At 43.1% G+C, this 121,896-nt stretch overlaps 9 protein-coding genes across 19 annotated transcripts in view; 3 read left to right on the forward strand and 6 right to left on the reverse strand.

Annotated features, from left to right (window-relative positions):
• MAPK3 (mitogen-activated protein kinase 3) overlaps nt 1-3,485 on the reverse strand; it is a 10,786-nt gene extending 7,301 nt beyond the window's left edge. Inside the window, exons 1-4 of the mRNA XM_083378101.1 lie at nt 3,240-3,485; nt 1,244-1,426; nt 471-660; nt 225-341 (exon numbers count right to left, since the gene is read on the reverse strand). Of these exons, the coding sequence (XP_083234227.1) occupies nt 225-341; nt 471-660; nt 1,244-1,426; nt 3,240-3,412 (663 nt within the window). The 5' untranslated portion in view covers nt 3,413-3,485. The remainder of the gene's footprint in view (nt 1-224; nt 342-470; nt 661-1,243; nt 1,427-3,239) is intronic.
• A 6,867-nt stretch (nt 3,486-10,352) lies between these two features.
• Nucleotides 10,353-26,216, forward strand: CORO1A (coronin 1A). The gene is made up of 11 exons (XM_083377291.1): nt 10,353-10,435; nt 11,558-11,760; nt 15,602-15,724; nt 16,630-16,759; nt 16,855-17,039; nt 19,827-19,946; nt 21,267-21,371; nt 21,504-21,649; nt 21,953-22,010; nt 24,653-24,868; nt 25,443-26,216. Exons 1-11 carry the CDS (start codon nt 10,366-10,368, stop codon nt 25,545-25,547), a joined length of 1,461 nt encoding a protein of 486 aa, XP_083233417.1. The 5' UTR covers nt 10,353-10,365; the 3' UTR covers nt 25,548-26,216.
• A 5,131-nt stretch (nt 26,217-31,347) lies between these two features.
• Nucleotides 31,348-37,040, reverse strand: BOLA2B (bolA family member 2B). The gene is made up of 3 exons (XM_083378003.1): nt 36,895-37,040; nt 35,074-35,171; nt 31,348-31,641 (listed from the first exon to the last, which is right to left on the reverse strand). Exons 1-3 carry the CDS (start codon nt 36,967-36,969, stop codon nt 31,539-31,541), a joined length of 276 nt encoding a protein of 91 aa, XP_083234129.1. The 5' UTR covers nt 36,970-37,040; the 3' UTR covers nt 31,348-31,538.
• Nucleotides 37,041-38,686: 1,646 nt separating this feature from the next.
• On the forward strand, nt 38,687-45,684 carry SLX1A (SLX1 homolog A, structure-specific endonuclease subunit). Of its 4 annotated transcripts, XM_083377298.1 has the most exons (7): nt 38,807-38,997; nt 41,059-41,265; nt 41,830-41,881; nt 42,521-42,850; nt 43,423-43,556; nt 43,811-43,898; nt 44,584-45,684. In XM_083377298.1, exons 2-7 carry the CDS (start codon nt 41,093-41,095, stop codon nt 44,611-44,613), a joined length of 807 nt encoding a protein of 268 aa, XP_083233424.1. In that variant the 5' UTR covers nt 38,807-38,997; nt 41,059-41,092; the 3' UTR covers nt 44,614-45,684. The 4 variants fall into 4 exon arrangements, with proteins under 4 accessions (XP_083233423.1, XP_083233422.1, XP_083233424.1 ...); XM_083377297.1 differs by lacking the exons at nt 38,807-38,997; nt 44,584-45,684 and adding an exon at nt 38,687-38,759 and having other exon boundaries at nt 43,811-43,966; XM_083377296.1 differs by lacking the exons at nt 38,807-38,997; nt 44,584-45,684 and adding an exon at nt 38,689-38,768 and having other exon boundaries at nt 43,811-43,966.
• LOC310649042 (zinc finger and SCAN domain-containing protein 16-like) lies at nt 44,637-58,265 on the reverse strand. 4 transcript variants are annotated; one of them, XR_014494202.1, is made up of 9 exons: nt 58,135-58,265; nt 57,529-57,684; nt 56,749-56,829; nt 55,240-56,176; nt 53,520-53,640; nt 50,202-50,507; nt 50,033-50,117; nt 46,704-46,785; nt 44,637-45,492 (listed from the first exon to the last, which is right to left on the reverse strand). XR_014494202.1 is itself a non-coding variant. In XM_083377292.1 (8 exons), the coding sequence occupies exons 4-8, from the start codon at nt 56,050-56,052 to the stop codon at nt 46,770-46,772; spliced, it is 1,341 nt and encodes a 446-aa protein (XP_083233418.1). In that variant the 5' UTR covers nt 56,053-56,176; nt 56,749-56,829; nt 57,529-57,684; nt 58,135-58,265; the 3' UTR covers nt 44,639-46,769. The 4 variants fall into 4 exon arrangements, 3 of the variants coding, with proteins under 3 accessions (XP_083233420.1, XP_083233418.1, XP_083233419.1); XM_083377292.1 differs by having other exon boundaries at nt 44,639-46,785; XM_083377294.1 differs by lacking the exon at nt 56,749-56,829 and having other exon boundaries at nt 44,638-46,785.
• Nucleotides 58,266-62,894: 4,629 nt separating this feature from the next.
• Nucleotides 62,895-77,592, reverse strand: LOC310648611 (uncharacterized protein). 2 transcript variants are annotated; one of them, XM_083376529.1, is made up of 5 exons: nt 77,337-77,592; nt 73,107-74,188; nt 68,287-68,413; nt 66,678-66,779; nt 62,895-65,352 (listed from the first exon to the last, which is right to left on the reverse strand). In XM_083376529.1, exons 2-5 carry the CDS (start codon nt 74,004-74,006, stop codon nt 64,022-64,024), a joined length of 2,460 nt encoding a protein of 819 aa, XP_083232655.1. In that variant the 5' UTR covers nt 74,007-74,188; nt 77,337-77,592; the 3' UTR covers nt 62,895-64,021. The 2 variants fall into 2 exon arrangements, with proteins under 2 accessions (XP_083232655.1, XP_083232654.1); XM_083376528.1 differs by having other exon boundaries at nt 73,107-74,191.
• Nucleotides 77,593-84,525: 6,933 nt separating this feature from the next.
• TACO1 (translational activator of cytochrome c oxidase I) lies at nt 84,526-94,105 on the forward strand. 3 transcript variants are annotated; one of them, XM_083378015.1, is made up of 7 exons: nt 84,847-84,975; nt 85,842-85,909; nt 87,319-87,556; nt 88,426-88,532; nt 90,409-90,539; nt 90,703-90,880; nt 92,914-94,105. In XM_083378015.1, the coding sequence occupies exons 2-7, from the start codon at nt 85,868-85,870 to the stop codon at nt 93,112-93,114; spliced, it is 897 nt and encodes a 298-aa protein (XP_083234141.1). In that variant the 5' UTR covers nt 84,847-84,975; nt 85,842-85,867; the 3' UTR covers nt 93,115-94,105. The 3 variants fall into 3 exon arrangements, with proteins under 3 accessions (XP_083234142.1, XP_083234143.1, XP_083234141.1); XM_083378016.1 differs by lacking the exons at nt 84,847-84,975; nt 85,842-85,909 and adding an exon at nt 84,526-84,642; XM_083378017.1 differs by lacking the exon at nt 85,842-85,909 and having other exon boundaries at nt 84,829-84,975.
• A 994-nt stretch (nt 94,106-95,099) lies between these two features.
• TBRG1 (transforming growth factor beta regulator 1) lies at nt 95,100-99,976 on the reverse strand. Of its 2 annotated transcripts, none has more exons than XM_083376761.1 (2): nt 99,940-99,976; nt 95,100-98,072 (listed from the first exon to the last, which is right to left on the reverse strand). In XM_083376761.1, exon 2 carries the CDS (start codon nt 98,026-98,028, stop codon nt 97,003-97,005), a length of 1,026 nt encoding a protein of 341 aa, XP_083232887.1. In that variant the 5' UTR covers nt 98,029-98,072; nt 99,940-99,976; the 3' UTR covers nt 95,100-97,002. The 2 variants fall into 2 exon arrangements, with proteins under 2 accessions (XP_083232887.1, XP_083232888.1); XM_083376762.1 differs by lacking the exon at nt 99,940-99,976 and adding an exon at nt 99,689-99,925.
• Nucleotides 99,977-111,680: 11,704 nt separating this feature from the next.
• Nucleotides 111,681-112,772, reverse strand: LOC310649811 (urotensin-2 receptor-like; the record flags this gene model as incomplete). The annotated part of the gene is made up of 1 exon (XM_083378604.1): nt 111,681-112,772. The coding sequence occupies one exon, from the start codon at nt 112,770-112,772 to the stop codon at nt 111,762-111,764; it is 1,011 nt and encodes a 336-aa protein (XP_083234730.1). The 3' UTR covers nt 111,681-111,761.
• Between the last annotated feature and the right edge of the window lie 9,124 nt (nt 112,773-121,896).

The following is a 121,896-nucleotide window of genomic DNA, read 5'->3' on the forward strand; positions in this document are numbered from 1 at the left end:
GGTTCCACTGCACATTGAAGCTTTATAAATATCCATTTATCCATTTGATCCAGTTTTGGAACTTAATGATCTGGTTTTTACAACTTAATCATGGCTATGCAAGGTGTTACCTTTCCTTTTTTTTGAGAAGCTGGGAAACTTCATGCTCAGCTAAATTGGAGGCATAACAACTGTGCCTTTTAGGTGTTCTGGCTAACGTGTTCTATTCAATTTGCTTAATTTACCTTGGAATTTAGCATGATTTCGGGAGCTCGATACCAGCGAGTGGCAACATACTCTGTTAAGAATCCTGTGTGATCGTGGTCTGGATCAGCAATTCGGGCTAAGCCAAAATCACAGATCTGTAAGAAGAGAAAGAACCATGGAGTGGCAACCCCCAAATAAATGGAGGATTAATTGCACTGCAGAATGAAGCAGGGAAGAGACTGTTGGCAAGTGCAGAAGGCCTAGCAAAAGATTTAGAATGCCACCTTCAGGTCACAGGTGGTGTTGATGAGAAGATTGCTGGGCTTCAAATCCCTATGAAGCACATTGGCAGAGTGAATGTATTTCAGCCCTCGAAGAATCTGATAGAGGAAGTAGCAGATATGGTCGTTGCTGAGCTGCTGGGTCTTCAGAAGCTTATAGAGATCCGTCTCCATCAAATCCTGAACTATATATCTGAAAAAAGACAAATAATACCCCTCTCCACCAGGAAAGGGGAAGGAAGGGAAGCTGTCAAGGAAAGTAACCTCCTGCAAAGAAGGCAGCATCTCCACAAGTGGTCAGATAAATGATAACAGTGACCACAAATTGCGTTTGCTTTTAATAGCTCAATTAAAACCAGAAAGAACTGAAGCCAGATTCACACCACGTTCAATTTATCTCCTGTACAAAGTAGATCATCACCACTTTACCAGCTGCTGTATAAAAATAAAGGGACACAACTAAAACAGCGTTCTTAATTTTAGAGGACCTAAGAGAAGAAGAGACAACCATTTCATAAGTCCAATTATTAAGAAAGCAATACCTGGAGCCATGCCAGGAGGCAAATGGAAGCCAGCCCAGATGCTGGCATAATCATACCCTATTTTACATCATTATATTCAGAAGGAGCTAAAGCTTCTAAGCAGTGCATTTCATTAAAAAGGGACCCGAATAAGATTGAATAGATTATTGTAGAACATTTTCTCTGTGCGTACGCCTTTCTCCAAACAGATCTCCTTCCACACATGAAAAGACACAAGATGGTTTGCAAGGATACACATCACGCATCTGATCAATGGTAGGTGCACGAAGAATGTCATTAATGCCAATGACATTTTCATGCTTGAAGCGCAGAAGAATCTTGATCTCTCGCAGTGTGCGTTGGCAGTATGTCTGGTGCTCAAAAGGACTGATCTTTTTGATCGCAGCTCGGATCTTGTTGACGTGATCATACGACGAGCTGTTCAGAAACAAAGGCAAATGCATACCAGTCCTTGATATATTTTTACTTAATTTCTACAGCTGCTCATCTCAGACAAGTGACTCTACAATCTTTTACTATCAAAACTGATAAATCATTTCGCTCTCCAATAGAAGAGGATCCCTCTAGAAATTCACAACAAGAAGAAACATTCTAAACACAAGATAATCCACCAGAAAGCTTGAATGTTTTTTAATTTTGGACTTCAACAAAAGAGCAAAGGAAGGAATGAGAAAACACTAATAACACATTGTACCAATGTGGGACAACAACTATTATGATCTGAGAAAGAGCTGGCTGTTGCCAAGGCTACGGAACAGAAGTGAAACCTCTGAGATCTCAACAGCAGATAGGTTTTGCAAATCTAGAAAACTGGGTTATTTGATAAGTATATCATGCAAATACGGTTATCGCCATCAAATACACATTCTACCACAGAAACACTTGGGGATGTATGTGTATTGCACTGACTAATACAAAGTACATTAGTTCCAAACCTACACAGATTAGATTATGAGCAATAAAAAAATGGACTATTACGGAATACGGAAAGCCTGATACAAAACACAAGTTACTGATGTTAAACGAATGGCTGTTTGGAATATTTCAGTAAACATGTTGAGAATCATCGCAGCAACAGTGCAGCGCCTAAGACAGTCCTGCTTACTATAGCCTAGGCTTTAATGTGAACCAAACTGCTGAACATAGCACAGAAGCCAGCAGGTATTATAATTAGATCAATTAGTATCTATATAACACTTAGCACAGTTGGTGAAAATAGATCTGCCCTGAAGTGACAGTGATCTAAACAGGCCAGACGCTGGCTGAGGTTGATACTTGGATGGGGGCTGCTGTGCAGCTTAGTAACTATAATGCATCAAGATTTATTGGAGAGGTAACAGGCTTGCCAACACTTCAAAGAAATGCTCGGGGTGGGGTGGGGTGGGTGGGGCTCTGTGATTTATGGAACTAAATAAAAGTTCATCAGGCTGTTTTACTGACCCTGCTGCACCCCACAGAGAAAAGGAAAGTGTTAACCTTCGCGGTTTTTTGTTTGTTGGTTCGTTTTTGGTTTTTTGCCTCTCGACACTGACAAGTGCAAAAAGTATTTGTTTATTTATTTATTTGATTTATATACCGCCCTTCTCCCGAGGGACTCAGGGCGGTGTACAGGGCAATAAAAAATAAGAATACAGGACACAAGATTTAAAGTGAAATGATGGTGCCCAGTTATTAACCAGTTACCGGTAATAAACCAACTCCCCGGCTGCAAGGCAAGGCACCCCTACTAAGGCTTTCACAGGAAATCTGCAAATATTGGCACAGGAAGATAACAGCCTGCGAAGGCTGGTTTCGGGGAGGCGCTCGGAATACAACAATGACTTGGCAGGGCCGGCCGCGTCGGCTGTTTCGGGGTGGGTGGGTTTAAAAGGCAGATTTGACAGCAAGCCTCTGCAACGCGCCCTGCAACCGAATGGAGCAAGAGGCCGGCTGCGGAAGGAAAAGGCCCGCCGGGCAGGGACCCTTAAGGGAGTTGAAGCGCGTGAGGGGTGTGTGTGTGTGTGTGTGTGGAAGAGAAAGCAAGTTCCAGATCCAGCAAAATAACACGCACCCCCCCTTGCAAGACTTTTCGGTAACTAAGAAACAACATGGCGGAAGCGTTTTAAAAGAGGGTACGGTGGCCGGGCGAAGCCAGTTTTGTAGGAAGAGGCACGCCGGACCAATCTCTCGGCCGTTTCGCCCAGGTATGGCTCCCGTTCAGGGCCAATCTGCAGGGCTCGCGCTCGCTTACCAGACCATGCCGTACGCCCCCTCGCCGATGTACTGCAGGTCCGTATAACGTGGTCCCACGTCAAACGCCTGCCCTTTTACTGTCTCCGCTCCCAGCCTTGGCACTCCAGGCACCGGCACGGCTCCCGCCCCGCCCGGGGCCGCTGTCGCCGCCGCCGCCGCCGCTGCAGCCATGGCTGATCTAAATCAAGAAGCTCCCGCAGCCGCTCCTATCCCCGCTTTACCCGGAACCGACACCGCCCGACGAGCACCGCGCATGCGCTCCTCGAAGGAACGCCAAGAAAAAGCACTGCCCATGCGCTCCTCGGGAGCTGCGGCTGGAGCTGCTTCAAACGGCGCATGCGTCCGTGTTGGCTTACTGGAGCCGTGCGGGCCGCGGCGCGTCTGGATTGGATAGAAATGTCAGGAGCCCAACCCGGAAGCGCCGCGCCCAAAACATTCCACACCACGGTGAGGTCCCACCCTCGGGCTCGCGCGCGCTTGACTCCCATTGGGCCCCGCCTTTTGGCTCAGCGCGCCTCCAATCCTCTCCTTGACGCTGCGCGTCTGCATCTTAAGAGCTTTTAAGAGATGCTTTCCCTCCCTCCAAATCCGGGGTTCGAATCCCGAAATGGGAACGGAAAGTGGGTGCACGACACGAGTTCCCTTAGCCACGGTCCACTTAAGCCAGGTTTCTGATTTCGCAAGACCCACTGAACCAGGCGCTAAGTGCTGGAAACTATGCAGCGATCCAAGTTGGAAAACAAAACGACGGTTCGGGAGTGACGCCTGTCGCACCTGTGGACTGCTCCATCCATCAAACGTTTGATGGAAGGAGTTGCAGCAGGTTCTCCTTTCTGCGTCTTGAATCCGGATCGCTGCAAAGTCCTGCTAAATACGTTGCCTGGGTTTGCAAGATTTTTGTAGGTTCCATCAAGGAAAAGCGAAGAGGCAACGCTGGGGGTGCTATAGGATGCTTTCTTTTGGGGCAGGATATAGGGCAATTTTACCGATTGCAGCACTGCGGTTTTCAGGGGTTTCCCCCTGGAAAGGTAGGAATGGCTTTGTAGATGTTAGCAATCTGCAATGAAAAGATGGAAGCAGATTTTCCACCCGAAGTTAGAGTAGTGGTCTACTTTGTGGCTTAGTGTATTGTGGGAATACGGCCTTTATTTTTTGAACAACCAATCTAATTTCTTCTATCCTGTAAATAAAGAAATACTTGAGTTTCAGTTGTGCAGTGGCAAGAATCCTCCCCAGGCTGCCTTTATTTGCTATATTTATTAACTTTCCGCCTTCCCTTCAAAGCCAGCCTTTGAAGTGCTTTACAATAAAAATATACCCAATCCATTTTCTAAAATACATCTGGCTGGAAATCAACAAACACATTTGAAATTCCACCAACTGAAAAAAGCATTCAGAATAACCCCTGTAATAGCAAAAACCACATGTTTAATCTTTTTGCTGAAGGCACAGTGAAAAAGGTAAGATTTCACCCCACCCACAGGAGAGAAAAAACACTGGCAGCTGGGTCAGTAATGACAGAATAGACTAAGTAACAGAATGACATATTTGGAAGGGACCTTGGAGGTCTTCCAGTCCAACCCCCTTCTCAGAAAACCCTATATCATTTCACACAAATGGTTGTCCAAGTAGTAATCTGAACTTGATTGCTGATAGACCTTAATAGGTTACTTTAGGGGAAAAATATTTCTCCAGTGTAGCTCTCCTGAAAACAGCAAATACATCTCTGCCATTTAAAATTACAGTATGGTTTTTGTCAGTCTAAAATATATGCATCACAATCCAATGTATTCTATAAGCATTTTACACCCTTAAAACTGATTGTAGTTTTTTTTTCTTTTCAGTCCTTAGTTAATTAACATAAGCATTGCTAATCTGATTCTAAATAGTGATTGGAGTGCATGATCTAAAACTGGGTTTTAAGGATTTATTCTTCTTCAGTTTCTTAAGACTCAAGTTGTTTAAAAGGAAGCATTAGTATTTGGGGTTGAGGTCAAATCCAGACAACGGCTAATTCAGTACTTTGATGAACATCACAGCGCATACGAATCAAGATATGCTAAAAAAACTACCCACCATATTCTACCCAAATGGAAAATTATAAGTCACCTTTAAGGGAAGATTGTAATGGAAAATAACACAGTAATCCAACCAATCTATATTGAATGTGAGGATTTGAACAGGGGACACCTATTTCACAGGATGTCTTTTGCACAAAAGAAAGCTTTTTCAGTGAAGTTATTCCAGTTATGCTATACCTTCATTCAAGGAAGATTGGGAGGCATCTACCCCAGGATCTAAATTTTTCCAGGCAGTTTCCATCTGTTTTAACTTTGTGGCTTTACTGCTGATATATTTATTACATTGTTTTATTTATTTAATCCAATTGGATACAGCCCTGGTACTCAGATTGCCTCAGAAACGAGAGGCATAGTAATTCTGGAGAAGGATCGTGCCTGAATTTTGGGTGACCCTATGTAGGTCAGACATTAGGGGGAAAAATCAAATTCCAAAAATAAGGTAATACAAGAAAGTAAAAGTGAAGTAAAACAAAGCAACATTAAAATAAGATACAGCTGTGCACCTAATATATAATGTATAAGAAGAGGTATCTAAATTTAAAAAAATCAAAAGCTAATTGATTTTAACTTGATTATGTGCCATCTAGTCAGTTTTGACTTTTAGTAATACTTTTTTCCAGGTTGATCTTTCCCAAACTTGCTTCTTCCAACAGTGGACCAATTACCACTGTATTTGATTCCATTCTCTTCTCTTCCATCTTTCCCAACGTGATATGAGAGGGGGAGGGGGAGAGGAGAAATAAAACATAGGACAATCATTATCTAGCAGGTGAGAAGGTTAAACTATTGATTTCCTCATAGTAATAGCAATTGCACAGAAATTGGTTACCTCCCCAGATACTAAAAGCAACATCAATCAGAAAAAGGGGAGCTTGCTTAATAGATCAGTTTTACATGTGTTACTATGGTCCTAAGGTTGCCTGGCAATGCAGGAATATAGAACAAGCTTGGTATCTCCTAGTAGCTGATTAGCTTTATGCTGTGGTATTATTGTATCTTCTCTCCGTTAGCAGAGGTGGTACGGGTTAAATCTTGTCAGAGGAAAAAGCACTTCGATGGGGCACCCTCAAGATGTTCATTAAATAATTAGCTGGGATAAGTGCTTTTCCACCCAAACCATTCCCATGGGAAGTGATGAGAGTGCTCTGGTGAGCATCAAAGCCAATATCAAAACCACACTATCTCAATTCTGCATTGCCTGCCTCAGGCCCTCAGAAAATTAGATAACAGACTGAGAGGTCAAATTTCTTGAGATTTAGCTCTGTGCCTTTTCCAGGCTGAGTGAAAATTGTCCATGAGGCTCAACCAGGCAAAATTTCCTCTGTAAAGACTAGTTTATTTTACAGTTCAAGGGAGGGATTTGGCTTAACATCTATACTTAGCCACAAAAATCTATTGGGTAATCTAGATCTAGTCACTGGCTGGTTCACACAAGTGCAAGATTGTGGTTTAGCTTAACTATAGATGTCGCTTAATGTCTTTGCATGTTGACACCAACTAATTGTGATTTACCCAATAAACCTTGATTAAACCACAATGGCTTAACAGTGCATAAACTAAGCTGCAAGCAACTCTTCAAACCTTTTTTTTCTTGTAGTTGTATTTATGTGAAACTTAATCGAATGTAATAGTGGACCTGGTCTTCTACACCATTCAAAGAGCCATACTTGGCCTAAAACATATCGTGTACTTTTGGCTTAATGTAGTGTGAAGCACCACATCTTTTTTCAAGGATTGCTGTAAGAATCAAGGGGGAAATGGGTGTATGCAGCCTGTATCCTACCTTGAGGTCCTTGAAATACAGAAATACAGGATGATTAAAAAAAGTTATAGACTCCATTGATATGAACTATTGCGAACAGTGGATAGAAAGCCTGTCAAATGCAATAAGCTGGAATTTTTTAAAGAGAAAGTTAATAAACATGATAACATAAAAATGTTTAATTTTATACAAAGTGGTGATAATGAAATTCTTCTAACTTTAATGTATTAAATGAATTTTAGTATCTAGTGCTAGGAGTGTTCTTCATTCAAACTGATTCCAATGACAAATATTTTTCACTTTGACAGCATGGTTTGAGATAGAATCTAATACAGCACATGAGAGGCAGTTTGGTGTAATGGCTAAGGCATCAGGCTAGAAACAGGAGACTGAGTTCTAGTCCTGCCTTGGGCACAAAGCCAGCTGTGTGACTTTGAGCCAGTCACTTTCTCTCAGCTCAGCAATGGCAAACCGCTTCTGGCAAACCTGGCCAAGAAATCTACAGGGAATTGTCCAGGCAGTCTCCAAGAATTGGGCCGCTGTTAAGCGGGGGGGGGGGGAGAATAATACCGTAAATTCAACCGTAGTTGAATTTAAAATGTTTTTTCCTTTCTCTCTCTACTCATCACTCACATGATTGCTTAGCAGAAAAATGCAAGCCAGATGTCACACAGAAGGTACCAATTGTCTTGATGTGATGTCTATGGTTGAAAATGATCTCCATACTAAACATGCAGCTTTCTGTCTCTCTTCTCCTAAGTAAGACTTCCCAGCAAATGTGAACTGGATTGCAACGATTGTACTTGCAGTTTTCAAACAGTGTAAAGTTGGTCTGTGGTTTGTGCTGCCAAGCACTGAAGGTGATTCATCTGGAATGATTGCCTAACTGTGTTCCTGTTTCTTAAGGCTGAACTTAAAGAAACCAAGGAAGATATTCCCTTTGGCAATCAGAATCCAGTGCCAGGAAAGATGGAGGTAATTCAAATATTGTTCAGTGCTGGAATTGTATTTCCAGACCCAGGAAAATTGCTTTGCCTTTCCACCTTAAAATCTTAGTTCTGTCTGAGGTTCCCAAGTTGTCATTTCTCCCACCAATAGCATCAGCGATTGTGCGGTTTAAATTTCCTTTGCAGGTAAGTACTGTGTTTATTCACTTTCAACTATAAAACTATTTTCCTGCTATTCTATTACAATGTCTTCAATGATTCCCAACGATTCTGGGTGCTGTTTATGACCTGCAAAGCTCTTTCTGGTTGAATAGCTCCCTCTTCTTGTAGGTCAAGTTGATCAACCCTTGGCTGCAGCCTTCCCCTGCCTGCCCCATTTGTGCATCCCAAAATATGACAGCAAATCCTTTCAATACTGCAATTTCAGTTTTTTTGAAGAGAAAGTGTCAAAATGCAGGCAGTAAGCCATCCCTATTTAGCCTTTAAGTCTTCCCCACAACCACATAAAAGCAGGTTGAAAAGATATGCCTTACCCACTCTGATGATGTCACTGACCATGCATCCCACACATTTAAATAAATAAATAAAATAAATAAAATGTAAAAAATACAGTAAAAGCCGATATCCCCCTTGCCATGACCTCTCCTTTGAAACCTCCACAGGGCATTTTTATCTTCCTCTCAATTCTTTCCACAATCTGATGGAGAAGATGGCTAGAACATTAAGGACAAGAAAATGCAGGTTAGATCTGTCTGCTTGTATTGAAAATGTGTTCTGCACTGAAGCCTACTAGAATCACATTTGGGCAACACATGAGTGCTTGAACCTGTTAAACATCTAGAGCAGGGGTGTCAAACTGCTGGCCCGTGGGCCGGATGCATCATGCCGAAACCACGCCCACCCCAGTTCCGGCAATGGGTAAAAAGTCGCGATACGTCGCGACACATCACGTGACGTGGCGAGTTTGACACCCCTGATCTAGAAGCTATATCTATATATGTTAAGTTTGGGGATAGGTTGTGACATACATGTTGTTGGAAGCTGGCTGGGAAAGTTGCAGATTACGATCGTAGGACCCTAGGTTGCTGCAACCGTCAAAAATATATGCCTGTTTATCAAGCGCCTGACTTCTGACTAGCGGAATGTGGCGATGCTGTGACAGTTATAAGTACAGGCTGGTCCTGAGTCACTTTTTTCAGTGTTGTTGTAAATTTGAATGGTTGCTAAATAAATAGTTGTTAAGTCAAGGACTACTATAGTAATAGTAATACCACAATCTCTCAGGTCCTTATTACTGTAATTAGCATAGCCTCTTTTTAAGATGGTGGGTTTCCTCTATAAACAGACACTCATACCCAAGTCCTCTTCTGGCTTGATCACTGCAACGCGTTCTGTATGGGGCTGCCCTTGAAGTTTTAAACTGGTCCACAATGCAGTGGTGCAAACTGTGATGGGCATACCTCAGTGTGCCTATAAAGATTAGCCTTTTGTGAAGCCTCCAAACTGGGTGACATTGCGGGGCAATCTTATTCAACTGAACGAGACAGCAACACATAAGGGGGCTAAAAATGGGTGCTGTTTAATGCTTTGGGGGGAGCTCAGTTTTGTAGCTGGGACGTGCCAGTCCTTTGGAACCGCTTACCAGCTGAACTATGAATGGCCCCCGACCTTCGCTCCTTCCGGCGTGATCTAAAAACTTATCTATTCGAACAAGCCGGCCTGGTCTGATGGGTTTGGGGTTTTAACATTGTTTTTAACTAACTTACTACATTGGGCACAATCATTTAATTTTAAATCTTGTATCCTGTATTCTTATTTTATTGCCCTGTACACCACCCTGAGTCCTTCGGGAGAAGGGCGGTATATAAATCAAATAAATACATATTTTCTGAAAGTGATGTGGCCTTGCTTATCACAGAGGAAGAGAGGCAACTATTTGAAGCGGTGCCTCACACTACAGTAGTTACAGAGGTAAAATAGATCACCATCAGATTTTTCTGTAGCTAGTTAGAAAGTCTCTGGGCCCTGCAAGGCTCTTCTTCAAGCAGGAAAGAAAAGACCGTTCCAGTCTGGAACTGTCCAAATGGAAACCTGCGCACAATTCTTTTAACAAGCAGTGGTTTCCCCTCTCATTTGGGATCTCTCATGCCTGTACAGGATTTTGTGCAAATAAAGCAGCAATTCTGTGCCATCATCAGGTTGAAGGATGCTAAAGAAAGGAGGGGGGGGAGGGAAGGAAGAGAGGAAGTGAGAAAAAGTATGACAAGCAGAGGTGGTGAGCTTTCTGTGTGCTGGCCCTTTAAGAGATAGCCCTCCCAGCGCTGTTCCTGGGCGATGGCTTTTAAAAAGCCTGAGCGCTCTAGTCCTAATGCATTGTGTGGTACATCAGCTACGGAAGGTGCAGGTGAGTGCTCAGGGTGTATGTGTGTGTGTGTGTGTAACCAAAAGGATTGGAGTGTGGATGGGGCTCTTGCCTGACAGAGCTGTGGGTTGCAAGGAGCCTCTTGCGCTATCGATTTTGTCTTGGCTTTAGAACTTCGATGGGCAAAGCGCAGAGCCCTGTGAGGTAGGTCACAGGGGAGCAGACTTCTGCATTAGAGTCCAGACAGCAGAAGCCCTTCCTCTGTGATTTAATTGGCACTTTGACTCATTTAGAATTGGGAAGGCATTTTCTTTCCCACCCACATCAGCCAGCAGGCTTGGAAGTGGATGCCGTTCCATCATTTCATTTCGATGTCATACTCAAGACAGGAGCTTTCTCCCTCCTGGTGACCAGCGGTCCTTGCTGGGAACGAGGGGGATGGGTGGGTTATAGTCCAGCACGTGGAAGGCCTCAGAGACTGGTGAAATAAAGCCTGGGGTTTGGCCAGAGAGATCTGCAGTCATTTTCCCCAATGGCGAAGCCAACTAGCTAGTCTTTTGGAAATGCTTATTCCTCAAGCTGGTTTACTTCTTGGGATGGTTACAAGAATAACATAAATGGTCCCGTATGCAATATCCTGAGCTCCCTTGAAGAAAAGGTGTGGATTTGAGGGCTTCATCCGTGTTATTTATTCATAATTCTGAGATCTGGTGGAGCTAACTTGTGAATTAACGACTGGGCTGCATACTGTACTCCTCTTGGGGGATCCTTGGGGCAGTTGTCCTGCATAGGACTTGAACGCAGCAGTTCCTCAGATTTACTGTATCCTGAAGAGCTCTCCTTGTCCGCTGGGTGAGGTTTGGGCCTTGGAAGGTCTACTCAGGCAGGAGGTATGGTTTGCACGGTGATCTTCTGCAGCTGCCTGACCTTAGAAGCTGCAACTTTAATCCGATCTTCTTGATCCCAGATGGATCTTTTGTGTGGGGTTGGCGCTGGGCTAAGATGCAGAGGCCGTAGCGTGGTGGGCAGGTGGTGAAATGGGGCTCAGGGCCCTCACCGACTCACCTGGGCTCAAGGGCTCAAGAAGGAAATGGTGCTGGTGGTGGTGGTAACTGCATGCTCCCAGTGATGACTGTGTGGGGTTAACGATGTGCTGTTTTGCAGGAACCATGAGCCGCAAAGTTGTGAGGTCCAGTAAGTTCCGTCACGTCTACGGACAACCGGTGAAGGCTGACCAATGCTATGATGACATCCGTGTTTCTCAAATGACATGGGATGGGAACTTTTGCTCTGTCAACCCCCAATTCTTAGCCATCGTCGTGGAGGCTAGTGGTGGAGGAGCCTTCCTGGTCCTGCCATTGTCTAAGGTGCCCTCCCCCACTTTCGTAACACCCCCTCCCCCTCCCGCTTTGAGACCTCTTTCAAAGCTTTTTTGGTTTATCCCAGGTCTTCTTCCCAGCCACGCTCAATGCAGTCTCTTGCCGAGGAATCCTATAGAAAACTGCAAATCTAACTTCTGGCTTCTTACCCATCCTCTGCTTTTTTGTGTGTGGTTTTCTGGGGACTTGCACAGTGTGCAAGAAGGGGCCAGGGATTGGTGGAACTGCTGATTTCTTTTTACCTTAAATGGTTAGGACCTGTTACGGAAATAAAATGAAAAAAAGAAAAAAAAATGAAGAAGAGGAAGTGGCTTTGGGGGCAGCAGGCGGAAAAAGAACCGACATCAGTTGGCAATAATTAAAGTTCTCCTCTGTGCTTTCTCGTGACGATTCTAGTTTCACACTAAACTCCATTTCTCAGTAGTTGAACCCAAAACTCAGCAGTCCTGATTCTCACCCCTGTGGTCTAATCCATTCAAAAATGGAAGCTTGCAAGTTGGTTCCTCAAGATCTCCCATGCTCTCTGACTAGCTGAGCTTTATATTTGGTAGCAGGGATTGGCTTCCTCTCCTGCTTTCTGTAATGTGTAACTTCTCTTTCTCACAGTCTGATTGTATGCTTTAAGCATCTCCTTGGGAGGCCACAATAGCTACGTGAAGTTTCCTCCAAATTTGATGACTACCGTTGTTATGAATTACTCTAGCCGTTACATTTTCCCCCTTTCAAAATCAACGTTTAGATGTAGATCAAGACGGTGGATTGCTTTTCCAGTCTTCCTTGGCAAGGATCTTATGCTTGCCCCCAGGATGTATCTCATGACTTCAGCATGACATGGAGAGGTTTCGGAGACGGCAAGCAATAAACTGTGTGGGAAAGGAGAGGTGGAGAATGTAGAAGACAGACAGCATGTAAACCAGGCTGGTGGCCATAAGATCTCCATTCTTTTCCCATTTGGATAAGTAGCAGTAGATTCAACCCACTGGCCTAATTTATTTATTTATTTATTTATTTATTTATTTATTTATTTATTTATTTATTTATTTATTTATTTGGTTTATATACCGCCCTATTCCCAAAGGACTCAGGGCGGTTTACAAGGCAAAATTTAAAAACAATCCAATATAAAATTAAAATAAATTAAATTAAGTCTAGCCACAAAAATTAAATCACAATTTAAAAACATTAAACCCCTCAGTCCAGACCAGATAGCTCAAAGAGCCAGGTTTTTAGGTCCTGGTGAAATGAACAAAGGTCGGGGGCAGTCCGGAGTTCCGTTGGCAGTTGATTCCATAGGGCAGGCGTACCCACAGAGAACGCCCTCCCCCTGTGGATCGCCCGTCGGCAATCCTTGACCGGCGGTACCCTGAGGAGGCCCTCCCTGTGGGAGCGCACAGGACGATGGGTAATTGACGCTGGCAGCAGGTGTTCCCTTAGATAATCCGGACCCATGCCATTTAGGGCTTTATAGGTCATCACCAGCACCTTGAATCTCACCCGGAGGGCAACTGGAAGCCAATGCAGCTCGCGGAGAAGAGGTGTTACATGAGAGTATCGGGAGACCCCCATTACAACTCACGCGGCCGCATTCTGTACCAGTTGAAGCCTCCGAGTGGTCCTCAGGGGCAGCCCCATGTAGAGAGCATTGCAGTAGTCTAGCCGGGAGGTCACGAGCGCATGGGTGACTGTGCGTAGGGCATCTCGGTCCAGATAGGGCCGTAACTTGCGCACCAGGCGAACCTGGGCAAAAGCTCCCCTGGCCACGGCTCCTATATGATCTTCCAAACTGAGCCGTGAATCATATTTGTGTGGGGTTTTCCTGGATTCCAGGTAGTGAATTCCAGCCCGATCAACTCTTGCATCTTGGAGGCAATGGATGGGAAGATCACAGAAAGAGAAGGAATGGGGAAATGGAAATCTTAAAATTCAAATTGTGGAAATTGCTGAAGGGATAGCAATTGGTTGCAAGATCCTCAAGTCTTGTTGCTCCAGGTGCTTAGGGGCTTTGCCAACCATTTAAAAAAAAAAGAGTTAAAGCAAACTTTAAAAACAAAAAACCCCAAAAAACACCACAACTCCCCCTCCCAGCAGTGAGGCCTGCCTGCTTCCAACTCTCTTAACAGAGATTGATGTTAACAACATTTTCACAAGCGAAAAGTTGTGATTTGCTATGAGAATGATTCAGCACGTTAAGTGTCGTATAAACTAAATAGATAAAAATAGAGACAGCAGTAATGTCTGTAGATCCAGCTATGGTTAAAGGCACAGAAGCAGTGCCTTGGTAAAAAATAAAAAAATATTTTTTTATTTTATTTTATTAAACTTATATACCACCCTTCTCCCATAGGACTCAGGGCGGTTCACAACGTTTTTTAAAACAATGCAACAACTTACAAAAATTAAAAACAATTAAATTACACTAACCTTGAAATAAAACCCGATTACAATTAAAAATACAATTAAAACCCCAGTTAATACTCTCAGTCTAGGCCAGAAAGCTCGAAGAGCCAGGTCTTCAGGTCCCAGCGGAATGAGCGAAGGCAACCCTATTGTTATTTTTCCTGAATGCAGAAAGATGTGGGATTCTGGGAAGGGGGTGGGCTAGAAGGATCTATAAAGACATGCCTGTGAAAGAGCTAATTAAAGAAGGAAAATGGGTGGGCGGGACAGAAATTAAGAAAAAGATGGAAGGATCTTGGCAGTTATAACTGGAAGGAAAGGAGGAGGGTGCAAAAATCCAGGTGCCTAGTAGCTATGGATGCTAAAAGTTTGGTCTGGCAATTAGTTTGCTGCAGGATTTGTTCTGTTTTAAACTTTGTAACATTTTATGAGAGTTTCTCTTCCTCTTAAGAAGTTGTTGGGCAACAACATGGTTAGGCCTCCACCTTGTTCCCAACCTGCTAAGGGTCTTCCTTTAGCCCCTGGGCCCCTTTGTTTCTCTCCCATTCACCCACCCTCTCCAAATGCAAGTGGGATAACTCAGCGCTAACCTTAGGTAAAGCTAAGGTAAAGATTTCCCTCCAGGGGTGACTCTTGAGAGATGGTGCTCATCGCTGTTTCCTAGCCGAAGGAGCCTGCATTCTCCAAAGATGCTTCCATGGTCACGTAGCTGGCATTATATGCCGAGGCGCGTGGAGTGCTGTTATCTTCCCACCAGTGGTACCTATTTATCTACTTACATTTGCATGCTTTCGAACTGCTAGGTTGGCAAGAGCAGGGGCAAGTAACAGGAGCTGACCCCGTCATGTGGTGCTTGGGTCTCAAACTGCCGAGCTTCCAGTCGACAAGTCCAGAGTCTTAACCACTAGACCACCACGTACCCTTGCTGACCTTAGCACCCTCTAATTCTGAAGTCGGATCCCCTTCAGAGTGATTGATCTGATTGATGCTTCTCTGTGTTTTATTTCATAAACCAGACTTTGGTGTGCGTGGTGCGAAGCTACCCTTTTTATCTCTCCTCTGTTGTGATAAAGGCAATGGAGATTAAAGAGATTGGGACAGGATGACGCTGGTCAACTTGTACTTGCGACAGGCCTTGGAAGGCATTCTTTCAGTTCTGGATGTTTGTCACAAAGAAGCTTGGGGGAAATGAATGCGGTCGGTTTATTGCTTGCTCTCCCTGATCACCTATGCTGATAGAATGAGCCCAGGAATAATTGGGTCTGCTGGTTCTCATCATTATATGGCTTCCCATGGGCCATGTTCTCGAAGCAGAATGTCCGTTTCGTGGAATACTGAAAAACGGAGCACAAACCCTGAGAAGTAAGAGTTGCCAGTTGAAATAAATCTCCGATGCCTCCTTCATTCTCTCCCTCTCCTCCTATTTTTGCAGACTGGTCGCCTGGATAAGGCCCACCCTGTGGCCTCAGGGCACACAGCCCCTGTGTTAGACGTAGAGTGGTGCCCCCACAACGACCATGTTATTGCCAGCTCATCTGAGGACTGCACTGTTATGGTAAGTGGCCAAATAAATAAAAGGGAGAAGGAGAGGGAAGGGACTGGCTTCAGGGCACCAGTGGGCAGTTTGCCTGGACGCCACAAAACCAGAGGCACTTGACGTTCTTGAGGACATCACTGGTCACAACCTTGCCTTGTTGCTTACAGGTTTTTTTTAAAAAAGTAGCAGGAGGCTACTAGGGATTGGGCCAAACTCTTGTCATCCTGGGCCACCACCTTTTTGACTTGGGCTTATTAGAGTTGTGCTCCAACGCATTTGGAGAACGTTGAGTTTGTTAGCCCTCATCCAACCCGCCGTCTTGATTTCTTTCAGTAGGAGCTCCCCATAGTAAACCCACGCCCTCTGAGGCTTACGAGTGGTAGATAACAATTCCTGCTGGAACTGTTTGTTTCCCCTCAGAAAAATCAGGAGCGAGCAGAAAAAGGGAAGAAAAGAGAAGCGACAAGCTGAACGTCCCATTCTGGGAGATAAAGAGGAGTCCGAGGGGGCAAAGAGCTGGGAATTGTGGGGGGAAAAAAACGAATGTCCTATAGAGCAGGGCACATAAAGAAGTGTCAAACGAAGGGAAACTGAATCCGAATGGGGAATTTGGATGGCAGACAAGCAAGGTTATCTCAGGCTCTCTTACCATCTCCAAACAATATGCCTCACAGTTTGCCTCCTGTGCCCCAGAGTGACTTGCATGCCATCTGTTCTCTGCAACAATTCAAGGCACTGAACTCGATCATCTCCAAAATATTAAAGATAGCCCCACTCTCGTCTAGGTCACTTTTAAGACTTGACCACCCAGGCAGGCAGACAGACATGAGACGAGAGGTCTGACAAAAGGCAAAGTAAGGGGTGCCTTTTCTTTCCAGCTCTCTTTGACCATCTTCTTTACTTCTTGTCTTGCGTGTTTTTAGGTCTGGTCGGTGCCTGAAGGGGGTCTTACAAGATCTTTGAACGAACCCCTGGTGACTCTTGAAGGCCACTCTAAAAGGGTGGGGATTGTGACCTGGCACCCAACAGCCCAGAACCTCCTGCTGAGTGCAGGTGAGGAAAATCAGGCCCAAAGATGGGCCCAGGGCAACAGCCGCCACCTGCCACCTTCCTATTCATGAGTCTTGTCTTCTTCCCATCTGCTACAGGCTGCGACAATGTCGTAAACGTCTGGGACGTGAGTGTTGGTCAGGCGGCCATTTCCTTGGATGAGTTGCACCCGGATGTCATCTACAGCGCCGCTTGGAACCAGGACGGCTCTTTGCTCTGCACAGCCTGCCGGGATAAGCACGTGCGGCTTTTCGACCCTCGGGCAGGGGGCACCACTGCAAATGTAGGAAAAACTTTCACACTTTGAAAAGTCTAAAAACTGGCAGGTCCAAGAAGGGGCCGATTTTTGATCAGGATGCAAATTAGATCAATAATTGCCTGAGTGAGCAGATCTGTCTGGTCCCCCAAATGGAGTGCCTGCTTTTCTTCTAATGTTGTTTACTTTCGGCTGTGTTGGCTAAAATAGGTATTGAAGGCCAGCAATGGGGAGAGCTAAGTTTCCAGCCAGCCATGAACTAATTAGGGTGATTTATGTTTCCAAGTATACAATTGCGAGGTTGCAGAAATGTTGCCATCACTTATTCCTTGATTTTTCTACCTGCAAATTCAAAACATGCTTCTGTTTGAATCCGGAGACTTCCTTGTTAGCATTTATCCCCAGCGTGATCTCAGTCGTTTGGTCCTCATTTAACCAAAGAATTCGTGGGAAAATCTCAGCACATCTGTAGAGAAAAAGAGAGAGGTGGCCCCATAACAAGCTAGGGAGGATAGAATAGGCTGAGTAATCGCAGAATGCTAATTGACTGATGCAAAATCTGAAAACTCCATAGGATAGAGATTGACTTTGGAATGGTTTATGACTGTGAAAGCCTTAATAGAAGCAGTCTGTATGGATAGATCCTGACTTAACGACATTTGCAAATTGCATTTGCTAAGCAATGCTGCCATCAAGAAGTCATCATATGACTGGATACATTTTTTCCTACCGTTTTTATCATGATTGTTAAGCAAACCATGTGGCCGTTAAGCAAATCAAGTGGTCTTTAAGTGAACCCTGCTTCCCCAGTTGACTTTGCTTTCCAAAAGCTGACTGGGAAGGCTGCAAATTGCAATCGTGTGACAGCAACACACTGAAACCATTGTAAACCATTATTACACCTCTGCTTCGTGAGCTGCACTGGCTTCCAGTTGCCTTCCGGGTGAAATTCAAGGTGCTAGTGATGACATACAAAGCCCTACATGGCATGGGTCCGGATTACCTACGGGAGCACCTACTGCCAGCGTCAACACCCCTCCGTCCTGTGTGCTCCCACAGAGAGGGCCTCCTCAGGGTGCCACCGGTCAGAGAATGCCGGCTGGTGACCCCCAGGGGGAGAGCATTCTCGGTGGGTGCGCCAATCCTCTGGAACCGCTTACCAGCCGAAATCCGGATGGCCCCCGACCTTCGCACCTTTCGGCGAGATTTAAAAACCTATCTATTCCAGCAAGCCAGCCTGGCCTGATAGATTTGGGGTTTTATTTGTAGATCTGGGGTTTTATTTGTTTTATTGTTGGTTTATTGTATACTTACTTTGCTCTGTACACCGCCCTGAGTCCTCCGGGAGAAGGGCGGTATATAAAACAAACAAACAAACAAACAAACAAACAAACAAATAAATAAATAAATAAATAAAATGCAAGCTGGTTGCAAAGTCTCAAATTGCAATCACCTGACTGCATAGGATGGAGTGCAGTGCAATTTCAGACTGTAATTAAGTTGTTATGTTGAGAGCAACCTGAACCACAATAGGTTGTTCTATTTCCTACAGGCCTTGGTAAATTATCCCTAATGAAAATACAGGCAGTCCTCGACTTATGATCACAACTGATCCCAACACTTCTGTTGCTAAGCAAGACAGTTGTTAACTGACTTTTGCTCCATTTCCTTGCCACAGTTGTTACGTTAATCTCTACAGTTGTTAAGTGAATCTGACTTCCCCATTGACTTTGCTTGTCAGAAGGTCACAAAAGAGAATCACATGACACCCCCCCCAGGACACTGCGACCGTCATAAATATGAACCAGATGCCAAGTATCCAAATTTTGATCACGTGACCATGGGAATGCCACAACAGTTGTAAATGTGAAAAACAAGTCATAAGTCACTAGTTCTCAGTGCCATTGTAACATTGAATGGTCACTAAAAGCAGTGGTGGGATTCAGCCGGTTCGCACCACCTCGGCAGAACCGCTAGCTAATTTTTTTTGTTGCCCAGGTCCAGAACGGACTTCCAGAAGCAGCATCCACACAGAGAACCGGTTGTTCACATATTTGAATCCCACCACTGGTTGCAAGTTGAGGATTACCTGTATTTCTTGTTACTTTAATGCTTGCTTTTAAAGGCCACCGGTGGCCATCCTCACGTCTTCCAGATTGATTTATCATCGAGAAATGTTTCCTTTTGTTCAGACAGTATTCCCCTCCCCCCCCAATATTAATTTGGCCAAACGAGATATTTTGTGCTGGGACAGAAGGCTGGAAGATGACCCAATAAATTGGGATGATTTCTCACTGTCAAGAAGATAATAATAATAATAATAATAATAATAATAATAATAATAATAATAATAATAATAAAAAATAATAATAATGAAGAAGAAGAAGAAGAAGAAGAAGAAGAAGAAGAAGAAGAAGAAGAAGAAGAAGAAGAAGTAGTTGGAAGGGACCTTGGAGGTCATCTAGTCCAACCCCCTGCTCAGGCAGGAAACCCTATACCATTTCAGGCAAATGGCTGTCCAGTCTCTTCTTAAAAACCTCCAGTGTTGGAGTATTCATCACCTCTGGAGGCAGGTTGTTCCACTGGTTAATTGTCCTAACTGTCAGGAAGTTTCTCCTCAGTTCTAGGTTGCTTCTCTGCTTGGTTAGTTTCCATCCGTTGCTTCTTGTCCTGCTTTCAGGTGCTTTGGAGAATAGCTTGGCTCCCTCTTCTTTGTGGCAGCCCCTGAGAAGTGGGTGAGATTTGGTTATTCAGATGTGATTAACTTCCCTTCTGCTCAGGAAAGTCTCATTTGTCTCACTGTCTCACCCTCAGGAATTGCCACGGGCCCACGAGGGGTCTCGTCCTGTTCGGGCCACGACTGTGAAGGACGGGAAGCTTTTTACGACAGGTTTCAGCCGCATGAGCGAGCGACAGGTGGCCCTGTGGGATCTGGTGAGCAGAGAGAGTGGAGGACACTTTTATCGGTGGCGTTTGGGGCTGCGTCTTCTGAAGATTTGAGCGGCAGAAGCCGCCCAAGTGTCCGAGAGATTTGAAAAGTGGGCAGCCCCTACCATTCAAATAAGGGCAGTGTGGAAAAACGAGGGCATGGATATTGCCAAAGCCTTGCATTGAAGAAGGAGATTGCTGGAAAGCAAGTTTCAAACATCGAAATCCTCTCCCTTATGCATATTATCATTTTTTTTTACAACAAACAATTTCTTACAGTATACAAAGTAGACACGAGGACATTGCAAGAGGAAATTCACTCCGGGGTTGCAGGGGCCTTCTGTATTTTGTATGGGATTTTGAATGCTTAACACACTTCATTTACTATCAAAGTCTTTAACAACAACCTGTAAAGCAGATCAGTTATGATGCCCTGTTATTGATGGAGGGACAGGCTGAAATTCTGCCCAGAGATCAAGAGTTTCTTGCTCAGAAATCTGGATAATTGTTCTTTTTTTTGGGGGGGAGGGTGTCTACATTGAAGGCAGTGTTGATTCCTGGGGATTGCCTAGATCAGGGGTAGGCAACCTCGGCTCTTTTATGACTCATGGACTTCAACTCCCAGAATTCCTGAGTCACAGGAATTCTGGGAGTTGAAGTCCATGAGTCATAAAAGAGCCGAGGTTGCCTACCCCTGGCCTAGACAAGCCCCTCAGCTTCCTTGGCAAGATTTTTTCAAAGTAGTTTGCCCTTACCTCTTTCCTAGGGCTGAGAGTGAATGACTGGCCCAAGATCAACCCGCTGGCTGAATGCCCAAGGCGGGACTAGAACTCATGATCTCTCAGTTTCTAGCTTGATGCTTTAAAACCACTACATCACACCGGCTCTTTGCACTGTTCTTAGACCACAGAAACCCACAAGTATGTTTTGTAAGAAGTTTATGCTTTTTCTGCAAGTAGAACTATGGCTAAACTGGAAGTGTCTGTGAGGAAATGGGAAGGAAATGGGGAAGCGGTGCGGTTTGGATGAGAAGAGGCAACATAGCCAGGATGTAGGAAGCAAGCAAGCAAACATTTGGAAGGGATTTTGTCTTAATTAACTCAGTGTAACTCTGGCTAGGAATTTACTCTTAGTTTTTAAGTTTTATCCCAGACTAACACTACAAATGTCTTTCTAAAACTCTTCCTTCCTTCCTTCCTTCCTTCCTTCCTTCCTTCCTTCCTTCCTTCCTTCCTTCCTTCCTTCCTCCTTTTCCTTTCCTTCCTTTCTCCTCTGTCCCTTTCCTTTCCTTTCCTTTCCTTTCCTTCTTTCCTTCTTTCCTTCTAGAGAAATCCTGAGGAACCATTGACTCTTCAGGAGCTGGACACAAGCAGTGGTGTACTCTTGCCTTACTATGACCCAGATACCAACGTGGTTTACCTGACTGGCAAGGTGAGTCCTGCGTGGAGGGAAGAGACTGGCAATGCCAAATCTAGAAGCAGCCTTTCGGATGAGCTAAGTGGGGGGTTCAAGTGAGAAGTCCTTTAATAAGGAGAAATTCAAAAACCTCAACATCCATTGCAGGGTGACAGCAGCATCCGGTACTTTGAGCTGACCGGCGAAGCTCCCTACGTGCACTATTTATCCATGTTTACTTCCAAGGAGTCGCAGCGAGGAGGCGGATGGATGCCCAAACGAGGGCTGGATGTCAGCAAGTGCGAGATTGCCAGGTAGAAAATGTGTGGTTTTCTCACCTGCTTCCTCCAAGAGGTTCACAGTGATGTAACTGGTCTCCCACCCTATTCCCCCCCCCACACACCACTGGTATCAAGTGAGGGTGACAAATAGCAATGGTACAAAACCTCTGCAAGCTTCATCCCTGTATAGTAGCCTGACAACTTCCTTGCACTGTGTTGCAATCCATCACTCAGATTCCTTTAGCCAAGCAGAAATCATGCCTGGGATTTGTTTTAAGGAGACTCTTCCAAAGATTTTCTTTCTCCTTCCTTGAATCACGTTTTTATTCCTTCTAGATTTTACAAACTACACGAGAGGAAATGTGAGCCCATTGCTATGACGGTGCCCCGGAAGGTAAGCGTGGAACGACCATTTTAAGATTGGTAGGAAAAAGCAGTTCATAGCAGGGAAGGAAAGGGCTGAGACTGGAGTCTCTTTGAGCCTAAGGAACCATCTCCCTAGGAAGCTGCGTAGGCACCATTCATCCATTTAGGTGGGCGTCATCTGCATCAGAGTTGTCAAGGTTGTGTTTCTTGTGGATAATTTCTGGGGGATTGCAGGCAGGCAAGGAGTTTCTTCGGCTCTGACTGGATGGTGGGGGAATGGAAGGATTTATATTCCTTGCAGATTGGTCATTTGCATTCTTTTAGAGAGTCGTTGAGGCCACTTGGAGGTTTTATCTGTGTCCTCAAGGTCACCTGAGTGGTGCAAATGGGTGTGGAGCCTCCTTGGAATTGCGGTCCTCTCTGTCCAAAATGTGGACTTTGCTGTCTTCAAAAGAGAGGACCCCTGGTTTGAAAGAGGGCTCAAAGAGGCCATCTGTGTCAAAACTGAACAGCCCTCTCTGAAGAGGGGAAGGGTTATGACATCATCTATCTCCAGCCTACAACACCGTCCTTTCGGCAGTTCCAGCAAACACAAGCCCGGAAACTTAAGGAGAAGCAGCAAGGCTGTTGACTGGGAGTCAGAATTCCCTGATTTACTTGGAAGAGGGCAAAATAATGGGTTCACATGTCATGTCAAGTCATGGCTTCGTTAACGAGGGTTGGTTGAGCCAATGAGGATGGCAGACTTAAAATGTGAAACTTATCACTTATAGAATAAATCACTTTACGGAACAGAATTGCTAGTTCATACAACGTGCTAAACCTGAACCCAGCAAACATATAACATATCGTATATGTCAGGGGTAGGCAACCTTGGCTTTTTTAGGACTCGTGGACTTCAACTCCCAGCATTCCTGAGCCAGCCACGCTGAGGGGAAAGGGAGAGGTTTCCAAGCTGAGCCATGCTGGCTCAGGAATGCTGGGAGTTGAAGTCCACGAGTCATAAAAGAGCCCCTGGTATATGTTTTTGCCTGGGGAGGCACTGCTGGGGTGCTGAAGCACTTCCATAGGCAGTCCTGTAAGAAGGAGGTCTACACCGCTGGCACTGTTTTCCTGAAAGGAAGGACTGCTGCCACGGGGCACTCTTTTATTTTGAATTAGAGAAGCTCTCAGATGGACACGCGAGGTCCCCCCCCGGACCCTTGCTCAGGGGATGGAGGGCTGCTTTATCTTTCTCTCGGGCTTTGAAGGAAAAGTGGGCAGAGGGCTCCTCATTTACCTCAGACCCCCCCACGTCCAAAAGAGCCGTCCTCACACAGGGCAGCTCCTCCTCCTGAGCAAGCCGCAACTTGAGGAGGCTCTCCACCAAAAGGGGGTCATTCCTCCTGCTCCCCCTCTTCTTCCCCAGCCCCACCCTCGGCCCACGAAAACCAAAACTGGGGGGGGGCAGAGGGGAAGCTCCCCGTTGCTGGATATGGCTTTGTGTGAATCCAACCATTGTGGTAAAAGGGAGCCTTGATTTAGGAAGCCTACATATTCTCGATTTAGGAATTTTTGTAGTCGTAAGATTTGGTAGATGACCATTACGCCAATTTTTCCCAAGCTGATATCCTGCAGAAATGTGGAATTTCAAGTCCTATAACCTCCTAGGCAGCCTGTTAATTAGTGACAGTTGGTAAACGGGGGGGGGGGGCTTGGCTCCTGTTCCTGGGGACAATATGGTGCTTGGGAGCCCCTCCTAGCATCTAATGCACCACTGGATCTTTTGGTTTGATCTAGTGTGCTTTTCCCATTTTTGATCCAGTTGTGAAGGCCACAGAAGAAGATTCCCAGTGACGTAAATCATTTTAAATCGCTTGCGGTTCTCTCAGATCCGTAGTCCTTACAGAAACATTGGTAAATGCCACTGATTCACTGAGAGGGCTTGTCTATGCCAAAATGATCAGAGCCTTGGTTTAACACGCGTAACCTTTATCCCTGAATAAAATAAAATAAAATAAAAGTTGTAAAGCCATCTGCCCAATTTCTTGAGACAGCTGTAGTAGCCATTTGCCCACTGAACAGGAAGCATTCCCCTTCTGTATCTCCAATCTTTTGGGCAAATGTTTAATTAGCTGTCAGGGTGGATTCCAACTCCTGGAGGCTAGGCAGGTGGTCCTCGACTCCCCCAAGTTTGTTTAGTGACTTTTCAAAGTTGCAGCAGCACTGGAAAAAGTGACCTATGACCAATTTTTCACACTTAAGATGGTTGCAGCATTCCCACCCCGGGTCATGTGATTAAAATTCAGGAGCTTGGCAACTTTACGACGGTTACGGTGTCCCAGGATCATGTGTTCACCTTTGGCGACCTTCTGGCAAGCACAATCAATGTGGGAGGGCAGATTCACTTAACAACCATGTTGTTAACAAACTGCAGTGATTCACGTAACCACCGTGACAAGAAAGGTCGTCAAGTGGGCAAAATCTCACCTTAACTCTTTTGCTTAGCAATGGAAATTTTGGGCTCAGTGGTGGCCCTAAGTCGAGGGCTACCTGGACAAAAGCTTGCCTGAATAGAATATTAAGATTTGAGGTGTGTAGCGAGAGGCTGAATTTCTGTTTTTAAATCTGGATGGAAGAGGCTTTTCCTCGCTGCAATACTGAGCCTGTGTTTTTGTATGGTTTCTGCAGTCGGACATGTTCCAAGAGGACCTGTATCCTGACACAGCTGGTCCAGACCCTGCCTTGACCTCAGAGCAGTGGCTAGCAGGCAAGGACGCAAGCCCCATCCTCATTTCCCTCAAGGACGGCTACATTCCCCAGAAGAGCCGAGAGTTCAAAGTCAACCAGACTCTCCTGCAGGGGCCCAAGAGAAGTCAGCTTCCACACGAAGGGACACAGCAAGGGGTAAGAAAACCCAAAGGTCTAGATTAGGTCTTCTGGACTGTTTGGTTTAGGATACAATCCATTGACCTTTATGGTCCTCAAACTTCTCTTGGAGGATCGCCCAACCTTCTATATGCATCTTTGTGGATGGTGGGGAGGGCTTGTCTTTAACCCTGTGAGAAGTATCTGCCCTTTGTGATCCTTCAAGGCTTTGGGGAGGTATACCTGATGACTTTTGACATTACTGGAAGAGACGAAGCCCAGCTTTTTAACCTTTGTCCCTTAAAGTCTTAGAAATGGGAGAATTTGGCTTAATTTTAAGGATTTTGAAAAAAAAGTCCCTACTCTCCACTAATGGTAGGGACTTCATGATGCACCCTGCAATCAATTCTTTTTTAAAGGGGACATTACGCCAGAAGGAAGATTAGCATAGGGTTGGTGGGGAAATCTTAGGGCAAGGACAAGTAAAAGCTTTGAGCCAAAATTGTAAATTACTGTAAAGGAGCGACAGCACAAACTTTTTCCTAAATAAAATCTTGCTCTTCCAATCCTGTCAGCGGACATAATGATGTTAACTAAGCAATGTGTCCTTTAGGGTCCAGCTTTAGATCAGCTCTCAGAGGACCTGAAACGACTGCAAGCTACTGTGTCGGAGCAGGAGCGACGCATCTCGGAGCTGGAGAGGATTGTGAAGAAATAGCTTCTCTCTCTTTTCCTAGCCAGCCCGGTTCTTCATGAGTCACAATGGACTTTTGTTTCACTGGCCTTTTAAAGCCCCTTTGATTTTTGATTTTTTTTAAAAAAAAAAAACAACGGGTGGATCCTCAGGGCATTATCAAGATTCATCCACCCTAAACTCAGGGCAGAAACTCCAATTTATCTATTCCAGACAGAGCCCTTTTTCCGAGTTAACAGATTCCACCTTGAAAAGATACGAAATATACTTCTTTGCTTAGCCTTGGTGAAGGCATTCAGGATGATAGCCCGTCTAATTTACAACTCTGCAGGCTCGTTTCTCCCAGGCCTCCAGTTTTGGTCTCTGCTGTCTGGTTCCTGCTCTGCTTTTTCCCTTAGAAAACAAATCGTCTTCCTTTGGACTTTTTTTTTTTTAAATGCTACATATCCCGTTTCTTAGATTTTTTTGCTTTGGAGGGCACGGTTGGGGGTGGGGTGGGTTTGTTTTAAAAGGGCTACGATATTTAACTGATCATGGATTAAGCATTTGGATTGACTGGTATGCATTTTAGTTATTTGGTCAGTAACTCAACCTGAAAATTGCAGGGATTGCAAACCCAGCGGAAGGCAGATTCCCACCTTTGTGAGAGAGGAGGGGAAATCTGTTCAATAAAATATGCTTGTTTCTTTGGAACAGTTTTGCATCTCCGTATTTCATTCAACCCCTTTCATTCATTCAGATTCCTGAAAGTTACATAGCAGGCCTTTTTTATATTCGTTTAGAATAGTGGTTATTCTTGGGACCAATTTTTCGCCCCTGCTGTCCAAAAACCCAATCAAATGGCCTCAGTAACCACACAAGCCTAAAACCATCAGCCACTATTGTGGCAATCTTCTACAGGTAATCCTTGCTATATAAACCATTCAGTGACCGTTCAAACTTACAACACCACTGAAAAAAGTGACTTAGGACCAGATCTTGCACTTACAACTGTTACAGCATCCCCACCATCTCAAAATCCAGGCGCTTGGCAACCAGCATGTATTTACAACGGTGGCATCGTCCCAGGGTTATGTGATCGCCATTTTTCACCTTCCCAGCCAGCTTTTGACAAGCAAAGCCAACGGGGGAAGCTGGGTTCATTTAACAACCGTATGATTCATTTAACAATTACAATGATTCGCTTAACGATGGCAAAAAGGTCATAAAATTTGGGTGCAACTCACTTAAACAAACACCGCCTTGCTTGGCAACAGAAATTCTGGTCCCACTTATACTAATCCTCTACTTATGACCAGAACGGAGCCCCAAATTTCTGTTGATAAGGCAGACGTTAAGTGAATTTTGCCTCATTTTATAACGTTTCTTGCCACAGTTGTTCAAGTGGATCAATGCAGTTGTTAAGCTAGTAACATGGTTGTACAAGTGAATCTGGCTTCTCCACTGACTGCTTGCCAGAAGGTTGCCAAAGGGGATCCCGAGACCCTGGGGCATTGCAACCGTCATAAATACATGCCAGTTGCCAAGTGGCTGTGATGATGGGGATGCTGCAAAGGGCATCAGTGTGAAAAATGGTCGTAAGTCACTTTTTTCAGTGCCATAGTAACTTTGAACAGTCACTGAACTAAGTCAAGAACTACCTATGTAGCAAACCGACTTCCACAAAGAATTTAAGACAATCCAATCCAGGATTTTGTAAGTCAGGAACTACCTATGTAGCAAACCGACTTCCACAAAGAATTTAAGACAATCCAATCCAGCATTTTGTAAGTCAGGAACTACCTATGTAGCAAACCGACTTCCACAAAGAATTTAAGACAATCCAATCCAGCATTTTGTAAGTCAGGAACTACCTATGTAGCAAACCGACTTCCACAAAGAATTTAAGACAATCCAATCCAGCGTTTTGCTGATGCCGAAGGGAAAGGAAGGAAGCAGTTCTCCCCCTATATCTGGTATTGAAAGGCTCCACGTGCCCAACACAGCTATTAAAACCATGAGCCACTTGATCACTTTATATTCCATGGAACTGTCTCTAACCCATTTTCAGAGATCTTTTCTTTCAGTTGTGATTTGTAGCCAATCCTTTAAATGTAATACTGTAGAATTAATTTAATTACTTAACCCACCATCCTATTAATCTAGATCGCCCTTCTCTTGATTAAGCCTGGGGGGCAATTTGAAGAGTTGACAAACTGCCAGTAGTGGCTTCCCCCACCCACCCCCCTCCAAAATGAAATAAGAGTAAGGAGCAGGAGTTCTCATCTCCCCCTAAAGGACTTTTTAAGATTGGGAGGAGCCTGGAAGGGCTTTTTCCAGGTAACCATGTTTTATTAAAAGACAAGTTTTGGTGAGCTGCAGCTCACTCTGTAAGACATATAGAGTGTTAAGTTAATTTAAATTGGAGGGAGACAAGAGGAAAAAGGGTAGAAAAATTAAGTTGGTTATGCTACTACAGATGATACATGAGAGGTTACAAGTACCCTATCAATTAACCATTCCAATATGCTAAAAACCTGTTGTTGAGACTAGAGATTGTCTGAATGCTTTAGATTTATGCAAGCACAAGAATTTCTCACTAAATGGTGCTGATAAAAAGCCTGTTTTTTTAAAAAAAGTTGAGATCTCTCATGATGTCCTGGCAGATCAAATCCTGGGTATTATTTTGTCCTTCTTTTGAGATCTGATATCAGTGCCTATTAAGCTTTTGTCTTTTAATAAAATTCATTGGTTGGAAAAGCTGCTACCAGACTCCTGGTTTTTGCCACCACAGACTAACCTAGCTCTCCTCCCACAAAGAACTTTTTAAGAAATGGAAAGCAGAGACAGAGAGCGCTCTCACCCAAAATTGGTCATGCTGCTTTTTTTGTATCCGCCTAAGTGATACATTTTTGGATGCATCATTTGATCCCCACCAGCAGCCAACACTTAGATAAGCAAGGCTCAACACCAAGCAGAGATAAAATGCATAGTCCTCACATAACAACCTTATTTAGGATGGCAAGCAATTCCGCCACTAAGTGAAATGCCATTGCTTTCCCACTAGAAAATCAGCTTCACACATTCCACTTCTATTTGCCTTCCAACCACCCCTGCCTTTTTTGAAATGCCTGCTTATTCTTTTGCATGCACTGAAAACAATGCGACTACGCTGGGAGCCCAATGGACACATTACACAAACAGCTTATGTTACTCTCTTGAAATCTCTTCCTCTCCAATCTCTCCACTCTGCCAGGGTTAGGGGTGGGTTGGGAAAGCAAGCAATTTTTGTAGGCAATCTCCCCTTTGCCTGATCCTCCTACCCCCAGCAGAGAGCGAGACTGGAAAGGGATTTCAAGAAAGCAGACTGCTCTTCTACGCATCAAGAATACTGTGATCACATCAACAGTGGGAAAATTTCAGACAAAGAAGATATTTGTACAATTGCATTGCTTTTGATGTGTAGAATGACAAACGGCTTACTTTCTTGCAATCTCTTTTATCTAATAATTTGCTCTGCAAAGGGGGGGAGGAGAAATAAAGGTAGGCACACCACCTATTGACTGTAATGTTGATCACATGACTGAAGGACACTGTGAAAGTTATAAATGGTCTGTAAAGTTATTTTTTTTCCAACACCATCATAATCTTGAATAATCACTGAATGACTCTGTGAGAACTACCTGAACTTTAATCAAAGAATCACCAGGGTGGGAACAACACACGTTATCAAAACTGGCAGGGAAGCTACTGCAAATAAAGAGCAAACCTCACACTCGCTGATGTTACCTAGTTCAGTGTTTTTCAACCTTTTTTGGGCAAAGGCACACTTGTTTCATGAAAAAAATCACGAGGCACTCCACCGTTTTCCGCACCGTTGGACCTCCCCACGGTCGCTACACGAACGGTCGTAAGTCGAGGATGGCCTGTGTTCTCAAGGGGTTGGACTAGATGACCTCCAAGGTCCCGTCCAACTTCTTCTTCTTCTTCTTCTTCTTATTATTATTATTATTATTAGCCTCTTTATTTTATTTTATTTTGGGGCTTTTGTTTTTGCTGTGAAGGAAAAGGAAAGCTTGCATTTCTTTTTAATTTATCTTTCTGTATTTTCTTTTTTCTCTTTTCTTTCTTCCTTCCTTCCTTCCCTCTCTTCCCTCCCTCTTTTCTTTCTTTATCTTCCTTCCTTCCTTTCTCTCTCCCACTTTCTTTCCCTCCCTCTCTCAATTTCTTGCTTTCTACTTCTTGTGGAAACTGGAAGCTACTTGCATTTCTTTTTAATTTTTCTTCCTGCTTTTTTTCCTTCCTTCCTTCCTTCCTTCCTTCCTTCCTTCCTCTCTCTCTCTTTTCTATTCTTTTTTTTCTTTCTCCCTCCCTTTTCCCCTTCCGCCTTTCTCCTTTTTTCCCTTCCTTTTTTCTTTCTTTCTCACCTTTACCATCAAAAGCACTTCACTCCAGGGGGGGAAACCCCAAAGGTTTTTAATTGCTTTGGTCCAAAGGACATTTTATTATGCAACGTATCAAAAGGACATGTTTAAAAAAAAATCAGCCATGTAATTTTTCAGACGCAAGCGAAGCCTCCAAGAGCGAAGCGGTCAGATCCCTCTATTTCGGGCTGGGGCGAGGGGTCGCAGCGAGCAAAGAAAGCGGAGCCAGGCAGCCGACCAGGCGGGAGTCTCGCATCCTCAGCCGCGCGGGGAGTAAGGAGTAAGCGGCGCGTGCTGGGGAAGAAGAGCTTTTTCGAACGTTGCAGGCAACCAACCACGCGACAGCTCAGGCGAGCCGGGCTGGCCGCCCGTCCGTCCTCTTCCCATAAGCGAGCCGGTCGCCTCTCCCCAGCTTCTCTCTCTTCAGCAAGAGACCTTCCGAAGCCAGAGAAGGGGGCGGAGCTACGCTGCCATGGAGCCCTGGTGCCTAGAGCGGTCGAGCCCACTTCTTTTCCCGGGCTTTTGCTTCCAGCAAAGTAGGGCCGTCAGCGCTCCCCGCCAGAGAGTCTTGCAGCGCCGCTCTGCCCGCGGCTGTTCCTCCTCCTCCTCCTCCTCTCACCGCTGTCTCCTAGGTCAGTGTTTTTTCAATTTTTCCCACGGCACACCAGGCAACATCTCGCGGCACACTAGTGTGCCGCGGAACAGTGGTTGAAAAACACTGACCTAGTTGACTAATAAAATGTTGTGATTCAGGGTCAGCCTGTGGGTTCGGCATTTGGGTCGGACGACTTAGAGGAGGAGGGGGGTGTTGGAGAGCCTGCAGAGGACAGTTCTGAGGCTTCGCAGAGCTCTCAGCCAGGCCCCTCCTACCTGGTCACAACGCAGACCCAGCTGTGTGAGCCTGACAGCGTGGATGAAGATGACCCACAGCTGGCCCTGTTCAAGGATGCCCGACGCAGGAGGCAGTCAATCAGGAGTAAACAGAGGAAGGCAATGGGGCACCTCGGAAGGAGGCAGAGAGAAGCCACGCCCTGAACTGTTTAAAAGGGGAATGCGTGGGAGGGCTGGTTTGCTGAAGGCAACCGCTTGAATAGTTCCTGTTTCATGGTTCGTGTTTGCTCTCTTTGCTCTGTTTATGTTTTTATGTTAATAAATTTGGCAGGCTTAGTTCCAGCCTCTTGCCTTCTTGTAAAAGGGGTTGTCCCTGCCTTATCTGCAGGGTCGGTAGCAGGCTGGTACAGAACATAAAATGCCTGCAAGCAAACAACCAAACGGGGTATCAAGAACTCAAAAAATGTTCATTTTCAAGATTTAAACCTTGAAGATAAAGCAGACACTGTTTAGTAGGACAAGGCTACCCTTTCCCCACCCCGTGCAAAATGGGTCTCCTTGGTGTGGGAATAAACAGATGACAACAATAGTTAACTCATAATCTTTCTCTGGTTTTATTTTCTGCTTCATGCTTTTTCAAACCCTCACAGTGCTTCCCCTGAAGCAATTCCAGCATTGCTAAGTTCAGTTCACAGCTGTTTCTCTTTATCATCCTGGGAGTTTTGGGGTCTCTGCATTATTTCGTGCTTTTGTCGCTGAAGAAAAGGAGGGGAAGCTCGTCTCATTTAGCTTCTTGCTCCTTTGCCCACTGTTCAGGAGTCAGTGTTCTCTGCTCAAAGGCATGAATAAGCTTCAGCTCTTCAGATAAGAGTTCGTTGACCAGCCTTAAGGAAGGCAAGACAAAGAGAAAGGATAAAATCGGGAAACAGCAAATGGAAAATGAGAGATGGCAAATACATTCCACCTCCATAACATCTTTAGACTTGAATCGTCTTATCTTCTGTCTGTGTTGGAGAAGCCCCTGGGCCAATAATGCATTTCCTCCAAGTTCCAAGCTTTTTTTTTTTTCAAATTTAAATTCAATCTCTAATGTTCATAATAAAACAGATGGATGTTAAAAAGCAACTCTGCATATTCAGCTAAGTCATAATAGGTTGATTAGTCATCACGATTCATTGAATTCATATGCCCTTCCCTCCCAAATAAACTCCCTTATGATTTTGCAAGTAGTTCTCGACTTACAACCATTCGTTTAGCAACCATATGAAGTAACAAGGGCACTGAAAAGTGCAGCATTCCCCACAGTTACATGACCAAAATTTGGGTGCTTGACAAGTGGCATGTATCCGTGATGGTTGGAGCATCCAACATTTATGACCTTCCTCAATAGTTTTCAACAAGCAAAGTCAAGGTGGGGGGAAGCTGGATTCATTAAACAACCATGTAAGTCACTTAAAAATTGCAGTAATATGCTTAGTAACTGTGGCAAAAAAGGTCATAAAACTGAGTGCAACTCACTTAGCAAGCACCTTGGTTAGCAATGGAAATTCTGGCCCCAATTATGGTTGTAAGTTGAGGACTAACTGAGAACCCCATTTCCAGAAAGATTTCTAAGAATGAATCTGTTGATAAATTTAAAAGTAATCCTAACTGCCTCTGAAGCCTGAAAAGGAGAAGAGATGGAAGTGCCACTCCTCAGCTGACTGCTTGGCAAGTTCAGCCAGAGTTCCTTTTACAGAAAAAAAACTGTTTTATAAAATGTTCCCACAAGAAAGAAGAAGCAGGAATTTTCAATTAACCAAGACTAAAGCTGCATGGCAGGCCAAAAAAATCAGATCATTCATAAGATTGCAGCACAGAAGATTTATTCAAGCCTCTACACACGGAACTGGTCAACTAAAGTTCAACACTAAACTGGTGCCAGATAAAAATCAAAGGAATTCAAGAGGGGTTGGACTTAGAGCTCTTGTGGGGAAGCAAGGACTCTAAACTGATGACATGCTTAACTCCGCCCCCCCACCCCCCCAAGCTCTGCCTGTTCTTCCCCTAAGTACTTCTGTTTGTTTCAACAGAGGTAATATTTTTAAAAGAAGCAATACCGGTTAAAATAATGCTTTGTCGAGGCTGGTAGAGTGGTACCCTTCTCCCACTGGGCCACCCCTGAGAATCCTCTAGATCAGATCAACGTCTGGGCAGTGGGGACTTGTACTGGTCCATAGCCTGTTAGGAACTGGGCTGCATAAGGGTTGGGTGAACAAGCGAAACTTCATCTGCATATGAATGGGATCTAGGTTCCGCATGAAACCATCCCCCTCTCCCCCGGTCCATGGAAAAATTGGCTTCTATGAAACCGGTCCCTGGTACCAGAAAAGTTGTGGACTGCTGCTCTAGATTGTGGCAGACATATATTAACTAAATCATACATGTTTCCTTTTGGCGTTAGTTAACAAATAGAAATGATACCATTCTGGTTATAGGAACAGGTAGTCCTTGCTTAACAATCATTCATTCAGTGACCTTTCGAAGCAAGCATGGTGCTGAACAAATGGTATGACCCATCCCCATAGTTATGGCTGCTGCAGTGCCCCTGCAGCAGTCATGTGACCAAAACCCGGGCACTTGGCAGCCTGCCGGCATTTACAACTGCAGAGTGGACATATCCTCTACCCCTTCTCTGCTCTGGACTCTACTCTGCAAGGCAGAGGGCAGGGTAGAATGGGTGGCAGGGAGCAGGACAACCAAAAGGGACAGCGATGGGAGGTGGGGAATGGAGACAAGCATGGCAGGGCAGGAAGAGAGTGAAAGCCTTACCTAATGACGGACAATCCTGGCCTAATAACAACAACCAGGTATACTGGAACTGTTGTTGCTAACTGGTGCTAACAAACAGTTTTTTCAGGGACAGAAATTCCGGTCCCAATTAGGATTATTAAGACTTGCCTGTAGTTCTTTCTTAACAAACCCAATTGGGATGGACAATTCTGTTGTTAAGTGATGCAGCCATTAAGCAAGATACCACACGATCACAACTTATCACCTCAGTTCTGCTGCCGTTGTTAAATGAGATCATGAGACTGTGAGTTGCGATTTTATCCTGTCAGAATCCAGCTGTGAAGTGCGCAAAATGGACATCATGTGACTACAGGACGCTGTGTAAATGCCCACTGATTGTAAAGCACCCAAATCTTGATCACATGATCATGGAGACACTGCAACAGCCATAGGTATGAGGAGCACCTAAAAGTTAATTTTTCAATCACATTGTAACTTCAAATGGCAGTTATAACAGGCCAAAGGCTAAGCAGGGACCACCTGTAATTTTAAATACACAATTCACTTTCCTCACTTTGGATATTCAACTATTTTTTCCTTACATTTTAAATAATGTAATAGAAAATGATGCAGATATATAATTCATTATTAAAATATTTGGAAGGATCCAAATGAATGTCACAGAGAAGTTGTGAAGTAGCCTGAATACAGTCTTGAGGGACCCAGATTGTCGGGGGCAATAAGCTGACTTTGTAAAAATGCCGCTGGGGGGGGGCAAAAGCCCTAATAAGCAGGCATATGCATAGAATGAAGGCTATTGCTAAGCACATTGATTTGTGCTTTAGATTGTAAGCCGCCCTGAGTCTTCGGAGAAGGGCGGGATATAAATGGGATTAAAAAAAAATATGCAATGTTGATCTCCCATAATCGCGTGAGATTTAGGCAGCATTTAAAATTAGCACAGCATATTTAATCAACAGGCAGCTATTGTATAAATTATGCTGGGGGTGGTGGGGGAAATCACAATTTTGAAATGCATACTTTTCTTTTAATAGCAATTTAATTTATCAGATGGCTGCAATACATTTCTATTTCTAAACTGGATCTGTACATTTAAATCAGGATAATGAAAGTATGAGAAAGATATTTAATAAATAAACCCCAGAAGAAAGAACATATCTGTGTATATGAGTGCATTTACTTTGCTGGACAGCCTAAATCAGTTATTAACTCACAGGACCACTGCTGCTGTAGAATAAAAAGAAGAAACATTATCTACACTGTTCTGAGCAATTCAGGGGAAGGGTGGGATTAAAAATCAAGGGTAGATTAAACCAATAGAGGAGCAAAAGACAAAAAGGAAGGTGACTGAGGGAGCAGGAAAGCATGGAAAATAAGTGTAAAGAATGCCTGATTTTGTAGTCCCCATTTCCTCATATTCTAAAATTTTGGAAAATGTTAGGATAATTCCAACCATTAAGAAAATAAAAGACTGTTCAATCCATCTCCCACTGACTAAGCTAGTTCTTCTTATACTTACTTACCGGTGTCGTTGTAATAGTGGTTTTCCTCGGAAACATGGAGAAACTACCAAAACTTTGAAGCTTGTAGCACAGCGCCCAGGGGTAGTATCTTCTACCTCCTTATTGTGTGTAAAATAAAGAAATTACATATATACTATTTAGAATGTAACAATAAATTTAAGAACCTGAATACATTTTTATTTATAGCCAAACAGGTAACGGAGAAGGAAACTTTGAAAGGAAATATTAAAAAGCACATGAAAAGCCAATTTACAAGGAATAAAAATGCGAGCAATCTCAGAAAAGTGTGCATTAGATCAACAGAATACTATTAGAAAATGAAATGTGCACCAAATAAGTTTAATAAAAAGGAAAAAGTCTCAAAAGAAATCAAAATTTAGGATTAAAAATATCCGTAACATCATAATCCTAACTGCGTCTATTTTTTTTTACAAAAATGAAGGTTACTAAACACTTTAAATGTATCCTAAGAAGCAAATCCCACTGAATTTAATGAAAGTTATTTCTGTGTAAACATGCTTAGGTCTGCAAATAAGCTCCAGTCATTTTGGGCTGGCCCTATTTTATAGGCTGCTCATCATCTATTTCTTTTTCCTTTACCTGCATTCTTGTGTTGAAAGTGTAGTGTTATTCTATCATTTTGGGAAGACATTTTTAAGTTAGTTGGTATGATGGCAGCCTATTAAAAAACAGCAAACTCACTCATTCCCCAGTAAAGAGCAAGATTTAGAGTTTAAACTTAGTAATACAAACCCGGCAGAGGGAATAAAGCAAAATGCTATTTACTTCTGAAAACAGTAGGCAAATTTGAAAGTCATCTGTCCTCAACCTGGTGCATTCTAAAGCCTATGCTCGCTGGGGATAATGGAAAGCACATCGTGCCAACATCATGAAAGAGCCTTGGTGGAGCAGTGGGCTAACACCTCCTTAAGTAACACCAGCTGCCTGCAATTAGTGCAGATTCGAGTCCCACCAGGCTCAAGGTTGACTCAGCCTTCCATCCTTCCCAGGTAGGTAAAATGAGGACCCAGATTGTTGGGGGCAATTAAGCTGACTTTGTAATAATGCCGCTTGGGCTGTGTGTGTGTGAAAGCCCTAATAAGCAGGCATATACATAGAATGAAGGCTACTGCTAAGCTTGGAGAAGGGCGGGATATAAATGGAATTAAAAAAAATGGGGAAGCCAAAGTCACTTCACATCTGTGTTGCCAACTTAATAACAATTAACTTGGCAAAAAAGTTTGTAAAATGGTGCAAAACTCTAACAATAGAAATTTTTGGCTCACTTGTGGTTGTAAATCGAGGACAACATGTATTACGTATTTGACCCAAATTTTGCAAAACATGGCAGATTGACACTCTTGAGAGTGTCAATACATACATAGAATGAAGGCTACTGCTAAGCTTGTAAGCCGCCCTGAGTCTTCGGAGAAGGGTGGGATATAAATGGAATTAAAATAAAAAAAATAAAAATAAAAGTCATGAAAACTGGTTTATCCTGTCTGAGGAGGAGGAGGAGTATCTTGTAGCCATTCAGTGGAAGAATTAATTTTTTTTTACAAAGGAGGGGAATACTGGCATTTTTCAATAGATTAGTTTTTTAAGCAGCACAAAACTTTAAACAACAATGGCCCACTATGGATTAACTGAGACTAAAACTATCTGAAAAACGATGAAGGCGTGTGTTTGAAAAAGCAAACGTAAAATAGCATTGCAAAAGGGGTTTTAAAACCAAATTTTAGAGCAGAAAGGGTGCCAACTTAAATCTAGCCCTTTGGCCTGCCTGCTTTCGGGAAGCGAATGGGAAGCGCTCCCATTTACCACGTGCTCGGCCTCAAGTCCCTGAAGCAGCCTTTCCCGCAGGGCCTCCGCGCTGAGAACTCCAGACGGCTCCATCGCGCACCCCAAAAGCCGCCCTGAATGAAAGAGAACCCAGCGACTAGTAAGTCTTTCATTTCCGCCTCTGGGTGACGTCACATCCTCCCCGTCCCGGCCTGTATCTCATGTAGCCAATCAACGTGCAATACGTCACACCGGTGGTTTCGTTCCCTAGAGCAGGGGTAGGCAACCTCGGCTCTTTTATGACTCGTGGACTTCAACTCCCAGAATTCCTGAGCCAGCCATGGCTGGCTCAGGAATTCTGAGAGTTGAAGTCCACGAGTCATAAAAGAGCCAAGGTTGCCTACCCCTGCCCTAGAGCAACCAAACGAAGAGTGGCACGGCAGCTCAGCCGATTTCCAAAAGGCACGCTGGCTGAGGAATTCTGGGAGTTGAAGTCCACAAGTCATAAAAGGGCCGAGTTTGAAGACCCCTGCCCTAAAACCTTCTTGGTGGGGCCCTTGGTGCTCTCTGAGCTTGCTTGCGTTCTTGAAAGACGTTTCATTACCCAAACTAGGAAACATCATCAGTGCTAGTAAGGAGTGCGGTTTTTGCTGTCAGTTTATATTCTAGCGCGGCTTGCCACGCCCGTGTTGTTGGGGGAGATCTAAGAGATTCTTTGGTTGTGTTGTTTACTATTGGCTCTTTGGCTCTTTCTCGATTGGGGTATAGCTTATTTGATTGCTGGTATGAAGTTAACCTTGGACTTAATCTATGCTGATCTGGGCGCTGATTGCTAATGGAGAGCGGCTTGGGACTTTTTGTTCCTTTTTGGGCTGGGTGATAGCCTCTTTTGCATAGTCTGTAGATGTTAACGTCTATGTCAGGGGTAGGCAACCTCTGCTCTTTTATGACTCATGGACTGCAACTCCCAGAATTCCTGAGTCAGCCAAGCTGGCTCAGGAATTCTGGGAGTTGAAGTCCATGAGTCATAAAAGAGCCGAGGTTGCCTACCCTTGGTCTATGTGGTCTATTGAGGGCTGTGCTGAAAGGGCCGTTAAATGTGACTAAATTCGCTTAAACAGACCAGCGCAAGTGTCTTAACAAGGAATTAAATCACGATCACAACAGTGCTTTCCATCCAGAATAAGGGCTGATTTATCAGTGCCATAATAAATCAGTGCGTCAAACTTCTAGAAATTCTCTAACGTTTTTGGACTTGGCTTGGTCTAGGATGGATTAAACTTTCTTTGCAAGTCTACGTTAAATGTATAGACTTGGACTACAACCAGTATTATTTATTTATTGATTGATTGATTGATGGGATTTATATCCCGCCCTATCTCCCGAAGGACTCAGGGCGGCTAACAACAAAACATATAATAAGTACAGAAATTAAGATAAAAATAAAATTAAAATCATCTGTGCAATAAATTAAAATTAAAAACTAAAAATAAATTAAAAATTGTAAATATAATTAATTAAAATGTCTGTCAGTCCAGGTCAGCCTGGTGGAAAAGGAGTGTTTTGAGGCCGCAGCGAAAGGATTGGAGTATACAAGACACATACATATAATTTGTTAAAAGTTAATATATATATATATATATATATTTAAAAAAATCTAAGTTTATACTGTGACTCAGGTCACACTTGTTTTTTTAATGCCACCTCTATTAGCATCTGTAGAGTCCATTCCCGTAATTAGCTTGTCTTACGTTAATCCAGTTGTGGCACTGCATCGGTTTTTCCTTCTGTGGGCGGGACATCTCGCTGCCTTCGCCAATAGAATGTAAGCAAGGTATCATTTGAAGAAACGGTCAGTAGAGCGGAGAGGAATATTGCTAGGTAACGGTCTACCGGCTGCTGTGGTCGCGAGGGTAGGTAGATTCGAAAGGGGCGTGGCGACGAGAGCGTGGGAAGGCTGGGGCTGGAAAGGTGCAGGGCGTAATGGCAAATGTCTGCTTATTGGGCAGCATCGCTCAAGCCGCATCCGAAGGGGAAGGGGACTCTGCTGAGTAGTAGAAGCCACTACCGCTGCTTAAGCTATATGCAGGATTAGGTTTGCATTCCAGGGTCTGGGTTGCACAGCAGGCAGAAATTCAACAGGTACTGTTTCCCCACCCCTCCACTTGGCAATGCAAAAATTTCAGTTTCGGATATTTTGGTGAGGAATTCCCTGTTGGTTGGCAAAAATTCCCATGCTTTCTTCCTGCCATGAAGCTACAAAGGAGTCCGATTTGCGGTTCACCGTGCCCTTCCTGGCTGGTTTATGCAGCCCGGGAGAGGACACGCAGCTGGTTCCAGGCAGTTATATCGGCTTCTTTGAGTGAGGGTATCTTCCCCGCCGTCTTGAAGGAGGCGGTGGTGAGGCCTCTCCTCAAGAAGCCTGCCTTGGACCCAGCTGTATTGAACAACTTTCGTCCTGTCTCCAACCTTCGCTTTCTTGCGAAGGTTGTTGAGAGTGTGGTGGCGCATCAGCTCCCTCTGGTCCTGGATGAAGCGGATTATCTAGACCCGTACCAATCGGGTTTCAGGCCCGGGCACAGCACGGAGACGGCATTGGTCGCGCTGGTGAATGATCTCTGGAGGGCTCGAGACAGGGGGCATTCCTCTGTCTTAGTCCTATTAGACCTCTCGGCGGCTTTCGATACCATCGACCATGGTATCTTGCTGCGGCGTCTCAGGGGACTGGGAGTGGGAGGCACAGTTTTACAGTGGTTCTCCTCCTATCTCTTGGGACGTTCGCAGTCGGTGTTGGCAGGGGGGCAGAGGTCGACCGCGAGGTCTCTCATTTGTGGAGTTCCTCAGGGGTCGGTCCTCTCGCCTCTCCTGTTCAACATCTACATGAAGCCGCTGGGTGAGATCATTCGTGGCTTTGGAGTTGGGTATCATCAGTATGCTGATGATACCCAACTTTTCTTTTCGACCCCAAACCACCCCAGTGATGCCCTCAACGTGATGTCCCGTGCCTGGAGGCGGTTCGGGTCTGGATGGGGAGGAACAGACTCCAGCTCAACCCCGACAAGACTGAGTGGCTTTGCATACCTTCATCCCGGGTTTACTCGGACATTCCATCTCTAGCTATGGGGGGTGAATCATTACCCCCCGTAGATAGGGCTCGCAACTTGGGGGTCCTCCTAGATTCACGGCTCACCTTGGAAGATCATATAGGAGCCGTGACTAGGGGGGCCTTCGCACAGGTTCGCCTGGTGCGTCAGTTGCGGCCCTATCTTAGCCGGGATGATCTATGCACAGTCACTCATGCGCTCGTGTCCTCTCGTCTGGACTACTGCAACGCTCTCTACATGGGGTTGCCCTTGAGGACCACTCGGAAGCTCCAACTGGTACAGAATGCAGCCGCGAGAGTGGTGTTGGGAGTCTCCCGATACTCCCACGTTACACCTCTGCTCCGTGAGCTGCATTGGTTGCCAGTTGCCTTCCGGGTGAGATTCAAGGTACTGGTAACGGTATTCAAAGCACTCCATGGCATGGGGCCGGAGTACCTCAGGGAACATCTGCTGCCGGCATCAAGCTCCCTGCGCCCTGTGCGTTCCCACAGAGAGGGCCTCCTCAGGGTGCCACCGATCAGAGAATGTCGATTGGTGGCCCCCAGGGGGAGATCCTTCTCTGTGGGCGCTCCGGAGCTGTGGAATCAGCTACCGGTAGAGCTCCGGACGGCGCCCGATCTTCGCTCCTTTCGTCGCGATCTTAAGACATTTCTGTTTGTACAAGCCGGCCTAGCCTGAGGGGGAGTATTGGGGTTGTTTTATCTCTCGCTTTTTAATTTTTTTGGGGGTTTTTAGCGTTGTATTTATATTGTTCTTAACTAGGGCTATTGTTTAATCCTGTTTTAATGTTTGTATTCGCTATTTTATTCTGCCCTGTGAACCGCCCTGAGTCCTCAGGGAGAAGGGCGGTATATAAGTGTTATTAAATTAAATTAAATTAAATTAAATTAAAATAACACGAGGGAGGGCTTAACTGCAGTTCCAGTAGCACCAGCTAGATGACTGTTAGCAAGGGATGCTGGGAATTGTAGTTCGAAAACATTTGTCAGCTATACCGATTCCCTGACAGACATCAGCCCTGTTTGTTGGATTCTGCTGATGGGTGGATACACTTATGGGCGTTCAGCTTTTCTAAGACTTGATTTCTTCTTTCATGTAGGTTTCTCCAGCTTGTTCCTCTCTTTGTGGAAGAAATGGTGGTGGAAGTATGTGGCTTCTTTGGGGTGTATCTACTATACTGCACCAACCCCCGTTACCAGGGACGGATCTACATTGGCTTCACTGTCAATCCCGAACGACGCATAGACCAACACAATGGTGGAAAGCGGTGTGGTGGGGCCTGGAAGACAAGTGGACGTGGGCCATGGTAAGATGCTGTGTTCGCAAATCTATCATGGGTTCCACATTTGTGAAGTGAAAATACAGCTTCTTCTCAGCCCCAACCAGATGTAGGGGGAAACCCTTGGGAAATTCTAGAGGAGTTTCCCAATTTTAGCCATTTTAAAATGTGGCCTTTTTAAATACCAGCAGGCATTCTGGGAGTTTGAAGTCGACATATCTTATATTGGGTAAGGTTGGGAAACGCTGCTCTATAGCAGAGGTCCCCAACCTTTTGGGCACCAGGACCAGTTTCATGGAGAAAGGTTTTTCCACCGACCGGAGAGTGCATGGTTTTGTATGCTGCCTGCATCCCACAGATGGGGCTGTTTTTTCTGCGGACCGGTTGCTGGCATGCCACAGCCTGGTACCGGTCCATGGAGCAGGAGTTGGGGATCCCTGCTCTATAGGAAACTGTTTTTTCACTATCTGGTTTTTCTCTTTTGTGATGAGATCTCAGTGAGGCCAAAAGTTCAAAAGGCTGGAACTGGAGCTTTCTGGGACAAATGTGTTGCTGTCCTTTTGAGCTTCATGCATTTCTCTCTTCTTGCAGGGACATGGTGTTGATTGTTCATGGTTTCCCCTCTGATGTGGCTGCTTTGCGCGTAAGGGACTTTTCAGTACTTATTTTTTTTCTCCAGGATTCACAGAATATGGCAACCTAAAATGTGGTTAGCTAGCTTGAGGTTGTGTGTTTACCAAACTTAGTTTGTGATTCAGTATGTTGTGGGAACCCAGCCAGTTGAATATAGGTAGTCTTTTGACTTATAACCATTCATTTAGTGACTATTCAAAATTACAACAGTACTGAAAAAAGTAACTTAAAACCAATCCTCGCACTTACTGCTGTTGCAGGATCCACATGGTCATGTGATCAAAATTGGGTACTTGGCAACCAGCATGTATTTATGATGGTTGCAGTAACCCATGGTCATGCAATCACCATTTGCAACTTTCCCAACTGGCTTCCAACAAGCAAGGTCAATGTGGGAAGCTGGACTCCACTTAATGACTGCATGATTTGCTTAACCATGGCAAAAAAGGTGATAAAATTGCATGTAACTCACTTAACAACTGACTTGTTTAGCAATGGTCCCAATTCTGGTTGTAAGTTGAAGATTAGCTATAATTGAAAAAGCCACACATAAACCGTAAGAGTAGATGGGCAGATCTTCCCCTTCCGTTCATTCCTAAATTCCAGCAATCCCGTTTGATTTAATCTCTCGTCTCTTGTTAATTTCCAGTTTGAGTGGGCCTGGCAGCACCCTCACTCCTCCCGCCGTCTCACCCATGTCACCCGCCGCAGAACACGGGAGCGTCAGTTTGACTTCCACTTGCGTGTCTTGGCTCACATGCTGCAAACTGCTCCATGGTGCCGTCTGCCCCTCACCATACGATGGCTCAAGCAGGAGTACTGCCGAGAGTTCCCTCTAGGCTTGGAACCCCCCTTACACATGCCCATAGCCTTTGGGCCAGTTCGAGCTGTCAAAGACAGTGAACGTGCTGAGCCATTATCTCCAGAGGAACAAGTGGCGACCACAAAACATTGTAGTGTCTGTCTGAAGACCTTCCAGGTAACCATCAGGGATGCTGTGTTCTTTCCACAAACAAAAACTAGAGCAGGGGTCTTCAAACTTGGCCCTTTTATGACTTGTGGATTTCAACTCCCAGAATTCCTTAGCCAGGCACGCTGGCTGAGGAATTCCGGGAGTTGAAGTCCACAAGTCATAAAAGGGTCAAATTTGAAGACTCCTGGGCTAGAGGTTGAGTAGATCCTAAGAGGCAAGTTTGCTCTGACAAAATAGGAGCCGAGCTTCTATAAGATGCCTCCTCTAAGGCAGAATTGGATTTGAGCTGGAAGAAATAACTTTAACCAAGGAAGGGTGGGGAAGAACTGGACTTGGGGTCAAAAGATGGCGGCAGCCAGGGCTTTTTTTTCTCATTGAACACTCAGAACAGAGTTCCCGCACCTTTTTTGGACGGAACCTTGTTGGGTAGGCAAGGTGGGTTGTATAACATGTGTGAGTTCCGGCACCTTTTTCTTTTACAAAAAAAAGCACTGGCGGCAGCTAACCCTGTATTTGTTTGGGGAGCAGAAGTTTCCTCTGGATTGAAGTCCACTCTTTTCTCAAATTCCTCTCTGCAGGATGGGGACGAGGACATTCCCTTGCACTGTTTTCATTCAACTTGTACCATGGCTGCTCATATGTTTTGTCTGTCTCGTCTTTTCCTGGAAAAGGAGCCTAATCATATCCTGCCCATTGAAGGGCAGTGCCCGGGGTGAGCAATTTCTTCTGTGCATGGGGATATGTGAAAGAGGGGTAGATGTTGGTATTCTGTCCTTGTACCTGTTTCCCAATTATAAGCTCCATTTATTTGTTGGCTTTTATCCCACCTTTATTACTTTTTAACTAGCTCAAGGTGGTGAACATACCTAATAGCCTTCCTCCTCCTATTATCCCCACAACAGTGGCCTTTTATGCCTGATCTGAGACTAAAACTCACAATATCCTTGTTTTCCCCCTTTTCCTCAGCTGCAAGAATCTTATCCTTTGGGGAGATCTGATTCGTCACCATAAAGGTTGCTATGGTAACTTAGAGGCTGATCCCTCCTCCTCTCAGGTAAAACTCTTGCTGTTATTCCTAGACTTGTTTTATCTTGAAATGTTTATTTCCTGAATTAAGTTCAACAGTTTTATGTCCTGATTTAATTGAACCTTTGAATTCTGAGTTCATCTTTTCTTCTTTGGATCAATATTTTTCTTCACTATTGATAATAATTTTGGCTATAGCTTAGGCAAGCTGATACTTTTATCTTCTTTATTTTTCTCATATATATATATATATATATATGGGGGGGGATGCGGTGGCTCAGTGGGTTAGGACGCTGAGCTTGTCGATCAGAAGGTTGGCAGTTTGGCGGGTCGAATCCCGAGTGCCGCGTAACAGAGTGAGCGCCTGTTACTCGTCCCAGCTTCTGCCAACCTAGCAGTTTGAAAGCATGTAAAAATGCAAGTAGAAAAATAGGGACCACTACGGTGGGAAGGTAACAGCGTTCTGTGCGCCTTTGGCGTCTAGTCATGCCGGTCACACGACCACGGAGACGTCCTTGGACAAGCACTGGCTCTTCGACTTTGAAACGGAGATGAGCACCGGCCCCTAGAGTTGGAAACGACTAGCACGCAAGTGCGGGGGAACCTTTACTATCTATCTATATATCTATATCTATACCTATACCTATCTAGCTATCTATCTAGAGAGAGAACCTGCTTCACTTATGTCAAATATAATTACTTTTATGCTGCAGAAACACTGGGCTGATGAACTGCAACCGTGAAGGAGACCTTTAAAAAGTGACCAGGATCAGAGGATCTCAGCGTGGTGCACAGTTCAGCTTCTCTTAGTCTGATGTCCAAAAGTCTAGAAAACAGCTAAGCAAGGCTGGGGTTTCTGCTCGTGTTTTCCACTCCAGAATCATGTAACAAAATAATGTTTAATGTTATTAAGCGGAATAATTAAATTGAAGGACCTGAATGTTTATGGATTGAGAGACAGGAATCATGCTCAATAAACTTAAAATGACCACGTAAATAATATATCTATTGTTTTATACTGTATATATAGTGCATTGAATGCTTAAGTGGACTGTAAAAAAGACACTCTGGAGTGCAGAGAGATTCTTGAGATAACACATTACTGATTTTATATGGCCTTTTTCTCATTTATGCAAAGCATTTAACAAACACTTTCAGTAATTCTTACCATTTTCTTTTTAGCTTGGCATTAACCAAATATTGCAGATGAGAGGACTGAGTGCATAGTAGTTTGCCTAAAACCTCTAAATAAATTCATCAATTAAAAGTCCATCAGTTGAACCATCAAGGTAGAATTATGTTTTTAATGAAGTTAACTGACACGAGTCTTTGTTGATTATGATAGTGTACAAAATAAACTTGAAAGTTTGTATCATAAAGAGAGCAGTTATCTCATATATCCTAAAAAGGCAGCCATAGAAACTGAAGAATATATAAAAGACCATTCCTAGAAAATAAATATTCCCCACATAATGGCCACATGATCAAGCCATAAGATTTGAAGATACTCCAGATTTTATCTGTGGTGTACTGTTTTTAAAAAGGATCCAGCTTTGAAGAAAAGTCATTTTTTCCCTCTGATGTAAACTATATGCACTTAGTTAGAATAGGATTTTAAGAGCCTGAAAAGCCAAAATGATTTAACAATATATTAGAACAGATGTTTTGTGAAAATTAATTTATGAGTTCTGTAATCAAGTGTATTTAAGCAGTTTTCAGACTGTTTGTTAAAAGGGGAAACAACTTATCATGTAAACAAATGTTGCACTGGTTTTCTACTGTACAGAATAAAAACTGAATTATTAAATAGCCAAGTCAATTTCATTATTCCAACATGGCCAGTTGTGAGAAAGGCTGAGAGATGTCTTCAGCCCCCACTGGAAGGCCACAGTTTTCTAACCTTGCAGTAAAAGTGTGATTACTGCTAAGGATTTGCCAGAGAGCAATATAAAATCCATCACAGCAAGCACAATGTACAATGAGACCACTTCGCTTTCTGTTTTCCTATCTGGCCTTCTCTCCCCAAACTGCACTGCCAAACGTATACCTACATCTGAGCAGCTTGAGGTGCAAAAGGACTGAAGTCTCCATGATGGGAACACATTCTGGATATAAATTTGCATTTAAGAGCATACCAGGTCAGTGCTTCTTGATCAATCAATCATTCAATCAGTCTTGCCTCTAGCTTTAAAACTTGGAATTTCTTTTATCCTGAGTTAATGGTTAGTATCGCTTTTCCAGTGAGTTCCATCTCTTCATGGGTTAAATCTGTGGACTGCCTCCCCAAAATAGTTGGCAGGTATCTTTTTGCCAGCCTGCTCCATTACTAGAAGAGGTTTTGCCTTTAAATCTTACTTCCTGAATGAGCCTCATTTGTTTTGGGCACCGGTACAGCAAAGCAGGGAAAAGGATTTTTCTGATTTCACAAGGCTTTAGCTGATACAAAAATACTGATCAAAATTAGCTATTTTTCCCAGGAGCATCTACTCATCTATACTAAGGGTTGGATCAGTGACATGATGAAATACTCACTTCTAGCCAGCAAGCGGTCCAAAAATTCAAAATAAATAAACAGGAACTCCTCACTCCCATTCTGGATCAAGTAAAATGTGGATGAATAGTTTTGACTTGGATGAAGTCTTATCTTCACTGAATGGCATAAATATGTACAGATTCTCCTTTGTACTCTCAACAGAGTTGATTCCCCTGAGAGCGGTGTGTCTTTAGACACATTTTGTTCATATTCAAGATGTGGACAGCAAATAGGCATTATGCCACACCACTCCTACACCTGGTCTGGATTCCAAACCCTGCGGGACACAAACCAAGCTACCTTTATTCCCCCGTCATACAGGACTTCTCAATCTGTTGCACAAACTGGAAGCAGCAGATCCTTTTGTCAAGATCTTCCTTGGCTGCAAACAAAATGGAGGACAGATTATCAGAATAATAAGAAAATCAAGGCCGGCCCTCTTTCAAATGGGCCAGAATTTAAGCTGAAATTGGACAGCCTTTTAACATTTAGAAAAGGATCGAAGAGGACATTCAGAAAAAAAATGATCCAGCCCCTTAAAACAAAAGTGAAAAATTAGTTTGCACGTCATTCACTCATATACATTCCGAACTACTATTCTAGTACAGAAAGTCCTCGACTTATAGCCAGTTGCTTAGTGACTCTTCAAAGTTATGATGAACCCTCCAAAAGATACTTACAACCTGGTTTTGAAGTTCTGACATCGGGTTCCCCCTCCTGTGGTCACATGACTGCATTTATGGCTGTTTATAGCACTCCATGGTCACATGACTGTAATTTACGATGTTTTTGCTGGAAACTGCCATTTCCGGTTTTTTTTTGACAAAACCTGCCCCATAGCAAATGGGTTTGCTTAAAGACTATAGTGTTTGCCTAACAACCACATGAAAAAGGTAGTGAAATTCGGTCTTGACACGTGGTGACTTGCATTACAAGTTTCAGTGGGTTAGGACGCTGAGCTTGTTGATCAGATGGTCGGCAGTTTGGCGGGTCAAATCCCGAGTGCTGCGTAACAGAGTGAGCGCCTGTTACTCGTCCCAGCTTCTGCCAACCTAGCAGTTCGAAAGCACATAAAAATGCAAGTAGAAAAATAGGGACCACTCCGGTGGGAAGGTAACAGCGTTCCGTGCGCCTTTGGCGTCCAGTCATGCCGGCCACATGACCACGGAAACGTCCTCGGACAAGCGCTGGCTCTTCAGCTTTGAAACGGAGATGAGCACCGGCCCCTAGTCGGAAACGACTAGCACACATGTGCGGGGGAACCTTTACCTTTACCTTATAATTGCCAGACTCAATCATGGTTGTAACTTGTGGACTATCTGTCCTATTAGGTCTTTAACCAGATGCTCTAAAACAGACATGTCAAACTCAACGATGTCACATAACATCGCGTGACATATCGGGACTGTTTTGCCATTGCTGGCAATGGGGTAGGTGCGGTTCCCGTATGACGTGTCTGGCCCGCGGGCCGGCACTTTGACACCCCTGCTCTAAAAGCTCATCTGTTCTCTGATTCTAAAGATGCCAGAGGTTGAAACTAGGATGCAGAAGCCATTTTGGAAGAAAAAAGAAAAGCCACTTTTTCTGCTTCACCATACTTATAACACAGACTGCTATTAAGCCAAGTTTATAGATAGATCTGGCAGCATGCAATCATGCTAACTCGGTCTAATGCCACCATTTGGGGGAAATATGGATTTCCTACCCTCTTCTTCTGGTTTTGCTCAGCATCCATGATCCTTGTTCATAGAAAGCACTTGTAAGGTTCCTTTTCATCAAGGGCCCCTTCTCCATTAGCTAACCAGGCATCAGGCAAATATAATGGTTTGGCCACAGCAACTAATTTCTCTTGGGGGGGGGAAGAGAAGTACTTTGACTGACAGACAATAGCAGCAAATTTTGTAACCTTTTGTCTTATATTTCCAGTTCTGTTCATCACATATTGTTTCTTTGCGAAGATTAACTGGACAATGGAGGGCTATTAGCTCAGAAGTGTTCTGCATTTGCTGATTTTCTGGCCAGAAATTTTGTCTTAACAACTAACTTAAGGTGCTTTGGAATTAAAATGATTCGTCTCCTGCATCTGAATTGGCTGCATTTCTGGGGTGTATCCAATACAGTGTTTTTTCATCAAAACTCATGCTGGCTGGGGAATTCTGGGAGTTGAAGTCCACACCTCTTAAAGCTGCCAAGACTGAGAAACAGTGTTTTAATATGTGGTACATAAAAATAAAAAGGGACGCAGTGGCTCTGTGGGTTAGAACGCTGAGCTTGTCGATCAGAAGGTCGGCAGTTTGGCGGGTCGAATCCCGAGTGCCGCGTAACAGAGTGAGCGCCTGTTACTCGTCCCAGCTTCTGCCAACCTAGCAGTTCGAAAGCACATAAAAATGCAAGTAGAAAAATAGGGACCACTACGGTGGGAAGGCAACAGCGTTCCATGCACCTTTGGTGTCCAGTCATGCCGGCCACATGACCCCGGAAACGTCCTCGGACAAGCGCTGGCTCTTCGGCTTTGAAACGGAGATGAGCACCGGCCCCTAGAGTCAGAAACGACTCGCACACATGTGCGGAGGAACCTTTACCTTTTACATAAAAATAACCCAAATAAGTGTGTGAATCAGTCACAGCTCCTGTGTCCAATGAGGCCAAAAGACGCAAAAAAGACACTCAAGAGTAAAGCTGACTGATTATAGAGGAATTTACCTTCCTCTTTAATCAGACAACAATCCCCATCTCTCTTTTGCCTCATTAAAACAGGGGCAGGAATCCCGTAGCCCTCCAGGTGTTGCAGATTTCTACTGCCAGCATCCCTCACCATTCACAATGTTAGCTAGGTTATCCTAGGACTGTAGTTTGGGAAATTCTTGACATCCCCGTATTCCGCACTGGTTTTTCATTGGGCATTTGTTTCAATCTCCACCTGATGGCAACTTTGTAGCGCCAATGAAATGTTTTTTCTCTCCATCCTAATTAGTACAGCCTACCTCCTTCCTTTCTTCTGCAATCTGAACATTCCTTATTACAGTTATTTCTCAACCTTAATACAAACGGACTTCAACTCCCAGAATTCCCCAGGTAGCAATGCTGCTTGGGAAATTCTAGGAGTTGAAGTTCACATACGTTAAAGTTGCCAAGGTTGAGAAACACTGATTTACAACCATCCCTTAAGAAGAAAATGTCAATAAAGATTTACCAGGCTATGCTCCCCAACCTTTTTTGGCAACAGTGACCAATTCCGTGGAGAGAGTTTACCGTGGACGGGAGGGGGCGTGGTTTCACGTGCTGCTTGCATCCCACGGATGGGGCTTGCTTGTCTGCACAGCCCCATTTCTGGCATGCCAAGGCCCGATACCGGTCCACGGCCCAGGGGCTGGGGACCCCTGTTCTAAGTAACATGATGTTACCTAGCCTGGTGACAAAACATTTGGAAACTAAACAAGTTCGGAGAACAAACTACCACCAACATGCTCCTCCTGCCCACATTTCCTTTCAACTCGCATATCTATTATTTCTTTCTTAATTTTAGCTGTTGCTTTTACTCCCAAGAGCCCAAGATGGCCCACACGGGGGATTCAGTGAATCGCGAGTCTCCCAACCACACAACTGAGGGGAGGCAGAGGGATACCTACCACGAGTGGCGTCTCTGGTGATTCACAACATGTGAACGGCGTGTGAACCTCTTTCCGCAGTACGTGCACTGGTGAGGCTTCTCTCCTGAATGAATGAGGAGATGTTTTGTGAGGGTTGTGTTCCGGTTGAAGCTATTCCCACATTCTGGACATTGATACGGTTTCTCACCCGTGTGGATCCTTTCGTGCCTGATGAGATCCCACTTTTTCCGAAACCTTTTCCCACACTCCTTACACAGATGTCGTTTCATTTCGAGGTCGGTCGGGACTCCCCCAAACCCGTCGTCCTTCATCATCCTTGTGGAAAGGCTGCCTTTCGGCGGTCTTTCTGAATCACACTTGCTCACGTGAGATCTTCTGGGGGTGCTTTTTGGGAAAAGGACCTCTCCAAATTCTGGAGACCTCCATCCTCGTTCCTCTGCCTCCAACTCTCCTTGGTGCTCGTCCTTTGCCCCCATTCTGGCAAAATTGTCTTCTGATTGAAGAAAGACAAGTGACAGGAAAGACCAACATTTTATAGTTGCTACGTTCGGTTTATCAAGGTATGTAGTACGGCTAATTATTGACTTACAATTGTTCATTTAGCGACCGTTCAAAATTACCACAGCACGGAAAAAAGCCACTCATGACGGTTTTTCACGCTTACAACCAAAGCAGCCTCCCCACGGTCATGTGATCAAATCCAGATGCTTGGCAAATGGCATGTATTTATGATGGCTGCAGTGTCCTGGGGTCACGTGATCAGCTTGTGTGACCTTCTGACAAAGTCAACGGGGATGCCAGATTCACCTGACAGCCGTGTTGCTTGTTTAACAATTGCAGTGATTCACTTAAAAACGGTGGCAAGAAAACTCGTAAAACGGGCCGAAACTCACTGAACAACTGTCTCGCTTTGTAAAAGAAATGGACTCAACTGTGATCGTAAGTCAAGGACTACTTGTAAGAGCATTATATCTGTGGAATATCATTTCAGCTAATCAGAATGAGATATGTTGTTCTGGCAGAGGATACAATTCCTAAAATAAGTAAGTTGTGGCCCCTGTGTTAAATTTCAGCATAATGGGAAGCTCAACTTTACGTTGCTTATACGTTGGTTGTTGTTAGTTGTAAAGTCGTGTCCGACCCTTTGAGACCCCATGGAGAACGTTCCTCCAGGCCTTCCTGCCCTCTACCATCTTCTGGAGTCCATTTAGGCTCACGCCTACTGCTTCAGTGACTCCATCCAGACACCTCATTCTCTGTCGTCCCCTTCTTCTATTGGCCTCGATCTTTCCCAGCATTAGGCTCTTCTCCAGTGAGTCCTTCCTTCTCATTAGGTGGCCAAAGTATTTTGAGTTTCAGCTTCAGGATCTGGCCTTCTAAAGAGCAGTCAGGGTTGATCTCCTCTAGGACTGACCGGTTTGATTGCCTTGCAGTCCAAGGGAGTCTTCTCTAGCACCATAGTTGCTTATACATAAAATCATTTAAAAAATATATAAGGGCAGCATTGAACAATTTAAGCTGTTTCACATTCTACACTGGGATGTCAAACTTAAAAACAGTCAGAAGGCCCGTTCCTCATCCAATGTTTTATGTCAAATTTGTCCTCTTTCAAGAACAAGGTTTCTTTTCTCCATTTTGGTGTAATTTTATCCTTAATGTTCATCTCACTTCCATTCAATTGTCTTACCTTCAATGATTTCACCGCCATTCACCCTGAATGAGGAGAGGCAGTCCCACTTTTATGCTTCAAGATGGATTGATCCCCCCCCCCCTTTCTGGGGTTGTATATCCCAAAACCTCTCTGGAAATCTTAAGGGTATCACAAAGCTTATCTATCCAGAGCCCTTTGTATGTTTTGCATTAAAAACCAGCCGGGAGAATTTTATTAGAGATTAAGGCCAGACTTTCCCTCGATACTCTCATGTAATTTTCTCCTTTAATTGCTCTTCCCTCTTGCTTCATACAGGTAGTCCTCAACTTAAGCCCCAAATTTTTGTTGCTAAGACATTCTGTTAGTTGAGTTTTGCCCCATATTAAGACTCTTCTTGCCACAGTGGTTAAGTGAATCATTGCAGTTGTTAAGTTAGCGACGGTGGTTAAGTGCACTTGCCTTCCCCACTGACTTTGCTTATCAGAAGGTCGCCAAAGGTGATCACATGACCCCAGGATGCTGCAACCGTCATAAATATGAACCAGTTGCCAAGCATCCAAATTTTGATCATGTGATCCGAGGGATGCTGCAATGGTCGTGTGAAAAATGGCTGTAAGCCACTTTTTTCAGTGCCATCCTTTGTAATTTTGAAGAGTCACTAAATGAACTGTTGTAACTCAAGGACTACCTGTACTAGCAGCCAACTGCTTTATTCCTTAAAAGCAAGGTTACTTTTAAATTTTTTTTGTAGGATAGAGTCAGATACTGTAAATAGTCCTTGACTTACGATCCCAATTGGGACCAGAATCTCCACTGCAAAGCAAGGTGATTAAGTGAAGTGTGGCCAATTTTACTACCTGTTTGCCATGGTTGTTAAGCAAATCACTGCTGTTGTTAAATGAATGACACAGTTATTAAGCAAATCTGGCACCTCCCACGGATGGCTTGTTGGGAGCCAGATGGGAAGGCTGCAAATGCACGTGACTCCAGAATGCTGCAACTGTTGTAAATGCATACTGGTTGCCAAACCTCCAAATTTTGATGACATGACCGCAGGGATGCTGTGATGGTCATAAGAGTGAGGACTGGTCATAAGACACTTTTTCCAGTGCCATCGTCACTCGTGAACGGTTGCTGAACGAATGATTCTACGTCGAAGACTACCTGTACTGAGCCACATTTTTTAATCCATTCCTTTTCTCAGAAGGTTTGAGAGAAGAAATTAATCGAGGATCCAAGCTAAGGGTTAACACAGAAACCAGACTGTAACACTGTAGTGTAAAACGCAAATAAAAAAAGTCCTTTCTTTCTGAAAAACCTTCATTATGATTACTTTGCAAACAATCCCCCTTTTCTATAAGGAGAAGAGCTAATTATATTTATGTCAATTATTTCAAGCCTCTGAATAATCAAATTGAATGTCCTGTCCTTGTAAATAAGTGGAAGGCTGCTTTAAGTAACATGAAATTCATTTCCTGTTGTATTAAAAAATTGCACTCAAATTGCATAGGGATTTTTTTTGGTAATATCGACAATATTTGGGAATTATAAAGACATCAAGAATCATAGATTTTGGAGGCATGGTGAAATAACAGAGCAGGTCTTGACTTCTAGCAGTGGTTTGCTGAAATGTACTGTTAGCCAATCTCTGATTATTATTTTTTTCCAACAAAGAGGCAATGAAGAATTTTGAGCAATATGCTCAAATCTTTTTGGAATTCTTTTGTTCAAACTTAATTTTCCAAGGCTTCCCCTTCTTTTTTATGATAATCATTGAGCATTGCATTATGTAGTAACACTGTTGGAACATATAGTTTTCTTTTGATATATAGTTTAATAAAATAAAACAGTTACCTTGAGAAATACTATTTTCACTGACAACCTGTTTATTTTCTTTGTGGAGATGTTTTGCTTCTGACTGGGCCTGATCTACAGTGGGAGAATTAACTATCACCATCTCAATTGGTACAGTTACCTGAAACAAGGATAAAGAGACAAGGTTAGAGTAGCTAATTCAAGGATAGGATATATGTTAAGAGCTGTGGGCATCTGTGCTGGATACAAGGGATAGGGCTTTGAAACTGATGCTGAGTGCAGAACTTTTCACACTAACTTGACACATTAGTCAAGTTTCTAGTCTTTACTGATGCACAAAGAAAAGCACTGCCCATACATATAACAAAATTAAAACTAGGCAGAAAAGATGGGATATGCAGTATAGTATGTGATTCCTCAATAATCAAAACAAATAAATAGTGATTGCTGTAACAAGCACTGCAATCACACCAAACAATGCAGATAAGTTTGTTGAAGAGTTCCTCCCACAACCTACCCAACGTGGCTCATTTACACATAGAAATGGTGTATACACCTACAACTTTAGTAGCTTCATCAGCATGGAAATACATACTGGTTTGCCTAGTATCTTCCGGCCAATCATAACTGATTACAAACAGAATATCAGTTAATTTTAAAGGTTTGGTTTGCCCTTCCCATTTTTTTTTTATTCCATTTATATCCCGCCCTTCTCCGAAGACTCAGGGCGGCTTACAAGCTTAGCAGTAGCCTTCATTCTATGTATATGCCTGCTTATTAGGGCTTTCACACACACCCCAAGCGGCATTATTACAAAGTCAGCTTAATTGCCCCCAACAATCTGGGTCCTCATTTTACCTACCTCGGAAGGATGGAAGGCTGAGTCAACCTTGAGCCTGGTGGGATGTGAACCTGCACTAATTGCAGGCAGCTGGTGTTACTTAAGGAGGCATTAGCCCACTGCTCCACATGCTGCTTTTTGAATTGGGTAGGCAATTTTCTTCATTCTTTGCATGCATATAGATAAGTCTGTGTGTATGTTTGAATGTGTATACTCTTTTTCAGAAGAGTCTTATAAGAAACCATAATTTATTATGCACCTTTTGCAATAAAGGGTAGCCCTTGAATTATGACTGTAATGGAGCCTGCCCTTCAGTTTAGAACCACTTATGATGGTTCTAAACCTGATCTTATAACCTTTTTTGTGGAAGTCATTAAGTGAACCAACAGTTTCACTATGAGCAGTTTTGCCAAAAACTGGATGTAAATGCCAGAGTTTGGCAAAAACTGTCATAAAATGCAAATATGGCCCAGTTGCTAAGTATGCAATCACATGACGGGGAGGATCAAATCTGTGGGGAGGATCAAATCTGCGTTCTAAGTATCCCCAGGTAGTTCCTTCGGAACTTGGAAGAGTTGTTAAGCAACCTGTTGTAAGTTAATGGTTTTGGGGTGTGCTAATTGCCTAATTCTTTAGCAGTTTACAAGGGTAGAACAATACACATTTCTTCATATTAGCATGTGTATGAGTACGTATGTATAAATACACTTTATGCATGCATATGTATTATTTTTTAAAAAATCTCCTATAACTGAACTTTACTCCTGAACTTTGTGAAGTTTTCTTAGCAAGAGATCGGGAGTGGTCTGTCACTGCCTTTTTCTAGGCTCTCGTTTTCAAATTACAGCCCTGACTTTTCTTGGTCTCCCGTGGCAGCAAAATGAGCTTTCCCTTTTGCCTACCCTGGAGGGTCCTCACCTGTTGGGCCCACTTCTCCGTCTCCTGCTGCTCCTGCAGGTACTCCTCTGCCAAGGCCACCGCTCGATTGCACGTCTCCGGACCGCGCTCCCTAATCCAGTCCTGCATTTCCTGTGGAAGGATGACAAGGAACTGCTCCAAGATAAGCAGATCCAGGATTTGCTCCTTGCTCTGGCCTTCGGGCCTCAGCCAGCGGTGACAGAGCTCCTGCAGTTGATGAAATGCCATCCGAGGCCCATCGGCAGCCAGGTAGCAGAAATGCCTGAAACGCTGGCGGTGCGCCTCGATGGCGAGGTAGTCATCCAGCCTCAGAATGGCCACCTTCACCTTCCCATAATCAGCTTTGTCTTTTGCATCCAGGCTGAAATAGGCCTGCTGAGCTTGTCCGCTAAGGACCGGCACAAGACGAGTCACCCACTCTTCCCGTGGCCATTGGGAAGCATCCGCCACGCGTTCAAAGGTGGCCAGGTAGGCCTCGGTGCTGCCCCCTTGAGTCAAAGGAGGCAGCTGCAGGCTGTCCCAGACTGGAGTGGTGAAGGGAGCAGGCACCACCTCTAGCACCCTTTGCCACTGGCACTCCCAGCTTTGCGGTGGCTCTTCCGCCAGCTCCTGCTTCACCCTGGATGCCCCTCTTGGGAAATCTTCACTGGTTTCAGGTGGAATGGTGGCAAGGCCTTTTCCCTCTCCCTCTTTTGCACTGTCATCTGCTTGGCAGGGAATTTCCATTTTCACTGGGACCTGCAAGGGACATCTCATGTCCTCTACTTCTTTTGAAAGAGCAGCCATGTTGTTTGGGTGTTTCTGTGTAGCCATTTTGTGGCCCGAGGAGCTGCCAACGGAGCAGTTGTGTCTCTGCTGGAGCCTCTCTCAAAGCGCTCTTGGGCCAGACTTCGGCAGGGGCTACTGAAATCTGTAACAAGGCAGTGTGGGCATATTCCTGTCAGAAAAAAATGGGAGACTGATAGTTTTTTCTTTTAAAAAAGAAGTCTTTTAATGTAAGATTATTTTTGATTTATGCCACCAAATTTCCTTGGTTACCATTTAAAGTTTGCATTATAGCTTTGATGCAATGCTTTGCCCTCAACATTCTCTTCATACCTTTTTTTTAAAATGGCACTTGATTGTATTTGGTTAAGATTTATTCATAATCACCCCTCAGGTGAAAATTTTCGGCTGCCATCGTTACCATTAAGGCAGTGTTAGTTAGAAGAGACTCTGCAGGGGAGGGGATAACCATAAACACTGACAAATTCATACAGCCTTTTAATTATTCCCAATGTAGTAGACATTCATCAAATCTATCAGATACAGTTCCTTAGGTGCTCTGACTACACACCAAAAGCATGTAAATAAAACTGCAGCTAGGTGAAATTTATCTGGTTACCTTCTTAGCAGCACAAAAATACTAAACCTAGAGAAGAATGAGCTGCAAATGAAAGAGAAAACAAGTAATAATACTATAGATAGGTCTCATACTTTAAAAAAAATGCAAATAAGGATTTAGGGTACCAGAGAAAATGCTGCTGGCTTTCTATTTGCAGGGACGCAATCTCTTCTGTCGCCTTATTCTGCTTCCCATTTATTCTTTATCTTTTAAAAAAAATCAACAATCCATGAGGTTATCCATAAAGAATGAGGTCAGTTCCCTGCCCCAAGGCTCTTACAATCTAAAAATAAGGAGGGAAAGAACTAGGAAAAGAAACAGCACAAGAAAACAATATGAAGTTATTTCAAATGTAGATAGATGATCTTCGTTATATGAGTTAGGGGAGGAGGGTCATGTCCCAAAGCTTTTGGGAAAGAGCAGAAGATAGGTAAGTATTCTGATCCTGTCACAAGGCAAAAAAAAGGCGAAAGCATCTGAAATGGTTGAGAGGAATGAACACACAAGACAGGCACATCTTGAGAGAGAGAGAGGGAAGCAATACTGACAGTCGAAGATTACACTATTTAATAATAATAACAACCAACTGCCACACCCTCTTTTCCATGCAAAAATGAAAGAAAGAAAAAAAATGCAACATGATTTTTTTTTTAGGGCCACGAAAATACACGAGGAAAGCAGAAAACAAAATAAACCGGGGGCTGGTGAAGGTTATATCACGACCATTGCCAGCTACCATTAGCCCCGGGCTGGCTTAACGAAGCGGGCCGAGATCACCGTCCCGAGTCTTCCTCCGACACGGACGCGATCCTTTTAGCAAGGCAGTTTTGGGAGGAGAGGGGTTAAATTGGGGTAAAAAAAACACCCCCTCCCATAGAGTCAGTGGAAGGGCCCTGCTGGCTCACCTTTCGCTTTCATGCAGCCTACCTCGCGCTTCCCTCTCGCCTCCGAATGCAGCGGAAGAGCGGACTGCACCACTTCAGGACACGAATGGGGAAGCGCACACTTTTCAACGCTGGCGCTGCCCAAACCAGCTCGCCAGTCTCCCTGCAAGCAGAAAGCTAACCCAACAAGGAGAGAAAGCGAGGGGAAAAGCTTTGATTTCCGGCCTTGGCGATGCTCGACTTGCAGGGAGCTGCTTTGGCTTGGTTTTCCAAGCAAAAGCAAGCCAGCATCTTCCACCTGCAGGCTTTGCACTGTATAGCACGGTTCTTTCCCCCCCTCCCCCAACCCCGCCTAAAACTAGCGCGAATCAACCTAGGAAGACCCGAATCTTTCGTGCACGCCCTTCCAAAGGTTGGAAAGACACGCGTGCATTTATCGGGGCAAGCCCCAAAGGAACTTCAAGCGGGCCCGCTCGGCCCCCCCCCCAAAAAAGGCGACCCTCCCGCGATCCAAAAAAAAGCCTCTCGATCCCAAGAACCACGTGGCTGGTGGAGGGAGGCAAAGTGAGGCGTCTTCCTAGTTTCTCCAGCCCGCTTCGCCTCTCTTTCTCCTTGCCCGGGACTCACCGCTGTGCGGCTCCCCTGGAAGAAATAAAGGGGTTCAAATCGAAGGCCACGTTCCATTTCTTTCCATCTTTGGACGGAACGGGAAAGCGTGGTCGCATCTTGCATCCCCCTCCCTTTGGATGGCGCTCGCCGAGCCACTCTAGGAGCTTGGCTGTGGCGTTTATTTTTTTTAACCCTTTCGTGATTGCAATAATAGACCAAGGGTAGGCAACCTCGGCTCTTTTATGACTCGTGGACTTCAACTCCCAGAATTCCTGAGCCAGCATGGCTCAGCTTGGAAACCTCTCCCTTTTCCCTCAGCGTGGCTGGCTCAGGAATTCTGGGGGTTGAAGTCCATGAGTCATAAAAGAGCCAAGGTTGCCTACCCCTGCAATAGACCAAGGGTAGGCAACCTCGGCTCTTTTATGACTCATGGACTTCAACTCCCAGAATTCCTGAGCCAGCATGCTGGAAGAAATAAGCATGCTGGCTCAGGAATTCTGGGAGTTGAAGTCCATGAGTCATAAAAGAGCCGAGGTTACCTACCCCTGCAATAGACTGTACTATAAAGCTGTGTTTTTCAACCTTGACCGTGTAAAAATGTGTGAACTTAAGCTCTCAGAATTCCCCAGCCAGCATGGCTGGCTGGGGAATTCTGGGAGTTGAAGTTCACACGTATTTATACGGCCAACTTTGAAAAAAAACCTGATGTAAACCTTCAGGAAGCGTATGGCCACAGTAACCAAGGTTTTCATGACTCAGTAACTTAATGATTTCAGAAACTTAGGACAGCACAAGTGAAATGCTCTCTGGCCGATGCCTTTGGATTCAGCTGCACTTGTAACACTCAGCCTGAAGGAATTCTATGGCTATTTGGGGATGTTGGGTGAGAGTTCATTAAAAAAAATAATTTTATTAAATATTACCATTGAATATTAGGAATGAACGCAAACTAAAAAGAAGTAAAAGGAATGGAAAGAAAAATAGAAAAGAAAGAAAAATAATAAAGGAAAAATATGTGAAGAAATGACTTATTCCTTCCTAACAAGTATATGCATTTTAGTAACTTATCACCTTCTCTTAAAATACAACAAATGATAACTTCTTCCCACATCTCATCTCTTATTTGTAAGCAAATGTAAAGGTGGCCAATTGATCCCAGTTAGTAAAAGTCCAGTAAAGGTAACCAGAGATAACATCCTAATTTAACCTGGATCAAATAAACCAACTTTATATTCCTTTTACTTTTAACAATCTTGATTTTTAATCCATTCAGATACTGGATTTCTTTTCATTTTTTCTTTCTTCCTCTCATAAAATCCTTCAAAACTTTAACAAGACTTTCCTTAAAAATCCAGTATAGGAAAGTTATCCAGGTCACTTTAGGTTTTTTTTTATTATTTGTGTATCCTTTCTAATATTAAGACCTCAGCTGGTATTCATTATATATGCAGTAGTTCACCTTTCAAATCTATCTCAGATTTGTCCAGTAAAACGTGCCTCTTCTATAATATCTTATAAACACAGTCTATCTATAATAGCGGAGATATTTAAAAAAACAAAAACAAAAAAACTTAGGGGTCCATTGCCCATGCTGACTGGAGAATTTTGGGAGTTGAAATCCACATAGCTTAAAGTAGCCAAGGTTGAAAAAAAATCACCCAAAATGTACTTGGCCCCACCATTGTATATGGTTATCTGGGGAGAGTTTTATCAGTCTTATAGAAAACAGTTCCAGAGTTGTGAAGGCAAGATATAGAATAGTGAATACCAAAATACCAGAAGCAAATTCCAATCAAATGTTAACATTGTTGAGCTGGAAAATGTTATTTACATCACTGATTCCAGATTCACACTCAGGGCAGGAATCTGGTTTTAAAGCACCCTTGCCTCATGGTTAGTTTCTGCCCTCCATCTGAATAGACCCAACTGGTTCATATTGTAAGGAAAATCTGTGATAGTGGAATTAATATTATAGAGGCGGTGCAACCTCTAGATTTCTTTTTTTTAATGTGAATTCTTGCACTGAGCAGAGGTTTGATCTTGGTAGCTTAAGAGGCTTTAAGAGGCCCTTTGCAATTTCTAATTGTATGAAATACTGAATGCACTCTTTGGCATATGTTCTTTCATCACATAAAGAAACATTCATTGTGTTTGGACAAGTTCAGGGTCGACTTCCCTCCAGAAGTTTAAGTTTATTTAATTTATATACCGCCCTTTTCCCGTAGGACTCAGGGCGGTTTACAAAGTATTTAAAAACATCAATACAATACAAGAGTTAAAAACAGTAAAATAATTAAATTTGATCCCTGAGGGGGAAAAAAACCCCACCTCTCAGCCTAGGCCGGAAAGCTGAAAGAGCCAGGTCTTCAGGTCCCGGCGGAATGACTGAAGGTCAGGGGCAGTCCTAAGCTCCACGGGCAGCTGGTTCCACAGGGCAGGTGCACCCACTGAGAAGGCCCTCCCCCTGGGTGTTATCCGCCGGCAGTCTTTTACAGGTGGCACCCTGAGAAGGCCCTCCAAGTGGGAGCGCACAGGACAAAGGGAACTTGATGCCAGCAGTAGGTGTTCCCTCAGATAACCCGGACCCAAGCCATTTAGGGCTTTATAGGTCATCACCAGCACCTTGAATCTCACCCGGAGGGCAACCGGAAGCCAATGTAGCTCGCGGAGTAGAGGTGTTACATGGGAGTATCGGGAAACCCCCATCACAACTCGCACAACAGCATTCTGCTCCAACTGAAGCTTCCCAAGGGCAGCCCCATATAGAGAGCGTTGCAGTAGTCCAACCGGGAGGTCACGAGTGCATGGGTGACTGTGCGTAGGGAATCTCGGTCCAGATAGGGTCGCAACTGGCGCACCAGGCGAACCTGGGCAAAAGCCCCTCTGGTCACGGATCCTATGTGATCTTCAAAATTGAGCCATGAATCCAGGAAGACGCCCAAGTTGCGAGCCCTATCAACGGGGAGGTAACACCTCACTCCCCATCGTTAAAGATGGAATAGTCTGGTTAATCCGAGATGCCGGTATGCATAGCCACTCAGTCTTGGCAGGATTGAGATGAAGCTTGTTTCTCCCCATCCAGACCTGGACCGCCTCCAGGCAACGGGACATCACGGCAAGGGCATCACTAGGTTGGTTCGCGGTGGAGAAAAAAAGTTGGGTATCATCAGCATACTGATGATACCCCACCCCGAAACCACGAGTGATCTCGCCCAGCGGCTTCATATAGATGTTGAACAGGAGGGGAGAGAGAACCGATCCCTGAGGAACTCCATAAACGAGAGGCCTCGGGGCAGATCTCTGCCCTCCTGTCAACACCGACTGTGAGCGGCCCAGGAGATAGGAGGAGAACCACCGTAAAACGGTGACTCCCACTCCCAAACCCCTGAGACCGCAGTAGGATACCATGGTCGATGGTATCAAAAGCTGCTGAGAGGTCTAATAGGACTAGGGCAGAGAAACAACCCCTGTCCCGAGCCCGCCAGAGATCATTCACCAGCGTGACCAATGCCATCTCCGTGCTGTGCCTGGGTCTGAAACCCGATTGGTATGGGTCCAGATAATCAGTTTCCTCCAGGAACAGAGGAAGCTGATGAGCCACCACACTCTCAACAACCTTCGCCAGAAAGCGAAGGTTGGAGACCGGATGATAGTTATTTAAAACAGCCGGGTCCAGGGCAGGCTTCTTGAGGAGGGGCCTCACCACTGCCTCCTTCAAGGTGGAGGGGAAGATACCCTCCTTCAAGGAAGCAGTTATTACTGCCTGGAACCAGCCTCGTGTCTCCTCCTGGGCCGCATAAACCAGCCAGGAGGGGCATGGGTCCAACAAACAGGTGGTGGAGCTCAGTTTCCCCATAATCCTGTCCACATCATCAGGGGAAACAGGATCAAACTCAGTCCAGATAACATGCTCAAGACCGTCCGATTCCTCCACGTTAGATTCCGCCCAGTCAGAGTCTAAGTTGTGGGTGCTGTGTGTGGAGGTTTTTAAGATTGGACAGCCAATTGTCTGAAATGGTATAGGATCTCCTGCTTGAGTAGCGGGTTGGACTAGAAGACCTCCAAGGTCCCTTCCAATTCTGTTATTTTGTTCCAGATTTTGTGTGTCTCTAGTCTAGACAGCTAGGTTGAGTAAACTCAGTCAGTTCATATCCCACACAGAATCATACCATAGTTTGATTTGTTCAGTACATGTAAGTCTTCAACTTACAACAGTTCATTTAGTGACCATTTTAAGTTACAACTAAAAATGACTTATGACCATTTTTCACACTTAATAACCATTGTTGCATCCCTATGGTCATGTGATCAAAATTCAGGTGCTCAGCAACTGATTCATATTTATGAGGGCTACAATGTCCCAGGATCATTTTACAACCTTTTGACAAGCAAAATCAATGGAAAAGTCAGATTCACTTCATAACTGGGTTACTAACTTTAAAACTGTAGTGATTCACTTAACAACAGTGACAAGAAAGGTCGTTAAATGGGGCAAAACTCACTTAACAACTGTGTCACTTAGCAACAGGGAATTTTGGGCTCAATTGCTGAGAACTACCTGTATATTGTTTTGGTTTAGGATTAAATTATATACTCAGGGTTGGATAAGACAGACTTCTGCTAAACATGCAGATACATTTTATGCATACGTTTTATATAAATCATTATTAAGGCCTCCCTTTGAAATACGTTTAATATTCCAGCCCAGGTTTAAACGTAATAATTGTCAATAATAGTTGTTAATGAAACAAGGACAACAGAATCTATTTAATGTACCAAATGAGTTTATTTTAGCATTATTCTTGACACGTATGGTTTTACAGTTCATTTTATTCATTTCTTTTCCAGACTCCATATACTTCACAATGGGTTGAGCATAACTTAAAATAAGGGATTTGGCCCTTGTATATTTGTGAAATAAATTAATAAGCTCCGCAAGGAACAAGATGGATTAAAGTCACAGTCCATTCAATGGACGGGGATTTGATCGCCCATCTCCCGGTTCGAGTCCAAAAGAGGAGAGAGGAATTTCTATAGTGTACTATGCAATGAAAGATATCCTCCCAAGGACACATTTTAAAAAAATAAATATTTATTTGACCATAAAAAACAGCCAAGCTGTTAGTTTTAATCTTTCATTAATATTTGGACTATTTTTTTAAAAAATAACATTGTCTCTGGCTGGCTACCTGGCTGGCTGGGAAATTCTGGAAGTTGAAGTTTATGTGTCTTGAACTTGTAGAAGATGCCCTGCAATTCCAGAGGTAGGAAAAATTAAAAATATGCTGGCTCTACCAAATCCTTAACAGGTATCAAAAGCAACTTGGCTCTGCCTTCAGGTAGCTTTTCTTTTTGACTCCTCAAGCCTCTCTCCTCATTTCTTTTTCTCATTTGCTCAAACGCAGGAGCAGCTACTGAATATTACTGGCTGCAAACACCGTGCACTTTGCTTACATCTTACAAGAAGCTTTTTCTTGCCTTTTTTGTGATAATGACTAAGGGAGCAATGATGCCTCGAGTTTTCCACCTGTTGTCTGTTTCCATATGCAGTGTTAATCCCTGGAGGTGATGGCAACACAAAAGGCTAGTCAAATATTTAGGAATGAGAAATGTTTTGTTTTAAAGGAAAAAAATGCTAAGGAAAGAGAACGTTGTGAGAATATTTGGGTTTTTCTTATAGACTGTATAGCATACCTGGACTATTATTATTTTTTTCCAGATGTTCCTCTGAATGTGATAATGAAGCCAAGCAATTTACAGCAGGTCGATTGCAAGGGAGGCTTGCAGCCTTAACAAGTCTCTCATCCCTTCCTATGTTGTCTGTTGCTATTTCTCTGCCAGCCGTTTCTTTTGCCCATCGCAAGCCTTGGTTTCTCTTTCGGCTTCCCAGGATGCCCAGCTACCTCTATGTAGTCATGCAATTCTGCTGACCGTTAGCCTTGGAAGAAGAAGCCAATGTTTTTGAAATCCAGGCAAGATTCTCATCCGATGTGGGTGGATCCTCACCCTTCATTCGGAAAGAGGCTTTTCCATCAGGTGGCGTGAAGGCCTCCTTGGAAGTGTTGGAAGATGGGTCTTCAGTGGGCCCTGCTGGGTCAGTGGTATTTGGATGCATGCGGCCATGCTTCACGAGGTGAGATATCTGGCTGAACCTCTGTCCACAGACCGCACAAGCGTAGGGCTTCTCGCCACTGTGGGTCCTTTCGTGCTGCACCAGGGTGGACCTGTCACTGAAACGCTTGGAGCAGACTGAGCAAGGATAAGGCCGTTCTCCAGTATGTACTCGCTGATGGATGGTGAGATTGGAGCTATGACAGAAGGACTTGCTACAGACAAAGCACTTGTACGGCTTGTTACCTGTATGGATCTTGAGATGAGTCCGAAGGTTGCAACTTTGGGAAAAAGCCTTCCCGCATTCAGGACACTGATAGGGTCGTTCCCCACTATGTGTCCGCAAATGGATATGTAAGTTGCTTGGATGCCTGAAACACTTTTCACACAATGTGCAGGCATATGGCTTCTCCCGGGTATGGACATATCGATGTTGGCGCAGGTCAAACCTCTGCTTGAAGGACCGTCCGCAATCCAGGCACGTGAGATCGGAGACCACAGTGGCACTGAAGGGAGGATTCCACGTGGTGACCGGGAGAGGGGCTTCGTGGACTTTTACTTCCAGAAATGCCAGCTGATGCTCTTTCTCCTGGACAGTCTTTTCACACAACTGGGTTTCCTTGTTCGGCATGGGTGGCTCATTCAGAACCTCAGATTTCTTCTTCTGTTTGGGGTGCTCCCTTACTGATGCAGTTGGCTTCTTTAGCTGTGATGGCCTAGCAACTTGAGGGGCCAGAGTCTTCTTTTGTTTGCCAGCCTTGGCAGTCAAAATTTGGCTTCCTGATTCCTGTTTCCTAGATGTTCTCTGCAGCAATGATGGTTGAGGCCTACCTTTTGTGGAAGCCAACTTTTCTGTCGTGAGCGACTGATGCTTCTTTTTTTTGGAAGATTTCTGCCTTGGGGAAATCAGTGGCTTTTTTAGGGGGAAGGTACTAGTTGGGGGCACTGATGCGGCAGCCTCTTTGATAGAGTTAGAAGATGGCTGTCTGACAGGTGTTTCCCCCAGGCCCACACTGTCCTGAGGTACTTCCATTGCGATGGCTTGTACTTTAACTGTCTTTGTGGCTCTCTTTAAAAATGAACGTTTTTCCGCCCCTTGGATAACTGTTGGTGACAGTTGGTTTCCTGCAATGGAAAGAAGTAAAAGCAGTTGCTTCTGAAGGAAACTGAAGAGTTTATCTCCTTCCTCCCCCCCCAGCCCCATTATTTAACTGGGAAATAGGCTTAAAGAAGAAAAGCTCTCTCTTGATTCCTAAACTGGATATTGCTATGGTAGGCTTTGCTCTGATTCAGAGAAAAATAACATAGAGCATACTTTCCCACTTCTTTCTTTTGGAGGTGTTCTCTGAAAGCTGATGGCATTGGGTTGGCTAGATGGAGAAGGGGGAGACAAAAATGGCTTTTTTTTAAAGGTTAAAGATGTGTTAGATTCTGGGGAAGTCTACCATGTCTACTCTGTCTCTTCAGGAATGAGAAAGTAGAAAATGGTGCAGGTTTTGTTGTTAAATTTTGGGAGTGTAATCTGGATATGTTCTTGGGGCTGCAGATTGGGCCTGGGGGCTCCACCCAGTGGGTTGCTTACCCCTAAGAACATAGATAGCTTCTTAAGTAACAGTAGGTAAAATCACTCAGATGGCATCCTTGACTGTGCTATTGAAGTCTCACCCCTTTTACATATTTTGATCATAGAGTTGTGCCTGCCATCTTGACTTTTTTGACCCTCTCCCGCAGACATCCCTAGAGAATTTGCACACACATAGCCCCCCTCCCCCAATTAATTTAAATCATAATTCCTGCTGCTAATTGTTCTGTTCCAGCCTACTACCAGCCCTGCAGAAAAGGCAGGGACAACCCCTTTACAAAAAGGCAAGAGGCTGGAACTAAGCCTGCCAAATTTATTGACACAAAACAGAGCAAACAGAGCAAAACCAAAACACGAACCATGAAACAGGAGCTATTCAAATGGTTGCCTTCAGCAAACCAGCCCTCCCACGCATTCCCCTTTTAAACAGTTCAAGGCGTGGCTTCTCTCTGCCTCCTTCCAAGGTGCCCCATTGCCTTCCTCTGTTTACTCCTGATTGACTGCCTCCTGCGTCGGGCGTCCTTGAACAGGGCCAGCTGTGGGTCATCTTCATCCACGCTGTCAGGCTCACACAGCTGGGTCTGCATAGTAACCAGATGAGAGGGGGCTGGCTGAGGGCTCTGCGAAGCCTCCGGGCTGTTCTCTGCAGGCTCTCCAACACCCCCCTCCTCCTCCTCTGAATCGTCCGACCCAACTGCCGAACCCACAGGCTGACCCTGAATCACAACACTAATAGCAGAACAAACAGGACTTACTTAGTATAGATGTCTATACCTAGATGTGTGTATTATAAAAAATAGGCTATGAAGAACTAGGCAACAGGTAAAGTGGATCATAACTAAACTCCCCGTTCAGTCTTCTTCCTTACCTATGAATCGATCTTTTGGAAAATTTATAGTATTATTCTGAAAATACAGTTCTCCCCCTTGCTGTATCCGGGTGATTATCTCGGGTTTCTCCAGTGGAATTCCTGCCCAAGAGAAAGAAGCAGAGCATAATCAAAGATTTATGGCTGTCCAATTTCTCTGTGAAAAATCCTGAAAGTCAGGTCAAACACAAAGAGGCACCACATTAATTTAAGTATTAAGAGCAGGCTGGGGGAAAAGAGAGTTGATCTAGATCAGAACCAGAGCAAGAGATAAATAAGGAGGCACCAATGTCAGCCCTATTCTTTTTCCCTTGAATGTCCCTTATTAACCTATAAAAAGAATCCTCGACTTACAACAGTTCACTCAGTTACAACAGTACTGAAAAATGTGACTTATGACCATTTTTCACAGTTACAACCTTTGCAGCACCACCATGGTCATGTGACCAAACTTCAGATGCTTGGCAACTGGTTCGTATTTATGGCCATTCCTGTGTGCCAAGGTCATGTGACCACCTTCTGCAACCTTCCATCAGGCAAAGCCAATGGGGAAGCCGGATTGACTTAACAGCTGGATTACTAACTTATCAGCTGGAGTGATTCCCTTAACAGCTGTGGCAAGAAAGATCGGAAAGTGGGGCAAAACTCACCTTAACAAATGTCTCACTTAACAAATGAAATTTTGGGTTCAATTGTGGTCGTAAGTCGAGGATTACCCGGACAACCCACAGAGACAGCATAGTTGCGAAGGTTGTGAAATAGGGGCAGGCAGATACAGTTCAACCCCAGCTTCAGCCCCAGAAGCTCACTGGAGGACTTTGGGTCAGTCACCCTCTAACTTCTGGGGTTGCTTTGGGGAGAAATAACAGGAGGGATTGCTATGTATAGGTAACCCTCGACTTACAACTATTTGTTTAGCGACTTTGAAATTACATTGGTATTGAAAAAAGTGATTTATGACCAGTTCTCACAATTATGACTGCTGCAGCATCTCCAAGGTCAGGTGATCAAAAATTGGGGCACTTGCCATGTAGTTTATGACAGTTGCAACATTCTGGGATCGCATGATCCTGACCGTTTGCGACCTTCCCAGCCACTTCCAACAAGTCAAGTCAATGTGGGAAGTCAGATTCGTCATAATGACATCATGATTCATTTAACTGCAGTTATTTGCTTAACAACTGTGAGAAAACAGGTTGTAAAACTGGGCACGGCTCACATAACAACTGCCTTGTTTTGCAACCGACGGTCTAGTCCCAATAGTCATCATAAATTGAGTATCTATATACCACCTTGAACTTCTGAGTGGATGGCAATATCTGAACCAAATAAATACCGGTACCTTTACAGAGCATTAGAAGGTTCAGACAACCACACTATGCTGTAGAGAAGACAACCATCATTTCCCCAAGACTTCCAGGGTTCGGCTAACTTAGCATTCCAAGACAGATGTCCTCCAAATGTCGTGGGCCACAAATCTCTTCTCCGGTCATTTGGGTCCTTGATCAGAAGCATTAAAAGCTAGATTCATCATGGGACTTGAAAAGCATTGTTCCTGAGTTGCCATGGAGGCAACAAGCAGGGCTGAAGAAAATTGGCCAATCCTCACCCAGAGTGGACAGATTCTGAAAGTTCTCCATCATGACATCATCGTACAGTGCTCGCTGCTCTTCAGTTAGCAAGGCCCGCTCTTCACTGGAGAACGTCACATCAATGTCTTTGAATGGCACTGGTGGCTTTTGGGTTGTGGAGAAAGGGGATGGAAGAGACACATTCAGAAATCAGATGAGGAAGAGAAAAAAAATAAAACTCCCAACAGATTAATCCCCAAATATATCAGTTGGAAAGCTTTTATGCACACTCCAATCCCTTCAGTGAGCTCTCTCAACGTAACAACTGTTAGAAGAAAGAGAGGTTCCATTCTGAGTTGGGATTTTGCAAGAATGATGCTGCAAAGGAGGTGATTTTATTTGACAGCATAAAAGGTAGACTACAATTTTGGGTACAGTGGTTGGTAATGTTTATAGGAAAGGTGGTCCTTTGTGAGATATGTGTGAATGTGCTCTTTATAATGTTTAATTGGGTGGGTGTGCAGCTCTGGAGGAGAAATGTTTTATTTGACTTTTACTAAGTTTACAGATCTTTTCTTTGATATGTTTCTATGTGCTGATTTGGGCACCACCTCTGTGCAACCAGGGAAATTGTATTGTGACAGGGCTTTCCCTGTCTGCTATTATTTACGCAGGTTAATTAATTTAGCCTGGTCATTAATTATCAATGGAGGAGATGGTTTAGTGATATTTGCAACTTTGTGTTGACTTTGTTTGCCACAAGTAGCTCTTGCTAATGATTAAAAAGAAAGATAGAGGCAGCGCAGGAATAAATTAAATTTCTGAATTAAATTTCTTCCAACACTATGGAATTCATATGATGTTCCTATTTGACTCAAACTCCATTACTGTGATGGGATATGCAAATGAAGAAGGGGTGGGGTGGGAGGATGTCAGCAGTAGCACCACAGCTTCCCATTCTCATTCCAGAGAGTGGCCCAAGACAAGAAATCGCACAATGCTGAACTGGATGAGGATGGGGTGTGTGTGAGAGATCAGGATAGCCACACCCTAGAACAGGGGTGTCCTACCTTGGCAACTTTAAGACCTAGTGGACCTGGATTCTGGTTTTGACATCACGGCGGAATGGTTGCAGGAACATGGGGCTCTGTATTTCGTGTTCGACTTCACCCCCCTGGGGACCCTGGAAAGGGTCGAAAGTCGCCCCATAAAACTGACAAGCAAGGAGGGAACCCTTGTTGACCATGGGAGGGCAGTGGCCCTTCCGTTTGATATGAGGAAGCCCTCCAAACCTGACTTTTAGAGCTGTGTTGTGGAACTATTTCCCTGCAGGAAATACATTTTATTGCTTGAGATGATGGAATATTTTGGATTACAAATCCTTGATTGATGAACAATTTTTATTATAAAGACCACGTACAAAAAAATGAAATGGATGTCCCATGCTCAACTTTAAATGGTAAAAAAATCATCTCTAACACCTGTTCCCAAAGTCTTCAGTTTGACATACTACCAAGAAAATATGGATGAAGATCAGAAAGTTCTCTCCGTGTTAAAATCAATACAAGAGACTATTGCTTTAGCTTGTGATGAGACTAGAAATAACACAAAGGAGATAAAAGAACAATTTTCTAATCTTAATTTACAAACCCAGAACATGACTACAAGCAGATCCAAAGGTTGAGGACCTAAAGGAAGGAACCAACTAACAGATTCAGACAACGGTGTGATAATATTGGAAATGGAAAAGACATCTTACCAATCAAGAATTCAGGACATATTCAAGGAAAAGAAAGAAGAACAGATTGAATGGAAGATAGAGCTCTTAGCAGAACTGTGGGGAATTGGAGAAGGAGAGGAAGGCTGTTTAATTAATATCAATGGGTTCATTCTTCCAAAAATACTTTAACCAAATGGTCTTTCTTATTCCAAACAATATACACAAAAACAGAGAGAAAAAATTACTTGATGATTCAAATGCATTGACTTGGAAAGTTAGTTGGCAAAGGAAGAAAGCTAGAGTAAGACTGAAGAAAATAGAGGTTTTGATCCATTAGATGGGATATTATACTATTAACTAAATGTTTGAATAAGGTGGAGAATAGATGATTGCTAGAAATATAAGTACTGTACTATCATAACTAGAAAGAGAAGATGTGTAACTAGAATATTAGATTTTGGTATAAGAAAGTAAACAGGAAAACGTTAAGAAGTTTGAATATGGGAAGCTTTTGGTTACCCAAATATAACTTACTTGGAAATTATAAACAGTAGAGACATTTTGAACACTGATGGGAAATTAAAATAAAAAACAAGCGAAAACAGAATACTGATTTAACAAATGGATATTAAGAGCAAATACAATTAAGATACGCCTTGGTTAGAAAAGTAATCTAAAATTGATATTATTGATATTATGAGAAAAATGTAACAAAGATGTTGATATTCAATTGTGTATTTATTAATAACAATAAGAATTGTATTTGCCTAGTGTGGGAAAACAGGTACTACCGGAAGAAGAGAGGAAACTTTTGATGGTGTAATATTGGATCTAGATTGAAGAAGTTAATCTATACCACTGAATTACTAATGGACCCAGACAACACATTGTCTATTAAGTATTTGATTGTAAAACTAGAAAATTAATAAAATATTTATATATATATAAAAGATCTAGTGGACCCCAGCTCCTAGAATTCCCCATGCTGGGAAGTCCACAAGTCTCAACAGTTGTCAAAGTTTCATCTAGCATTTGAATAAGTACTGATCTGATATTTATATTACTTGTAGTTATTTTATAAGAGTTAAAGTGCGATAGATTTAATATTTTATTGTTGTTTGCATATGGTAGACTATGATTGCTTGTATTTTTATACCCTGTATTGAGCTCTGGGAAGTCGGGGAAGGGGGAGGGGGAAGGGAGGGAGGTGTTGGGGAGGGTTGGGGAGAGGGGAGGGGGTTGGGAGGGGTTTTGTCTTTTTTAAAAAATGTATTGTAAAACTTTTCAATAAAAAAAAAGTCTCAACAGTTGTCAAGGTTGGACACACCTGCTCTAGAATCTCCCAGGCTATATTTAGTTATTTAAATTTGTTTGTTGCTTATTTCTTTGTGGGGCTACTCTGGGCAGCTTGCAACAATACAAACAGAGAAATGAAAAGAAGCATAAACATAACTGTGGTAAAGTAATGGAATGATAGAATGAGCAATGAAAACAGACATGATACAGTCTATTAGACTCAAAGGTTATAGCTTTAGTCTGGCAAGATTCTGTCCATCAGGTGTAACAATGTCAATATCTTTCTATTAGGTAAAACAATATCCTTTATATTGAAATAAAGAACTGGATTTGTTTGAATTTCATTGTGCCATCTTAGGCCTGACAAGTACTTACAGCTCCCATAAGCACTTCACCCATTTCAAAATGTTACAAGGAATGTAAAAGAAACCATTTCAGTGCCTAGGTTCGCTCTATGAGGGAGATAGGTGATTTTAAGATATGATATATAAATAAATAAATAAAATTTATTTCCTGCATGCATTAAACTACATAATAACCCCACACAGAGAGATAAATAATTTTCCTCATCTGGTGCCATCTAGTTGAATTGTCATTCACTAAAATTTTGGAAGTTTTATTTGAACACATTTGAAGGACACCTAAGGGAAAGATGCTGTATACACGGTTTTACTGAAAGCTACAATACAAGTTGTGACTTTTCTTCAAGCATCTTAAATGACCACAGGTGATAAGCCAATTTAGAGGTCTTAGAGGCAAGAATCTTAACCTGATTGCCTGCACCATCAGGTTGAGGCAACTGTTGTGGCTTTGCAAAGAGAAAGCTACACATTTTTTTTGTATGTGGAAAAACCCCAGATGCAGACTTAAGTTAGAATGCTGACAATTGGTTAACAAATTTAAAAAATTGGTTAACAAATTGGTTAACAAAAAAAATATGACAAGAATAAAGTGCATATCATTAGTGGCTCAAAACCATCATATACTTCCTATTTGTCTTTGCAAAGCCACATCAGGCACCTCAACCTGATCCCGCTAGCCCAGGGGTCTTCAAACATGGTCCTTTTATGACTTGTGGACTTCCTCCCAGAATTCCTCAGCCAGGCATGCTGGCTGAGGAATTCTGGGAGTTGAAGTCCACAAGTCATAAAAGGGCCAAGTTTGAAGATACATGCCTTAGCCTATGTAGTGAACCAAATTAAGAGAAACCTGACATAGGTTTCAGCCATATCCAGGCTGCAAAATCCAGGTAACTACTAGGATGGTAGCAAGCCTTTTGTGGATCTAATGGCTGTCTGGATTTTTACAGCCCAGATAGGGTATGCCTGAAAATAAATCAAGCACCTCTGCCACTATATTCAAGAGAGTCAGCTAATGTAGTTTGGTGGAAATTAAAATATTTCTAACAGGCAGGTAATCTTAAGTTTTCCAACCCAGCTTTGCATCCGTTCATTTAGCATATTGATACAGGTAGTCCTTAATTTATGATCAGTTGCTTAGCAACCATTTGAAATTATGAAGCTATTTACAAACGAATTTCAACGTTGATGTCTCCCCCTCCCACAAGCGTGTGACTGCATTTTGGGCGCTCGGCAACTAGGACCCTTTTAGAGCAATTGGCAGCTTCCTCGGAAACAAGCATTTCACATTTTACCCATAGTGAACAGCAGGTTCACTTAAGAACCACCATGAAAAAGGTCATAAAATGAAATCTGGTCATGCCCCATCACAAGACCGTAATTTCCAGGCTCAATTACGACTGTAACTCGAGAACTACCTGTATAACTAAACTCAGCAGTTTCCTGTATCAAATTCCTTTTCCAGCACTTACGTCCCTCTCACCTCATTTCCCAGCTGGAAACTTTCAATGAGATCCACAGCCTGAGCACAAGTCTCTGGACAGCATCCTCGGACCCAGTCTTGCATTTCTGGGGGCAGGATGGTTAGAAACTGCTCCAGTATTAGTAACTCCAAAATCTGTTCTTTGGTGTGCCTTTCCGGCTTCAACCAGCGCTGTCCAAGGGCCTGGAGAATTTGGCAGGTTTCTCGGGGGCCTTTGGCTTCCTGGTATCGGAATTGCCTGAAGCACTGGCGTTGCATTTCTGTCGTGATGCCATATTGGTGCAGGATGCGCTCTTTGACCATGTCGTAGTCATTAGCAAGATTGGGTTCCAAGATGCTGCAGGCTGAAAGAGCTTTGCGGCTCAGATATGGCTTCAGTTTAGTAACCCACTCTGCCCTGGGCCAGCGGTTGGTGTAGGCCACAGACTCAAATCCCTCCAAGTAATCTTCAATGTCATCCTCTAGGTGGAGTTGAAGCATCCATGTGTTTTTCAGTGGAAGGGACAAGGGCGGTACAACCTCAGGAACAGTATCCACACCCGCCACAACCTCTTCAGATGAACTTGCTGGTTCTGAGCTCTTCAGAGGACTATCCATTTCATTAGATTGCAGCTTTTCATGGTTTGTGGCATCTGGCCATGACTGGCTGCTCGTTGATTGCAATGCTTGAGTGCCCACAAGTGATGAGCCATTCTCAGCATCTTTCCAGCATTGAGATGCTTTGGGATGACCTTCCTCTGGTGTCATCTGATGGAGCAATTCTCCAGCGTTCCCACAATACACTAAACGCGGTACCTCAGTTACGTTTGTAGAATGATGAGTCTCTTCAGAAGTTGGTTGCAAGTGGCTCTCCATGTCAGCATTCAGTCCAATCTCCATTGTAGTAGCGATTGTCTTCATCTTTCCAAGATCAAAACTACTTTCCAAGAAGCTGTTGAGATGGGCTTAACAGTCAATCCAGTCTTTTAGAGCCAATAAATAATTTGCTACTATAGCTATGTGCTGTGAAATACTCTTGACAACAGATGGACCAAGAGATGTAGCAGCCTTCCAGTCTGAAACTGCAATGCTTCCAAGGAATCCTTCTAAGCATAGAGAGGAGGGGGGGGGAGTCAAAGGCTTATGGTTACATAATTAAGATATCTCCTAATTTCAGGAAGAGGTTTATCACCACAATGCCCGGGGGGGAGCAAAAACAAATCAGAATCTCCTTTCTAGAGAGTTTGGATACACAGGATGTTGTGAACTGGCCAATTTTTATGTATTTAAATTAGTTGAGTTTTATATTATCAAACCCTGATATATTCTAATCCTTTTAAGAGTCTTCTAACACTTAAACACATTTTAGGTTAAAAAAAGATGGTATATAAGTTTGAGGGGGAGGAATTATTTCCAAGTATTGTTTGTGGATCATATCGTATTGAAGAAAGACTATTTAAAATTGAATATCGAGCATGTGTTCCCACAACTGAAATTTCAGGTCCAAAATTTCAGAGGAAGCTATTTCAGGGGAACTCAAACTGGCATCTACTTGCCCTATGTGATGGAAAATTAGTGCTAAAAATTTAGAAGAAATTTGTTTAGCCCACTTTTTAACATGAATTCACCTAATCTATATGTGAGACCCAGTTTGGTGTAATGGTTAAGGCATCAAGCTAGAAAAAGGGAAACATGAATTCTAGTCCTGCCTTAGGCATGAAGCCAGCTGGGTGATCTTGGGCCAGCCACTTTCTCTCAGCCCTAGGAAGGAGGCAATGCAAACCACTTCTGAGAAATTGCAAAGACTTTTTCCAGGCAGTCTCTGAGACTCGGACACAATTAAACGGAAGGAAAAAAAATCTATACCTGAACCAGAGTAAAAGTGCGTGGTCTTATTCATTCTCTAAATTTTAAAAATGTAAACAAATCCATAAATTAGGCACAAGGAAACAATGTTACTGAATTATAACTCTCAGCAACTTTTCAATTATCATGGCAAAGGGTTAAGGATGTTGGCATTCGCAGATAGCAACAACAACAATGCATACTGGTGCTGAAATAGATTAAAACTTGGGGGGGGGAATGAGACGTTGAAACTGATCTTAATTCTGCAGGTGTATCTGTTCACTCCAATTCCACCATGAATATTGGCTGTTCAATGTCTCCTGATATGGAATGTCCTTTATTGATGCAACCTGGAATGTATTCATCAAGGTTTCAAAAATCTCTTCATGGACAGCATGAAATAGGGAATATTGCATCAGAGCTTGCCTCTAGCAATGTTTGTGAATATTTGGCCCTGATAAAACCAGACTTGTTCCAATTCTACAAGCCAGGTCTTCCACCCGAATGGATAGAATAACTGGCCTCAGAACAAAGGAAGGCGATGTCTGCTGTACACTTCCCAGCCCCATCAGGAAGTATGCTCAATGACAAGGGATACTAAGAGAGTCCTCGAATTACAGCCTGACCGGTCATAGTTACCATTCAAAATTATGATGGACCTCCAAAAAGTAAGTTATGACCCAATTTTGAAGTTCTACTGTCATCTACCCCTCCACAGTCACATGACTGCATTTTGGGCACTTGACAAAGTTTGCATAATGGCCATTTGCAGCACCCTGTGGTTATGTGACCATGATTTATGACCTTTTTTTTGCCAGAGAAACCCAGTATTTACAATGGGTTCCTTTATCAAATGTCACCAAAGAGGTCATAAAATCAGGACTGGAAGTGTGGTGACTTACTTTACAGCCATCACAATTTATGAGTCTAATTATGGGGCTCAATTATGCTTGAAGATTACCTGGAGTTCAACAGCATTGGGGGTGTCATAGGTTTTCTATCCCTGTTTCAAAGGAAACCTCCTCAACCTGAATAGAACTGAGTTCCAGATTCTCCAGCCTGCATGGCCGTTGCTGATCCATGGGAGGAAATAACCAGACTTACAATCAGGCAGGCAAAAGAAGAAATACAATAGCTACAATACTGCTAGGACACGGGTAGGCAACCTTGGCTCTTTTATGACTCGTGGACTTCAACTCCCAGAATTCCTGACCCAGCTATGCTGGCTCAGGAATTCTGGGAGTTGAAGTCCACGAGTCATAAAAGAGCCAAGGTTGCCGAACCCTGTGCTAGGAGTTAAAACATTCAAAATTCCAGGTTGAAAAAAAATAGTGGTCATATATTGTTTCCTCTTTAGAGCCAGTGCCTTCTGCATTGTAGGAAGCTTTGCACGTAGACCCGATTTGCAGCTTTGCCACAAGCCAGCTGAGATCAGAGGCAGAGAACCATTTGCCTGTAATATGCTGGCCTAGATTGTTCCTTATTATTTGTGTACTGTGTGTTCTTTTTCTTCTGAGTGATTGCCAGCAAAAGTTCTGCTTTTTTTTGTTTTTGTATTAACCGAGTGTGTTGAGCTATTGGTTGCAACAGAAATTGACCAACCAGCCTGCCACCCAAGCCTAATGACATAGGCTCAGAGTGAGTAACTTGCTCAAAGTCAACCAGCCAGTTTTTCGTGCTTAAGGTGGGACTAGAACTCACCATCTCCCGGTTTCTAGCCGAATTCCTTAACCACAAAACCAAACCGGCTTTCCCATCCACGTACTGGATATAAGACACCTAAAAGGGGTTTACAGTTGTTTCATTTTCCTTCCTTTTGTGGTAGCTGCTTCCGTTTGGTCATGATCAGTGCTTTTTTTGTAAAAGAAAAAGGTGCCGGAACTCACACATGTCATACAACCCGCCTTGCCCTACCCTACAAGGTTCTATCCAAAAAAGGTGCCGGAACTCCGTTCTGAGCGTTCTATGAGAAAAAAAGCCCTGGTCATGATGCAGCATTGTCTTTTGTCAAACCTGCCTCTTCATCCCCAGGAGAACTAACCAAGACTTTCCCATCTTCTCAAAATCTAGAACCTTTAAGACCGGCTCAGTTCCATTTCTCCCAGCAACTTTCATCCCTTCTGAGATGTAAAAGTATGACTCAACCTTAGCGAGACCTGTCCTCTAGCTGTTCATGGTCATGTGCTTTATATATCTACATATATATACACACATGTGTTCTGGATCAAGGTCCATCTTTTCACTGATGAACTCAAACACCCAGTCCACAGCTTTACTCCTCCCCACCTTTCTCAGCCCAGAGGCCCCCCTGCTTCTTGGGGTCAGCAGGCCATCACATCCTACATGTCCCATCAAATAAGCGCTCTATGACATAATATATTCACGATGCACAATCAAGCAACATACCTTCTTGCACTTCCTACTCCACTGAAGGGATTCCTTGACTCACCCAGATATTCTTGCCAGTGCCTCTCTTCCTGTTCCTTCTATGAAATCATCTTCCCGCACCCCATCGACCCACAAATATTCTCTCTTCACTTTCCCTGGCAACTCTTCACACCTAGATGGGGTGCAACATTCTTCTAGCCAGTATTTCTTCCACCTGTGCCAATCCTTCTGGGTTTCCTCTTGCCCACCAATTGTCTGGCTGCTTCTTCGGCTGTCTTTTGGCATCTGCTCCTCTGATCTTGCTGTGTCTTTTCTCACAGTCCTATTTGCTCAGACAGGCAGTTCCTGCTCTGCGGCTGTCCAATCATAAACATCTGGAGGCTATTTTTAAACCTCTGAATTAAGCATGAGATAGGCAGCAAAGGCTGCCACTCTGAAGACGCAAGACTGACGCTTCACCACAGATTAGTTTCCCCCCCTCTTCTGCTTTCACTCCCAATTCTGACATAGCCACCTCTCACTCTGCATTTCTTTGTGCAATCCAATCCACAAACTTTAATCCAATCCACAAATCCTTTTTTGATAGCCAAAGGGGCATACAGTTTGCATGTTTATATACTCTTCTGCCGACTGAGAGAGTCAAGCAGGCAAGGGATAAAATACACATACATACATACATATAAATATTGATCATGTCCATTTGGAATATATAACAGAAAAAGGAAACTTGAGAGTTCACAAGGCTGATGCTATATGGAACAAAATTGTGACCGAATCTGCATGTTCTGCTTTGGATACCATGAAGGCCGCCCCCCCCCCCCAGAAGGTAATAAGGAAAACAAGTCATGAAGAGGATGTGTAGCGTCCCAGACAATCCCGCGGACCCTGCTCAAGCATCAAGCACCATTTGATGCTGATTTTTTACAACTTACAGCTTTCACCCTCATTCTAGCAACACTAAGATGCACTGCCATTTTTTCAACTCCTTTGATGAAAGAAAGATAATAATAACTTTATTGTCACTTTGAATGTACACCAGTTGGCATGCATTGAAATTAATAATAATAATAATAATAATAATAATAATAATAATAATAATAATAATAAGAAGAAGAAGAAGAAGAAGAAGTTGGAAGGGACCTTGGAGGTCATCTAGTCCAACCCCCTGCTCAGGCAGGAAACCCTACACCATTTCAGGCAAATGACTGTCCAGTCTCTTCTTAAAAACCTCCAGTGTTGGAGCATTCACCACCTCTGGAAATGAAATTTCGTTGCATACAGCTCTCAAAGGGTCACCACCTCCGATATACACTCCTTGTTTGTGGCCAGCTCAAGTTTCAGAAAGTCCATTTTAGTCTCTAGGGAGCGAACGATGGCAAACAGGACAGATGGAAACGGAGCTCCGTGTGGATTAGCCCTCAAATGAGCTTGTATTCCTGCATGAAACCTCGCCTCCTTTCTTTTTTCTGATCCTGTGTCTTCCACCTTTTCCTTAAAGGGGCTTAAAGATTGCAGTTTACTGGAGAATCTGGGGGAACATTTGCAGAAGTTTGTGCCACGTTGTTCCTCAGGTCCTAAAGCTGCCACCCATTGTTTAGTGACTTGGTTGGAAGTACGCCTAACATAAAATAAAAAATCTTCCTAGGTGTGGAGTACCACAGTAAACAACATACATTTTAAAAAATCAGTTACACTTATCACAGTCATCGCTTTTGAGGCCTGAATCATGAAAGCTCATTTCCGCGGGAAATGTACTGTCTGCCTGTAAGCAAAAAACACTCCCCATCTCACTGCCTTTGAAAAGAATTGATTTCAGAATAGGTGCAGACACTACTGGGGTAAATTTTCTTCCCATCCTGTGGGAAGGCCTTTCTTAGCCCTGCTGCTTGGAAAGCAAATTTTGGCTGCGTAGGACAGAACAGCCCTCAACTTATACCCACAGTTGGGACCAGAATTTTTTGTTGCTAAGCAAGGCAGTTAAATGAGTCATGCCTGATTTTACAAGCATTTTGCCACGGTTGTTAAGCAAAACAGCTGCAGCAAATCATGCAGTCATCCTGCAAATCTGGCTTCCCACATTGACGTTGCTTGTTGTAAATAAGCTGAGATGGTCGCAAGTGATAATCATGTGGCCCCAGGATGCTGCAACCATCACAAATACAAGCTGGTTGTCAAGTGCCGAGATTTTGATCAAGTCACTGTGGGGAAGCTGTGACTATTGTAAGTGCAAAGACCAGCTCTAAACCACTTTTTTCCAGTGTTGTCATAACTTCGAACAGTCACTGAACTGTCATAAGTCAAGGACTATCTGTATTACCTTCAAGTTCTTTCAGAAAGCAATGTTTACACACAGATTTCCCTTTTTTTTTAATCTAGTAAATGAGTTGTAATCACTCTTTGTATATTGCTTCTAACTTGCAAATCCCTTTCATCAAATGTTGAAACACAATAGCCATGAGCTTTTATGTTTCTGTGCCACAGAAATTACATCTTTAATCTCTTTTACAACACAATAGATGAATGGATCATTTTATTGCCAAATAATTTGACAGGGTTGATAACAAAGTCAGGATGGTGGCCATAAAGATGTGATTGAAATTTCACTCATTTTTTAATGTGTGTTACATGTACTTCACTTATGTTTTTACACAACACACATAAAAACAGATGGGAGGTTCAGTTGCATCCTCATGTCTACTATTTTGAGTTTTCCTGCTTAAATTTTATTAGTTTTTATAGGGTTAGGAATAAGGTGGGGTCAGTATTTGGGTTGAGGTTGGGGTTTTTCCAAATAACATTCTCAATATTTAGCAAACAGCATGTCTGGGTTCATGTGTTTAACAAACAATAATAGATAATAGTTAATTATTGTAAACAATATGTTAATTAATCGCTTAATAGCCTTCTTCTTGCTAATGTATATTCAAAGTTACATATCACATTCCTTTCTCTCTAACTCTTTTTCTAGCCATCGATAGAAATTACCCCATTTTCTAAAATACTCTGAGTCTTCTTTTTCTTTTATCTTTAATCTATCCATTTCTGCACACTCTAAAATTTTCTAAATTAGTACTTCTTCAGCTGGTAAATTTTCATTTTTCCAATGTTGGGTACTATTTTGAGTTTTTTTTTAACCATAGCCTGCAGACTCCCCAGCATTGTTCTAAAGTTCATTTTAATCATTAAATGTGTTCGATCAGACCAGGAAAACAATTCCACAGGCAAGCTAAAACTGCTTTTATTGAGACTGGCTACAATAACACAGTCTTGGAAGTCTGATGGTGCTGGTTCTCCCCTTCCTCCTTATAGTTCAGTGAATTAGGGAAATGTCTGCCTGAGTCACTTCTGAATGTCATCTGACTGTTCCGGACTTAAAAATTCTTCCATCCATTTTTGTCTACGTAACAGTTCCCGCATATCTCTATCAGCATCACCTTCCTTGCTTTCTACAGTAAATTTCTGTTAGGTGTGTTTGCCCACCAACATCATATTATGAATGAGCTCAATATATGATGGATTTCAATGGTGTTTTTTTCCTGTTCATATTTTTCACTTCTAATGAAAATGGCATAGTTACTTGCCACAGTTACTAACTGAAGCTACAGTTAGTTGCTTTACAGACAAAGTACTGTAACCACACAAATACTTTCCATTTGAACCACATCAATAATTCAATTACTCCACAGTCTTGTCCAAACATTAATAATAATAATAATAATAATAATAATAATAATAATAATAATAATAATAATAATAATAATAATAATAATAATAATTTAATTTCTATACCGCCCTTCTCCCGAAGGACTCAGGGCGGTGTACAGGGCAACACTATGATAGAATACATGCATAGTGTTAATCAGATAGATTAAGCTCTTTGCACAGTAACCCATCTATTAATAATTTTTGGTTTTATAAATCTTATTACAGTCGTTAATTTATGTTTTCTGTTTTACTCAGTTATGCAACTGCCAGTGTTCACATAAATGTGTTTGTGCATTGCATACATAGATGGATAGTTTTGCCAGGTCCTTAAACAGTCTTTTATAGATACAAAGATATAGATACAAAACAGGTTTTTCCACCACCTTTTGAAGTTTCATTTCTACAAGCAACGGTTAGAGCTGCGTGTTCAGACTGGGAAGTTCAGAAAGGTGATGTGCATATTATACTACTGAAAGACATCTGGCTGTCAAGTAGAATCTTATCCAGGTAAAAAAAAAGTAGCAAGGTTTATCACCCCCAAACCCAAGAAAATAGCCGGTAGCCAAGTTTAGAGAACAGAATTAATTTAGGAATAAGATGAATTCAGGATGGTGCAAATGTAATGCTGCTTTTAATTGAGGTAGGGAGTTCAAATATTTTCTAAAATGTGCTTGGCTACTTTGTGGCTCAATGTGCTGAATATACTTAGCTTATAATGGTTACAGTACTTTAGTACAATACAGTACTTTACAGTGCAATGTGATGTGTGAATCAAAGCAATTGAAAGAACTCAGTAAGCCATGCTTCAGCTAGTCATAGTTTAGCCTATTGCAATTTATGCTGCAAATCCAGTAAGTAAAATTCAGTTATACTTCTTCTTTTGCTCCCTGTCCTTTTGGCAAATATATTTTTTTCTGTGTATTATACTTGGAAGTTCATTCCCCCATTGTTTTGCACATAGAAAAAAATGCAACTTGTAAGAAAAAACATGAACCATATTCTTACTGTGATTTCTACAACGATGTGTTCTTTAGTAGAATATTCCTAGACTACAACTGTATGGCTTAATAGCTCTTACTAGATGATTCTCAGTAGCTATGTTGTTTGGGACAAGTAATGAGCCTGCTTTTTTGATTAATCTAAAGCAGGGGTGTCAAACTCAATTTCATTGAGGGCCGCATCAGCATTGCGGTTGCCCTCGCGGGGCCGGGTGGGTATGGCCAGGGTGGGCGTGGCCTACTGGGTGGGCGTGGCTAGAGTGCGTATGGCCTACTGGGTGGGCGTGGCCAGCTCTACATCGTTCGCATCAAGGGTGCCTATGGGGGCCTGGGCAGGAGTGGGGCAGATCTGAGGGTCTCTGGGCCAGGGCCAAGGCAGTGGGGGCCGTTCCCTCACTGTTTCCAGGATGGCTTCTCGGGCCGCATGAAAGCACTTCGCGGGCCGGATCTGGCCCCCGGGCCTTGTGTTTGACATGTCTGATCTAAAGAGCAAACAAGCTGCACAGGCTGCAGAAATGCTACTCTGAAAATATATTAAGTTACTAACATTTCTGACCTGAAAATTAGAGAAGAAGCATGAAAAAAATTAAGCACAGATATTATATCAGTGGCTAGACACGTGTACCAGTTGAGAATTTATTGCAAAATGATTAGTTTAATGGAAAAAGATTGCTAGCACAAATATCAGTCACATCCCAAATAAGTTTCTATTGCCTGTAATCAGAGATAATCCATGAAATAATTAAGGGCCTTCTCCATTCTTCTAAAAAATGGGGAGTGAAAATTATGTAGCAGGCTTGCATGAAATTCATTGGTGAAAACTGAATACTGTATCCAGTTTTGATCATCACATTATAAAAAAGATGTTGAGACTCTGGAAAGAGTGCAAAAAAGAGTATTAGGAGCCAAAACATATGAAGAACTGTTGCAGGAATTAGGTATGTCTAGTCTAGTGAAAAGAAGGCCCAGGGTGACACGATAGGAGCCCCTCCCAATATTTGAGAGGCTGTCACAAAGAAGAGGGGGTCACCCTAATTTCCAAAACACCAGAAAGCAAGAAAAGAAGCAACGGATGGAAACTAATCAAGGAGAGAACCAATCTAGGATTAAGGAGAAATTTCCTGACAGTTAAAACAATCAGTGGAATGGCTTGCCTTCAGAAGTTGTGGGTGTTTCATCACTGGAGGCTTTTAAGAAGAGACTGGACAGCCATTTGTCTAAAATAGTATAGGCCAGGGTTTTCCGCCTGAGCAGAGGATTAGACAGGAAGGCCTCCAAGGTCCCTTCCAACTCTGTTATTCTGGGAAAAAAATCCTTGCAATCTTATTGATTTACCATATTTCAGTTAAACCACAGGTCTGCAACCCGCGGCTCCGGAGCCGCATGCGGCTCTTTCAGCCGTCTCCTGCGGCTCCCAGTCCTCTGCCATGTGCAGTCCAAAAAAAAAAAAAGTGGGACTAAAAAAAGTTCAATCAATTCAAGGTGCATATCTCGCCTTGGCTCCACTCTTCAGTCAAACCCTGTTCTGTGCATGCGCGCATGTACGCACATGGGCACACATTTTTTGCGGCTCCCAGTTTTTCCTTTTGTGAGGGAACCGGTTCCGAGTGGCTCTTTCACTGTTTCAGGTTGCTGACCCCTGAGTTAAACCAAAGACTTCAAATAGAAAGACAAGTACATCTTGGAGGCCAATAACCCCAGCATGCTGGCTGGGGAATTATGGGAGCTGAAATCCACAGAGCTTAAAGCTGTCAAGGTTGAGAAACAGATTTTTAAGCAAAGGATAAGCAAATGTTTTCATTTGTGATTCTAAAAAGTGATGCTTAGCCTGTCATTAAAGACTACTCTTCTTGCGCAGCCTTTGTGGCTTCTGAACATGTTTTTTTGCACCCCTTAAAACAGTGTCCCAAAATTAGTAATGTGGCATTTGATGCCATTTTGAGGCAGAAAAGGTACAAAAAATGTACCGGGGAGCCAACTTAAAGAAATATTAAATGAGGGGGAAAAGCAGAATAATATCTCCGGAGAAAGAAAAACCTTAAGTCTTACACTTTGCACATCACCATCCAGTCCAGCGTTGCCCTGAGCAACCTCCATTTGGAAATTTGCTCACTAACGCCATATCATTAACTGCATAGATATCACAGAGAAGTCGGGGTCCACCAGTAATTTTATTATTTCAATTATCCTCATCCGCCGTTCCCCTTTGTCAGATGCGATGGGAATTGTAATCCAAATCCTCCGACGACAACCGATTGCCTACTCCTCCTATGCACAAGGCTGTAGTTAGAGGAAACTGCCGTGCAGGACTACCTTTCTTTTTCCAAAGAAAGATTTTTATTCATTGGAGCAACTAAGCAGGCGCCACTTATTATCACTGAGGTCTAGTTCCATTGCTAGTTAGCGGTGAAACACTTCAGCGGTGGAGGATTCTGCACATGCGCAGACATTCACTTGCTCGTGCGGCTTAAATCCGGAAGTGACTTCAGCCACGAAGTTACTCGTTTTCCTCTTCCCTCCCGATCTTTTTCCTTGTGTCTCGTAACCCTTAAGCTTCAATACAAGGAAAGCTGGTCTTTGCAAAGCGGCTCAAGGAATCTTTCTGAGTGAAGGACTGGGGAGTAAGTGTCCGTTGAAAAAAATAAAGGAGGGGAAAAAAATTGGCATTGGAAAATTGATTTGCCGAGAAGAAAGAGTTAATTGCAGGCTCTTCCCTAATGGGGGCGGAGCTTTTAGTGGAAGGACTCTGCAGAATTCTGGGATTTTATTCCTGAGTTACTCCTCCTGGGTAGGTAAGGGGTAGCGGATGGAGAGGGCGGAGTAATGGGTTAATTGCAGGAAATGATGGAAGGCCCCATCCCGACGTTCTCTTTGACACTTAAGTCTTTCCGTATATATTTAGGATCGCCGTGTAAACTGTCTTCCCCGACCTTCTCGGGCATTCTGAAACCAAGGTTAGGGCAGGCAGGTTTATGCCATTACCATTGTTGTTGTTGTTAACTGCGAAGTCATGTCCGACCCATCGCGACCCCATGGACAACGTTCCTCCAGGCCTTCCTGTCCTCTACCATCTTCTGGAGTCCATTTAAGCTCATGCCTACTGCTTCAGTGACTCCATCCAGCCACCTCATTCTCTGTTGTCCCCTTCTTCTATTGCCCTCAACCTTTCCCAGCATTAGGCTCTTCTCCAGTGAGTCCTTCCTTCTCATTAGGTGGCCAAAGTATTTGAGTTTTAGCTTCAGGATCTGGTCTTTCTAAAGAGCAGTCAGGGTTGATCTCCTCTAGGACTGACCGGTTTGATCACCTTGCAGTCCAAGGGACTCGCAGGAGTCTTCTCCAGCACCATAGTTCAAAGGTTTCAATTCTTTGGCGCTCAGCCTTTTTTATGGTCCAGCTTTCACTGCCATACATTGCAACTGGGAAGACCATAGCCTTGAATATACAGACTTTTGTTGACAGGGTGATGTCTTTGCTTTTTAGTGTGGTGTCTAGATCTGCCATGGTTTTTCTCCCCAGGAGCAAGTGTCTTTTAATTTCTTGGCTGCAGTCCCCGTCTGCGGTGATCTTGGAGCCCAGGAAAATAAAATCTGTCACTACCTCCATTTTCCCCCCCATCTATATGCCAGGAATTGAGAGGGCTGGATGCCAGGATCATGGTTTTCTTAATGTTAAGTTTCAACCAAACTTTTGCACTCTCCTTCACCTGCAGCAAGAGGCTCTTTAGTTCTTCACTTTCTGCCATTAGAGTGATATCATCTGCATATCTTAGGTTGTTAATATTTCTCCCAGTAATCTTAATTCCAACTTTTGATTCGTCTAGCCCTGCCATTACCATAAGAAGGGTAAATGCCAAAAGGGGAGCGTGGCTTGTTTTGTAGACAGTATCCTGTATGTATGAAATAAAGAGCAAAACAATGAATCAATATAACAAGAAGAGGGTTCTTGGAAGTATAATCCATTTTTTTTTAAAAAAATAAGGATTTGGACCTTGTTTTGGTGTTATTTTGATAGCTATCCTATTCCTAACACTTTGGACATCATAAATAGATCATTAGGTTTGGTAGTTTTATATTTCGCTATTTTACTGTTTGGCGTGGGAGGGGGAACTCCAGAATTTTGCCTAACATTTCTGGAATGTTCAGATAAACTATACACGTGGGTATACCTTTTGGGGAGGTTATCTGTAATTATCCCACTCCCAACTGAGCCATTTTTATGGTGTGGATCTGTTTTTGGAAAACTATTTGGTAACGGGGCTCAAGGGGCAGGATTCGAAGCTGGGACAGTTGAGTTCTAGTCCTTCCCTAACTATGAAAGTCAGCTGGGTGACTTTAGATCAGTTGTTAGCCAAAGGAAAAACTACAAAACTAAAAAAAAAAGAAATTAAGAAATTAGATGATGGGATTTACCAGAGGGAATATTTAAAAATTAAACATCTGTTTGAATATGGTTAAAGAAATAGAAAGATTTGGGATATAAATGAAGATTAGTTTAAGAGGGACGAACCCTTCAAGTAATATAGTTTTTTTTCTTTCTTTTGTGTTTTGTTTTTTGACATGAGAAATATAAAAACGTTGGGATGGTTTATATAAAAGAAGTGTTTTCTTTTCCCCCCTCTTTTTTAAAATATGAGAAATGTAAAAGTGTTGGGATGGCTTGTATGAGAAAAAAGACTTAAATACTTAAGTGTAACTAATTTGGAGAAAATCTTAAATCAGTAAGAATGCTTTGAATATTGTGGGGAAAACAAATTTAAATAAGAATTTTGTAAACAGGATCTATGACGAGACAAGATGTTCAGTTAGAAAAGCTTTATATTGATGGGGTTATTATTTGCAGAAATATGAGAAAAATGTCTACATTTAATTGTCATTTATTCATATAATAAATGTATTAATTTAAGTTTGGCAAAAGAGAATATTATTGGAAGAAGAAAAGCAAAGCCATTATATGGACTATAGAATTATAGAAATTAATTATTATTGATTGTTTTCTAAATACTAACCCAAACAACACACTGTTTAGGAAATATTAAGGTGATTATGTTAAAAATCAATAAAACATATATTTTTTAAAAAATAAATAAGTGGCATGCCCCTTCTGAAAATGTCATTAAGAAACCTGTATGGATTTGTTCCTATGGTCACCAAGAATTAGGATTGACTTAATAGGACACTGCCACCAGATTTATATATAAATTATATTTATTTATTTATTATTTAAATAAATATATGTAGATTATATGTTCTTCGAATGTCTCCATGGTAATTTTCCTTCATATTCTCTTTTGTTCGAAGGTCTGTGGCCAATCCAAAATCATGTCCGTGGGCTGCATTTACACACGGCTGGGTGTTCTACTTCGGCCACCCCGTTTGATGCTTTTCCATCATCCCAGTTGTGCCATCCATGCCTCCAGTGCCGCACTTGCTGGACACAACAAGTGGTCCAAAGTCAAGCATATTAAGGGTCCTAAAGATACTGCACGTTCCTTGGTCTTCCAAAAACTTACCATGATGATCCGTTTTGCTGTGAAGGGTACGGATCCAATATTTCACTGGCTTTTTTTACAATCAAAGTGAAGACTCTTAAGGACAGCTGTGGCTAAGCCACAATATGACATGAAGCCATCATGTGTTTGGTTTTGATGGTAGCTCAATGTGTTGTATGAATCCAGCCATTTGTGATTTGTGATTTACCATATGGAAAACCATATTCTAGGCAATAATTGTTGGACAAACGTTTGTTAGCTAGGTGTGGTTCTTGTGCTAACTTGTCTAAAGTGAGGGACTTGCAAAAAAGGCAAGATTGTGACATGTATCACTGTTTTCTGGCGAGCAGAACTGTCCTTTTTGCCAAGTTTGTTAGGATGAGACAATGACCAAACAGTTTGGTCTAGTGATTAAGGCACCAGGCTAGAAATTAGGACTGTGAGTTCTAATCCCACCTTAGGCACAAAAACCAGCTGGGTGACTTTGGGCCAGTCACTTTCTCTTAGCCCAACCCACCTAACAGGGTTGTTGTGAGGAAAATTGGAGGAGAAAAGAGTATTGTTTCTGTTTGCTGCCTTAATAATAAAAATGCTGCCTTAATAATAAAAATGGGATAAAAAATGAATAAACCGGAGCTGTGAAACATGTTGCTCCCTATTTGCACTGAATGAGCTCTTCAGATTTAAAAGAAGACATTCTGCATTTAAAACTAGGCTTCTCCTGAATGTTCTCTCCTTAATTACAACAGTTGGAAGAAACCATGCTGTGCACATCCTTAATTATGTATAGTTGAACTCGGCTTTCTTGCACTAACTGAACAAAATTCTCTTTTATTTCCAGTTTCCTTAAATGTAGTGTAGTGCTTCCTAAGCTAATGATAATGATTGGCCATCTCTTTCTGCATTGCCTTTTCAGAAGGAGGACCCAACCCACATCTTAACACTAATTTAGCCAACATTATTGAGGTGTGTCGAAGGAAGAATATGCCAAAAAGCTCTATTGAAACAGCCATCTCTGGCGCGGTAGGTTTATGAGTCACTGGGGGGGGGGTCTGCATAAAGGAATGGCTATAGCCAAAGATGTACAATACAAGCTATGACAATGGCAAAATGATGGTGGTGTCATCCTGTTGATAAGCCACATGGCATCATTGACAAGATAAGACTTATATACTTAGGTCAGAATACAAGACTTGATTTGTGTTATTTACTCCACGATATAACAACAAATGTGCCTTCCACCACACCCTTCCCTCTGAATGTCCCTGCTGACTCCTTTGTGAGCCAACGATAGTAGCAAAAAAGGGAAACGTTGCATCTGTTTGGGGGCAAAACAGTTATTAGGACCAGCCAGCTTTTGATCTGTTTTGTGGTTTTTTTTATTGCTGTTCCTTTGTGGAGTTTGTACAGCACAAAAGCAAGTTAGAAATATCTTTAAGGAATACATTTTTAACGGATGCATTGAAGAACACTTGAAGACCAATTGGAAGCTACAACTGGTCCAGAACAACAATAGCATGTGCTGAATTAGGTGTTCCTTAGGTTTGGCCATATTACATTTCTGTTGTTTGAGCTGCACTGGCTCCCAGCTTCCTTCCAGGTACAATTCAAAATGTTGGTTATCACTTTTAAACCCTTCATGGAATAAGACCCAGATACTTGCAGGACTACCTGCTCCTCAGAATAGCTGCCTATCCTACCATATCAGATAGGCAGGCATATTCCTGGTCCCTTCCCTGAAATCTTGCCATCTAGTGGCACTTCGGAACACCCTCTGGTGATTTGGCAGGCCCTTTTTTAGCTTTTTGGTATGCTACCAAAAGCTGGCTTGTTACCCAGATGCTAGGATGTTGTTGTTGTTACTTGCGGTCGTGTCCGACCCATCGCGACCCCATGGACAACGTTCCTCCAGGCCTTCCTGTCCTCTACCATCTTCTGGAGTCCATTTAAGCTCACGCCTACTGCTTCAGTGACTCCATCCAGCCACCACATTCTCTGTCGTCCCTTTCTTCTCTTGCCCTCAACCTTTCCCAGCATTAGGCTCTTCTCCAGTGAGTCCTCCCTTCTCATTAGGTGGCCAAAGCATTTGAGTTTCAACTTCAGGATCGGTTTGATCGCCTTGCAGTCCAAGGGACTCGCAGGAGTCTTCTCCAGCACCATAGTTCAAAGGCCTCGATTCTTTGGCGCTCAGCCTTTCTTATGGTCCAACTTTCACAGCCATACATTGCAACTGGGAAGACCATAGCCTTGACTATACGCAGTTTTGTTGGCAGGGTGATATCTCTGCTTTATAGTGTACTGTCTAGATTTGCCATGGCTTTCCTCCCCAGGAGCAAGCGTCTTTTAATTTCTTGGCTGCAGTCCCCATCTGCGGTGATCTTGGAGCCCAGGAAAATAAAATCTGTCACTACCTCCAGCATGGGGAAGAAATGGAGGTAGTGACAGATGCTAGGATAGAAGGAGGATATTTAGATTGGTTGTGGGGCATCTCAAGGAGATGACGTAAGCCAGGCATCTTCAAACTTGGCCTTTTTATGACTTGTGGACTTCAACTCCCAGAATTCCTCAGCCAGTGTGCCTGGCTGAGGAATTCTGGGAGTTGAAGTCCACAAGTCACAAAAGGGCCAAGTTTAAAGACCCCTGACATAAGCATTTCATTTTTGTTTTTATGGCTCTGTGGTCTATGATTTTGCACTTACTGCTTTCATTGTTGTGAGTCGCCCAGAGTTGTGTTTAAGGTACGTGGCCATACAAATCTTTTAAATAGATAAACACATTTGGTTCCCGCTTTTGTTAAACTGCTTTAAAGGGGCAGCTGGGGACCATATGCCTGATACTTGAAATGATGGGGAAGATGATGTGGTTTGGTGATGGTTACCATTATTAATTTCTTCGGCAGGAGAAGATGAAATCCATCTATCACCTCTGCAGCATCCGAGGTCCAGGTGGCGCATCATTCTATGTCGAAATACTGACAGACAACTTAAAGAGGACTTCCAATGAAATCCGACATCTTTTAAACAAAAATGGGTTAGTGCAACCTAAGGAGTGTTGGCTGGCTAGTTTGCAAGAGGTAGGAGGTGGGGGCGTGCAAGTTTAATGGGGATTTGTAGTCCTTTCACATCAGAGACTGCAGAGGTTCTAGCAAGCCACTGCTTAATAAGTCTTAGGCTAAAGACTTGGTTCCTTGCAGGGGGATCATTGCCGAAGGGCTTCACAATCATTTTGAAAAAAAGGGGGTTGTGACTGTCAGCAAGGAAGACAAATCCGGCAGTCCTGTCAGCTTGGATCAGGCACTTGACTTGGCAATTGAAGCCGAAGCTGAAGACGTCCAGGAAGAAGAAGAGGAGGATGAGAAGGTGGTGCTCAGGGTGAGTTGAAAGGGTGGGTTTAAATTTAGCGAAGTAAGCGGCACACATTTCCACTCTTTTAAAAAAAATGTTGCACCCCAAATGGTTGACCTAGCAAGGAAGTGAGGACAAACGTTTAAAAGATTTTGAGTGATTTCACAAAGCTACTTACACGGTTTGGGCTGAGATCACCAGAAAAACCCCAAGACTGAGGAAAGTGGGGGGGAAACTCTTCAAGTGAAAAAAAATGGTAAATTCCCTGTAATTTCTGAGAATATTGCCCATAACGTCCATTGTCACTAGGGTTGAGCTCAAGCTGGGGAGTCTTTATAACAAAATCATTGGCTTGACGCTGAGTTTCAATGGCACTGCATGGAGGGGACTGTGGACTACAAAAATGAGTGTGTGCATGCAGGGTGTGTGTGTGGCCAAGAGAATCTTGGGGTTAAAGGTGTTTTTGTACAACTGATAAAATTTCAGATGGCTTAGGAATGGTTCCCTGTGCAAGACTATAGGTAAGTCCTTGAGTTACGACTGTAATGGAGCCTGCCCATTAAGGTTGTCAATATCAGTGGTTGCAAAGCAGATTGGTCAGGGGAATCACCAAATTTTATGGCTTTTTTTGCAGATGTCATTAAGCAAATATCACTAAGCAGACACTGCAGTTGTTAAAACGAACTCATTGTTTGCTATAGACCATTTTTGCTGAATGCAGCGAAACGGTCATAAAATATAGTTCATGTGACCACAGGGCAGGGGAGCAACCATTAGAACTTCGGATGCCGGTCCTAAGTCCCCTTTTTCAAGTAGATCGTAACTTCAAACTGTTACTAAGCGATCAGTCGTAAGTCAAGGACTACCTATACATTGTGGCTCTTGCCCATCCTTATCTCACCAAGATAGCAAACCCCCCAGGGAGATGCATGCTAGAGGAATATAGGACTGGGTCATTGCAAGGTAGCACTCTGCAATCTCTCACCTGGGCAGGATGTGCACCCAGCAGGTAGCTGATCGTTGATTTCCACCAAGTGCATGCCAAGCTCTGTCAGAATTCACTCCCGATCAGTCTGAACTAGACTCTTTCTGTCTAGACCACGGATCGGTAACGCAAGTCTTTCAGCCTTCTCCTGCAGCTCGGAGAACAGCGTGAGTTACACAGAGAGAGAGAGAGAGAGACAGAGAGAGGCACTTGTGCTTCCCTTCTCTCTCTCTCTCTCTCTCTCTGTCTCTCTCTCTTTCTCTCTCTCTTTCTCTCTCTCTTTCTCTTTCTATGTAACTCACACTGTTCTCCAAGAAGCTGACAAGCTTATTGGGCAGGGCTCCTGCCTTTGCTGCATCTCCACAGGAAGCAGCAAAAAGCAGCAGCTCTCAAGGGCAGGAGAGCCAGCCCAATAAAAATGTGTGTCAGCTTGTCCGAGAACAGCGTGAAGCCAGCTTGCCTGGTGAGCAGAAGATCGGAGAGAGGGTGAGGGGGGGGAAGAGAGAGGGAGGGAGGGAAAGAGAGGGAGGGGGAGGGAGAGAGAGAACTCATGCACAGCAGCCTCAATTTCTTTTTAATTAAACTCTTCAATCAAGTTTTTCCCCCCCCCTTGTGTGTGCGTGTTTTGTGGCTCCCAGTGTTCTTTTCTCTCTGGGAAACGGGTCCAAGTGGCTCTTTGAGTGTCTACGGTTGCCGACCCCTGGTCTTGACAAAGAACAAGTTATAACAGCAACCGTGATCTAAATATGTAAATTCCTTGACTCCTGCAGATTAGTCTCCCAAAGAGTCTCCTCCTCCCCCCCCCGACTGTTGGAGAATCCCGGTGCATGGTTATAACTATTAGAACTTTTTAGATTTGATCAGGTGTTTTAGGTTTCTAGGCACTGGCTATAACGCAGGCATGTCAAACTGCTGGCCCACGGGCCGGATGCGTGATACTGAAAGCGTGCCCACCCCATTGCCAGCCATGGGGAAAAAGTCATGATACGTCGCACATCGTCACATGACGTCGTGAGTTTGACACGCCTGCTATAACGCTATATTTTTTCCTCCTTTTGTCTTCTCCATTGCTTAGTTTATTTCCGCTGTGTCCACCTTGCACCAAGTACGTGAAAAACTGGAGTCGCTGGGTCTTTGTTCGTTGTCTGCTGGCCTCGAATTTATCCCAATTGTCCATGTCCAGCTATCAGACCCAGAGATGGAAGGGGCCGCGAGGTTGCTAGAGGCCCTTGAAGACCACGTAGATGTTGTTCGGGTATACAACAACATTGCATAGTTTTACCAGCATACCTCCAGAAGCTACTGAAGCCTTACCAGCTAAAGTCTGGTATTATTTTCTCCCGATCCAAACCAAGACTATTAATGGTAAATGTGGTTTGCTATGTTTCTGACATGCCCGTGTGCCTCTTTGCCCTCCTCTTCAAGTTCCTTGTCAGAAGACAACCTAACGGCATGTACCAAATCTGGATGCTAGAAAAGTGCTGGAGCAAGACGTTGGGCAACTCCTGCCAGAAATATCTGGGATTGGTTACTAACTTCCATTGGAGGACAGTGTGGTTGTCTCATTAGCACCTCAATATAAGAAACCAATCATATCCAAACAGATAATTCCCAAGCCAACAGCGATACGTTGACTGAAAGTTCAGTAATCTTGAAATAACTGCATACGTTCTTGGTTCCATTTTTCCTGAGCTGTTGGGAGATAGTTCTGCCGCCTTCAAGCATGCAAGCTCGTAAAAAAATCTTTACACACACACACCCCTACACACCTGAATTTATGTGTGATGGAACCAGTTTGGATACATACTTTGCTGCTTTGGGATGCCTCCACGAGGGACAGTAAATGCATCCAAATAGCCATTCTGAATCACACTAAAGCATTTGTCCTGAAGAATCATTTCACATCTGTGTTGCTAGGATCAGCATCACTTTGCTTTTCTCCTTAGATCAATTTGTTCAGAAATATTAATACAGAAACAAAGCTGGTATGTAAATGTCTATTTGCATTGATAATTGTGCATCCAGATATATTTTTAAAAAGGCCGTTTGGTGTAGGGTTCTATCAAATTTGAGAAAAAAGTGCATTTTGTAGTTGTGCGTCTGGCGTGTCTATCATGTGTACAGGTACTCCTTGGCTTATGACCATAATAGGAGCCTGCCATTACAATCGTAGGTCATAATGGTCGTAAAGCAGTTCACCCATGTGAGTGACTGAGTTTTACTTTTTTTGTGTCACTCAAGTGAATGCAAGAGTTATAAAACTAACATATTGTTTGCTGTGGGCCATTTTTGTGGAAAGCCTAAATATATGGGGGGAGGGCACAGCTGCCAGAACTTCAAAACCATGTCATAATACCTTTGGGAATTGGGGGGGGGCGTCCACTGCAACTTCAAACAGTTGCTAAGCAACTGGTCATAAGTTGAGAACTATATACATGAATGCTGATGAATGTGTCTGTAAACATCTGCATATGTCACAATTGATTTGCAGATAGGATTATGAGCCTATACATTACACATTGGGAAAAGAAATCCTTTTCTTAAACGGAGAATTCATTATCAGATGAGTGACATTATTTTTTGTATTTAGGTAAAGGTTCCCCCGCACATGCGTGCTAGTCATTTCCAACTCTAGGGGCCGGTGCTCATCTCCGTTTCAAAGCCGAACAGCCAGCGTTTGTCCGAGGACGTCTCCGTGGTCATGTGGCCGGCATGACTAGACGCCAAAGGCGCACGGAACGCTGTTACCTTCCCACCGTAGTGGTCCCTATTTTTCTACTTGCATTTTTTATGTGCTTTCGAACTGCTAGGTTGGCAGAAGCTGGGACGAGTAACAGGCGCTCACTCTGTTACACGGCACTCAGGATTTGACCCACCAAACTCAGGATTCGAACTGCCAAACTGCCAACCTTCTGATTGACAAGCTCAGCGTCCTAACCCACTGAGCCACCGCGTCCCTTTATTTTTATTATTTTTTGTATTTATATTCTAATTCCATATGCATCATCAAATTTTCTTTATAGGCAAATTTTGAGGCTTAGGACAAAACAGGTTGCAAAGTTGAGGCTTATGGACACAAGAAAATAATGGGGGGGAGGGGGAGAAAATCAAGATAATACAGGCCAGTCACTGTGTGCTTGATTTTGTGTGTGAATTTGTAAGTTGTGCAACCAACAGTGCTTCTCCAATAACGGCATAGATGTGCTCCTGTTCTTCTCTGAAATATACTTTTTTCTAGTATACAGTGGAAAAAGTACAGCAACATTTCAATTTAATTGCTAGTCTGTTAACATTCATACACTACAAAATGGCACAGGAAGGGGAATTTACACAATCAGTTACAACGAGAAGGTATCTTAATACAATATTAGCATGGAGTTGACAGTATCACTGCCTAATGAGCATCACAGAGAAACACAATATACAAAAACTTTAATCGTCACTTGAAGATTATGGGTAAAAGCGGAAATACACCCCATATAAAATTCTACGTGTTAATATCTAAGTGGAACACAAGACACGATCTAACATTACCTTTTCAATGAGGCTATGATGGAAATATTTTGAAACCAATTGCTAGCCCAGCTGCAGGAAAACTCGACAAGTACTGTAGATGTTCATTTAATAGCAAGACGGGGGGTTTTTTTCTACCCAGGCATGTCCTGCTGTAGGCCAGGGTTTGGTAAACTACAGGCTATACGCATTTCGTGTTATCTCATACGGTCCCCAAGTAGTCCTTTGGCTGATTGGGATGACAATGAAGGTTCAGTTTGCAGTATCGGAACATGGAGAGTTATTTGGTTTCCCTAACTTCAGATGTTACAATATCACTGGATGTATTGGCTTAATATAGGATTCTCAAGACTGTTAACTAGCTAGAAAGTCACAAACAAATATTGCTGATAGTCCTCACTTAACATTCTTCAGTGACAGTTCAAAGTTCCAATAATGTTGAATGAATGATACTTATGCCTGGTCCTTGAAGTTATGGCCACTCCAGCACCCCTGTGGTCACATGGTCAAAATTTGGGCACTTGACATGCCACCTGCACATACGAACTCCATCCACCTATCTCCCATCTTTGCCCTCTTGGCTGCTCTCTGCTTCCCTTCCTCCTGTGCTCTGCCAGCAGCTGCAATGCAAAGGCCAAGTCAGGCACACATCATCAGCTGTGGGAGGAAGAGGGGGGTAAGTTGGGGGCAGCAGGGAAAACAGTGGAGCGCAGGACACCCAAAAAGGCAGAGATTGGGATGAGATTATAGATGGAGGGTGATGAGGTGGAAGCAAGTACAACAGGGCAGGAAAAGTGTGCAGTCATCACTTAACAATGTGCGACTGTGACTGTCCAACGTTTTCCATTGCTAAGTGGTGTGGTTATATAATCTTTCACCTAACAGCCACATCTCTTAGCAATGGAAATTTCCGGTCCCAATTCGGGTTTTTAAGTGACGATTACTTGTATAGCAGGGGTGGGCACCTATGGCCCTTTTATGATTTGTGAACTTCAACTCCCAGAATTCCTGAGCTTGCTACAGGTCATAAAGGGGCCGTAGCTGCCCACCCCTGCTATAGAGGGTAGCCAATTTGGAAGGGAACTCATGCATATGTAGCAGTCCTTGCTCCTGGTTACATCTGGACAAGCCGACAGCTTGTTTGTCCAGGCGGAGCGCAGGTGTGGCTTTAGCACATGAATTTATGTACAACGAACTGGACTGGATCCCACTTGGGACAAGCCAATGACTAGATCTTCTGTAGCTCTTCCTCTACAGAACAAACTCTGCTCCAGAATAAGTGAACTGGAAATGAGTGTGGCTGCCTCCAAAATATAGCCACAGTATTGGTAATTTTGCAAAAAGTAAGCAATCTCGGCCCTTTACTCCAAAAAGTTTGATAAACCCTGTTTTCAAGAATTCCATAGCCCCCCCCCCCCCGACTTAAAAGCCCTGATCCCCCTTAGTTTTTAAATTACTTCTTTTCTTATTGGTCCTGGGGAAAACTTAAAAGAGATAAAGCGGGTGCTTGTAAATCTAAAGGGAAAGGGGAAAAAAAACTTCCGAAAATTTCATTCAAGCCCATTCTAGTATCGGGCAACTCTGTTCTCCTTAGAGAGAGAAGCTAGAAAGAAAGGATGACGCAACCTTAAAAGCTGCCCTCTGGCTGTTCTCAATCAGGGTCAGTTTCTGGACTCGGAGAGAGGGGGGACCCAGCCGAAGTAGCACAAGGCAGGAAAAGTTCAGTGTAGCCATTTCCGCAGGGTGGAGAAGGAGAAGCTGCAGGGAAATCTAGATTCATAGACCCGGCCAAAACTTGACTCTGGAAGGCCTCAAAATCAATGCCCGGGTTTCCTGGAGACAGTCCTTCAGGAGGGTGTCCATCATTCGGGCGACAGATCTCAAAGCGGTACCAGCGGTACCCAGCACACTTGTGTGCCCCTGGGCAGCTCTGGACGAGGTGTTGGATTGCGGGGTGTGATAGCCCAAAGAATTCGGCCCCGGCTGGCTCAAGCTGGCCAGCACCCACTGCTTCCAACAGCTGAGCATGGCAGGCATCCGGGGTGGACCCCATTATTACAGCTCCCAGTTCGTCTTCAGGGGCAATTTCGAAGTGTGGCCCGGTGCCCCCGTCCTTGATCTGGCAGGTGTAGAGACAGCGGTGAATTGGCCTGTGGGTGCTGGCAAAAACCCTGGTACTGCAGTACCCCACCGGGTAGATGGCATTCTCCGTGTGAAAACCAGGACGGTCGGAGATGATCTCACCCAGACTGTAGACAGTCAGTGGACCTAAAGCGATAGGAAAAATCGGTCGTCCGGCAGGATCCAAGGGAAGCGGCGGGACCAGTCGGCGGATACCCAGCTCCAGGGGCGCCCTGCGTTTGGATGCTCGGCCATTCTCTTTGCCTTTGCGCTCCCGGCGAATTTTGCGAGAATTTTGCGGCTCATCTGGGGATGGTTGCAGGCTGGCTGCCACAGCTGGTGTGGGTGAGTCGTCTTCAGCCAGGGCTTGTGCTTGCAACAGGCGAGTAAGCAGGAAACGGCGCTCTTCACGTACCCGCAAGTATTTGGCCTCCAGCCGGGCAATCTCATCACACAAGGCTGCGTTCTCGTAAACCAGCACCTTGGCCACACGGCAAAGACGCTGAAACTTCAAGCGATAACGTTCATCCTGGCTTTTCCGTAGGTTTTTCTTCATCGTGGGCTGCAGTAGAGAAGAAACGGGGCAGGCAGTAGATGGCTCTAGGGTGGAAGAAAAGCCCCAAAGACAATTTCAGCAAGTAGGCAAGTATTTCCAGGTCAGTCTTGTCCTAGCAATCAGTCAACCATGCATAAATTATGAATGTGGCAAGCCTGGCTACTTCTAATCAGACACAAGCATATTGTAACGTACAACTGTACCACTGGGGCCTTCTAAAACGAGATTCAATATACTTAAGAGCATAGCTTTGTTTTCACACAAGCAGAAAAAAATGCAGAAAAGGGCAAGTCAAATAATTAAAAACTGCAGCAATTCCAAAGCTTTGGAATACATAGAATGAAGGCTACTGCTAAGCTTGTAAGCTGCCCTGAGTCTTCGGAGAAGGGCGGGATATAAATGGAATAAAAATAAAAATAAATAAAAATAAACATTTTTAAAAAGTAATACAAAATATAGTTCCACAAACTCATGGATCCCAAAGCATCTATTGGCTATCCAAGAAGAAAGAAGAAGCTTAGTACAGGTGGTCCTCATTTAGTGATCACAACTGAGATTGGCAACTCCGTTGTTAAGCAAAGCAGTTAAGTGAAACTGCAACTGCTTACAATCTTACATCAGCTTTCCTTTGCTTTACAGACCTGTGAAGGTTGTAAATGTGATTGGTCACAAAGATACTTCTTCATCACTGTTGTAACTGTAAATGGTCACTATACAATGCAGTTACTAGACAAGGACTACCTGTTTTAGCCCCTGGATGACTGGCTATTGAATTAGATTGTGGGGAAAAACCCTTCCTCTAATTCAGGGGTCTTCAAACTCGTCCCTTTTATGACTCGTGGACTTCAACTCCCAGCATTCCTCAGCCAGGCATGCTGGCTGAGGAATGCTGGGAGTTGAAGTCCACGAGTCATAAAAGGGCCAAGTTTGAAGACCCTTCCTCTAATTCAACATAGGTCCCTCATATGGAGCAGCCACATTCCAGTTTCAAAGCAGTTCCATTTAAACCCCTTTTCACCTTCCCTTTTCCCTTAAAAGTTCAGCAAAACAATTATTCTGGCAAGACATTTTCCTCCACATTTACCTATCCAAAGTGCTAAAAAAAAGTGGGGGGAATTATAGCAAAGAGGAAACTAGAATAAAATAAACAGAAAGGTAAGGACACAGCAATGAAAAATCAGCAACCGACAAGAAGATAAGGGAGAACTGGCTTTGCCCCGAGGTGCCTAAAATAAAGCATGCCAGCTTCATTTATGGGTAATGGGTCCATAAAGCTGTTATCTCTTGGTCACATAGCTGGCTAAGCATTAGTAATCCCAGTACCATAAAGGGACCCCAAGTTGGGAAACTATCTTTAATGGAATTTACTTTTTAAAAAGTAATACAACAGGCATCCACTTTCATGGCTTCCAAAGTGAAAACTGAAACTGAGGGCAGACTAGATCAATTAATTACTGCCATCACAACGGGCAAATAAAGCCCCCCCTCGCATTCCAGTTAAAAAACAATATATCATAGTATTTCTGAAACTTGGCGACTTTTAAGACGTGTGGACTTCATCTCCCAGAATTCCCCAGCCAGCAAGAGGAATTCTGGGAGATGAAGTCCACACGTCCTTCAAGTCGCCAAGTTTCAGAAATGCTGATCTATCAACTACTACCTGGAAATGGAAAGTTATAGCGGTTTGGCCACTGCGGGTGACCAGGATACGAGCGAGACTGGATGCAATTCAGCTGCGGCCCTTCGCACGTTCGTTCTAGCCGGATTTCCCCGCTCTTTTGCTAGAGACGCAGAATTATTCGAAATAAGCATTTGCAATTATGCGATGACTTGCAAAGCATATCATCTGCCCGCCCCGTCCTCTCCGTAATCGAGATTATCATTGCAGAATTCTCGCCCCCGGATTCTCACCCAGAGATCACAGCAACCCGCCTTCTCAGATCCCGGAGCAGGAAGCGGAAAGAGCGAAGGCTACGAGATCCCTCCCGCCGCTGCCTTGCTCTGCTGCTGGCGTAACTCTTTCCTTGCTGAGGAAGGATTAGCGCCTTCTCGCGGCTGGCAAACTTGGCCCTTTTACGACTTGTGGACTTCAACTCCCAGAATTCCTCAGCCAGCGTACTGGGCTGAGGAATTCTGGGAGTTGAAGTCCACAAGTCGTAAAAGGGCCAAGTTTGAAAGACCCCTGGCCTAAGGAGTCCTCGCAGCTGGGTCTCTGGCAGAGGAGCCTCTGCAGTTGCTTCTGTCTGGCCCTGATCAATGCACAGGAATCATGTGGCAACTTTTTCTTCTGAAGGAGTGAAGTATAAACCAGAATTCCTTTTGGAAAAGAGGTTGAGAAGATGGGAGTGATTGGGGCATGTAAATTAAACAGATCTGGCCTCGCTCTTGGGTCTAGTTCACAATTGCGCAGAGTAATTATTTAGCAGCTGAGTTTTAACACTACAGGTGCAGGACATCTCAATCGTGGCAACTTTTAAGATATGTGGACTCCAACTCCCAGAATTCCCCTGCTGGCAGGCTGGTGGGGGAATTTGGGAATTGGAGTCCACCCATTTGAAAGCTGCCAACCTTGAGATGGGGAACTCAGGTCCCAAGGCAGCCAAGGATGGAAACGAGGCACCTCAGAGCAAGGAGAAGAGAAGGTGCATCTCAGGTTGCTAAGAGAAGCCACAACTTGGCTGGGTTTGGGGAGGTGGGTGGCATATGGAGAGGCCAGAGTTCTGGTGGGCAGATCCAGGTCAGGGCAGAAGAAGTAATCCAGGCAGGAGGCTTGAAAAGGAAGGAACCGAGTATGCTCAAGAAGGAACAGGAGGATTTCAAGCAGGCCCCCAAAGGGTTCTTAAAAAGGCACACACATGCACACCCTGTGTGTATGTGGGTAGAATGTGTGAAAAGAACTGAAGAACTGCGTGGATAGAGCAATCCCTGGATTTTGCTCAGAAGAAGCCTGGCGCCGGAGCCCAATCACTCTGTGTTCATAAATTAATTTTCAACTGCAAATGGCCACAAAGGTGAGCTGCTTGCCAAGCACCCAAAATGCAATCAAGTGACCGTGGGCGTATGCGTGGCTGTCATAAGTCCACAAATGGGTCATAAGAAGCTCTGGGGAGGTCTTAGTTGTAACTTCAAATGCTCATTAAGTGGCCAGTCATAAATTGAGGATTGCCTGTGGTTGAACAAAGCAGGAAAATATTGTAACAGGGTTAGTCTAAATCACAGCTGGAGCTGGGGTGGGCGCAGCCTCTGCATGATGCAACCGGCCTACAGGCCGGCAGTTTGACACCCCTGGTCTAAATCAGTATTTACTGGCTGGAGAATTCTGGGAGTTGAAGTCCATCAATCTTAAAATTGCCAGGTTTGAAAAATACTGGTCCAAATGTACTAGTCTTGAGGCATCTGAAAGGCTGGTATTTCTACTGTGGTGTAAACATTTGCAACAGTGGTGCCTTCTTCTAAAGCAGGATGCCTATCTTTGAAGTTCATACAATATACATGAAAAAGAGTCTTAACAACAGTTGCAGCATCCAGCAGTAACATGATTGCCACTGCTGAATTTCCCAGCTGGCTTTTGACACGGTGGATTAATGGCAGCTCACAAATTGCAGACATCTGATGTTTCGTTTGACAACCATGAGCACTTCAAATGTGAAGCTGTTTATTTACATCTGGGTTCCAGTGTCTTTCTCAACAGCATTTCTGATTTCTAAACCCCAACTCAACCAGGTTACTCTTCTTCCTGTCCTCTGACTTCAGACCAGAGAGGAATTCCTGTTTTGAAACACTATTATTTTCACCAGAAGACTGATTGACACAAAACGTTGACACTAAGGCCTGCCTGCAGGTTTTTGCTTTGTGCTCTTGTGGTCTGAACTTTATTCCAATATAGGCTGGAAAAAAAACTCTGAAAAACTCAGAGTTGCAGACAAGCCTGGGAAGTTTAAAAAAAAATCAGAAATAAACTGGTAACCCATTAAACCAAGGGTCTTCAAACTTGGCCCTTTTATGACTTGTGGACTTCAACTCCCAGAATTCCTTAGCCAGCATGCCTGGTTGAGGAATTCTGGGAGTTGAAGTCCACAAGTCATAAAAGGGCCAAGGTTGAAGACCCCTGCATTAAACATACATGTAGTCATGAAGAGTTTTGCTCAAGTTGTGGGAAAGGCTTTGCTTTTAGTAATTTTTAAATGAAACCTCCCCTTTCAAAACTGAAGTACTCTGCAATATATATTGTAACTTGGATGTATGATTACAGGATTAAGGCTATCCAGTAATTAATACTTAAAATTAATTAAAAGACCTCATCCATGTGCTGTCCATCTCTTAATTTGGGTTTTTGTATAGTTTTTAAAATTTTTAATCTGTCATTTTAATATTTTAACATATTTTAATTTTTGTGTATTTTATTGCCTGTGAGCTGCCCAGAGTAACCTATCAGAGAAGACGAACAGCATACAAATTTAATCAACAAATAAAAGAAAGAAATACTGAAGATATTCTGCATATAGCAAACAAGATCTGGCTTTCTCACTGTAGTTTGGTGTCTCACCCCCCCCCCCCCCCCAAATTGTAAGCTGATAAAAGAGAAAGAAATTGTTGCTGGTTGCGAAGTCATGTCCAACCCATCACAACCCCATGGACAACATTCTTCCAGGCCTTCCTGTCCTCTACCATCTTCTGGAGTCCATTTAAGCTCACGCCTACTGCGTCGGTGACTCCATCCAGGCACCTCATTCTCTGTCGTCCCCTTCTTCTATTGCCCTCAATCTTTCCTAGCATTAGGCTCTTCTCCAGTGAGTCCTTCCTTCTCATTAGGTGGCCAAGGTATTTGAGTTTCAAAGAAAGAAATTACACCAGGTCAAGCATCTGTGATGTTGGAAATCATTCGCCAAGGTAGTCCCACTTTCTATGAATGTAGAGGTAAACTTCAAAAAAAGTGTACTGCCCAGGACCTCCACGATCCCATAAGGTGGCAATTTACATGAAGTTCTGTTCTGGGCTGTCTTGACTTGCAATTCCCTCGAGGGGGCAGTGGAAGCATGCTTTCGGTGGTTTACTAGTACTAAGTCCTCAGTAGAATGCTTGAATAGACTTTACAACCTGGAAGGAAAGTATACCTGCTGAATTTCAGCTTGTTCGGTTGTCAGTGGTTGGGAGTGTCTGTCCTAGGAAAATCATCTGTTGCATGAATAGGTGAGTGTGAGATGCGTCTGATCCTGAATATAGGTTAATTAATCAACATACTCTAATGATCTCAATCTTGTGTGTAAGGAGAGCAGTCAGTTGGATGCCTCATTTATAAATTTATTAAATAAATAATTAAATAAATTTAATAAATTTTTTTTTAATAATAAATAAATCAGATTCATATATATGTGAGCTGTCACCTTCCTACCTTAGAAGATCTGTTGTCTGAGGGTCCACACAGTTCGGCAAAAAAATCAAGATGGCATCTGTAACTCCACAACTGATGCCAAGATCCTTTTCATATGCATTGAGACACATTGAAAACCGGCAGGGCTTCACCTTTTTATTTCACTTTTTCTTTATCCTTTTGCCATGGATGCCCCTCACTGTCACATGGCTGATGGCAGAAATTTGCCCTGTTTTTCCCTAGAGCAGGAGTAGGCAACCTTGGCTCTTTTATGATTCATGGACTTCAACTCCCAGAATTCCTGAGCCAGGCTGGCTCAGGAATTCTGGGAGTTGAAGTCCATGAGTCAGAGCCAAGGTTGCCTACCCCTGCCCTAGAGGATCAGATCTAGGCTAATGATTTTAAATTACAGGAAAGGGTGTAGATTAAACATCAGGTAAAACGCCCATAGGGCAGAAATATTCCACAGAGGAACTGCCTGTTTTGGTAGGGACTGGATTGTCATTTGAATTTTTAAGTAGAGACCAGATCACTTATCAGAAATGCTGAAAAAGAGGGCTAATTAGCAGGACGATGGACAACCTTGATGGTTCTTTCCTGTGCTCTGACTCTGCGAAAGAAGCCATTGGCCTTCGAGGTGGAAACAGATTTATTTTTCCTGGAAGGATCCAGTTTCAGAACCTCTCACCATCAAGACTCCTGCTAGTAGGGTGGAGATTAAGGAGACATTTTCAGACATGTCAACAAAGAGGCAAGAGTGCATTGACAGTTTCTTGGTCAACTCATACCATTTTGCCTCTTCAAATTTTCCAGACTCACCTTATGACCCTTAAGATGAACTCTAGAACGATTAGGATCATATGATCTCAGTGTTAGCCTTCTCTGTGTTCTTAAATTTTGAATATTTTAGAGATACAGTCTGTTGGAGGGTTCAGTTATAAAAGCTCTCATTTAGAAGGCCCTTAAAGCTAGTAGTGGAACTTTGGTGGGGAATTATGACAGGATGATGTTGTCCAAAGGAGTGGAGAGACATTGCAGCCAAGAACACTGGCTGGCAGGCTGGCATAATCTCCATGGATGAAAGGGAGATCATGAGATAACCCATGTGCAGTCTGGACAGAAGCTCTTTGTTAGTAAACTGCAGAAGCTGAAAATTTTTGCAGCTGTCTTTGTATTTGAGCTGCCAGGAGTCTGGAAGGGTCAAGGACAATTTGCCCGAGCCAACTCGGCAATGGATAACTCACCACGGGAAAACTTAATGCAGGATAACTCAAGAGAGGGCCAAGTGAGTTGCATCAGGCCTTATCTCAGTGGTGGTGAATCTATGGCATGTGTGCCAGAGGCAGCATTTAGAGCCCTCTCTGTGGGCATGTGCACCATCAGCCCAGCCCCGCCTCGGCCCATGGGCCCCTCCTCACCAGCTGCCCCCCCCGGAGAAGAGTCACCCCTGAGTGTGGCCCGAACGGAGCAGTGCAGCCAAGGACATGGCAGCCAGGGACAAGACTCTGCCCTTGCCGCCCATCGTGCACAGTTGATGCTGCGGGGCAGGGCATGGCTGCCATAGTGCTGCTGGGCTACCTGGGTGATCTGCGGCCAGCTGCTGAAGGTTTGAACCTTCTCAAGCTAGAAGTCCATGAGGCTGGGGTGAGCTGCGATTCTACTTGTTCCTCTCTTGAGTTATCCCATGTTGAATTGTCCCACATTGAATTGTCCTGTGGTGAGTCAGCTGTGGCAAGTTGTCCTATTCTGTCCTGGGATTCCATCTATCTTACAACTGTGGTGTAGCCTATTTGGACATTTACCTCTACCTTCCTAATTTCTTAATCACTTTAGGAAGTATTGCGGTGAGTCAAAACTTTGAGGATTACAAAAAAAGAGAGGGACTTTCAGGATTTAAAGATTCAAGAATGTTCAGCAAAAAGCTTACCGTAATTAAAAAAAAGATTTAAGAAATTTTCAAAATGCATAAAGGGGAAAAAATAACTTTTAAGTATTTTTTATAAATTATTTTTATTTTCAACCAAAGTGTTTTAGTATAAATTTGTACTTTGCCAGTTAAACAAATCAGGCCTGCCTAGAAATACCTTTTATTTATTGTTAAAAAGTGCATCTTGTTGATGGACTCTACATAACAAAAGAGAAGGTAATGAACTAGACCACTAATTCAGAAGATTTTAAAGACTAATCTAGATTTGAAACTAGAGATTTTTCTTTTGGGATTAATGGATAAACAGCTGGGAAAAAGTCAGAGAACTTTGTTTTTATATATGGTAACTACAGTGAGATTATTATATGCTCAAAAGTGAAAAGCTTGGCATTACTCGCAATGGAGGAAGGGTGGATGAAGATGTTGAAACTTACACAGATGACTAAACTGACTTCTTTGATTAGGAGAAAAAACATTTACATTTATGGCTGACTGGAAACCCCTTATTAGACTTATAGAAGCAGGAAAAAAAATCAACTTTTTGATTTGTAATTTTGATCATTAGAAAATATTAAAATAGAAAATAATAGAAGAAATAGGCTTTTTTGGTAACCAGAGTAAGAGATAATTTTGTAATCATTCCCCCTATATATGTGTGTGTGTGTGTATGTATACACACACACACACACACACACACACACACACACACATATATATATATATATATTCTCTTAAAAGAGATGGAACTCTACAGCTTCAGAGTTCTGAAACTTAAAAATGACTGTGTGGGGAAAAATGTTGTGGTTTCTAGGTAGAGATTTGCTTGCTTTCCAAGTATTTTTACTTTTTCTGACGGGAAATTCAAGTTGAAACATCCATCCATCACTTTGCATTGCTGAAAATTCCAGGAAAATGGTGTGTGCAGAGGGATGCATGATCTTATTCCAGAAGGATTTCCAATGAACCTCAACAATAATATTAAAAAAAAATCAAAAGAATCTGTACTTAGGCTCTTTCCTGTAGCAGTGCGAATTTAAACCAGCAAAAATTTCTTCCATTGATGGCCTGAAAGGTGATTCAAAATCCGCTTCAGCAAAATGTCTAAAAGCCTAAGTATCATTTTTTCTTATTCTTTAAGAAAAGAATTGTGACAAAGGAAGAATTAGAAAGATACAGCAGCAAGAAAATCAATGCAAGCCAGAGGAGTGGAATTAGGAGTTTAATGGGTGTTTATAAAGGTGGTTTTCAAATACAAAAATCATAATAAATTTTCAATTCTTCAGAATAATTATTTCCAGAATAGAGAACTGCAGCAGTCCCAAAGCTAATGAAATAATTTCTCAAATAGAAATGTGTGCTCTCTTCTAGAGTCATCTATTATTGTTCCAAAATAGCAAGTGGGCAGGCTTTAGATACCAGAGAGATGCTATAAGCTAGTAGAGAAGAACTGGCCTAAATAAAAATTTCCTATTCCGAGAGTGTTATGGAAAATCTTAAAAATGCTGAACTCAGGGTCTCAGACCTTTTGTTAAATGACCATTTTGCCAGATTCTTAAGGAAACCTATGATAGTTACAAGGATTTTAAAAAAATGCATTATTGGTTTCAGATAGTCCTCAACTCACAACCATTTGTTTAACAACTGTTTGTAGTTAAAGTGGCACGGCAAAAGTGAGTTATAATCAGTCCTTCGACTTACAACCAACCCCCCCCCCACAGTCACGGAATCAAAATTCGGGCGCTTGGCAACCGGAATGTATTTATGGCGCTTGCAGTCTCCCAGAGTCAAGGGATCACCTGTTTGCGACCTTTCCTAAAGAACCACCGGCTTTGATCTTGGGAACGTAACTGCCTTCTTGACTGTTTTACCCGCTTGTGGTTTTCTCCAGACTTTGTTACACCTGGATGGAAAAACACCCAAACCACTAAGATTTTCGTGTAAGCTGGGAAGTCAAAAAAACATCCTGCTGGAATGCAGCGGTGAACCATTTCTGTATGACTGTACTGAAAGATTATTATATGAGAAAGAAGAAAATTAAATGGGCAATTCCATGAAGTTTCCAGAAGCTAAGCTCAGTGTGAAGGAGACTTTATTTTTAGAAGCCATATAAACATTAAACATTAATTGGCCTGTTGTTAACGGGCTTAACTCGTTATACCTGATCTTTCATGGGAAACTAGAGGAAAATCATGCCATGTTACTTGGCAGTGCGATGCTGGGAAATTCTAGGAGATGCATTCTGCACTGACATTCAGTAGAGTTGTGAATTGTCCAGCCTGAAATAAATCTATTATCTACCCCCACAATAAAAATTAAAAAGTAGACATTGAAACCAGCATGAAGTGTGCACTAAATGGCTGCTTAGAAGAGAGAGAGAGAAAAATAAGGAACGATCCTTCTAAGTTGAGAAATTACAAGTAGTCCTCAACTTACGACCACAATTGAGCCCAAAATTTCTGTTGTTAAGTGAGACATTTGTTAAGTGATTCCTCCCCCCATTTTATGACCTTTTTTGCCAAAGTTGTTAAGTGAATCTGGCTTCCCCATTGACGTTGCTTGTGAGAAGGTTGCAAAAGGGGATCACATGACTTTGGGACACATCAACGGTCATAAATATGAATCAGTTGCTAAGCATCTGAATTTTGATCACATGGCCATGGGGATGCTGCAAAGGTCGTAACTGTGAAAAACGGTCGTAAGTCCTTTTTCCAGTGCCTTTGTAACTTTGGACGGTGACTAAACAAATTGTTGTAAGTCAAGGACTATCTGTATTTAGTCGATTTATTTCAACATTGATATGTCACGCATTTAGTTGCTCCAGACAGCTTACAAATGTTTCATTACAGTAAAATACAATCTAACAAACTGGTAAAAAGCAGCCTTTGTTTAAAAAAATAATAATAATTCACCCCCTCCTAAACATCAGCAGGGTGGAGCCCAGCCCTTACTCCAGTGCAAGTTGCTTCATAGTTTAGGATGTACTCAGGGAAAAGCAGAAATTGATGTTGAGATTAGAAATATTTCCAGCAGCCATTGAAGAAAATGTCTCCCGTTGGAGATTTAAGAGCCGAGGAAGGATTTCACTGAAATAGGGGGTTGATCAAGTGATCTGCACCCAAGTTAAGTATTATTTACTTTGTACCAAAGTCTAAAATTGTCCACCAGCTTGCACCAGAATTGATGAAGAAAACCTTCAATTTTCTCCTCTTCTGATGCTTACAAAACCGGTGTACATAAACACCTGGAAATTCTGTTTTAGATCAGGTGATAAGCCTCTGTAAGTGGCTACAGATGTTCAGCTTTTGCCTTAGCCAGGAAATATTTAACAAAAGAACCTTGTGCTACATTTTCATCAAAAAGTATGTCTTTTTTTCATTGAGCATGGATTAAGAAGATATAGAACAGGAGAAAAGTTCAGACGAAGCACTCAAGATACATTTCTTCAATCCTTAAAGGCAGAAAAGTCTCATTAAAGTGAAATTAAAGTGAAAAACAGCAGCATTAGTTATGAAAGACAAGAATTGGGACTGAAGACAATGGAGAATTCATTTTCCCAATCTGAAATTTTTCCCTACTAGTTCCAGATCACAAGCTAAGCCACTTTGAACCCCAGATATGACGGTCTTACGCCTGTCATAAATTTATGCTCATCTTTTGCTTCAGTCGTGCAATTTCTTGTCTTGTTCTATCGTTTTATGCATTGTGATGTCTTCAGCATTCCCTGTGTATCTTACATTCAGAACAAAGCAAATCCTGTTTTTAAATTCTGCTGGATTGTAATTATCATTAGTACAGAGTCCAGTTCACGTTTTAGCTCATTTAAACAGCACCACTACAGCCAAACATGAATACGGAATCCAATCCTGCTGCTACAGTATACTGAGCTCACAATAGGAACAATTTAGCTGCGGGGAAAAGAATTTTATGTACAAATTATGTCATTTATTATTTGGCATACCATATTATAATACATTTTAAAAGTAAAAATAATAGTATTAAATATGTTCCTATTTGTCTGCAGTTCCAAACTGTCTTATCTCTATTTCTGTCTCTGTTTCCGTCTCCTTCCTTCCTTCCTTCCTCCCTCCCTCCCTCCCTCCCTTCCTTCCTTCCTTCCCTCCCTCCCCCTCCCTCTTTCTTTCTTTCTTTCTTTCTTCCTTCCTTCCTTCCTCCCTCCCTCCCTCCCTCCCTCCCTTCCTTCCTTCCCTCCCTCCCACCCCCTCCTTCTTTCTTTCTTTCTTTCTTTCTTTCTTTCTTTCTTTCTTTCTTTCTTTCTTTCTTTCTTTCTTTCTTTCTTCCTTCCCTCCCTCCCTCCCTCCCCCTCCCTCTTTCTTTCTTTCTTTCTTTCTTTCTTTCTTTCTTTCTTTCTTTCTTTCTTTCTTTCTTTCTTATAAATATCTAACTAGCTATCATCTATCTATCATCTATCTAACTTTAAGGGGAAAAAAGATTACTGCAGTGAACAAATGCTTTTAATGGGTATATATATAACTTGGGCAATGTGTGCTTGATCTTAGCACACCTTAGCACCATATTATATTAGCTAATCTAGAAAATGATTTAACCAGCAGAAAAAAATGGAAAGAAACGTTTTTTAAATTTGCTCAAGAATTTCAACAGACTTACTCTCATCTGAAATCACAATACCTTGTATTCTAACACAGATGTAAGTCCTACCATAAACTCAGTATGATTGTTTTCCACGTAAGTGAGGGTAGAATTAGACTCTGTATTCAGTAATGTATTATTACTGAAAATAACAAATTAAAAGTGGGATTTTTATTTTCTGGGGTGCACCTATCTCAATATAAATCTTTGAAAGTTCAAAAGAAAACTCATATTTTCTTGTTAGCAACAATTTAGGACTCGGATTGCTTATTTATGGGAACAAATTTGTTGGAAGCTGAAATTGTAGAGACTTACTTTGGATATTTAAGAACAAGAACTTAGCAAAGCATTTCAGACAAAGTGCACAATTTTAGTTCCTTTCCCAAATTGATATTTTCAGTATTTTAAAGAGTCATTGTGGACAATAAACAGTCCAGACTTCCTAACGAGAAAGACAATTGTGTGACACTCATAATGAAATTAATTATGATAATAAAGAGGAAATTGATGTTGTATTAATGCACTATTGTCAAAAGATATGTTCATTACAACACATATTCATTACTTTGAATTTGTTAGAGCAGCCAAAAAGTTTGATTTTGAGAAATTCAAAATTAGTAGAGGATCATTTTTTTCTATTTGTAACTAAGAAAAAAATTGTCCTCAGAAGTCTGTATATGAATGTGTGATATAAACCCTTGAAAAATATCAGACATGGAACTTGTAATTTTATGATACACAATACTGTTAAAATATTTTTCTGTGTGTATTCAAATAGGTTCGCTATTAAAATTTTCTAATCCTAATTACACAATGACTAAAAAATCATGTATATATTGCACATACATTTTAGAAAACTGCTAAATGTATTTCTAGGTAAATTTCTAGGTGATAATATTGACAGATTTCCTATCACTTCCATAAACCAGGGTCTATTCTCTGAATTCATTTTAGAAATCACTTTACATTACCTTATTTTATTTTATTATTGAAGGAAGAATTTTGAAAATAAAATTGGCAGCATCTTTGTGTGATGAACTGTAAGTTTGGTTATGATCCCTTTTTTAATTAAAAAAAATCCCTATTATTTTGCAATCTGGGATCTAATTGTGGGCTTGAAAAAAAAGAAACTTATGGCAATTAAGGAATCAAATGGTTTTCAATTGAACTGGACAGTTTTATCATATGGATGGGATGCAAATGCTACAATTGAATACTAATTAATTATCCATCCTCTTTTTATTTTGAAGTTGACTCCTATTTTCTATAACCTGATTTCTTACAACCACGACTCCCCTTTCAACATGACTTTGATAGCGGTGGATCTTTTCTGATCCAGAGACTATGGAGGCAGGACAGTTACCGTAGTTAGGTTGGGATAAATCTCTACAATGGGGGCAGAGGAGAAATTTACTAAGCAGCATGGATAAAGGGAGGCCAGATCATCTCTTCCTAGTTACCTTTTACATAGCAAGAGTTATTTCCCCCAGGGGAAAAATCACTAAATTGATTTGGAAAGTGTCTAGAATAAGAGGAAAACCTGGCATGTATGCCAATTGTTAATGAGGCAATGAATATGGTTTCTCCGTTCTGCATTACAAATTCTAATCCACTTGAGAATTAGCATTTATATTGATCAGCCTAATGGGCATGCTAGCTGGGTCCTTCTCTTGACTTCCAGATGCTTTGCAAGGATGATCAGGTTGTGATCCCAAACATCTAAAAAATTACCCTAGTAGTTATAAGCCATGACTCTCTGAGCTCCTACCAGCTACTAGTAAGACTATCTCGGCCTTCCTCCAGCATCCCTCCTTGCTTACCTGTATCTCAGGTGCCTGTAGCCCCTTCCCTCTGAGACCCATTTCTGCTCCGGAGGCATTGCAGAAAGCCCCAGGAAGTCCCTCGTTGGTGTCTACGTAGGTATTCACGGTAGTTGCGTGTGAGCAGAGTGTAGAGGAAAGGGTTGATGCAGCTGTTGCCGTAGGTCAAGCAGGTCACCAGATGATTGACAGAGATCTCTGTGTGGATGGGCAGGTGGACTGCCGAGGGGCAATACAGGGGAAGGAGTTGCCAGATCCAAAAGGGCAAATAACAGGCCCAAAAGGCCAAGACAATCACAAGGATGAGGAGGAAGACACGGTTCTTAGGGGAGCGTCCCAGGCCTCCACGGGTCTGTGACAGCCAGTAGCTTCTTGCCAGGCGCCAGTAGAGTGACCCAATTACTATCCCAGGCGCCACTATGCTGGTGCCAAAAAGGATGCTCAGGTAGACTTTGTATTGCTCCTCACTCCAGGTGGGGGAGCAGAGGCGACGCACCCCAGCTCCACTCCCCATTGTACGTTCCTCCTGGTGGATCATGACCATCATGGGGAGGGCCAGAGCAAAGGACAGGAGCCAAACAGCAATGGCCAGCGGTCGGCTGCATCGCCGCGCACGGCTGGCAGCCTGGAACGGGTGCACCACAGCCGTATAGCGCTCACAGCTCATCAGAGTCAGCAAGAAGATGCTGGCATGCATAGTGAGGAGGTCTAGGCTGAGCAGAATCCGGCAGCCAGCTTCCCCAAAAGGCCAGTCCTTCGCCAGCCCATTGTGAACAATGAAGGGGGCCGTCAAGAGATACAAAAGGTCAGCCAAAGCTAGGTTAATTAGGTGGACCTGCAGAGAGGAGGCCGAGGCAGAGGCCCGCACGACCGCCAGAGCATAGAGGTTGCCGGCCACCCCGGTAATACACATCAGACTCAAGACAGCTCCCAGGACTGCTGCTGATTCGTGTCCGTCCGATGAGGAGCCATTGCCTAGCAGTAGCCAGGAAGAAAAGTTTGTTGAGGACGTCATCATGAGGAAATGGTCCAAGGTAAGCTGCTGGGAAGAATTTTTTAACATTCTAGTCCTCAGGAGAGAAATCAAGGAAAGCGTACTAGATGCCCATCAATCTCTATTTCTACTTATCAGTTAAGTTGAATATCAAAGTCTATATCAGATCACCTCTTTGTCTCCCTACTGTTTGGTCTACTGCTCCATCTATAAGTCTATCTGTTTTCCTTCTGATCCTTCCCATTCCTTTTTTTGCTCCATCTTACTGCTGTATTAAAAAAAAATTCGGTTTGAGGTTGTAAAGGATATTTTTTGGGAGGGTAACTTCCCCCCCATCTCTCTTGTATCTGAGGCATATGGTCACTGCTTTGAATCTAGACATGAAGAAGCTTTTTCTTCTCATCCGCCTTCCCTTCTTCTCTTTCTCTATACTCTCAGCGTCGGTGACGGCGCGCAAGGTCTCCTGTGTATGAAGAGGATCTGTGTGTATCTGTCTGGGTTTGCAAATTCTCTTCTCTTACATTCTTCGCACCCTGCTAATATTGGTATGTTGGGGTCGAACCTTGGTGCAGCCCCTATCTATTTTGAGGAGCCTGTTTATTTCAACCCTGAGGTGGGATTTTGACAGCACGTCAGCAACAGGGGCTAAGGGGCGGGTGCTGGGATGACATTCAGGGGTCTGATTGGTCTGGAGATGGTGACAGACAGAATTTTTCCCCACCTCCGCCACCCCAAACAGACATACACACAGGGTCCAACTCCCTGCTGGCATAATTATACAACTTTCCATGGAATGATGCCAACCACGAGAAAGAAAAAATAACCAAGAGATAGAAAGACAGAAGGGGACTGTATTGATCAATGGACAAAAGGAACTCACAAATGCAGACACAGAAAGACAGACCTTAGATGAAAAGGAGTGAAATGAAAATGACCCATGCCTTTTCATCCATCTGTTTCCTACACTAGAATAAGGTGATGGCAACAGACAGCCCTTCCATAGCCTTGCTGTGGATTTTGTTTTCATGTGGATCCCCTTTAATCATAGTCCCGCCATTAAATCATTTGCACATGTCAGATTTAATATTCATCCACCTTTCCTAGTTTTAATCAAACTGTCAAGTCAACTATATTTAACCACAAACTGCCCACATCTAAGCTTAGTGTATTGTGTAAATCCCACCACACTGGGTAACATCTACAACAGTACACAACTTATTGAACAGTACACACTGTTCAATAAGTTATATAATGAATAGAGAATCTGTATATTATATGTTACTTTTTGTGACTGTCAACAAGATAACGCATTAAAAATTTTTTACTACCTCAACATTTTCAATAATGGTTTGGATCAAGTTGGTAGTAGATATTCTTATCATATTTGCACATTATACAAAGTGAGATGGCGCAGTTAATAGTCTCAAAGATGGGCACCTATATTTAGAGGGATTTTGACTGAAAATAGCAAAATGAAATTGCAAAGAAAGTTCTTCATTAGCAAAAAGAAATCAAACACAGGGAGATAGCATATGAGACACTTGACGTGGGAACATTATATACAAAAAGAATTGTGATATATATCTGTGATAGGTTTCCAGAAAAGGAAATGGATTTTAGGCAGCATGAATCAAAGTATAGTTGTAAGCTGCCTTGAAGCTCCATAAAAAGAAAGGAGAATATATCAGTTCAAAACAATAAAAAGAAAGGAGAATATATCAATTCCAAACAATAAAAAGAAAGGAGAATATATCAATTCCAAACAATAAAAAGAAAGAATATATCAATTCCAAACAAATAAATACATGCATAATATACATTTCCAAATTTTGGAAGATAATAATGAAAGTAATAATTATAGGGCATCTCATTTTTAAAAAGATTTAATGAAACTAAAACTGGTGCAAAAAATGGAAGGGAGGTTGAAAAATAAGTCCTAAAGAAATATTGAAAGAACTGGATTTATTTAGGCTCCAAAAAAAATGGTTTAGGCTATGGGTGATACGATTATCATAATACCTTTCAAGCATCCAAAGGGATGCCTTGTAGAAGATCAAAAACAGTGGTCTGTTATTATCAAATGGAGAATGAATGTCCAATTACAGGAAGGTACATTCTGGTTGAATATTGTTGTTGTTGGGGACTCCTAAAAGGAACAGCTGTTAATCAGCAGTACAATTTACTGGTTAGTTGGTAAGCTAATTTTCACTGAGGCTGTTCATAATCAGAGGTTGGACAATCATCTGCAAGAGATACAGGTAATCCTCAACTTACAACAATTCCTTTAGTGACCTTTCGAAGTTACAATGGCACTGAAAAAAGCGACTTACGATCGTTTTTCACACTTAATGACCATTTCAGCATCCCCATGGTCACATGATCAAAATTTGGGTGCTTGGCAGGTGGCATGTATTTATGACAGCTGCACTGTCCCAGGGCCATCTGATCGCCATTTGTATTCTTCCCAGCCGGCTTCCAACAAGCAGACTCAATGGGGGAGGCCAGATTTGCTTAATGATCACGTGATTTACTTTACAACTCCAGTAATTTGCTTAACAACTGTGACAAAAAAGGTCTTAAAAATGGGGCTAAACTGCCTTTCTTAGCCACTGAAATTTTGGGCCCCACTGTGGCTGTAAATCGAGGGCTACCTACACTGAGCAGATTATTACATTTAAATCAGTCCTTCCATTTCTGGAATATTTTGTGCAGCTATACAGAAGCAGAAGAAAGGCACAAGCTGCATTTACTTTATGCCTGTATCTGACAAAGCCGTGCTTGTAAGAGAAGACGGCAGTTTCTGGGCTGTGAGTGAACCGCTGTGCAGATGTGAAGTGTTTGTGGCAGCATGTTTTCAGTTAGGTGTCCCTCAGAATTTCACGCACATATTATTCCTGTTGGGTGTTTGAATGGCTATGCGCTTTACCACTGGTGTGTTTTGTTGGTGTGGGTAAACTTGCTATTCAGAAGCAGACATCTAGCGACCAAACCAACAAATAAAACTTGTGTTCGTAACACACTCTCCACGAGGGCACGCTCCAATCACAATTTTACAAAATGAACCAATAAAGAATCCAACAGCAGTTAAAATTATACAAAGAAAATAAAACCAGGTGGAATATATTGAAAATTGGAGTGAACATAATAACACTGTACAATTAAAATATTCTAAACCTACCGTCCACCTGGCTTTACTAATTAGATTTACAGCAAAGCAGACCTATCACTGTTCTTAGCCTTCTGTTCATGGTCACTTCCATCTCTTTATTGAATAAGTAGATTTTCAGATCCTTCTGAAAGACCCGGGGGATAGCAGTTGGAATCTGTCATCCAATGCATTAAGCCACTCTCCCATTGTGTGTTGCTGTTTTGTGAACTGTGTCTTTGCTAGGCTGGCTCTTTTCCTCATTTCAGGGATGGTCACTGTCCTTTCTGCTTTTTAGAGCTGTCTTCTTCTCTCTCAGCTCCAGAACCATTTCTCCATCTCTTCCACCATTTCATTAATCCCTGGATTGGGTTGAGAAGAGGGTTTTGCTGACTTGAGCTGAGTGGATCTGGTGAGCCAGAAGGTAGGAAAAAAATCTGTGCCAGCAAGCCAGGGTTTGCCCAAAGCAAATTTGTGTGGTGCTGCTGGGTTTGTTTAACCCCGTCGTGACCCTCCAAGACAGGGGGTTTTCTTGGAGAGGGAAAGGACTCTAAGCATTCAGACCAGGCACAGAGCAGAACTCCAGAAACAATGCTTGGGCTTCAGGCAAGAAGTCCTGGATCTCAGCTTACAAAGGTTGAATAAGGAGCAATGAATCTGAGCACATGCACAGTGTTTCTTGCTCAAAGGCAGTCGGCTTCTGAAAATGGGGAGCTCCGAGTTTCCAGGTTTCCATAGAAACCCAATTTCTCTTTGAGAGGTCCTTGGTGCTCTCTGACCTTGGTTGTTTTCTGGCAAACCTTTCATTATACACACTGAGTAACACCATCAGTGCCAGTAGGAAGCGGGGTTTGCTATTAAGTTATATTCTGGTGGCTTGCCCTGTCAGTCTTGATGGGAATGGTGTCTTTGGTTGGGCTGTTTACTGTTAGCTTATTTGGCAGTCCCTTGATTGGGGTGTTGTTTGCTTCTTGATTGTAGATCTGATGTTAATCTTGGTGTTAATCTATGCTCAGCTGGGTGTTGTTGGCTGGGAGATGTTTTGGTCTTTTTGTTCCCTTTACAGCTTGTTGATTTCGCTTTGTGAGAAAGCCATGGGGCTGAGTGGCAAGCTTGGTGTCTAGAAGATGAGGGAAAAGAATACGTGGGCGGGCATGGATACTGTTACTCCTCACATCTCATTCTGGAGTCAGGTTTTGTTAGGCAAATTTTCGCTTGAGTTCTCCCTCTGTAGTGGCAATGAGAAAGACCATTGCTATTTCGAGGAATTTAGTGTCATATATTTTGATTTTCACTTCATATTAAGACTATTCAAGAGCTCATTCTGAGCTAACCGGCTTGTTTTTCACCTTTGTTCCCTGAATGAAGGAGAAGTTGTGGAGGGGAATTTTTATGTAGTTTCAAAGATTTTCCTGCTATGAAAGTCTCAAGTCTTTGATTCCCACTCCAAAGTCAGGTGTCAGCTGGTCAAGGTCAGATCTAGCAGTCTCTTGACCGTAGCAGGGCCATGAAGTCATAGTGCCAGGTTTTGATAAAAACCATGGGCTTGTTGTTGTCCATGGGGAGCTTCTGCATGGAACCTAGCACCTAGCCTGAGCAGTGGGTTGGACTAAAAGACCCCCAAGGTCCTTTCCAAATTATGATGATGATGATGATGTAGTGTGGAAATTGGCCACTTTGGGGGTACACCTCTGCTGACCTTATTAAATAATAATAAAACTTAAAATCCCTTCACAGGTAGTTCTCAGCTTATACTCATTCATCTATTGACTGTTCAAAGTTACAACAGCACTGAAAAAAGTGACTTATGACTGTTTTTCACACTTGTGATCATTGTAGCATCCCCCTGGTCACGTGATCAAAATTCAGATGCTTGGCAGTTGGCATGTTTTTGTGACGGTTGCGGTGTCCCAGGGTCATGTGATCACCTTTTGTGACTTTCTGAAAGCAAAGTCAGTGGGGAAGCCAGATTCACTTAACAACCATTTTACTAATTTAAGTACTGCAGTGATTCACTTAAACAACTGTGGCAAGAAAAGTTGCAAAATAGGGCAAAACTCAACAACTGGACTCAAGTGGGTTTGTAAGTTGTATTTATTGGAGTGTTTATTGTCTCTAGATCCCCCCCCCCAAAAAAAACCCTAATTGTCTGGCCACCTATGCATTGCACTGACTTTTGGCAAAACACTCTCTCTACTGTGTTGGTTGTCCTCTACAATACTGTACAACAGTCCTCCGTTTTTATCCTTAGTTGTGGAAATAAAGCTTGCTCTTTGTCTGGCAGCTATGTGGTGTTATGTGGCTCTCTTGAGATCCCCAGAACTTTAAACTGTCCCTTAAGGTTGCAAAAGGGGGGGATCTCCTGCAGAAGGACCAAGACTGGCCCAAACCTGTTACAGCTTGAAGTGGAGAAGAAGCTAGCGTGCAGATTTTTTAAAAGTCTTTACTTTAACCTTCCCAAACAGAGAACATTTTCATCACACTGAAAGGCGGGAAATAAGTTGCACGAGGATGCTGGACAGGCTACCATTTACAAGGGGGTGTCCACAGTGTGTGTGTGTGGGGGGGGCAGTGTTTGTATATTTATGTGTTTGAAAGCCAAGATGGCAGCCCTGTGATCATGATTTTGTTGAGGAGGACTACCTGTGAAGGGATTTTAAGGCTTTTGATTTGCCCCCTATGTTCATTGCAACCAAAGTTGCAATTCTGAAAAACAACAGTTTGCCGCTAAATTCTAGCAGAACTAAAGTGAGAGGTTTCAGGAATGATGCCAGGGAGGCCATATTTGAGCTGCAGTTTGCTCCATTCTGGTTCCATGTGGAGGCCAGAAAAGGGTTGTTCTCCAGCTCTTCTGGCCAGCAAGTCACATAAACCAAGAGCATCCAGGACAAATTCTTCTTGAACTCAGATCCCAGGGATACCAACTGTTCCATGAAGGTGTGTCCTCTTCAGATCAAATGTCGGGGCTCTGTTTCTGCCTCACACAGCTTGAAAGTGGGGTGTTGGAAATACGGCAATGACCAGTTGTCTTTCTTTCTCTCTTTTTCCTTCCTTCCTTCCTTCCTTCCTTCCTTCCTTCCTTCCTTCCTTCCTTCCTTCCTTCCTTCCTTTCTTCCCTTCCCTTCCCTTCCCTTCCCTTCCCTTCCCTTCCCTTCCCTTCTCTTTTCTTTTCTTTTTCTGTTTCCCTCCTCCCCAATGGCTTTCACCTGGTAGCCAGACGCCAGCTGGAGATGGGAGGACAAGAGAATATGATTTGGGGGAAACCGCTCACGTCTCCCTTGGCTGTTATCCCAAATCCCAGCCTGAAGCCAGCATGGGCCTCCCACCCACTGTGCCTAATTTGTACACCCGCGCCAGTGTCTTGCAGAAAAATAAACGGAGAGGGAACAGCAGCAGCACTACAGCAGATGTGGGTCAGAAAACCCACAGTTCCACTAACAAATACTGAATTTGGCTCTCTCAAGAAGAATGAAAGAACCTCGGTTTTGAGCCGAGCCTGTCCCAAAGAGATTTTTTCTTCTTCCATGATATCTTGTCTGTTTCAGTGAAGCTTTAATATAAATTACGATTTGTATTACCTCTTATTAGCATGCTTAATATGAAATACCTGATGTCATTCCTACACTATCCAGAATAAGCTATTTGTGTTTGACCCTTCACCGAAAGTGAGATTGGAAGGACCTAAATTTGACAAACACACACATAAATCCATAAATAAATAAAAATATGGAGGATGAAGAGACCCAGTTAGTTAAAAACAGCCTATGAAGTTTGATCTAGGCCTCCACACAACCACAGAGTTGGAAGGGATCATAGAGTCCAACTCCTGCACAGTTCCAAAATCCAGATCAAGTTATCCCAGAGAATTGGCTGCCCGGCCTTTGAGCATATCCCATGAAATGTCTTGAGTGAGCATGTGAGCACCTTCATGCCAGTCTGGCCTTCTTGTTGAAAACACAGACATTCCAATCTGGACGGACAGGAATGTGTGCAAAATAAAATATAGGTAGTCCTTGATTTATAACCACTTGTTTAGTGACCATTCAAAGGTACAACGGTACTGAAAAAAGTAACTTTTAACTGGTCCTCACACTTATGACACAGCATCCCTGTGGTCACATAATGAAAATTCAGGTGCTTGGCAATCAGCTTGTATGTCTAGCTGTTGCATGGTTTCACAGCATCATTTGATCCTCATTTATGACCTTACAGACAGCTTCTGACAGGGAGGCAATGGGAGAAGCCAGATGCACTTAGTGACCACATGATTTACTTAACAATAACAATAACAGAGTTGGAAGGGACCTTGGAGGTCTTCTAGCCCAACCTCCTGGTCAGGCAGGAAACCCTATACCATTTTGGACAAATGGCTGTCCAATCTCTTCTTAAAGACGTCCAGTGTTGAAGCATTCACAGCTTCTAGAGGCAGGTTGTTCCACTGATTAATTGTTCTGTCAGGAAATTTCGCTTTAGTTCTAGGTTGCTTCCCTCCTTGATTAATTTCCGTCCATTGCTTCTTGTCCTGCCTTCAGGTACTTTGGAAAATAGACGGACACCCCCCCCCTCTTCCTTGTGGCAACCCCTGAGATATTGGAGCATTGCTATCATGTCACCCCTAGTCCTTCTCTTCATTAAAGTAGATGTACCCAATTCCGGCAACTGTTCTTTATATATTTTAGCCTCCAGCCCCCTAATCATCTTTGTTGCTCTTATCTACACTCTTTCTAGAGTCTCAACATCTTTTTTACATCATGGTGACCCAAACTGGATGCAATATTCCAAGTGTGGCCTTACCAAGGCATTGTAAAGTGGTATTAACACTTCACGTGATCTTGGTTCAATCCCTCTGTTAATGCAGCCTAGCACTGTGCTGGCTTTTTTGGCAGCTGCAGCACACTGCTGGCTCATATTTAAGTGATTGTCCACTAGGACTCTGAGATCCCTCTGACAGTTACTACTATTGAGCAAGGTACCACCTATACCAGGGGTAGGCAACCTCGGCTCTTTTATGACTCATGGAGTTCAACTCCCAGAATTCCTGAGTCAGGCATAGCTGACTCAGGAATTCTGGGAGTTGAAGTCCATGAGTCATAAAAGAGCCGAGGTTGCCTACCTGTGACCTATACTGTAACTGTGCGTTTGGTTTTTCTTGCTTAAATGTCATAAAATCGTAAAATCAGGGACAATTCATTTGATTTAACAATCATCTTGCTTAATGACAGAAGTTCCAATCCCAACTGTGAATGTAAGTTGAGGACTACCTGTAACCCTGAACATTTTTGTTTTCTGGGCACAACAGACCTCACTCTAGAAGAGGTGACTCCTTTCCTTTGCAGGATAGAAAGCTGGCACGGGAGCCAGAATGGATGGTGAAGAAATTATGAGAAAAAATATCTTGGCCAGCCTCTTTCTCTAGGCAAGGCTTGGCCTCTCACACTCACCTGTGGACATGAGAGTGTTCTTTGTCCATGCACAGAGTTTGTTTTGCCACCCTTGTGTGAGAAGAAGTTTGAAGTGAGGCCTGGAGGTCTGGAAAGAGGCTTTTCATTCTACTTTGGTGGTGGGGGGAAGACAAAGCAGTGGTTGAAAGTCTCGTTCTTCCTGCCCCAGGATCCAGACTTACTTCTAGCAGTCAATTTCCAGAAAAATTATGCATAGTTAACTCCGAAGTGAGAAAGCAAATCCCATTATATTTACCATGTCTCCTTAATAGCGGATTTATTAAATCACAAATCATGTAATAAATATGCAGCCCAACTCTGTTTGTATTTTTTAATTGCAATCCTGTGATCATATGACTTCCTTGTTTGTAGTCTTCTCCACTATGAGGAATAAGAGCCTTACAGTATTTTTATTTCAATTATTTATTTATTTATTTATTTATTAGTTTTTATAAACCGCCCTTCTCCCGAGGGACTCGGGGCGGTGTACAGAGGAAGGACGAAGAATACAGACCGAACAATAAAATAATAAGAAACACTAATGAACACAAACTGGGACCCC

The sequence above is a fragment of the Vipera ursinii genome (assembly GCF_947247035.1).
Source record: "Vipera ursinii genome assembly, chromosome: Z".
Classification (NCBI taxonomy): domain Eukaryota; kingdom Metazoa; phylum Chordata; class Lepidosauria; order Squamata; family Viperidae; genus Vipera; species Vipera ursinii.

Coding starts and splice junctions, on each gene's coding strand:
- CORO1A (XM_083377291.1), top strand. CDS start 10,366: ATGGCTTTTAAAAAGCCTGAGCGCTCTAGTCCTAATGCATTGTGTGGT. Junction 11,761..15,601: donor TGGTCCTGCCATTGTCTAAG/GTGCCCTCCCCC, acceptor CTATTTTTGCAG/ACTGGTCGCCTGGATAAGGC. Junction 22,011..24,652: donor CTATGACGGTGCCCCGGAAG/GTAAGCGTGGAA, acceptor TGGTTTCTGCAG/TCGGACATGTTCCAAGAGGA.
- BOLA2B (XM_083378003.1), bottom strand. CDS start 36,969: ATGGAGCCGTCTGGAGTTCTCAGCGCGGAGGCCCTGCGGGAAAGGCTG. Junction 35,172..36,894: donor GACTTGAGGCCGAGCACGTG/GTAAATGGGAGC, acceptor ACACACAATAAG/GAGGTAGAAGATACTACCCC. Junction 31,642..35,073: donor CCACTATTACAACGACACCG/GTAAGTAAGTAT, acceptor GCCTTCCTTAAG/GCTGGTCAACGAACTCTTAT.
- SLX1A (XM_083377297.1), top strand. CDS start 41,093: ATGGTGGTGGAAGTATGTGGCTTCTTTGGGGTGTATCTACTATACTGC. Junction 42,851..43,422: donor TCTGTCTGAAGACCTTCCAG/GTAACCATCAGG, acceptor TCCTCTCTGCAG/GATGGGGACGAGGACATTCC. Junction 43,557..43,810: donor ATTGAAGGGCAGTGCCCGGG/GTGAGCAATTTC, acceptor CCTTTTCCTCAG/CTGCAAGAATCTTATCCTTT.
- LOC310649042 (XM_083377294.1), bottom strand. CDS start 56,052: ATGGCTACACAGAAACACCCAAACAACATGGCTGCTCTTTCAAAAGAA. Junction 50,508..53,519: donor TGAAAATAGTATTTCTCAAG/GTAACTGTTTTA, acceptor TTCTTCAATCAG/AAGACAATTTTGCCAGAATG. Junction 50,118..50,201: donor GCACGAAAGGATCCACACGG/GTGAGAAACCGT, acceptor TCATTCATTCAG/GAGAGAAGCCTCACCAGTGC.
- LOC310648611 (XM_083376529.1), bottom strand. CDS start 74,006: ATGAAGACAATCGCTACTACAATGGAGATTGGACTGAATGCTGACATG. Junction 66,780..68,286: donor TCAGAATCTGTCCACTCTGG/GTGAGGATTGGC, acceptor TCTCTTGGGCAG/GAATTCCACTGGAGAAACCC. Junction 65,353..66,677: donor TCCAAAAGATCGATTCATAG/GTAAGGAAGAAG, acceptor TTTCCATTGCAG/GAAACCAACTGTCACCAACA.
- TACO1 (XM_083378015.1), top strand. CDS start 85,868: ATGCCAAAAGGGGAGCGTGGCTTGTTTTGTAGACAGTATCCT. Junction 85,910..87,318: donor TGTTTTGTAGACAGTATCCT/GTATGTATGAAA, acceptor TTTTGTTCGAAG/GTCTGTGGCCAATCCAAAAT. Junction 90,881..92,913: donor ATGAGAAGGTGGTGCTCAGG/GTGAGTTGAAAG, acceptor TCCATTGCTTAG/TTTATTTCCGCTGTGTCCAC.
- TBRG1 (XM_083376761.1), bottom strand. CDS start 98,028: ATGAAGAAAAACCTACGGAAAAGCCAGGATGAACGTTATCGCTTGAAG.